We start from the raw sequence: 144,179 nt of genomic DNA on the forward strand, positions 1-144,179 counted from the left end.
AGACACTCCCACTCGCACAAAAATCGTAAATGTCAAGCAAGAAAGCTTGAACACTACATCAATGTATACATCCAAGACATAGCCCAAATCCAATAGGCATATCCAAACATAAGCAAATGAGCTTCAGCCTTGAATATTCTAGTAGCAAGTAACCTCTATAAACTAAGAAAATCAGTGCTCAAACCAAGCTCAAATCGATAAGCAAACCATAGGCATATATTCCTTGACATATAGGCATCATATAGGGATAATTAGGCATCAAATAACCATCACATATACATGTAAAGATCAATGACATGGCGAATGAGCTTCAGCCCTAAATATTCCAGCAGCAAATAACCTTTATAAATTGAGCAAATCAGTGCTCAAACCAAGCTCAAATCGATAGCAAACCATAGGCATACATTCCCTGATATATAGGCATCATCCGAGGATAATCAGGCATTAAATGACCATCACATGTACTTGTAAAGATCAATGATAGGGTGCTGCCCTATTTATGACAGTCCTAGGACTGTTCAAACAGTCCATGGCTGAGCTAAATCAGCTCCAAGCTGAATGCCAACCATAAATATCAGTGCCCAAACCCAAAGCCAAGTGTCGGGAGGCTTCAACAAGCCATAACCAAGTGCCATATAAAGTAAATGAGCTGGGGGCTGCTGTAAATGTCTGCGACAAGTTGAAATCAAGCATGCTGCTATTTATACAACTAAGAGGAGCTCAAGATCAAAGCCCCAAGTCATGTGGAAGTGCCCAAGCTCAATACCAACTACCGAGGGGTTTCAATAGACCATAAACAAGTGCCAAGTGGGTGAGGAGCTGCTATAGATCTGTGTCATGCTGGAAAAAACGTATGTCAACATGGCATGATTGCGCCAATTGTAGATATGGTGCTGGGGGGACTTCTATGAAGGTTGCAAGTGGTGGGGGGGTCCGCAAGGGGCCAAGGAAGGCCACAAATCAAGCTAAGTAAGCAACCAAGCTCTCCAATGGCTACCACAAGCTCAAACAATGTTGTGAATTTGTGAGCTGAAAACTGAGTGAGAGAAGAACTTCCATACCTCGTGTCAATGCCAGGAAGTGCTCACGAAGGACCAGCTTTGATACCAATTGAAAGGTGAGAAGGATCGAAGCTTGCTTGGAAGAGCTATGGCGAGAGAGCAAGAGCAAGAAAGAGAGAGAGACCAAATGGGAACTCCAACAGTCACAATGTGTGACCGGACCTTCCTTTATTCAAATTGTCACTAAAAGAATAAAGAATAAAGTGATGGTGATGGGCATTTGCCACTTGCAGTGTGTAGTGCCAGGTACTATCAGTGTAGTAATACATAGGCGGCTACACGAAGGCGCCTTTACCCCCAGCATGTAATGTTGTAAAATGGCAAAAAGATGGTAGGCTAGTTACAATTTAGTCTTTTATACTTAACCCTAGTAGGCCAAATATTGGCTAAGGCATTTAAGCACTTTTACTCTATTACATACTCAAGCTTTACTCTCACACTTTTTACCTTGAGCTACCCTTCACCTTCTCTACACCCCATTGGTATTTTTCCAACATGAACACAATGAACATCAAATTGAATATTAGATCAAAAGAGAAACATAATGAGCACAATGATTCCCTAAGCTAGGAACCTCAATGGCCAAGAAAGGTAGAATGCTAATGCTAAGTGCAATGCTCTAGTTGCATCTATGCTTGATGTGAGGTGTAGTAGTTCTACCAAAATAGTAGGGTCTCTCTATGCTAGTGCCATTTGTTGATGGTTCCCTTAGGTACTTGGCTATGATCTCCATTCTTGGCAATAGTACCCTGTCATGATACTTTCTTTTCCTTCCCTTTTGCTTCCTAGTCAGTTCATCTTCTTGTTGGTGACTTTCCACCACTTGGTTCTAGGTTGCACATTCTTTGGTCCCCCAACATTGCTTCCACCGTTTCTTGAATCTTACTATAATGGCTCAAAACTTCTAAAATCTAGATAAAAAAGACTATTGAAATTTTAGAGCATAGGTAAAACTTGACCGCCCTATCCTATTTGATAAAGTGTCTGTGTTTGAGGATCTAGTGTATTTGGTCTCAGCTGCCTTGTCTCTATGCTCTTATCATCAATACTCTTGTTCATGGATACATAGTAAGGGTGCCCTTTAGCCACATAATTACTAAGAAAATAGCATGTCACACTCTAATTCTATCAAAATAATTTTCCTTTCCCACCTTATTTCCAACACCTGACCTTGTTACTCCAACAATTTTTCCATCCTCAATTCTTATTCTATCAAATCTAGTCCTTCATTGCCAACTTTTAGCTCTCATGCACTATTTTGAGTGCACAAATTCCTCAAAATTAGTCATTGTAGAGTTCTCATTGCCATTACCTACCACCCCTTGCATGTTGCATGGCATCCCTTTTGTCCTACTCCTCTCTCTCTCAAATGGCTTTCTATTTCCTCTGACCCCACTTAGCTCTTGCTAGCTCTCACCTTCATCATTGGCACTTCCCTAATGTCAAAAAATTTGGCATCCATCTTTATCTGTTTTAAGTTAAGGTCAGTCATGATCCTTTGTACCTCCTTGTGGAACTTCTCCATACCCTAATATTGTGTCAATGTCCTAACATCAATTGGATTGAGCTAGCAATGCTCTCTTTGGTGTATGTTTCTAGCCTATGTAGGATTCTATGTAGCCATGCTAATAAGAATTTTTCTAACCCTCTACATGCTCCTTTATTTATTCAACTCTTATCTCAACCCATCTTTTGATCTTATTTTTTACCCTCTACATGATCACCTCCTTTCTTTATTCAATTCCTATCTCAACCATCTACTGAGCATTTTTTCTTTGATGCTACAAGTTTTCCCCTTAGGACACTAGCTCTTATAGCTTCATTGCCCCTTGAGTTATGGCTACTCTTTCTTGAAGTTAAAGTATTGTTGTATCAAAAGTACTTCACGGTTGGCTACTTCCATCTAGGAACTTCACTGTTAGGATTAATTGTCATGTCAATATCAACTATGAAAGGTGCATCTTAGTATTCTAATCTATTACTTAAGGGAACTTTTTCTCATTGAACTTTGTTTTTTCCCCTCGTTTGCTTGTTTCATTTGATTTCTTTTTGCTTTTCTTATATCGGACCCCTCTTTATTGGTAGCTCTTATCTGACTTACTCTACAAAATTCACCTATGGTCTCTCTATGTTGGTGGTTAAAGGCCCCCCCTATGCCTAGATGCCTATATTTATCTTGTACTTATTGCATGTACACCTATACATTGTAGGTGGTAGTTATGTGCATCACTACTGTCATTTTTTTCTTTATTCTTTACTATGACAATAAAATAAGGGAAGTCATGTCACACATTGTGACTATTGCAATTATCACATATAGTCTTTCTCTCTCTTCTTACTCCAACCTCCATAGCTCTTGCTTTCTTCCTCCACTTATTCTCTCGTTCTTGCTCAATCTTTCCACCTTTTAAGTAGTATTGAAGTAGGCATTCATGCAACTTCATTCATTCTTCTTCAACTAGAGAAAAAGAGCTTCAATCGAGCTTCCATGGCAACCATCTTTGCATTTGATTGAGGAATGTAGCAACTTTCCTTTCTTTCCAACTTGTTTCACAGCATCCAGAGCACCTTCTCTTAGTGTCAAGTGACCTCAAATTCCTAAGAGCTATAGGAGAATACTCTAGGCAACAACATGCATTTTTAAGCACAAATTTATGGGTTATTTCTTGCATCCACAGCCTCAACCCATTGGCTCCTACTCCTCCTAGTAATCATTTTCCAACACTAGGGGGTTCTTCCTAGCACTTTGCACTCCATCTTGGGCATTATTTTAGGCAAAGGTGATTGGCCATTAGCTTACTATTGTGGACAGACATGTATTCATAGTTTGGGGCAACAAACTCTTGAAGATAAATGCTTCTCTACTATCTTTGCACTAAATATCCAATGCTAGGATGATGTATTAATGCTTGGGAAGGCTTTATGGATTAGCTAAAGTTTTCTTTGCTTAGCCCTTGGAAGTTTTATGGTTGTAATACCCTATGGACAGCAAGCATACAACTTGAATGCTAGGATGATGTATTAATGCTTATGAAGGCTTTATGGATTAGTTAAAGTTTTCTTTGCTTAGCCCTTGGAAGTTTTATGGTTGTAATATTCTATGGACAGCAAGCATACAACTTGAATGCTTATGTATTTGATATATTTTATCCTTACATCCTACCTGAGGATGCTACATGGATATACAAATGCTTGCTAATGATGTACACATATGGTTATGGTCTTATTGAGATTTGAGCCTTGGTTTTTGAGCTTAGTTACATCCCTACTTGCAGTTGCTACATGGTTCATTGGTCTCTCAATTACAAGCCCGAATACCTATTATATGTATATGATCTCTTATGTATACTTGATGTATTTCAGCTTTTTGAATCATATGAGATTTATGTAGACTAATTAAGGTAAAAACTAACTAACGTTAATAGCCAATAATTTTTATTTAATTAAAAATATATCTTACTTTGGCATTTAGGATTTGCTTCAATGGGAGTAGCTTGGTATTTTTTTGTGGAGCTTCATTTATTAGAGACAATGGGAGTCTCTTGTTTATGTACATGCTCAATCGATTTATGCATATACTATCTTTGCAAACATTGCCTATTGTGGGCTAATCTACTTTTTCTTTGCATACCTGATACTTATTCCTATCAATAAGTTGTCAATGGTGAGTACAAGTACTTTAGTATGCATCTATATATCTGACATCTTTGAATGTTTGACAATACCTAGCACTTGGTGGTTTATGCTCTTTCTTGAATTAGTAGTTGCATTCCACATCCTGTTTGATGAAGACTAAAGGGATAAATCTTGAAGAGTATGATGTAGCGGCTTGGGTTGATCTTAATGAGTTATGCAAGTCCACTATCATTTTGTCTTTGTCAAAGTAGGTTTACTTAACATCATTGAGATTAAGGGTGGTGCTTGGGAGTTATAAGAGAGAATATATAATCTTTGTGATAAGCAAAGCCTTTCTTCATAATTTTATTAGCTTAAGAAACTCATGGATCTTTGTATGAAGGAAGTCACTGCTATGTCTTCTCATTTGAATGAGTTTCATTTCATTTCCAACTAGGTTACTTCGCAAGGATTACATTTGAGGAGAATGTCATGATTGTATTTTTGCTTGACTCTCCCTAAGTCTTGGGATACTTTTCACACTACATAAGTACTAATGCTCCTATAGATAGTTTTAAGCTCAAAGATATAGAGGGTGCCTTGCTTACTACAGAAGTAAATAAAAAGAATATTGGTCCAGTCCACATCTCTCATGCACTCATTGTTAAAGGCCATGATGATAGTAGCCATGATAATGGTCACTGTGGTAGAGATGCATAGTAGTGGACATCAAAGTCTAGATCTTGTGCATAGGGTTGCAGAAATCCCATGGCCCCAAGTTATCTCTTGCATATAATTATTGTAGGCATCAGGGTCATATTCAACCACAATGCCATAAAATGCACCAAGATAGGTAATAAATGCAAGGAAAAAATGCAAGGTATTTCTAATATTTTGGATGATCGTAGCATCACAATGTCTATTGTCAAGATTAAGAAGATAAATGTATTTGCATATAGTTTTGATGAGTACATTCTAGTTGCTTCTTCAACTAATGTCTAATTGATTGATACTCAATCATCTTTCTCTCAATGTTGATTACTTGATTTGGAGGTTTCCTTTCATGCAATTCAATATCGTGCTTGGTTCTATACCTATTGTCCTATGATGAGCTCTATGAGATTGGGAAACAATCATGTTTGTGATATTGTTAGCATAGGATGTTTGTTTGCAATTTCCTATTTGTACTTCATTTGTTTTATATCATGTGTCACCTTTGACTAAAAGCCTTATCTCTACAAGACAATTAGATTATGCTAGATATCATTTTCTTTTGGTGATAATCATCCTTTGAAAATCACTTGCGGCAACCTCATTTTGAGGTGCTAAGACTAGCAATCTTTATCTCTTACTTAAATTTGGTACTAGTGATCATGTTTTGCCTATGAGTGACCTTCCACATGTATCTCTTTGGGATCGCCATCTTGGATGTATATCCTTCAAAGGAAGCAAAGTCTTGACTTGTTTGCAATATCTTCCACTCCTCAAATTTTCATGTTTTGATTCATGTGATCATTGTTTATAAGGCAATAAACTTGTAACATGCATAAAAAGTTTGGCACTTTGCACATGGGTGAGTTGTTGGCTCTTATTCATTCGGATGTTTATGGTCACATGCCCTATTAGTCCTTGGGTGGTATTAAGTGTTTCATTACATTTACTGATGATTATTCAGATAATGTTCGGGCCTATCCTATAAAGTAGAAGTCAAAAATTTTACCTACTTTTTAGTTGTTTCTTGCTATAGTTAATCATCAATTTGGGCACATGCTAAAATAGTTAAGATTTGACAACAAGGGTGAATATGTCTCATGTGCTTTTGAGCAATTCTGTGATCAAAGGGGTATTAAGCATAAGGTAACTATGCCTTACACCCCACCCCAAAATGGTGTTCCTGCAAAGCACATGAATAGGACTATTCAAGAAGGAGTCCACAGTAGTATGCTTAGTTAGGCAAGCTTACCACATGCATTGTGGGCTGACACAATTATTACTACCATTCACTTGATTAATAGATCCATGTGCATTACTCTTGGTGGTAGAGTTACAAAGAATGTATAGTTTAGAAAACCTTCCTCATATGATAATTTGAGAGTCTTTGAATGTGAGCCATTCTACCATATTCCCAAGGAGAAACACAAAAAGTTGAATCCAAAGTCTATCAATGCATCTTTCTTGGATATGGTAATGCAGTGAGATGGGCTATCACCTTTGGCATGTGCATGCTCAAAAGGTTATCCACTTCCATGATGTTGTCTTTTATGAGGGCAAGATGTATAAGCAACCAAAGCCAGTGATTGGAATACATTTGGTAATTTTTCAAGAGGAGCCTTTTGTTATCATATAGTCCACCTCAGTTAGATAACCTACAATTGCTAATGATCTAGTGGCCAAGGATCTGCCTCGTATGCAAGACCATGATATTGGATAAAGAGGACATAATGTACAGTCCCCCAACTAGTCTTGATATGCTTTACTAGAGCCTCATGTCCTCTTGATTATTATAAGCCCTCTAAGAATTATGTCATAGTAATATATTCTAGTGAGCCCCTTACTTATGAGGAGGCTATGCACAGAGATAATAATCACTTTTAGGAGCGGGCCATGCATGCAAGTGGATGTACAAGTTGAAGAGCGCCCTTGGTCGCCCTAAGCCAACATAAAAGGCTGGTTTGGTTACTAAGGTCTTAAACAAGAAAAGGGAGTTGATTTTAATATGATATTTTTCCCTACGGTCAAGATGACTACCCTTTGCTTGGTCTCAGCCTTGCTTGCATAGGTGGATCTAGACTTGTACTAGATGGGTGTGAAAATAGCTTTTTTTACATGGGGGGCTGCATGAGGACATTTATCTGCAAGAGTCCAAGGGCTTGCTTTGTGGAAAAGGGTAGGAACACCTACTGTGCAAGCTGAGGAAGAGTCTTTATGAACGTAAGCAGGCATCTAGGAAATGGTATCACAAGTTTGATGCTTTTATGCATCATTGGCATTTATGTCTTTACAAAGAAGACTTATCATTTCGGTACTATATGTTGATTACATGTTGATAGATAGGAGCTCTCATAATGAGTTGGATGTGTTGAAGACTTGGCTCAAAAAGAGCTTTGAGATGAAGGACATGGGGCATGCTTCTCACATACTTGGTATATGCATTATGTGTAATCACTCCAAGGGGCTCCTCTACCTATCTCACAAAAGGAGTACATTCACGAAATACTTGAGCAATTTCATATGTAAGGTGGCAAGCCAATTGGTACCCTTGTACCTTCTCATGTAAAGATGAGTTAGATAGATTGTCCCTAGTTAGATGGCCAAGATCCCATAAGCATTTGCAATGGGCACCTTGATGTATGCAATGATAGCCGCTAGAGCTAACATAGCTTGATGTATGCAATGATAGCCATTAGACCTAACATAGCATTTGCAATTGGAGTTGTGGCTCATTATATGGTGACATCTAGCATAGGACATCGGGACATTATGAAGGTATCATAGAATATCTTAAAGGCACTATAGACTTGTGCCTTTGCTATGGTATCCAGGACACTAGAGTCATGGGCTACACAGACTCAAATTATGCATGACATGAAAATAGTAAGAAGTTCATTTCTGGCTATGTCCACCTTTATTGGAGGTGTTGTTTCTTGGATATCTAGGGTGTGGAAATGCACTATATTGTCTACTATTGAGGCCAAGTACATGTAGCTACTAAGGTTTGTAAGGAGGGCTTCTAGTTAGGCCACTTGGTTTGCAAACCTTGGTCTCAAAAATATGACTCCTACACTACATTTAAACTCTATGAATGCCATCTAGTTGGCACATAATCGGGTATTTCATGAAAAGATAAAGCATATTAAGGTTCATTACCAATTTATTAGAGAGGTGGTTGAGGATAAGCAAATAGAGCTTATCAAGATCTCTATAGATGAGAATCCTATTGATCTTCTCAATAAAAGTCTCCTAGTGGAACATTATTCCTTCCTTAGGAAGATGAACTCTAGCTTCAAGCCATCTAGCTCCCCTCTCACACTTCTTATGTAAGTAAGAAAACCAAACAACTCAAGAGGTGTAATAATTCACCTGCTCACCTTCACTATATTGCAATTCAAATGCCTTCAAAGGTTTGATGGTGGCCGCATGATGAGCTCACGATCCATATGATGTACTTTAATCCACTTTCTTTACTCTTCTGAATTTGATCCAATTAGTATACCTCAAATTAGAGAACAAAAGATAGAGAATAAGAAATAGAAGATAAGAATGGAGAAGAGCTTCCCCAAATGGTCATTTACTCTCACTCTCACACTTTCCTTCGCTCTCACTCTCTTACACTCTCCCTTGCTCTCAATTGCTTTCTATGCTTCTCCCTTTAAGCTATGGAAGCAAGAGGGGAGGATTATGAGGAAAGTAGATGATTTTTGCTCTCCCAAATCCCTCGCTCAAGCTCTCACTCTCATTTGTCACTCTTGCTCTTAAGCACTGGTGCACAAGAAGATAGGCAAGAAGGATGAAGAGTGGAAATTCCAAAATTGCACACACAAGAATGAGCTCTCTCTTCAAATTTTCACATTTATACATTAGGGATGTATTTATGGTTTCCCACTTAAGTTGGCACCCTCACCCCCTTTTCCACTAAGCTTGTGATTGGTCCTTTTCCCTTATATGCACTTTGGCTTTTGTGAACATGGTTTAGGTAAAAATAAAAAGAGATTGTTTGTAATCATCTCATCCATTTGCAGGTCTTCTAAATGTAACTCTAAGTGATATTGCAATTTGCATAGGAGTAAGTGTGGCTCTTCTTAAATGTTTAAACAAATTATAATGTTTTTCGATGGGATTAAATTACAATTGCACATTATACATAAGTGGTGCCTAAATCAAAGCCATGAATTTTGAAAAAAATAATCTATTTCCAATTATAACTTTTGGCACTTTGATTGATCTTTGAGATTTGCCTTTGTATTCTTCATTATCATCATTATCTCTTAAGGTTAACACTGACCATTATCCCTATCACCAATTTTTCTCTAACTATAAGCTAGAAATAGTGGAAGTGATAAGGGAAGCAACGAGACTAATGCAAACCTCAATAAGTGGCTACCATGAAAGTTGTGAATGAAGCTCTCTTCCTCGGCTTAAGTGAATGTTGATGAAACTCCTTAAATGCCCACTCTGATACCAAGTGAAAGGTGGAGCCAAAGTGAGAGCACAAGTGGAAGCAAGAGGATGCAAGGGCTATGGAGGTTCAAGTCATATAGAGAGAGAGAGAGAGAGAGAGAGAGAGAGAGAGAGAGAGAGAGAGAGAGAGAGAGAGAGAGAGAGAGAGAGAGAGAGAGAGTCATAATGTGTGACTTGAGTCAATTAGGTGTTGTAACCTTCAAGTTCTACTTTGAGCACTTACTATTATACTTGTGCATTGACCCTAGCTTTGTGTCGATTATTTTGCTTCCCTAGCTAAAATTTAGTGTTTCCTATTTGTCTTTGAGCCTCACACTAGTCTTAGCCATAGTTTCTCATCGTTCGAGTAAGTTTTCTTCTATAAGCTTTAAGTTATAAACGATCACATCCTAGGTAGCATTACCCTTCTTTCATGTTTACAAGATATCAACAAAGTGCATTATGTGTGAAGCATACTCTCTCAACATATATAGTGATGATTACACTTGTTTTGGCTTAAGAGTCTCACAAGGCCACATATAGGAGTATAAAAGTCTATCTCACTCAATGTATAAAATCCTAGTCTAGCACTTTTCATTCATTCAAAACAAAAGAGTGTGAGAGAGAATCACACTTTGGGAGCAAGTTTTCAAGTGAGCTTTTTTTTTTCAAAACCCCAATTTTGGTTCCACGTAGTTCACTTGATCTATTGTTTGTTGCAACCACCACCTTTAAAACAATCTTCACGTGCACCACTACGAGCACCACCATCTCCTCCTCTAGCACCAATATCTCCTCCTCCCTCCTCAAGACCACCACCACCACCACAATCCATTTGTGTCTTTGTGCAGCCCTAACTCTCATTCACCAATTCTCCTTCCTCTCTCTCTCTCAAAAGCTACCAACAATGAGGTCCATATATATGTAGCAGTATACGAATAGACAATTATTGATGTGAGGGAGGAGGAGGTTTGCATCAGTATAAGGGTAGAAATTTTATTGTTATCGCTAGATAGAAACTACCCCAATCCATTGCAAAGATGACTAGGAGGTTGACCAAGTTTATGCTCTAGATACTTTAGTTTCATGAGACTATTTTGTTGAGCAAGGAAATGGGACCGCATCACAGCCATCACCCACATTAGATCTCAACAAAAGCCTCAGAAATGTGGGATCAACAATGACCAATGTGGAAGGCCACTCACTAGACCATTGAATGCCAATAAACAAGACCAATGTAATAGAACTTGGTGTGGAAAGGAAGCCATGAATGGGGACAAAGGCAAGCACTCAAATCACGAGTGTGGTTGATTAGAAAAACTATTTTGGGGGGTGTCATCAATCCTTGTATCATTTGATTTAGACTACGAACGTTCTACAAAAGGTGGAGGAAATACAAGCTTTATACAATAGCAACATGGCATACGAGATTCCATGAGTGGAAAAAGCACATGTCCTATGGAGGGTATGGAGTAGAAGTATAATGGCCATTGTTGGAAAAACCCAATGTCAAATTTGATCATATTTCCTTATACAGTTGGTCAAAGAAAGTGTGTTGGTGGAGAATCATTGGAGTTCCCAAATAGATATTGCTCTCACCACTCAATCATTGGTTACCAAATTGTGTGGCTTGCACAAGTGATACACTTCATTTTCAAAGTTAAAGAAAAGATTGTGGGATGGCCTCATGCAACCTACCCCTACCATGGTTAATGAATTAACACTAACTTTTTGTCATACAAGGAAACTTAATATCAACATACTAGCTATAGGAATGTCATTCGATGGTGTAGGAAGACTTGGATATTTCTATTGCAAACAACCCCTTGTTTTGCTCTTTAAATATGAGTGTGTATTGTCTTATGTCATGTTAGGGAGCACAATGACAAGATTGTTCATCTACCATCAAGGAACATATAGCCATGAGGTGCAAAGAGGCACCCATAAAACCAATGTAAACAACTTCGAAGACTTATAGAGGAAATGATGAGAGACTATAGTGTAGCTAGCCCCCCTCGACATTTACAAATGACAGTGGCCAAAAGGCTTGTGACAAATGCCCTAGTTTGTAAGCAAGATATTCCCAATAGCTAACACCAAACTCTCAATAATGCTCGAGGAACTTCAACAACTTAATTAAAAGAATAGTTAATGAACTCGAATGTTTCAAGCATGTATATTCAAACATATGGTTCATGCAGCATGCACAAAGAGTGGCAAGGGATGGAATCCCATAATTTGAAGATGAAACAACCTAGTGCATATAGATTTTTTCATGGTAGTCTCTTACCAAGTCAAGTTGTTGATGATGATATTAGGTGCTTCACTTCAAAATGTTAGCAATAGAGCTATCATCAAGGATAAATCCCATGCGAAAGAATGGCATTAGAGACATGCAAAATAGTTGTATATGCTTTGATCGTGCATGTTGTATTAATGATTGGACCGGCGTGGCAAGACGTGTATTACCTAAGATAATTACTCCTCTTTTGTTTTGATCATTGCATGAACACAAAGATTATATTGTTATTTAGAGTTCAATTTGTAGTTATATTTTGCAATGGACAAGAGTTAATAGTCATGGCCATATGTGAAATGATGGAAGAAGATACAAACGCACGAGCCTTATTTTGGGCAAAGCTAATGAGGTGATGGACAACTATGGCCACTTTAAAAGTGATTTTTTAGGGTTCATGATAAACAAGGCAAGTACCAATTGGAGGGCAATCCACACAATGTTCAATGATGGACTAGAGAATGTCATGCAAGGAAGGGAGAAATCTTGATTATTTCATTGGGAACAAAGTATTCAAATACACACCTCCTAGTATGTGCATAGGAATTTCTAAGATTAACACAAGCACTTGTGCCACGTGTGGAGATGCACATCAATAAAAGATAATGCAACTATACAATATTGGTTTATGTTTTAGATTGCAATATTCATGAAATGGATTGTTGTCTTAGTTGGTAGCACCTCCAATATCCACACTCAAGAATACCTTTTGCTAGGGCACATGTTATCCTTAAGACCAAGTAGTAGTTCATGCTATTACACTCTTCTCACACTATGAGGCATTTGTGTTCACTATGAGGCATTTGTGTTATTTTTGTATCGAGGTGATAGGAGACATTTCTAATATGCCCAACCACAAACTTCGTAGTGATAGTGCATCCAAGTTGGCTAGCAAGTGAGGGCTTCAAAGGGACTGTCAGCTTGTATGATGCATGTGTTAATGACCTAGCAAATGCTTTGCTCCAAAGCATTAAAAAGCATTCATTCATTGGCAGAAAAATTGTGTAGGGCCAAGTGCAAAGAATCTTATAAGGAGATTGCCATAAGTGGGAGGTAATAACTAGAATTGAAATGCATCTACACCTAATTATAGAGATGAACAACATAATTGTGACAAGGAAATGAAAGAGTGATGGGCAATCGAGATCTGAGGAAGTGAATGCCACTCGTAGGCAAGAGTATGTAACTCAAATTCAACCTTGAGAAAGAGCATAAGAAAATTAAACTATTTTGAGGGCCCACCATTATCTTGTTGTAGAGCTCCTAGATAGACATTACAGCCAACTATAGAACAAGCCACCTTGCTCGAATGTTTTTACCAACTCTTCTTTTTCTATTCCCAATCGGAGAGGATGAGAATTGGAGAATTTGAAAGTTGAGGGAAGAGAAGGAGGGGGGAAGGGGGGGGGAAGGGGGGTAGGGTAGTGGAGGAGAAGGAAGAAAAGGAGATGATGCTAGAGGAGGATGTGGTGGTGATGGTGGTGAAGCAAGTGGTGGTGATGCAAGTGGATGTGGATGTGGATGTGGAGGCAAGAAATAAGGGTGGAAGTATGTTGAAAAAAAATAGAGGGTTTCCAAAAAGAACTTGCTCCTTACCCTTCCCCAAAACAAAAGAGAATATTTTCTCTTTCTCTTCTCCTTACAACTTAGTGTTTATTCTAGTAGCTTCCCTTTTTTATTTACACATAATGGAAAATAAAGAATAATGTAAACTTTCTAATTATATAGGTAGACACCCTTCCCTCTTAGTTGTATTCAATCTTCCCATGTTTTTGTAATAATGAACTATCGTGATGTAGGGGCCACATGGCTATTTACTCAATATTTTTACAATGTGGGTCCATTGTCTTTCTAGAGCTTAGGAGAGTGGAGGCACGTCATGCAACAAACTTTCAACAACGTATATTGTCCCAACCATGCTATGAATTTGTCATCATCACCTAGATGTGATTCCTATTTTCTTAGGGTGTATGCTACCTTTTAGTACACTTGAGCATTTGCATCCATTTCTTGGCTTTAAACCATGCTATGAATTTATAATTATCACCTCATGTGATCCCTATCTTCTTCAAGGGTATGTTGCCTTTTACTACACTTGAGCATTTATAGCCATTTTCCAAGTTTGAGTCCTATAAAATTGACTACTCCAATTCTTTGTGCATTATCAGTGTTTGATGGCAATGACAAACTCTAATGCCATGGTTCATTGATGGGCAAGAGGTTACCATAATTCAATGAATGAATTAGCCATGTGAATTATGTGCATGGTTCTATGCTTCAATAAGTAAAAAAATGTTTTTTCCTTATATGAATGAAACATTCTAATTATTACAAGCCTTGGATATATTTATCTTTATCTGTAAGTGCATGTTTGCTTATAATTGATGGAAAATAGTTTTTCGTTTTCTCTATGCATACATGATTTCCCCATGGGTTCCCTACCACAAAAAAAAAATCAATGTAGCACGTGCGTATATCAAGAGATATATATATTTCCTCCAAGGCTACACAATCATACCAAGCATGTTACCATTTTCAATTGTAAAAGAGTTTGTTTATTTTAGATCAATAAGAGGTCATTTTAATCAGAAATTTATGTGTAGCAATTTTTGAATTACATTCGCACATATGATACAAAATCTTCTTTAATTAACCCTTGAGCACATGTGGTTCTAAAGGTTTTTCATTAGTGGACCATTTTGGCATGCTTATTAGTTTTTAACAACCATAGGCCATGCTAGAATAGTAGTACATATGGTTCATTAGTGGACTCTTTCAACATGCTTATTAATTTCTAACAACCCTATGCCATGCTAGAATAGTAGTACATATTGATCCCACATTTTCAAAAATGATATTTAGACCGAAACTAATAGCTTTGCATCAATTACTTATCCATGAGTCATTGGAATAGTACTAACAATATTAAACTCAATCATGGTATTTTGAAATTTAGAAGCTTTTGAGATATGTTGTTGTGGACTTGTTTTAGATATGAAACTATTTAGCTTGCGCATACACGCATATGTGTGTTTATGTGCACATATGTACAAATACGTAGGTACGTACGTACGTACGTACGTACGTACGTACGTATGTATGTATGTATGTATGTATGTATGTATGTATGTATGTATGTATGTGCATTTAATCATATACACGTATAGATTATGCATGTGTGTGTGTGTGTGTGTGTGTGTGTGTGCGTGTGTGTGTGTGTGTGTAACCTTAGGTGCATATAGTCAAAAGGTATGTATGTATGTAAATATGTGTATGTGTATGTATATCAAGGAATAGAAGGTGGCCAAACAATCATTTTTAATAAAAATGCAAATGGGCTTTATTGATGAAGTGAATATATGAGCCAGTGTACTAAGTAAAATAAAGGGGGAGGGGGAGAGAGAGACAGAGAGAGAGAGAGAGAGAGAGAGGGGGGGGGAGAGATCATATAGGCAAATATGAACTTTAGAAAACATAGATTTAAAAAATAAATAGAAAAAATTAAAAGTGACGTGCCAAAATCGTCATCAATATGCATGAGATATGAGATACTTTATATGTTCAAATATTAAGATTTGAACATGCTCATGATAATGTCAAGAAATGACATTTTACTCGAACAAATTTTAACAAACCACAATTTCACATGCAATCACCCAACATTGGTGGGGCAATCAATCTTCCTTTATGTTTTTGGGATTATTGTGTGATTGTCAATGGGAACGTTTCTAGAGCTTGTAAAGTATCAGCTTCATGAATCTCAATTATTTTCTTAGTCCCTTTCAATGTGTGGATATCTTTCTTTGTTCTAAGCCTAAATATACTTTCTCCCTCTCTACATGTATACACATATATGCACGCTTACATAGATCATGTATGTGTGTATATACATAAGTATGTACATATGTATTGAACATGCATGTACATATTTCTTCATGCATGCATGCATTTTGTCCACATGCATATGCAAGCACATGTGCACGCACGCACACACACACACACAAACACACATATTTGCCTACCTAGCCCCCAAGTATCTCAAGCACCAAGTTGCTACTTTAGGATTTGCATACAAGGTAACACGGATCCTACTATTGCTACACAAATGTGCCATAAAATAGCTATCGTTGATTCCCATCAAGATAAATTAGTATGGAGAACAAGGTACCTTAAATGCCTTGTTAATATATGTGGAAGTTAGCCTCTTCTAGTACCATGACATGAACATCTCATGGCTTTGTGAATTAGGATTGCATTTGAGCCATGTGAATGGTGAAGACTACTCCAAGACTATAGATACCCTCGGTACACTACAAAGTAGACATAGTTTTCATAGTTTACCAAATAGATAAAATGAATCATGGAAGCATGTGCTACCATCTCATCATATATACTCCACTATACTTTTAGGTACTTAGTGCATTACGACGTCAAGGAAGTTCCACCACCTTTTGAACTTGGATATAAGCCTTTCAACCAAACCCTCTTTTTCTAGATTAATGTCACCTTGTACTCATTCTTCTTTAGTTTCTCGTGCATAGGGAGTCAATACTCAAAAAGCCCAAACTAAAGGCCCCGTTTAAATGCACCCTAGTCAATACCTATAGGAGATTATTCAAACAATAAAGCCCCATGACAAGGATGCGGCATCATGATGAAGTGACTCTCTTAGAAGCTAGTTTCTTTGAAAAGACATCAATACCCAATCAAAAGGGCCCAATCCCACTTTCTCAAAGAAACACTAGAACCATTTCACATGCATGATTCTCTAAGTCTAGTATGTACTTTTGTCTATTGTGTTTACTATTCTACATCCCTAATACACTGCCACAACAAGTTCACACTTTTAGAAAAGATAGTTATTTTGATCATTAATAGTACAATTATGAAGTTGATGGGGTCGTTATGACATCAAAGGTGTTTGGGGCCATATTTTGTTGTTTTATTCCTCTATCTTGTGAAGCTAAAAAGTTTAACAAACCAAATTTCATTTTTCTACCTTTGATATATCACCTTGAATTATAAAACTTTCCCCTCTATCATCAAATGCTTTTGCTATGCCTACAAAATTTATAACATAATTACTATGTGCTAAATGATTGCCCTAAATTATTAAATTTTCCTCCTTATCATATCAAAATTTATTACAAGTTGACAAATCTTGTGAAGCATAATGTCGCTTTTAGACTACCAACATATACCAAACTATCCACATGTTGATGACACTCTATAATAAGTCTTGAGATGATGTAAGGTATCCTTCCTACTAATGCATCTTCATTTGGCACTCAAATAAGGCTAAAAAGTGGAAAAATAACACTTGAACTAGATTTGATCATACACTTTAGTTAGTATTCCATGTTTTCTTGTCCTTGACTATATGATGTGCATTAGTAACTTGTTGGTATCGTTAATTCTTTTTTAAATTAAAAGTTATAGAAAAAAACAAGGATATTGAAGCTATTTGCATGTAATTGTCATTGTTAATTTTCTAATGTGAGATTTTTTCTAGAAATTACAAGATCTTTACTCTACTCACCTCTATTCTATACTCAATGAACTTAGAAGGATTGAGTTAATGTCGGCTGAAGAGAATGTAGGTATAATGAAGATTAGTATCAAGAACTTGAGGAGACAACAGTGCAAGTATTGAGGCCCCTTACCATGATAAAGACATCATACAAGATATTAGCTAATGAATTTTACTTGTTAATGTCTTGCATGGCAAGCGTATGAGTTTCATTCAAAGGAGGAGGATTCATGAAGTTGTATTGAATTTAATATTGTCTATCAACCTTGCTTTGTAGTGGAATAATAGATTTATTGTGGTTCACCTTGATTTGGATAAAGCCCATTAGATGGGATTTGATGCTCATGGTGTTGAATAAGATGGGATTAGTAAATGCATTTTGTCATTTGGTTAGTGCTCTTTTCATCAATGCTTATACTTTAGTATGTATCAATGGCTACTTAAGAGGATCTTTTGTTCTAAGCTAGATCTATGAGGTGAGGTCTCCACTTTCCCCCACTTTTATTTGCTAGATACCAAAATTCTAGAAATAATGGTGAATGTTCATACATTACAGGGCTTAACCCTTCTAGATGGGTCAAAGTTTAGCTCCCAGATATTTGCCAATAACAATGCAAATATTCTAGAGAAAGAAGAATAGAAGTTGAAAATTTTATTTAAGATGTACAAGTGTTATTATCAATCACGTGTGCCAATTTTCAATGACTTATAATCTCTCGTTTTTTCATTCTCAAGGAATGCACCTGATATATTTAAGATTTTCAAGCCCTCTTATGGTCTTATGCTTGCTATAACTCTTGGCATGTAGTGAGCTAGCAAGTCACCACTACTAAAGCTATTGGTGGTTTAGGAGTTGCTGATTTATACTCTAAAGATCTATAGTTTAGCTAGAAGTGGTTTAAAACATTGGAATGTAGTAGCTAGCCTTTGGGTATTTTATAATGTGAAATGGATTTCAACTTCACTTATTTTTGGGAGAAGGTGGGTGTTACAAACTACTTGCAATGACATGGAAATTGAGACTTAAGAATTCCAATGTGGGTGAGGCCATTGCTAAATGGATGGGCAATGCTCTTTGAGAGTGCAAATTGGATAGGGGCTCCTACCAACTGGAACACTTCTCTACAAACTTTTGGTGGTAGAATACTATTGCTTTTTAGGTTTTAACTTATCTTATTGCATGATGCCATGATTTTAAGATGTTGAGTACACTACCAAGGAAAGGGATCAAATCATGACAAGATATATGGGATGCCAAAAGCTATTTAGTGTTTCTTATCTAAAATCTAGAGCTCTATAGTTTAGCTAGAGTTGGCATAAAGCTTTGGAATACAGTAGTCAACTTGGGCTATATTGCAAAATGAATGGATTTTAGCTTCACTTGTGTTTGAAAGAAGGTGGAATGGTTTCAAATGATGTGACAAACTACTTGCAATGAGATGGAAATTGAGAATTAAGGATTGTGAAGTGGTTGAGACCATTGCTAATGGATGTGCGATGCTCTTTGAAAGTGCAAAATGGATAGAATATCCTAGTAAGAGGGATACCTCTCTCCACAATTTTCTATGCTGGAATGCTATTGCTTTTGAGGATTTGACTTATCCTATGCATGATCTTAAGATGGTAAGTAGAGTAGCGAGGAAAGTAATTGGTGTGGCAAGATGTATGGGATGACAAAAGATATTCAATTGTGGGACAAGGATCTTGACTAGACACATTGCACAGGATAGCTTGACCATAATGTTGATAGTGGGCAACAAGCTAGTATGCTAAGGTGTTGACAAGGTTAAGAGGTCAAGGGATAGTCCACATTAGGATATAGGATGCCAATGGATGAGCGAAATGATATATGGACCAAAGAGTCAAAGGATTACTGATTCAATGTGAATAGACTCACCAAAGTTAGTCTAAACATAGAGTCCATAGGCCTATCTAAATATATTAGCACGGTGCTACAATGGGATATCTCTTCCAAAATTAGCTTTTGAAAACTTTCTTTGGGGTATGGAGAAATTACAAGGGTTAGCTTGGTGGTTAGATGCCTTGTAATTAAGCATGCTTCTACAAATTGTTAATATCTTTACAGTGTTTTACTACATTGCCTCTACAGTTTTATGAATTGTTTCAATATGAAGACATTGAGGGTAAGCAACATCTCTCTCTCTCTCTCTCTCTCTCTCTCTCTCTCTCTCTCTCTCTCTCTCTCTCTCTCTCTCTCTCTCTCTCTCTCTCTCTCTCTCTCTCTCTCTCTCTCTCTCTCTCTCTCTCTCTCTCTCTCTCTCTCTCTCTCTCTCTCTCTCTCTCTCTCTCTCTCTCTCTCTCTCTCATCAAATTATGTCCTCGCCATCACATGCATAGTACGATGAGCATGCACTGATGCATAAGGATGCAGCCATGAATGGTGTCAAATATGCAAATCTAGAGCATGGCTATGGCAGCTTGTAGGCATAGAGACTGAACCCATGATGACATTGACCAAGGATTGAAGACCAACTTTTACACAAGTGAATTAGGTTCCAAGATAGAAGCTTGGACTCATAAAGACATTCTTGTGTAAAGAGACAATGACATAGATACCTGACAAAAAGAGACAAGTACTATTGCATGGTCATATATTGTGTATAAGTGATAGACAAGTACATCATTTTATAGAGTAGCTTGGTAGCACTTTACATCCACTGTGCATATGGGATTCTATCTGTCTTCCTAGAATAAATTGCATCTTCCTAGCCTAGTTGTTCCATACAAAGGGGCATACATAGGGTGTGATTGACAAGTTCTCAACACCCCTCCTCAATCACAACTGTGAAAAGCACTAAGTGAATATAGGCTATCATGAGTAGAATCTTGCTAAGTGTGGGCATGCCACAAACAGGTGAAGCATCTAGAGGCTGTTGTAGAAAAGGCTAAGTGTGGGTAGCACCCAAAACATGGTAGACATCTAGGGGCTATTACAAGGGCTCATTAAGTGTGGAGAGGCTATTATGCAAAGGCTACATGAGGAGTTTATAATGCTTATGAAAGGAACATTAAGGCAATTACAATGCTTTTTTTTTACGAAAATGAGAGACAAGGACCAATAGGCCCTTGTGGTCTTTTTCAGCATAAACATTCACTTTGTCAGCATGGAAAATCTTCTTGCCTTTCATCTTTGGTTATTCTTGTTCAGCTTTGAATGATGTGGTCTTTTGGTCTTCATGTTTATGGTGAACTTTGCTTGTACTGATCATCATGTTCATGTCTATGTCCCCCTCAAGCAAAGGCATCATCATCTTTGAGTTTTTCACTATGACCAAAGCAACTGGAGTGTCTTCAAAATCTTAAAACGGAAACATGGATGGGACTTGAATGCTCACAACTCCATTTTTCCCTACATCAATGGAGTTGCGAAGATGATATAAACATGCATAGCAACCCTTTGTTTGAGGTAAAAGAACATGATTTAACTTGGGCAAGTCATTCTCCTCTGAAAATTCCTAACTTGATAAGCATTTCTCCTCTGTGTAATCTATGCCTTCTGAGAATATGACCGAGAAGATGACCAGCCACAAAGGATCCTCGAGACCCTTAAACATCTGAAGGGAATTTTGAAATACCACTTCGTCCATCTGCCATTTCCTGTCAATGAGCAGAAACTCAAGCACATAGAATGCCCATCCAAAGATAGGAGCATTGCACACGCTATTCTTAACCACAACTTGAGGGAATCTACCAAAACCTAACTGAATGCCATCAACTACACTAGCGTGAGGGTTTCCATGATCTAATCCTCTGGTAGTATTGCTAGCATAGCTAGGAGGGACCATCACATCTGTTGTGCCAAGGTATGACTCTGAGGACATGGCACGCACATTGCCAGGCTGACCACCAACATAACCAGAACCATCCATTAAACTGCTCAATGTAGATCTCTTTGTCAGATTAAATATTATCAAGATAGCCACAACATCTCGACATACCATTGGCAGCATGCTTTCACATTCCCAGTGACCTCCCATATCCCAAATGCTAAAGGCAATGTTTGTATTGTGAACACGGAAGACCTTCTCCACAGCTTCCACACCCATGGTCTCTATATACTCCTCCTTTGTTGTGCAGACATGTACTTGGCCATGAAGCTGGTTTTGCCGGTCTCTGGGTCACCCAAAATGCTCACCTTTAGCACCACAGTCTCTTTTGGCTGAACCCTAACAGAGGGCGAAGTACACTGAAAATCCCTCGCTAATTCATGATGGAATGCACCCACTATAGAAGGTGGTGTTGTAAGCATAGTACTGAAATTGTGAAGAAGATCAGTGTATTCAACTGAAGTATTGTCTGTGTTAAGGATGTGATCACCATTTGATCTTGTATTGTTTGTGCAATCAAATTGAAAGTTTCCAAATGCTAAGAGTGGTTGTTAATCGATCCCCGGCCCTTGCGTAGCACGAGGCTCCAAATGTACATCCAATCGACCTCGATGCAGTGATTGCAGAGTACAATGATGCATTCACCAGGGGCACACGTTGGCCACAGATGATGACCTTGGTGTTGTTAACCTTCTCGAAGAAGAAGGACCAGATGGCAAGCCAAGATCGAAGAAGAACAAGGCAGCGCGGTGACTGTGGTGGATGCTGTAAAGGCGGAGGAGGAAGAGGTGAGGGGGGGCCAGAAACAAGAGCATGGAGAAGGCCGAGGAGACGAGGATGAAGAGGATGCAAGTGGCCTTAAGGAGTCAAAATATGGATAGGGGGCAGGTTTTCATGTGCCGTCCTCCATGGGAAGAGCTTGCAGAAGGGAGTAGCAGAGGTCTTTCTCAGTGGCTCCCAAGTCCTTATTGAGTAAGGAATGCTTAGATTATGATCATGATAATGATGAGAAATTGGGCAAAGATTGAGAGGAACGAAGAGAGGCTGGAGAGGCAGGGCCATGCTCAACTGGGCTCTAATACCATGTCAAAGATGCGGATCTAGAGCATGGCTATGGCGGCTTGTAGGCATAGACTGAACTCATGATGACATTGACCAAGGATTGAAGACCAACTTTTACACAAGTGAATTAGGTTTCAAGATAGAAGCTTGGACTCATAAAAACATTCTTGTGTAAGGAGACAATGACATACATACTTGATAGAAAGAGACAAGTACTATTGCATGGTCATATATTGTGTATAAGTGATAGACAAGTACATCATTTTATAGAGTAGCTTGGTAGCACTTTACATCCATTGTGCATATGGGATTCTATCTCTCTTCCTAGAATAAACTGCATCTTCCTAGCCTAGTTGTTCCATACAAAGGGGCATACACAGGGTGTGATTGACAGATTCTCAACAAATGGTACAAATGACTTAGGCGCACATGGACTAGTTGTTGACACGAGGGAATTCAATATCCTAGTGACTTGCACAATGACATTAGATAAATATCGTGTTGCTCTAAATGAAAATGTCACAGAAATCTCAAATCCTTTAAAGCAAATTTATATGACAACAAGCCTTTAGCATCTCAAGTATACCTCTTACTTATGAGGTTGCTCCTAAAACTACTCCATCAATAGGACTACCTCAAGGTATTGAGGTCTTTGGCTCTCTAGATAGATAGGAGGCTAACAATTAAAGAATGTAAACCCACCTATGTTTTCAAGCGAGGAACAATATTGTACAAGGAAGTGGTCAATTCTTTTTTACAAAAGTGGAGTGAGTTGCATCAATTATATCATATACTAGATTCCATCATAGCCCTTGAGGCAAGTCTCACACTTGAGGGCAAGGCTTGCAAATGTTGGATGAGTCTTGATGCCACAACTCATTGTATGACTTAGTTGAAGTTTGAGGAGACATTATAAAATGAATTTCTCATTGAGCATAAAAACCATGAATTGCATGGAGTAACTGTTGGATGGAGGGCTTGGTATTAACCTAATTGTTAACCTCAGCATAAGAAGAAAGTGAAAAAGTGGAAAAGCACAAGCCGGGACCTAAAAGAGGTGGCCCAGGAGGAAATCGGACACAACAAAAGAAGCAAGAAGGGAAAAGGTCAACAATGCAGGGGCGGCCTCAAAAGCTAAGCCAAAGGCAAAAGCACATTCTTAAATGCAAGGCACCCTAAAATTTTTTATAAAAGAGAGCCAAGCTCCCTCTTATGCAAATTGTAAAGGTAGATGGGTGGTAGAGAGGAAGCTAAGAAGATAGGAGGACAATGGGAAAGAGGACCTAGGGCCATGACTGGCCATGTAAAAAAGGGGGTAAGGGGATGACCACCCAAAAGGGATTTAAGGGTTTTGTATATAAAATTGAAAAGTGAGTGAAGAGCTCATTCTTTGGTGTGTGGCAAAAGTGGACTCATCTTCTTCTCTCCTTCTCTTCTCTTTGCTTGTTTATGAGTGCTTAAGGGAGTGAGTGTGTGAGGGTGAGGGATCTTGGAGGTAAAGCTCTCCATCATCTCCTCTCTTCATCTTCTCTTCTCTCATCTCGCGCATGGCTATGGAGGAGGAGGCTTGAGGATGCTTGAGCTTGCATCACGAATTGTGGAGCTACCAGAGTGCTTGAGGGAGAAGGCAACTCATTTGGGCATCAAGGTAAACTCACTACACCCCGGAAGGATCGAAGGCACGTCAACTAGGTGAGAGATAGCCATAGGTGCTTGCTTGAATCACTTGAATGATTTGGTCCATGGGTCTTCGCGAGTGAGCTTGAGCTAGTCTCTATGCTTTGGTTCCATTGCTAGGACCAACGAATTCAAGCTTGAGCACTTGTGCGCCTCAAATCGAGAATCGAAATAAGGTTTTCATCCCCGAATTGGAGCTTGAGTTAGATAGGAAATTTTGGGTTTTTAATATGTGCTACAAGTACTTTTGGTTTTTGATGATTGGTTGAGTGGGAAAAATCATTTTAGTACTTTGCTTTTGATTTTTGTTGCATTTAGAGTAGGTTAGGATCGAGAAATCGAAGTGGAAAGCTTAAGGTTTACTACTGTAAAACAGGCCCAAACAGGGCATAAATAGGGAAAACATGGGAAAAATGAGTGCTTAGATGTGTTGGAATTGCAAGGGGAGTGATTGGGAAGATTAAGTTGTGCTATCCAGCAAGGGTTTAAGATGCCAGGAGGCAAGAAAAAGCCTCACTTGCATTCTTAGCCTTGTGAGAGAAAGATAGGGAGAGAGAAAGCTTGCAAGCCATGAGCTTACAGTGGATCGATTGGAGCATGCCAGAGTTTCTTGTGAGATTCAGGTATATAAGGCCCTTGCCCTACACCCATATTATAATTATGGAAGGTCTTGCAAGTGATCGTAGCTCGAGCTAGGAGATTCTTATCAAATTGTAGTCGAATGTGTGTTTCTATCCGACAGAATTGGACATGTTTACCAGTGTCTGATTCCCAAAATTGAACGCTCGAATCAAAGACCTTGTCCGATTTGAAAATCAAGCCTTGCCACATTATCAATCAAACCACCCTATCTTGTCCGATTCTGAGAATCGAACAGGTGAGAATCGGACTCACTGCCCGACCAACAACCCATCTGATCCTCGAAATCGAACACATCCAAATTGAACCAGCCACCCCGACCGATCAAACATGCCCTGTCTGATTTTAACAATCAAACATACCCCATTTGATTTTGACAATTAGACATAGCTAAATGAAATCAGACAAAATCAAACCATTGGTAAATCAGACATCAGATTTACCAGAATCGAACCCTGCACAATTGGACGTATATGGATAACAAATTTGGGGAATCTAATACATCCTAGATGACGTAGAGTGCGACCCACACTAGGAGAATTCATCGAATGCCTTACAGGCAGTTCCAGACTTAGAAATTATAGTCGAATGGTCGAGAACAATGCTGATGCACTGAGCAGCAATTCGACACGCTTAGAACTATAGGCTGACTAGTGGACCCTAAATTGACCCTGAACTGAATTGAATGACGCACCAGAAACCCTAGCAAGGAGCAAGAAAGGCCAAGAACCAAGCTTAGAGCCCCATCAGTCCACGAACACAAGCGAGAGTGCGAAAGCTGAATGGCCATCTTGTCTTCATACTCATACTATTTTCCAGAACTTGAAGTACACTTAAGAAAAGTTGAAAGCCTGATTGCACATAATGCATGGAAAAGAGTACACACACACACACACAATGACTATTGACAATTGCTTGTAATTAACAAGGAATTCACTCAGACGTAATAACCTGAAGGAGCCGACCAATAGGAGAAGACCTGAAGACATAGTTGGGTGATTGAAACCCCAAGCATAGGACCCAGCTGAAAACGCAATAGAGAAGCCAGGCGCATCGAGGATAGACTCCATCAAAGAAGTGGATCTACCCGACCTAATCAATCTCATGGACAACTTGGTGGAGGATGGGACCATAGATATGGTAGAGACTAGTTTAGATGGCATACACAACAAGGAGCTTGATCTAGGAGGTTTTCCAGATAAGATCCAGCAAATGGTGAACGAATATGATGCTCAAACTTGGCTAGACCACAATGGTAGACCCGTGGAGGCTATCATAGTAGATCCCAAAGAGAAAAGAAAGCTAGCACGCAAGGCTTTGCAGGGCATAGTGGCATATAACTAGGATCAGCAGACTAGAAGCTTGCCCCTGAACATGGAAATGCAAGAAATCCAGTGAGTGCTAGCCCTAGAAAGCAGAAACCAAATAGGACCAAACACAAAGAGAGAGAGAAAGCGCTAGAAGGAAACCTCATGGTAAGCGAGCTTTCTCATGAAGCGATTACTAGATAACACAATAGTAGAGCAGAGTGCCACAGCACTAGCAACATTGCGACTGACAAGACTAGGTGTTAACCGGGGCTCCAAAAGCCAATGAAAAATCCCCGTTGTTGTGAAACATTTGGATAAATACCAGTCGAATAATGACCCATACAACTTTATGGAGTAGTTCAAGTAGGCTTGCGAGGCCAACAGTCTCACTAACCCCACTCAACGCTCGCAAGCATTCAGTCTATGCTTAGATGATAACGGAAGGACTTGGTATACAAGTCTAGATGCTCTTGAGCAAGCCAACTTCAACAGCTTTAAAAATCTCTTCATTAAGAGATTCTCCAAGCCAAGCTACTCCGATAACCTTTTAGTGTAGCTAATGAATGTCAAGCATAGGGATAAGGAAGATACATGGGATTACATGACCCACGTGAGGAGTCTCTTCAAGAGAATCCCAATGGGTGAGTGACCAACCGCGAGAGCAATGTCCACAGTATTCATTAATGAAATACAAAGTGAAGAGCTCTACAAGGCCTTAGCAAGCAACTCAAGCTCACAAGCAAGAAGCACTGGCTAGGGTCTTTGAAGAGGCCATTAAAGTGGACGACTAGCTTAAGGAGAGAAACTCCAAGAGCTTGAATTGAGAGGAGACTACCTCTACAAATTTTGAGAGAGCTTCGACGACAAGTGAAAGATTAGGCCCAAGTATTCGGGAAGGCACTGACTCAAGCTAGGAGCTAGCAGCAGAGGTGAAGATGGAGCTAGCTAGATTACAAGAGATGATGAGATGACCAACATGCCCTCACATCCATAATGTGTGTATTGTGGTGGAAACCACCTGCCAACTGAGTGTCAGGACTCTTGGTCCCGATTGTATACCAATTGTGGTAGGTCATGATGCCATGCATTACAAACTACCGAGGAGACTCCCGTACCGCAACCATACAATCAATCTTACCTAGAAAATAGGCCACCAAACTTCTTTGGAAGGGGAGCCCCATTGGCTCTCTCGGCACCCAATGAAACCAAGCTAGCCACTCCTAGGATGGAGATAAACCCTATGGGCATACTTACACCACCTGGACCCTACATGACCCATCCATCGAGTGACACTCTAATCCACTATGTGGAGGATCCGAACGACGAAGAGCTTTATGTGCACCCTTGCATCTCGTATGATGAAGAGGGCAATGCAATCCTTATGGACTACCGACCAATACCTGTGATGGCATTAGGTAGAGAAAGAGGTAGAGGCTTAGGAGGGTAGACCCAAGAACCAATCACGTGTTGGACTTGCGGTCACCTGGGACATATCTCTTTGCACTACCCTGAAAGGGAGCAAGCAAATCGAGACAAGGTTGATCAGAGATGCGCTGAATGTGGAATCACATATCTCTTTGTTGATTGCCTTAGACAGAAGCCATCCTTTAACTCGGCAAATGAGCCATCTGTCCCATGGGTTGTTCAATGTCGAGATGCTCGACAGGGAGGCCACGCCTATCCCATTGCATATCATGACCCACGCATAGGCAAAGTAGGCTGGGATATCATTGCTAGGATCCAACAACTTTGATGCAACCTCAATCGGAAAGAAGAGCCACAAGAGAAGAAAGAACAAACCAGGCGCAAAGGTCACGCTAAAAATAGAGAGTGCTACAATGATGCCTGTTGGAAAGGAAGTGACAAACTGCAGAAGCAAAAATGTAAGCTCCAAGGACAGCTAAGAAGGGAATTGCAAAGGTCGAGGAGCACCCCAACCCAAACCATCAACTCGAAGCCATTGAAAAGATGAAGGAGTGGGTGAAGGAAGCCTAGGAACACCTAAAAGACGTTGATCCCATATTGGAGAACGAGATTGATGATCTCTCAAGCATGAGTACACCACTGTCACCTCCATGACCAAAACCAAGAGATGCGACTATATCACAACAAGTGCCACATAGACAAAGCTGAATGCTACAAGCCAACAAATCGATCAAGGCCATTGGCCATGAAACGCAGGGATAAGAGAGTGGTAAGCAGCTAGCAATCTCCTCACCACACTTATAACCACCCCCATGACACTTAGCCCAGGAGATGTGCTTAGGCAGCATATGTCGTTGTGGCAAGAGCTGAAACAGTGAGTTGATCAATGGAGCAAGCTACCATGCTGACTCACACCACATGATGCAGAGACACAAATACCGAGTCTAATGCTGAACTTAATGCCTAAATTCTTACACATCAATGCTTTTTGTGAGAGCACTAAAAGGCACACTATATTTCCAATCTTAGCCCTAGGCAATACCAGAAGGAAAGGGATTGTAAACACGGGAGTGAGAGTCAATGTGCTAAGCCATGCAGTGCCTCAAACCTGGGGTAACCCACTAGTCAAGACGGCTAGGTTTAACGTCACACTAGCTAACGGGATGAAAGTAAAGCCATTTGGCATATTAAATAATTGGATAGTAAAGATCGCAAGAGTCCAATTCTCAATTGACTTTATAGTCATGAAGGGAGTGGACTATGATATCCTACTAGGCCGACCCTGGATGCGCAATGCGAGAGTCATAGAAGACTCCGCAATAGTCTGATCTTCTTAGCAATCAAACAAAAGCCATAAGAGTAGAGATGGACACCTAAAAGACTACACTAGTCGACCTAGATGCCATCTCCACTATGCTAAAGGGTGACGACCAAAATAGGAAATCTTATGGGCCACTGACTAAGTATATCCCTTGCCCTGAGGACGAGTGAGACTGGATGCATGTCCTGGCTACAATCGACCTACCCTTCTCGAACAATGAGGAATATAAGCAAGCTGCTAAGGTGATTGGCAAGACACGAGAAGAGCCTTCAGTGCCAATCTGCATGATGGCTAGGAGCACGCAGCAGAGAAGACCCAATCTGAGCATATTTCAAGTATCAAACAACAAGTAAGAGCTCCATGGGATCTTGGAGCACCTGACCGACAAGTTAGTTTGTAACCCATCAACAAACCTTAAACCACTCGAAGATCTATTGAACGAACCTAAGCGGCAATGGACCAAAGTGCACAACTTAAACTTGATGTACAATTAGGCCTTAGTCACCAACGAGAAGGATGAGACAAAGATGACTCTAACGAGTAGGTAGGGATAAAGATGACTCTAACGACAAATATGAGCACTGTTGTTCCTTCAGTGATGAGAGTGAAGGGAAATTCGACACGATAGAATACGACACTGAGGGACGGGTAATAGAGCAAATATGAGCAGACTCCAAACCATACAAGGGAAATGCCTTTAGAATCAAAAGAGGAGTCATGCACCTAGATTGCAATCACACCTGGTTGGAGCACATAGGTGCAATAGACTTTGAGCGAGCGGCTTAGCCCAACCAAGTGCCACGCCATTGCTTAGGATGGATTTGCAATCGGAGCTACGACCACTGGGAGAGACTCCCTCTTCTAGCAAAGTTGGAGAGTTCAATTCCGAATCATAAGTAAACTCAAATAGTGATCCCAAATTACCTCGACCTCTAAGACTAGATGCACCAAAGGGAACTTACCCATCCACCTTAGTTGCCGAAGGTTAAAGAAGGAGAGAAGGAAACAACCTAAGGATGTGTAAGCAAAGGAGCAAAGAACACCGCAAGACCTACCAAGGAGATTCACTAAGTTCAAGAAAGGCGATAGGATAGTGATCTTGCTAGGAACCAAATGCCAGGGGCAAGTAAGCGAGCCAATAGAAGGACCCGCCAAGGTCAAGGAGGTCAATTTAGCCAAGGAGGGGGAGACACCCCGACCTATCTTTATAGGCGATGACCTAACCGAGAAAGAGGAAGCATCAGTGCTCTCTTGTGAGAGTATATAGATGTCTTTGCTTGGTCCCTGGAGGAACTCAAAGGGGTAGATCCGAGTGTAGTAACTCACAATATACCCATGACACCCGACGCAATCCGGTCAAGCAGCAACCATATCCCATGAATCCAAAGCATGTTGATGCTATTAAGGAGGAAATTGATAAGCTAATGAGAGCAAGATTTATCTATGAGATTGAGCACACGGACTGGGTTTCACCCATAGTCATCGTACTAAAAGAGAAATGGGAAGATCAGAGTGTGCGTCAACTACAAAAAGGTAAACGCTACTACGAAGAGGGATAATTACCCATTGTCGTACACCGAGCACATGCTTGAGAGAGTGGCTTGTAAAGAGGCCTACAATTTCTTGGACGGCTGGGGTACAATCAGGTGCAAGTGTACCCTGACGATAGGCACAAGACCACCTTTACTACCACTGAGTGAGGAGTCTTTGCCTACATAGTCATGCCCTTTGGGTTAACTAACATGCTAGCTACCTTCCAGAGGCTCATGTGTGCTATATTTGAGTATATGCTTAGGAAGGAGTTAGAGGTTTTCATTGACGATCTATGTGTTCACTCTACTTGGAAGGAACACTTAGATAAGCTTTGAGATATCTTTGAACGATGTTGATTATATCATCTCTCATTGAACCCCTTAAAGTGCCAGTTCTAGGTGAAGCATGAATGCATCCTTGGGCACGTGGTGCCAAAAAACAGCATTGCCACACCAACTAAGGTCATTGTCGATCTTCCACCACCAACAATTGATTACAAGGGATTTTAGTGCTTCCTAGGCCATACAAGGTATTATCTGCAGTTTGTGTTGAACTATGCATTGATTGCTAGACCTCTATACAAGCTGTTGATTTATATTCAAGTGAACCGAGGAATGCCAATGTGCATATGAGGAGTTGAAAGAGGCTATAACCACTACATTGATTCTACGAGCCCTAGACTAGACAATCACTTTCCATGTTCACATTGACGCTTCTAAATTCACAGTAGGAGCGGTGTTGTGCCAGCTTGGTGGACAACTCACAAATACGAAAATGAATTATTCGATAATGGAGAGAGAGGGTTTAGCCATGGTGTTTGTTGTAAAGAAGTTTTGGCATTATCTTTTGGCTACGCCCTTTACCTTCTTTGTTGACCATCAAGCCTTGCTTTACCTTGTTAATAAACCATGCACTAAAGGATGCATAGCTCAATGGTTACTTTTCCTTTTAGAATTCGACTTCTCCGTGGTTGTATGTAAGGAAAAGTAGCATTATATGACTAATCATATGTCCTGCATCCCCACGGGAGAAGCTGCTAGACAAGGCATTGCAGACGAACTACCTGATGTCCATCTATTTAGCCTATCTAGTGAAAGAGATTTGTTTAGTCTTGATCTGACGCTATTAGGCAAATGACATAGTCCAAGTGCTTGAGCACAGACTCCTTGAACGACTAATAGAAAAAGCCTCGACTTAGGTGTTGGGGGTAAAGGCGCCTCCGCCGTGCCACCCCGTATATTACTACACTGACAGTACCCGCCACTGCACACTGCAGGTGGCGGGCGCCCGTCACATCACTTTATTCTTTATTCTTTTAGTGACAGTTTGAATAAAGGAAGGCCCGGTCACACATTGTGACTGTTGGAGTTCCCATTTCTTGTCTCTCTCTTTCTTGCTCTTGCTCTCCCGCCATAGCTCGCGTGCAAGCTTCGATCCTTCTCACCTTTCAACTGGTATCAGAGCTTGGCATTCTCTTGCTCGAGCTCGACTCGGTGCTTCCCGACCTTCGCATCGACTCGCTTCACGCATTGGGTCTCCATCCCGGCAGCCATAGCCGACCTCTTGAGCTCCCGACTCTCCCCGGCTTCCCGAGCTCCATCCTGGCCTTCTTGAGCTTCATCAGGGCCTTGCCCTTGAGGTATTGCTTCAGCATTTGCAGGCATTTGAGTGTATTCTCAGATTGAAACAGGGCAGGAACAAAGGGCAGCCACTCTTCTTGAGCTCCATAGCTCATATCTTCCCTCCCCTTTGCATTGGGCCTTCATGGCTTGGTATGTGCCTACCTTGGGCCATCATTGAGCCCCCCATTACCCCCTTTTCAGCCCATGTGGAGCAACAGCAAGTTCAGCACCAACAGGGCAGATTGCATCATTTTTTCCAGGCTGTGAGCACTCATCTACTTCAGCTCCACACTTGGCCATTGCTTCTTGCTCTCTACCTTGATCAAGAGGGCTATAGACTTCATGTTTGATGTCATTAAAGCTTTGGGCATTGGTCTTGATCTTTCGGGGCTGATTTCTTCAGATTTGGGACTGTCATAAACTGTCATAACAGGCTGAAAACAGGGCAGCACCATTGGCATTAGCATTTGTTGCTTATACTCCATTCCGGTTGTGCTATTTGATGCCCGTATGCGGTCTACATGATGCCTAGTGCCTTGGGAATGTATGCACATGATTATGCCATGATTTTGGCTTGAAATATTGGCTGATTTGGGACTGTTATTTACTGTTATACAGTGCTGGAAACAGGGCAGCCACACTTGGCATTGGCATTTGATGCTTATACCCTACTCCAGTTACCTTGTTTGATGCCCATATGCGGTCTATTTCCTACCCGGATGTATTGGGGATGTATGCATTTGGTTTGACCATGATTTTGGCTTGAATTCGGGGCTGAAATCTACTGTTTAGAACAGTAAATACATGCTGGAATAACAGTGGGCTGAAGGTACTTTACATGCTTTGGCACTTACCTACCGATACCGGATGTATGCTTTGAGCTTTGGCATGATGTCTCTAACATTTGGGGACGACTTGGAGCATATGTATGAGATTATGGGATGCTTTTGAGCTTCGCATTAGCTCCGTCTTCACTGGCATTTGGACCGACTCGGCATGCTCGTGGACCGCCTATGCCTCATGTCTCTGCTTGACAGTTAGGCTTTTGCATTACATGCTTTGGTTCGTGACATATGCTATTTGGTTCGTGTATGCCATACCGACATTTGGAGCTTAGATTTGGATGTATTTGAGCATTCCCGGCTTACTTGATCACTGATCTTGGTTGCTATTTGGATGTCATTGAGTTGACCGAGAGCTTATTTGGGCTTATGTATTGCTTCATGGTTAATACGACCGGTGCTTCATGTATGTCATGCTCTCTCGGATGCGCTTGATGCATTGACAGGGTCACTTATCACTGGTGCTTTCTCTTGGGTTGTTTGAGCTTCTGAGCTCGCTTTGTACGCCTTTTGTGCCAGTGGGAGCATTTTACATGCTTTCTTGACCTTTGACAGTTGCATGCTATTGGAGCACTTACATGTATTTGAAGCAGTTTATGTCTTGAGCAGCTACATACACATTGAGACTTTGGGATCATACTCCGATCTTTATGGATATGCATTGATGTACTCTTGGTTCACAGGATGCTTATGAGCTGAGTCTCATATTTGGATCTTTCTCTTTGAGCAGATACCTATTTGTGTCAGGTTTTGGCAGTTACAGGAACACTTTGCCTAGAGTGTCTGGGGGTGTGCCTTTCACTGGCAGATGTTATTTTGACATGCTTGGTGTTGAGCTCATGTTCTTTTCACTGTCATTGGCCTTGCTTATGTCCGTTTCATGCCGGCTTTGGACCTAGCATTGTTTGCTTGACATTGGATCCTATTTTGGGACAGTTTGCTCTCTAGACTGCATACCTGCAATTTATTACAGCAAGCAGTTATTGGTGGACTGAGGTGTACTTTTCATGCTGAAATATCCTGATTTGGTGTACCGCACCTAGTACTAAGTGGGCAGCAACTTTTGGCACACTTTGCTCACCCTTTGGACCCCGTTTTGGTCATTTTTGGGCAGTTTCTGCAGTAAAACAGCAAGCAGTTTTGGACTGTTTGGGCATTTCCAGCTTGCATAATGGCGTCATCTTCGCATGATAGTGCCATCTTTAACATTACAAAGTTGGATGGTACCAACTACTCTTACTGGAAGAGTCAAATATGGCAGGTTTTGGTGCAGAAATCTCAGATTAAGCCACTTCGGTTGAGTGGGGAGCAGCCTGAAACTATGGACATTGACGACTGGCTTGAACTTGATGAGCTATGCAAGTCCACGATTGTATTGTCTCTCACTGAACAGGTACATTATAATGTATTTGAGGAAGCACAGAGTGCATGGGATCTATGGAATAAGATCAAGAATCTTTATGATAAGAAAAGTCCGGCGAGTCAGATGTACTGGTTGAAGCAGCTTATGGATCTGCGCATGAAGGATAATGCGACTATGTCTGCTCACTTGAGCCAGTTCCATGCTATACTGAAGAACCTGACTTCGCAGGATATCACCTTTGGAGAGGAAGTAACTCCTCTTTTCTTGCTTGGAACTCTGAATGAGTCATGGGATGTATTCCGCACTGCTCTTTGTGCCTCTAGTGCTACTCTAAAATTGGCAGATGTTGAGAGTGCTCTTCTTCAGGAAGAGGTGAATCGCAAAACCTTGGATGCCTCTCGTGGTAGTCATGCTTTGACAGTTAGAGGCAGGAATGACAGGTATGACCGTGGTAATGGCCGAGGCCGTGACTCGCAGAAGGGTCGGTCTAAATCTCGTGGTGGCAAGTCGCGTAGTAAGTCGCGTGGACGCAATGCAAATGTCACTTGTCATCATTGTGGGAAAAAGGGCCATATTAGACCACAGTGTCATGAGTTGCGCAATGAGAAGCGCAAGGATAAGGGGAAAGATAAAGTGCAGGAGAAGTCCTCTGATCGCAGCATAGTACCTGCGAAGTCCAACGTCAAGATTGAGGAAATTAATGTCACGCAGACTGAAGAGTCCGATGGTGGCGATGAGTTTATACTTGCAGCTAGTTCTTCTGATGCTTCACACTTGACTGAGACACCTAGTATGTATGCACAATGCTGGTTATTGGATTCAGGTGCGTCCTTCCATGTGACGCCTTACCGTGAGTGGTTTCACTCTTACCGTACTGTATCTGGATCAGTCAAACTTGGAGATGACAGGTCTCTTGATATTGTGGGCTGTGGAGATATTCAGTTGCAGTTTTCCACTGGCAGTTCCTTTTTGCTCAGGGATGTACGTCATGTACCTGCGCTTACGCGTAGTCTTATGTCTGCAGGACAGTTGGATGATGCAGGATTTCATGTCTGTTTTGGGGATTCTACCTGGAAGATTACCAAAGGCAGACTTGTGCTTGCTAGAGGCGCCAAGGCTGGCAGCCTCTATCCTCTTGTTGTATCTGGGTCTTCTGTAGACCATGTTTTGGCAGTGGGCTCTATCCCACATGTATCACTTTGGCATGCCCGTTTGGGGCATATGTCTTTGAAAGGAATGAAAATGTTATCTGGTTTGCAGTATCTTCCGCCTTTGGATTATGCATGTTTTGACTCGTGTGATCATTGTCTTTATGGTAAGCAGAATAGGTCTACGCATAAGAAATCGGGTAGGCCACGCATGAGTGAGCCCTTGGCATTGGTGCATTCCGATGTTTGTGGGCCTATGCCTTGCATGTCTATGGGTGGCGCAAAGTACTTCGTTACCTTCATTGATGATTTTTCTAGGAAAGTGTGGGCTTATCCCATAAAGCAGAAGTCCGATGTCTTGGCAGTTTTTCAGAGATGGCTTGCTCTTGTTGAGAACCAGACTGGGTATAGGCTGAAATGCCTTAGGACAGATAATGGGGGAGAATATGTCTCGCATGCTTTTGAGCAGTTTTGTGATGACAGGGGTATTAAGCGTCAGTTGATCGCCCCTTACACCCCACCCCAGAATGGTTTGGCTGAGCGCATGAACAGGACTATTCAGGAGCGTGTGCGCTCTATGCTTAGCCATGCAGGCCTACCCCCGAGTTTTTGGGCTGAGGCAGTTAGTACGTCAGTGCATGTCATAAACCGATCGCCTTCCAGTGGATTGGATTTCCAGGTTGCAGAGGAAGTTTGGGCTAGTAAGCCACCCTCTTATGCGCATCTCCGTGTCTTTGGATGTGAGGCATTCTGCCATGTGCCCAAGGACAAGAGGAGTAAATTGGATCCAAAGAGCATTAAATGCATATTCCTTGGCTATGGTGAGTCAGGAGAGATGGGCTATCGCCTATGGGATCCGCAGGCGCGGAAAATAGTACGCAGCCATGATGTCGTCTTCCATGAAGACAAGATGCACAGGCAGCCTGAGAAGGTGGTTGAGATCCGCAGAGTGATCTTTCAGGAGGAGCCTAAAGCTCCAGCACAGCCAGTAGTACAGCCTGCAGCAGTTCCTCCACAGGGCCAGGATGTTGGACAGGTAGTTAGACAGGCAGCAGAGCCTGCGGTGAGACGGTCTGCTAGAGATAGACGCCCACCTGACAGATTTCAGCCCTCTATGCATTATATTTTGGTTACAGATGCAGGAGAGCCTTTCACTTATGATGAGGCTATGCGTAGGGGTGACAGTCACTCCTGGGAGAGGGCTATGCAGTCTGAGATAGACTCCCTGCATAAGAATGAGACTTGGGATTTGGTTGCCTTGCCTAAGGGCAAGAAGGCTTTGCCATGCAAGTGGGTGTACAAGCTGAAAAGTACCCCTGGACACCCCAAGCCGGCATACAAGGCTAGATTGGTAGCAAAGGGTTTTAAGCAGGAACATGGTGTGGACTTTGATGAGGTCTTCTCTCCTGTGGTTAAGATGCCCACCCTGTGCTTAGTCTTGGCTTTGGTTGCACAGCTTGACTTAGATCTATATCAGATGGATGTCAAGACGGCTTTTCTACATGGGGACTTGCATGATGAGATCTATATGGATCAGCCTAAGGGCTTTGCAGAACCTGGCAGGGAGCACCTAGTGTGCAAGTTGAAGAAGAGCTTGTATGGCTTGAAGCAGGCACCTAGGGAATGGTATCATAAGTTTGATGCCTTTATGCAGTCACAGGGCTACAGCAGGAGTGCTATGGATCCGTGTCTTTACACGAAGAAAGCCTGTGATGGCAGTTTGCTTATCTTGGTACTCTATGTTGATGATATGCTGATAGTAGGGAAAGCTCATGATGAGCTAGATGCTCTTAAATCTCAGCTAAAGAAGAGCTTTGAGATGAAGGATTTGGGACAGGCCTCACATATACTTGGGATGCGCATTAAGCGCGATAGGCATCAGGGACTTTTGTATCTCTCACAGCGGGAGTACATTCATAAAGTCCTTGAGCGCTTCCGCATGCAGGACGTAAAGCCTATTGGCTGTCCATTACCTTCTTATGTGAAGGTATCACAGGCCGATTGTCCGCAGACAGATGAGCAGAGGGCCGAGATGGCCAAGATCCCTTATGCATCAGCCGTGGGCAGTTTGATGTATGCCATGATAGCCACTCGTCCAGATATTGCACATGCAGTTGGTGTTGTGGCACGCTATATGGCTACACCTGGCAGCAGACATTGGGATGCCGTGAAGGGTATCATGAGGTACCTGAAGGGCACAGCAGATATGTGTATTTGCTATGGCAGCCAGGATACAGGGGTCGTGGGGTACACTGACTCCAATTATGCAGGACATGCAGATAGTAGGAAGTCCACTTCTGGCTATGTATTCACCTATGCTGGAGGGGCTATCTCTTGGATGTCCAGGGTTCAGAAGTGTACGGCTTTGTCTACCACTGAGGCCGAGTATGTTGCAGCCACTGAGGCTTGCAAGGAGGCCATATGGTTAGGCCGTCTAGTTGCTGACCTTGGGATTGATGCTACACCTACACTGCATTCGGATTCTATGAGTGCCATTCAGTTGGCTAAGAATCAGGTCTTCCATGCGAAGACGAAACACATTGAGGTGAGGTATCACTTCATACGTGGTGTCATGGAGGACAGGTCTGTTGACCTTGTCAAGATCTCCACTGACGAGAATCCTGCAGATTTTCTCATGAAGAGCCTCACTACTGAGCGCTTTGCCTTCCTCAGGAGGTTGATGGGCGTTGGATGAGATGTCACCTTTCCTCACCTATGTACATTTGTACTGTCTTTTCTTTTTCTTTTCTCTCTCACTAGGGCAGATTCGCCTTTAAGTGGGAGGTTGTTGGGGGTAAAGGCGCCTCCGCCGTGCCACCCCGTGTATTACTACACTGACAGTACCCGCCACTGCACACTGCAGGTAGCGGGCGCCCGTCACGTCACTTTATTCTTTATTCTTTTAGTGACAGTTTGAATAAAGGAAGGCCCGGTCACACATTGTGACTGTTGGAGTTCCCATTTCTTGTCTCTCTCTTTCTTGCTCTTGCTCTCCCGCCATAGCTCGCGTGCAAGCTTCGATCCTTCTCACCTTTCATTAGGCAACTCATTCTCAAAGTCCAACCATATCAGTTGATAGTACGCCAACTCTATCGGCTAGGGCAAGATGGATTGCTCTGCAGATGTGTGTGTGAGCACAAAATGCATGACATGGTTGTAGAGGCACACGACAGAGTAACAAGAGGGTATTTTACTAGAGACACAACAGCCCGCAAGGTAATGCAGTCTCAGCTATGGTGGCCTACTCTTTTCCAAAATGCAGTACACTTCGTAAAGCACTATGATGAGTGCCAAAGGACCAAGGTGCCAGTTTGGAAGGACAAAATGGAGTTGAGCCCAATCATTGCAAGGCAACCATTCAAGAAATGGGAAATTGACTTCATTGGGCCAATTAGTCCCGTAGCAGAAATGCACGCGCTACGAGAAAGAATGACGCTAGGACCACTTCCACGTTCCTTTGGAAATAGGTAATCTCAAGATTTGGTTGCCCTATCGAACTCGTTAGCAACAAAGGCATGAACTTCATCTATGAAGTGATTTCTCATCTCCTATCAACCTTTCTAATCATCCATCGAAAATCCTCAACATACTATCCTCAAGCTAATGGCTAGGTTGAGTCTACGAATAAAATTCTAGTAAACGTCCTGACCAAGGTAGTCTCTACTTTGTGCAACGAGGGATAACAAACTCATGATAGCCTTATGGGCCTACCGCACACCTTATAAAACGGTTGTGGGATAGACTCCCTTCAGGTTAACCTACAAAACTAAAGCAATTCTACCTATAGAGTTCTTTGTTCCTTGCGTGAGAATTGCTCATCAAGAGAGATGGGATGGAAAAGAGGCATGAACAGAGCACCTAGTTGCGCTAGAACACCTATCAGAAAATCGGCTTCTAGCCACCCACGCACTAATATGCGAAAAGGCAAGACGCAAAAGCTGGTTGACAAGCACGTCAAGTAGTGCAATTTTGAGCAGGGAGACTTGGTATTGGTGTACTCAGTTAAGGGACATAAGGAGAAAATGAAGTTTAGAGAGCTAGGGCCTTTCCGAGTCCGCACCATCAGTCAAACTGGCAATGTGGAACTCGAAGTCCTAGAGGGTGAGGGCATAGGCTTTTTCAATGGCAGCCGCCTAAAGAAGTGTTACCCTCCTGTGCACCCCCTACACGAGCCACCACTGTGGGAATCCCTTGTCAATGTGCAAGTGACCACTATCACAGAGATTGACGATGAGGATAAGAAAGCAATAGAACCAACCTACCTAAGCATAATGGTCACTGCCAAGCAAACACACACCTTCAATGCATTGATCGATAAGGGAGATGACTTTAATGTCTTAACCCACGATCATTGGACTCACATTGGCAGACCATAGTTACAACCCATCAACGCCAAACTCAACCCATATGGGGGCCAATCATATGCACTCTTGGGAAAGTGCAAGGTTATAGTCTCTATCAAGTCGTCTGAAAGCATACCAATGATCTTCTCTGTGTTGCCAAACACCAAGGATACAAGTATGGAATCACTGTTAGGATGCACATTTAAAAAGCAAGCTCATTGCAATGTCGACACGAGTCCCAGGGTATTCACCTCGCCATAGGCAACATATGTATAGTTACCGCTTTCAGCAAGGGCTGCACAAGTCCAGTGAAATCCACAAAGCCACCGATAGGAAAACCCATCGCCAAGTCTAAGGAGGGGGGTTGTGACTCGCCACAATCCGCCAAACCTAAAGACCTGCAAACTACTGAAGCCAAAACTATGACCCTTGAACTAAGGCTTCAATGGATACCTAAACATTCAAACCCGCCACCTAGGAGCACACATCCCAGGTGCCCCGCAAGGCTAAAGACCCCAACTCGAAACCTAGGAGGCCAAAACGCAACCATAAACATCGACGTACAATCGCGATGGATCCCGAAGACCTTATTGCAAGCGTAAGGCTATTATGTGAGTAACACTTGGATCTAGTTACCTAAAGCCAAAATGGCCAAAGGCCCTACTCAAACATTTCCCTCAAGCCTAACCACACAAACCATCAAAACAGACCAAGTACTCAGGCCACAAGAGACTTAAGCTGCTAAATCCGGAGATCCTTCGAAGCCTAGCCCCACAGAATCCAAAACAGTCTATAGGCCAAAACCGCAGCCCACTACGAACAAAATGTCTCAACCTTGGCCTACTAGTGCCCCTCAAACCTCACAAGCACCATTAGCAGCCGTAGCCCAGCCTATTGAGAACAAGAGGCCAAGTCACAACTGCAGAAGCAACTAGAGCTGCAATAATCAGCTACTACTATTGAACTCTCTAGTTTAGGCCCCAACCACCTGCAGGCCTTAGACCCTCTTATGAGCGGAGATCAATTCGAACATTGGCTGTGGACTTCGCTAAGAACATGGGGGCCTTAGGCGCTTAGATGCCACCTTCTGGTCGCTTACTAAAAGCTATGACTGCTTGGACTTAGACCTATTGGAAGAGCCTTTAGCAACAAAGGTGCATCCACTACCTTGCTCATGGGAAGAATCCCAATTTGTATTCGTTAAGGCTATCAAAGCTATTGAGGAGTTAATCGCCACCGAAATTTCCCGTGAGCAAGCATAGAAACGATGCCTCATTACATCATATGGCCAACGCACTGCTACATACGCCACCAATCAGGAAATCAAAGAATTGAAGCAACTTACTAACAATAACTCTTCCTTCTTGAGGAAATGGTATGCTCTCCGACTTCAATGGGAATTCGAGGGCTGTCAAATCATGACTAATACTGAATAAAGACGTGCTATCAAAACCTCGGAGTATGACCCTACTTATGTAGCTCCAACCTCCTATAGAGTTTTGACAACAATTTGTAATAGACCCTTAAAAGCGCACCTCTTGACCCATCCGTCTTTAGATCGTATTCTAACTGAGAAGGAGTTACACATCACTAGCCCAATCAATTCTGGTGACTTCCTATAACAAATGTCCTTACTTACATCACTCACGTAGGCATTCGACCTATCGACATGGACCACTACGCTAAAATGGAATATAATCCAAACTTCTATGCTCGGCTCATGCGAACATGAAGCACCATGCACACAGGCGTGTTGAATGCCCTTAACCCTTTAACCTTTAATCCTAGGAAGGATCCCTCTCATTCTCAAGGGGGGAGGGATAAGGTGAAATCAAAAGGTAAAATCAATTAGGTAATGTGAATAAAACACACAAGGAAAACTAAAAAGCCTCAGTCAATGTCCAAAATAGATGAAAAATTAATTTGTGAATTGAGGAAAAATGGCATAAAATCTTGGAATGAAGGGATTGCTTTTGAAAGAAAAGTCTACTAATGTGCTTAAGCATCTCAAGTCAACAAGCATGAAGTCTTTTCTTCTGCGAGTAATTCTTTTGAAAAGCACTAATGGTGAATATGGCTTCATGATAGGCAACCACCATGGTAGGCCAAGAAAAGACTGGCATATTGCCTTTCTTAGGAGAGAAACATGCAAAATACTGCCTCTCGGTGGAGACGAGGGCTTTCAACTAGTTTAAGTTTCGGCATATCTTCAACCTACAGTAGCCATTGAAGAACGGGCCATGAGGCAGATCATTGAGTAGTGCAACCTGTAAAAATACATGGAAGCAATGGGCCAAGGGGTAGACTACATCCATTGCATGAAGTTCTTGCAAACTTTTCACAAGAATCGCGGCACCATGACCATGCACGAGGGAGAAGAGACTCATCAAGTGCAGATTGAATTGACCCCAAAGTTGATAGAAAGAGCATTGGGCCTGGTAAAAAAAGTGGAGAGAAAGTCAAAGAGATGTGTATACGCCATGTTGGGGATGGACAACGTGAAGGTCCACACCAAATGATGGCATCAACTTGGCGGACATTCCGGATCCCAAAATCCAATGCCAGGCCAAGATGGTGTATGCATTGTTATCTAGTCAGAGGTATAACACAATCATGAGTCGAATTAATGTTCCCCTACTAGAGAGCATCGCAACACGATCACTAGAGGAGGTGAACCTCAATGACTTTGCGAGGAAGACCATCAAGTCCTCGGCAAAGGCTTTGGCAACAAGAGGACAGCTTGCCCGAGGAGAGTCCCCGACCACCAAGGCTAAAGATTCATCTTCAAATGCCTCAACCATTGGATTCCATGGGGTCTTTACTGCCATCATCAGAGAAGCCTTGGGGCAAGGGTAGGGAGAAGGAGAAGGAATTGATGAAACACCGAGTAGGTCACCACCTCACTAGGAATAAGTGGCACAATCCAGTGAAAGGACGATGATTGAGGATGAAGAGGACAGGGAACAAGAAGAGTAGTCTAGTCGTGGAGAGGCTAAGAAGATAAAGAAGAAATTTACACAAGAAAAGCAAGAAAAGGAAAGGAGGAAAAAAGAAAAAGCAGACTTACAAAAGACTCCCAAGGATTCCACGAAGGCCGAGGAGGAAAGAAAGAGAAAGGCAGAAGAAGAGGAGGAGGAGTTGAAAAGAAAGGAGGAGGAAGATATAGCCCTTGCAATGCGTAGATCCATTGAGCAACAGGTAGGATGAGTTGGAGCCCACGAGCCCGCTTAGAGATGAAGGGTTGAGCTCAAGTGCCCATGTGCCGAAACTCATACCACCCATAATGCAAGAAGGCAAGGACAAGGTCCCAATCACCCCCATTCCTACTCTCATGGCGCCTGCCACTACCACCACCATATCCACAACTCGCTCTATGACCCAGGTGGATGCCAGCAACCATCCAATACTTTGTGAACAAGGAAATGAGTCAAGGAGCAAGAGAAGGGACCCCTCTAGCAGGAACCAAAAGATCGGTGCAACAGCCAGCAGATGCCGAGTCCAGATAGGACCCAAAGAAGCAATAGGTGGCAACCTCTACAACTTCCATCCCGGCAACAGAGATGCCACCTGCGGAGTACAATGAATATGTCAAGGAGCTTCTTGCTCAACTAGAGAAAGCAAAGGGAGAGTAAAAGGTGGCAGTGGCAGAGCTAAAAGCAGAAAAAGAGGCCATGGCTGCATTCAGTTTGTTGGAGAAAACCCACCAAATAGCCATGGCCCACCAACGGGAGATTGATGAGCTCAAAGAACGGCTACAAGCTAAAGAAGAAGCAGAAGCCAAATAGCAAGCGAGATTGGACGAAGAAACTGAAGCCATAGTGCGCCTGCGAAGACACAATGAAGACATCATGGGGCTTTATGAATGAGGACTTGCAAGCAAAGATGGAGAAGATCACTAAAGCCATTGAGGAACTAGAGGCGCTAAGGGAGGAAAGAGCATGCAGATATGAAAAAGAAGTGGAGAAAGTGACATAAGAGGCAATCTCAACACAAGAAGAGTAGCAAAGATTGAAAAGAGAAATGGAAGATCAAGAATAGAGGCTAATAGTGCTAGCTCAGAGGCAAGGGGAAAGCCTTGAGGAGATGATGAAGAGGGAAGACGAATGGGCAGCGCATAATGAAAGACGAATCAAAGCCTTGGTGCGCCATCTGGCTCAAGCTAAAAAAGATAAAGTACTAGCTGAAAGTAGAGCAGAGGCCGCCCAAGTGGGCTTTGAAACCCAGCAACGTGCCTTCCTTAATACATTGCTTGATCTCACCCAGACTGAGGAAAGGGAGGCCATTGAAACCCTCAAGAAGAAGCTGCAGATTGTCTGTAGGGCCTTGAGAGTAGGCCTGCAAATGCCACCGCAACCTGTGGGAGTCAGCTTGAAGAGCAACGGAGATATCTACTGTTGGCAGGCCTGACCCCATAAGAAATAGATACAATAGGGTTCGTGGAAGGGGTCCAACAGGAAACCCAGTAAGGAGACAAGCTTTAAGATGGGGCCCCATGAAGAAGAGGTAGCCCCACAGCCTCCTTCCCCACCAGGTCGGAAGACCAACAACAAGAGGACACATCCGAAGAAAGAAGGGCCGCACTTAAGGAAAAAAGAAAACAAATGGTGGAGGAAGCAAGGAGAAGATCGAATGCTCAACTAGTACAAGTGCCACCCGTGTCTATTCCACATCGAGCCAGGATAGTTTCCCAGTGAGCTTCCATCCTGATTCGGTAATCTGGGAACAACTGGAAACTTCCAAAAACCCCTTCGATCTGAGCCTCCAATTCCTCGCCAATTTGCACAGGGTTCTACTAACCAAGATAGTGGAAAAAGTGATCAACATTAGAAGCAGGCTCAGGGAAAAATGGCTGGCAAAGAGAGAGCAGAACCCCACCCTCTAGGGCATAGAGGATGCAGAATTTTGGCAAGACAAGGTTTTTGAGGTCCCGAGATCAGTGCCGGGCTATGAGTGCTAGCCTACATGGAGAAGGCGCCTCTTGACATAAATATGGACACTTGGATGGCTTTCTCCAACACCCTCTCATTCGAATGCAACAACCCAACATTCATGCCCTACCCTCAAAGAATGCGAGTGGATTTTGACCCCAATGTCCACGGCCGGTACGACTTCCCCGTAATCTACAATGCGAATTATACCAAGCCTGAAGAGGCCCTTATCTTCACCCTAAAAAATTTGTATGACTCTATAGTCCACTGTTTTGTAGATGAATTCTCCTCGTGCCTCAATCTTGCATTCATTACTACGTGTAATTACCTTAGGCTACTTAGAATACTACTCAAGCAAAATCCCACTCTACTAGAATGCAACCTTCCACCCCTCTACTTTGATCCCAACACCATAGACAGTTGCGCCATGGCTTGATTAAGAATGTGTGTTGTTCTACTCCCTTTGTTTTGTCTATCCCTTCTAGAATATATGAATGGTAGCCACTTTACGCATTGCAATCATCCATTTCTCTCTAATCGCCACTCTGCAAGTCCGCTTGAACCTCAAAGGGTACTTACAGAGTTGGCAATTCCTGAATAAGTCTCTTAGGCCCCCTTCTCCACCCCACTCGAATGACAAAGATTAGCTTTCGTCCTACCTATGTAATCAAGAAGAAGAAGGGGGAGAGAGAGAGAGAGAGAGAGAGAGAGAGAGAGAAGAAGAAGAAGAAGAAGAAGAAGAAAAGGAAAGAAAATAAAAGAAAAGAAAATGAACGAGAATGAGAAAGAAAGAAAGAAGAAAGAAGAAAGCAAAGATGAAAAGATAAGAAATCAAAATGAACAGCAGTTTACACCACATAGGCCACAGTCACCACACCTCTAGGGGTTCTCAAGTTAGGTGCGTCCGGCGGCTTTGGTCGGCTAGCTTCGTTCCCTAACCCCCTAGCCTCATTTTTCCCCACTTCACGCTTAGGGCACATCAAGGGCAGGACATACCTAGGTAACACTCATCTATGGTTAGACCTATCACCCTAAGCTACACGCACCACACCCCCCTTATGCACAAGTTGGGTCCTCAAGTATTTGACAACACCCAGGCTTGATCCAACTCCTAGCTCCACTAGCACAAGCATAATGCACCACATGGCAACATAGACACACCCCCAAGTAGTGCACCTTCTTTTCTTTTCAAGTACAAACAAAGGCTCCAACCCCCCAACTTTGAAGGCCCCATCATCCATGCAATGCGCTCGTAGCCTCCACCACCTTAACCAGTTGATTAGTTTCTCCCCAAGACCAATTCCCCCGAGACCCCATCATCATCGACTCACATACCCACCCTTTTAAATCATCGAACCTTCATCAACTCGAAATCTCAAGTGTCCTGGAACTAGCACCCATCTAGGAGGGAGATCATCTTATAAGACATGTCAGCATGCACACGAAACAAACTAGAGGCAGCGAACCAAGGCAGCCCCAGTCAAAAAGTGAATGAAGAAGCTCATTTGGAACAGTGCAGGAGAAGGCAAACTCAAAAAAAGAGGGAGCTCCAACTACTTTGGCGAGGTCCTCTCAAGGATGAGGGAGACCCTATCAAGGATGAAGGATGCTCTCTCAAGGATGACGGAAAGCACCAAAGTTTCTAGTAATGTGCTTAGAAAGGATGGAGATAAGCACCGAATACTCTAGCAAGACTCTCTCGAGGATGAGGGAGAACCTCCGAACGCTCTCACAAGGAAAGCACGAGGTGCAATGTAATTCATTTTATAAGGCACGCATGTTTCCTCTAGTGCAAGTGGTGAACTCTACACGGATAGAGGTAAAGGGATAAGGCAACTTGAAGGGAATATGAAAACGTCATGTTAAGATTGCATCATCGCAACCTCGGAGGATAAGAGGGGGATCCATCCAACACCATCTTAAATTTCAATGACCAATCTGCCCACTGTCAATTTCCCAGGGGGATCTGTCCAACACCATCTTAAATTTCAAGGGATAGATCCACCCAAGGTCAGTGTCGGGGAGGGACCCACCCCAACTATATCTTCAATTTTAAGGGCCCATCCATCCAACACCATCCCTCTCAAGGGCTTGTATACAAACTCAAAAAAGCCATTTGGCTCCACTTATCCCACCTTCCAACTACTACCCCATGAGTGCCATGGGACTAGCACTAGGGTAGGAGGGGGTAATGTTAACCTTAGTAAAAGAAGAAAGTGAAAAAAGTGAAAAAGCGTAAGTTGGGACCTAAAAGAGGTGGTCCAAGAGGAAATCGGACACAAAGGAAGAAGCAAGAAGGGAAACGGTCGATAGTGCAAGGGTAGTCTCAAAAGCTAAGCCAAAGGCAGAAGCGCATTCTTAAATGTAATGAGCCCCTAAAACTTTTTGTAAAAGAGCGCTAGGCTCTCTCCTATGCAAATTGTAAAGGTGGGCGGTAGAGAGGAAGCTAGGAAGATAGAAGGACAATGGAAAAGAGGACCTAGGCCACGATCGACCATGTAAAAAAGGGGATAAGGGGATGACCGCCCAAAAGGGATTTAGGATTTTGTATATAAAGTTGAAAAGTGAGTGAAGAGCTTATTCTTTGGTGTGTGGCAAAAGTGGACTCATCTTCTTCTCTCCTTCTATTCTCTTTGCTTGTTTGTGAGTACTTGAGGAAGTGAGTGTGTGAGGGTGAGGGATCTTGGAGGTGAAGCTCTCCATCATCTCCTCTCTTCATCTTCTCTTCTCTCGTCTCGCGCATGGCTATGGAGGATGGAGCTTGGAGGAGGAGGCTTGAGGATGCTTGAGCTTGCATCATGAATCGTGGAGCTCGGAGTGCTTGAGGGAGGAGGCAACTCGTTTGGGCATCAAGGTAAGCTCACTACACCCCGACAAGATTGAAGGCATGTCGGCTAGTCATAGGTGCTCACTTGAAATGCTTGAAAGAATAAGCGATCTATGGGTCTTGGCAGTGAAGCCTCTACACTAATATATCACCAAATATACAGACATTTTGTTCAAACTTGGGGGGCTAGATGGCTTTTAGAAGGTTTAAGGTCTCATTCAAGGCTAAAACAACAAGTACAAGGATAATGTAAAGACTTAATATCCTAAAACCCTAGAAGAGTCTATATAGAGTGCATAGTAATTTAATGATATATTAAATAAGGAAACTTTTGCATACGCATCTACAAATTTTAAGTCTGCATCTGCATTAGCATTTAATAAGAATGGGAAGAGAAAGTTGAGTGTTGCATTTAAGGATGCTAAGAAGCCTAAGGAGACTGGAGGTCCACTCTCGAGCAAAGATCTTGCAATAACACATACAAAAAAGTTATGTTTCAATTGCTTGGACCTTCAGGATTGCAAGGATTGTCTATGAATCAAGGGCAATGAGCGTAATGAGAACAAGGAAAAAGAAAAAATAATTCCATAGTGCAAATGTTTACTTTGTATTCAACGTTACAATATATCTATCAAGCCAATGAGCACGAGTGTTGTTTGACTGCTTCTCTATGGTAATCCATGTTTGCCCCCATGAGTTGTTTCTTATACATGGCATGTTCAAGGGATTATGAGTTTGTATTCTTGTGAATGACAAAATCACAACTTTGTTAATCATATGTCGATTACAAAAGTATTCCCTAGGTGCCCAATGCTCATACCTATGTCACCTCTCTTATGAATGGGTGTGACAAGGATGTATGGGATATGGAAGTACATGACATTTCATTAGAGATGCAGGGGCATATTATAAAACTAAATTTCCAAGGTATAAATATGACTAGGTCACATTTGGTCTTAAGCCAAGAGTGGTTGCATAGCTTTGGTTAAGAGTGGAGCAATGGTGGGATGTGAGGTAGAAGCTATGGAGTTCAAGAGGGCTAAGAGAGAGAAGAACACAAGAGAGTTACGTAGGTGCAAAAATGAATGATCCACTTTTACTTTGTTATCTTCATTTACATATGATTGTTCAATGTGTACATATATAAAGGGTGCCCACTTGGCTATTGTCCATTGGTCTTTACTCTAGCAACCTCCCAATTAAAGGCCAATGTGCCTTTATGGGAGTATAAAAAGAAAGTGAAGATAATATCCAATGCCCATTAGCACTCTATAGTGTGCAATGCGATTCAAAGGTAAAATCCTTGTGAGAAGAACTATAGGATTATCATTTATATGGATCTTGACAAGCTCAATACACTTGTCCTCAAGAACCTAACTGATGAAGTGATACTTCACCTCGATGTGCTTTATCTTTTCATAAAAGACACGATTCCATGCCAACAGAATGGCACTTTCCAAGATTATCACACTGCCATCCCTACTCTTCCTCATGTAAAGAAATTTATCGATCCTACTTCTAGTGTATCCTTAAGACAGCATAAAGGTGTCAAACTTATGATACCATTCCATGGGAGCCTCCTTCAAATAATATAAGCTCTTATGTAGCTTACACGCCAAAAACTACTCTGTGCCTTCCACTATAAACCCCTTAGGCTATTGCTTCGTGCAAGTCCCCATGCAAGAAAGTAGCCTTTACATCCATTTGAACCTACTCCATATCCTCTCTAGTGATGACCAAAGCAAGAACTATACAAAGGGTGGTCATCTTGACTGGTAGTGAGAAGATCACATCAAAGTCAGTCCCCTCCTCTTGCTTAAATCCTTTGGCCAGCAATCTTGCCGTATATTTAGGATGCATCAAATGGACTCTTGTAGATCACTTACATGGCAATACATGTTTGCCCTTAGGCAAAGAGATTAACTCCCATGTAGCATTTATTCCAAAGAATCCATATCCAACTATACATAACAAGAAGACTCACCACAATCCATGACCATGACATAGTTTAGAGATGGATATATATATCTAGTGATCTAAAAGCCCTCGTAGTTCTATGTAAAATTAGCTCAATAGGAGCCTCTAGTTGTCCCATTTGTCTATCTCATAAAACATGAGGCTATCCACCATCCTGTGGCACTCCCATCTCAGTATTACTAGGCTATCCAAGTCTTGTATCATGTGAAATAAGTCATACAATCTGCTCATGTATTGACTACCCATCCTCTCGAAACACTACTCTATGGTTCTCAACCATTTTAATAGGCTGCTTATGCATTTTTCCTGTGGCACTCCCATCTCAGTATTACTAGGCTATCCAAGTCTTGTTTCATGTGAAATAAGTCATACAATCTGCTCATGTATTGACTACCCATCCTCTTGAAACACTACTCTATGGTTCTCAACCATTTTAATAGGTTGCTTATGCATTTTATCGTCATTAAAAATGGCATCATGGCTAGTAATATCCTTCTAGATTCAAGATCCCACAAGTCACAATCCATTTCACTGGACTCTCCGCCATAGCCAAGAAAAATTAATTCCTTAGACTTAGAATCAGTCTTACTCTAGTTGTCCCTAGGTATATGCATAAATGCCTCACAACCAAAAATATGCAAGTGACCATAACTAGGTCTCTTGGTAAACCATAACTCTTCTAGTATATTGCTATAGAATGGCTTGCTAGGAGACCTAATGATCAAATGCATTGTTGTTTTTATGATTTCAATCCATAATCTAGTAGTGAGACCATCATTAGAGTGCATACTATAGACCCTTTCCAAAATGGTCTTATTCATCTTCTTAGCTACACCATTTTGAGTAGGATTCTCTAGTTATCAACTCTCTCTTGATACCATGGCTTGCACAAAAGTTCGGGCATGTGACGTGTACTCTCCACCATTATCTACCCTCAAACACTTAAGTTTATTGCCTGATTGACTCTCTACAAATGCTAAGAACTTTTGAAATGCATCCAATACATCACTATTCTTACAAGAGGATAAGCCCAAACCTTCCTTGTGGCACCTTCTATAAAAGTAACAAAGTACAATGCTCCATCCAATGAAACCATGGGCATTGGCCCACAAAAATAGCTATGATCCAAATCAAGACATTCTATTCTTTTACTCCCACGACCTCTCTTATGCAATATTTTTATTTGCTTTCTAAAGAGACAATGCTCATAAAAACCAAGATAAAAAAATTTTAGACAATGAAATGGTTCAAATGGCACAAAGCTTTCATTCCAATGACAAACATATATCCAAATGAGGATGCCATAAAGAAACATATGGTTGTTTTTTGAGACATGCAACTATCCATGGCAACCAAGAATGCATTGCCAAATGAGTATAAAAACATATTATTGTCCTTAATATTTGCATTTCTTTCTCTTTGCCATCATCCTCATTTTACTTCTTGTCTTTTTGCTTGTTCTTCCACTTTTAGCAATCATTTTTTATGTGTCCCTTCCTATTACAAAGGTAGCATTCTACATCATTTTTTCTACGTGACTTGCTTCTTGATTTACCTCTCACATAAGAGTTTCCTTTGGCATTTGACCTTCCTCTCACCATAAGTACATTGGAGCTCTTTGATCTTTTATTGTTCTTTCTATTCACCTCCTCAATGTACAAGCTACTCTCAAGATTGCAAACAAAGAGGCCCACAAAGTTAAGCAACATCTATCCAAATATCAAACCAATATGAACTTGATGTAAAAATGATACTTAGGACTACCAAAGGCATATGAATTTTTTTGCAAGATACATGCAGACTACCTTAACAAATCAAATTTAACCTTCAGAATCTCTACAAAACAAGCATAACTCAATATAGGAAATCACAAATCAAATTTAGCCTTCAGAATCTCTACAAAACAAGCATAACTCAATATAGGAAATCTTCAAGACAACAAATTCATCAAAATTTATGTGCAATTCAAAGTTGAGAGTAATCCAAGAGCCTCCCTAAGCAAACTATAATTGCTGAAACCTTATTGAAAGATTTCTATGATAAAATGGATGCCATGTAGCTTCTAGATAATGAAAAATGTGGGAAATTTCAATGAGTAATTAGAATGACCAAAAATCATGAACAAATGTCCTTCTTACCATAAACAATCTCATGGAGTATCTAGATTAGCCTACAGACCCCATAGACATCACTATCTCGTCAAATCATCAAATCTCTCTCTCTCTCTCTCTCTCTCTCTCTCTCTCTCTCTCTCTCTCTCTCTCTCTCTCTCTCTCTCTCTCTCTCTCTCTCTCTCTCTCTCTCTCTCTCTCTCTCTCTCTCTCTCTCGTGCTAACATAAGTAGACTCCCTACTTCAAAACAAGCAAAGCCTGAGCTTCACAAATCCCCCTACTAGATGCAAGTAGACCCCTTACTTCCAAACAACAAGTTGCCCATATGCTCAAATAGTTTCTGTGTTTGCATACATCAAATACCATGTATCTTGATCTCTTCCCAACCATCCAAAACCGAGCTATTTTTCTTCAAAGCCAGCCATAAATGACTGCCAAATCATTGCCAAAGTGGCCTATTATAGCCCCAAATTAACCCTCAATGGCTCAAAGAACACAAGAGAATTATGTAGATACAAAAATGAATGTTCCACTTATTCTTTGTCATCTTCACTTATATATGATTGTATAATCTGCACATATACAAGGGGTGCATGTTCAACTATTGGCCATTGGCCTTTAACCCCAACATGGATAGCACGCTAAATGTAGTCATAAGCATAATACTCTTGCAATTGTATGTGTATTTTGTTACCGATTGAGAAAAATGCTCCTCTATGCCCTCTCATATATACAACTTGATTGTTTAGCAAAGCAAAGAATATGTCAATTTTTGTTATTTATTGTATCCCTTTTTCTCTTCACATGAATATGCATGTCATGTTGATGATGCTATGGATATTTCTTTAGTGAAATCTAGTGATAAATTAAACACATGCTCCCTAGCGTGCACACGTGTGTGTGTGTGTGTGTGCGCACGCGCGCGCATGCGTGCGTGTGTGTGTGTGTGTGTGTGTGTGTGTGTGAGAGAGAGAGAGAGAGAGAGAGAGAGAGAGAGAGAGAGAGAGAGAGAGAGAGAGAGAGAGAGAGAGAGAGAGAGAGAGAGAGTTCCTGACTACATCATTGTAAGATGTGATAGTCACTTTAAAAATATGATGATATAATTCCTCTTGATTTTCCATCGTGTCTACTTTCCAAACATAACATGACCACAATATTGACGTTCTACTAGGGAGAAACTCATTACTTCACCACCTTGTCAACTTAGTGCTTGTGAAGCTAGCAAGGATCACCTCCAATGAGAAATTATTCAACTAGTTCTTCTTGGTAGGCTTCACTAATATTGTTGGTGAAGAAATAGGACGTGTCCATGCATATGTACGTACACTATTATGGTCTACAATAAAGAATAATTGTCTACTTCCTTTTGTTAATGAGCTATTTGATCAACTTAAAGGAGCATGATACTTCACCATTATTGACTTTAAGGCCAAGGTATCATTAAATTTGAATATGCACAAAGGATGTGCTCAAAACCCAAAATGGCCTTTCGTATGCACTTTCACCATTATGAGTATTTTGTTATGTTGTTTGTCCCATCTAATGCTCTTGCAACATTCGTGACATTTATGAATCGTGTCTACCATCCATATCTAGGAATATTTATTGTCATTTTTCTTGATGGAATCCTTGTTTACAATTGTCCTAAAGAACAACATTGGGAACATCTTTTCTTAATCTTTGAGTTGCTCGGGAAACATTAACTATATACCAAGGAAAGTAAATGTGAAATTTTCAAGATGAATGTTCACTATCTTGACCACATGATATCTCAAGAAGGTATTAGAATGGATCTACAACAAGGTCCAAACTATCTTACAATGGCCCCATCCCACAAGCCTTGAGAAGTAAGAAATAGAAAAAAAATTCATTAAAGACAAGCTAATTGACATCTCACTAAACAATTGCTAGCTATAGTGGATCCACACAAATCATTTGTGGTGGAAATTGATCCTAGTGTCATAGCCATTTGTGGTGGAAACTGACAAACTAATTAACGTCCCACTATACCATTGCTAGCTATAGTGGATCCACACAAATCATTTGAGGTAGAAACTAATGCTAGTAGCATAACCATTGGAGCCATGATATTCCAAGAGGGTAGACTAGCAAGTTTTGAAGGCAAAAGGCTAGATAGGGCTCAACAGAATTGTTTTGCTTAATGAACATGAACTTAGGCAATTGCTTATGCTCTGAAGAAGTGACATCATTACTTTTACAGTGCTACATTTAAGATAGTATTTGATGAAGAGAGTATCAAGTGATTTACTACCCAAAAGGATTTGAAGGGTAGAAAGACTAGATGGACTAAATTTATTAAAGATTTTTATTGCATGCTATGTTATTGAAAGGAAAACCTCATGGAAAGGTGTGGAATGTGGTTAAAAGAAGGGATTGCTCGCCAATCCATGCACATGATGTAAATTCCACATTGAGATCCTTAAGAGAAGAAAAACCTGAGGACTTTTGGTCTAAATTTGTTAGCCATTTCAGTTCATACAAATGCAAAATCGGGTTGCAAGATGTTGGAAAGACAGTCCCTTTGGTTGAATTAAATTTCAAAATTGGACAGTCCTAATGCTTAAGCTACCCACTTGAGACCATTTGTCAAATTGAAAGAAGGTGCCATGTCATTGTCCTTATGATAAGTAGGACTTGGACGATGTTGAGGGAAATTTTTTGGCGAGATTGCTTAGGCGAGCTTCTTTCACATATCTTTATACTAGGCAAGCTTTTGTCACATTGTCTACATCAACAATATCATGTTTTATTGGACATCATCATATCATTACAATGAGTGGCTATTTTGAAAAAATGTCACATACAAAAATATTAACATGAACATAATCATGGCTTATCTAATAGTAGCTACTTGAAAGAACCTAAACATTTAGTTCCATTGTAGAATTCAAATGCAAGCATACAAATTTGCCATGGGTGATAATAGAATTCCAACATGGGAACTAGGTAAGTGCCAAAATAATTATAGGTCAAAGAAGAAGGGTTCTACAATGTATGCCTAGGATGGATGCAATTTAGATCAATGAAGAATCATTGATACGTCTCCAATAGAAAGCCTTGGCTGATGTATGAACATGTCTTCTTTTTCACGAAGGCCCAAAACCCTCATGAATAAAAAGTGCATATGTTTATATGCTAGCCAAGGCTTTCGAACATTCTTGCTTCTTTTAGAAATAAGGCATGTACAAGAAGGCTCTACTCTAATATGTACTTCATACAATCAAACACTATCCATGGCTAGTCAATACGATATGTTTTTCAAGTTTTTAGTGGTAACTTCATGCACAAGGGTTGAAAACTTCCTTTGTACACTTGTAACTTCATGCATAAGGGGTTGCAATCTTTCTTTGTACACTTGTAACCCTTTTGGCTACCTCTCTTAAAACCCCATGCTGTCACTTTCCAGAGGTTGATGATGTTGGGATTGGAGGAATTGATGGACCACCCATTACACATGTAAACATGGTGGTGCTAATAGTGGTGGCATCATGGATCACTAAGAGTGTGTCTACTTTCAATCATGCTTTCATCGAGTTGCATATCTTCTGTGGGTGATCCTTGTGGCTACTTCTACCTATAGTATAGAGGGGTCTTTAGAGTATGCACTATATTTTTTTCAATGTGCAATTGTGTGTAACAACATTTGGACAAAACCACATCATCTATGACCTCTATTTGTAATGTCCCATTACTTAGTTTATTTTAATAAACAATGTGCATACACATTCCAAAATTGATTTATGTTGAAAATAAAATGGTAAAGATTGCACATTTTTAAAACTAGCTCTAACTATGAAGATAATTGATGAGGTATTATATGCCAGTTCATGGAAGGAATGCTTGGGAAACCCTTCCAAGTCAAGCTTATTAAAACTATGTTTGTAGTATAGAAAGAACTAGCCTAGTGGATAGTCACTTGGCAGTTAAGTGCACTTGGGCGACAACACTACCGGGATGGGTGACCTCCTGGGAAACTTTTCCTACAAGCTAGTGGGAGCTTCTCACATGCAGCCAATGGTGCCAACAAAGCCTTCATAGCCCATTGCCAAGTATGCCAAGGTCTTTGCTTTGGTCGCACCCTTGATCGTGAGCCTTGGAGTGACGCCTGCCCAACAACGTGATGCGTGGTCCTCACCATATCTATATCTCCATGCTACGTTAAAAAAATGGAGCCCCTCTCTTAGTCGTGAGCCTGAGAGTGACGCTCACTCGACGACGCGATGCACAGTGCTCGCTGCATCTTTATCTCCACACTACGTTCCAAAAATGAAGCCCCTCTCTAACATCATTGATGATGTCATAGAAAATGCTAAAAGCAAGCGTTCTATCTTTACTTCCCTCCCCCCTGATTACTATATAAATAGGGATAGAGCGTTACGTCAGAACAACAGCCCATGCAGAAGTCTCTCTGCTATTGATGCAGCAAAGCTTTGCTGCAATCAGCCGAGCCTCTCTCTCTCCACACCTATGTGGAAGTGCTGCTCAAATCCATTAAGCTTCTTCCATGGCTCCCAAGAGACATCAAGATGCTGAGGGAGGTCATGCTCGGAGAGCTTCCTAATGAGAGGAAGTAGTCACTACTAAGGGAACTCAACACGAAGCTGAAACGCAAGTGGAAGTTACCCCCGAATCCATTCAACTCGAAGGACTGGTTATTCCGCAACAAACCGAGGTTGTGGTCATAACCCGTAATCACGATGGATAGCCAAATAGAGATAATCAGGTTTAGTACATAAGAAAATGATTACTTTTAAGCTATTAACTCTACAACTTCCTAATTTTTCTATTTTATATTTTTGCTTTTTTGCATCTTACGATAAAATGAGGGATAAGTTAGTAATGTTAGAAAAGCCCATAGGATAAGTCTGTTACATAAATTACAATTAGTTAGAATATACTTAAACTTTAAAAAACATGTTAGTATTGTCAAAAATGTTTTTTAGAAAAGAACATAGAAATTGATGAGGGGAATAGATTCTATGCATCGCATATATTGGCAAGTGTGTTAAAAATATTTTATGGTTATGACTGCTTTTGGATTTGTGAATGATGAATTATGTCTCTTATGATTCCATGCTTATAATAGTCGATGGATTATAGTGGTTTGGAAAGTTGGGGTCCCCAACCCGATGCTCCCTAACACTCTGTGGAGTGTGGAAAAACTCACATGTGGGTGGGGGTCCTATGCTTTCGAGGGAGGTAGGTGTTTTTGGTTTTTGATCACTCAAACACCTGAGAGGACAAAGGGCCGAGTGATAAGTGCCTCTACTATGTAGGACGGCTCCTGAGGCTCAGGGAAGCTCAGAGGGGCTCTGAGCCAGTAAATTCCCTGTTGATCGTGGACGTAGTAAGATCACATACAACCCAATCCTATGAGATTGGAAGGTCCTATCGTAGGTTGGACAATGTCTTTTTGCGGAAAGACGGTTTTGTACCACTCTACGGAGTGATAGTTCTGCTTGTTATTATGAAATAAAGTATTTGATTTTTGAATTGTTTGTTATGTGTTAAAAATTGAGTTTAATGAACTCAGTTTAACTAAGTAATAAAAGGAAGTTGTTTTTTATATGTCCAAACAACATGGTAGTATGCTTTGCTAATTAGAAAACTAAAGCAAACCCAATCGAGGAAAGTAGGAGACTTCAATCTTGACAATCGAACGCCTATGTCTAGGTGGACCAACACTAGATAGAGCTAATTAAATCGTGACCCTCCCAATATTGGTAGGATTAGTTACCAGGTTTAAGACTGTTTTAGGGGGTCGGAGCTGAGATTTTACCTTATGGTGGGTAGGGGAATCGAGTTACACTCTCCCCCGCCTCTCACTCTCTTTGAACCAAGTGCGGTGTTGATTGATTACAGAGTGGTCTTTCTTAGGTGGCCATTAGATTGCTATCAGGGGTGACTTGTCCACGCTTCCCTTGTGAAGTAGAACCAAGATTCCCATGTTCAACTAAGTCCTAGGTTTCCCATGGGGAGGCTGGATGGTGATGTGCATGGATATGAATTTCGATCAACTACTAAGAGGAAATATTGTTTCATTCTCTCGTCATCTTTGTCTCCCCTTCCAAGTTTGGTGACAATGGCACCGAGGACATTCTCCTCAAGAAGACAACTCGGACAACACTAGCATGGTAGCCAAGTGCACTAACATTCAAGAAGCCATATTTTAGGGTGCTAACCCCTTTCTTTGCACCAAGTACAAGTAACTTGGAACATTTTTAGGGATATTTTTCATCATTATATTTATGTTTCTTTATTCTCTTGAGAACTTTAGCCTCTCAACATAGCCGCGTGTTTACAAAACTAATTGAGAATGCAGTCTCATGCTTATCATTGCTACCTTCCTATCCAAATTACAATCCTATGCTACCTTTTCCTTTTGGGATCTCTTTTGGGCTTTATAGACTATTTGGAAACTTGTCCACAACTTGGTGGCATTTAACCAACCGATTGTGGATGGTTGTTTTTAGCATTTTTGATTGTTGTCATGGATGCACTATTTCACGATGTTGTAGATTGAACATTGAGACATAGATTTTTGTTTTGATAAAGAAAAAGGTGAAGTGTTTTAAGGGATGTGTGTTGTAGGGGTGTATTTGTGTGTATGTGCACATGAGCACGTGTGCATGCTAGTGTCCACGTGGGTGTGTTCTTGACCCTTGGTCAATGTTTATTGCCTCCTTTGCTTGTATCCAATTTGGGAGATACTCATTGAGTGTGAAGTAGAATGAAGATGAGAGAAGAAGAAAATGGATTGAGCCTCCATATCTTGTGCCATCTCCATTCCATTGCGCATCTAAATCAAATCCTTTCAAGGCATAAAGCTCCTAATAGATCTTTGTGATATTATTGTAATGAAGCTAAGGAATTACCCACATGATGATGATGATAATTGGAGGAGACAATGAAATAGGAATCAAAACAATCAATGCTGTGAGATGTAAGCACGGTGGTACAAGTTGTATTTTTTGATTCATAACAATAGGCACAATGTGAAATGTCCAATGTGAAGACGATCCATGATCAATAGTGCAAGGTGCCTTCAGTACATGTGTAAACTATGAGGGCAACAAAGTTCTACAGTAGTGTAGAGTAAGAGGAGCTATTAGGATACAAATCATGTAGTGCTTATCAATTTGGACATTAATGCAAACACCTTTCTTTGCTATCAAGACCCTCTCGTCTTAGCATTCCTCATTCCTTTCTTGCTTCTGTTTTAGTTGAAGATTATCCTTGACTAGGCACATGTAGTGCAAGCCTCTTTTAGCTTGTGTGCAGCTAGGTTGAGGCTCCTTAATCTCCACTTCTTTGTGTGTATGTAGCAACAATCTTCTTGCCTTTTACTCTCTATCATGGACCCTGTGTGGTGATTTTCACCAATGTGCAACAATCTTCTAATTTTGAAGCCTATATCTTGACATGAGCATTGCCACACATGCAAATGCATGCACAACCCTCCACGGCAAGAAGGGTGTTGGCAAGGCTCTTCATTGTTGCATTTTGGTTTGGATCAGTCATGGGCTTTTCTCTCTAGAAGTGGGCTCCTAGAGATTTGTGTAGAGGTTGCTTAACCAAGCTAGGGGCTTACTACTATTGTGCTAACCACATACTACCATTGTTCAGAATCTAGTACTGGTAATTGTGAAGATAGTGCAACTTGGTTTAAATGCATCTATTGAGAGTTTAGTAACATGAGAATGATAGGTGGTAGTACGAGACTCCAGCTTCGTATGTGACCTCTACACCGTGAAGCTCATTAGTTCACATCTACCATCCGCCATTGTCACAATCAAGCTACCACTCAACACAACGAAGCTCAAGCCACCTAAGCCACCACTTGCCATTGTTAAGTTTTAGCTATCAATGGTCATCTAGTTCGAGCCACCTAGCATCACACTACACATGCTTACTATGGTCGTAGTTTCCACTAGTTGGTAGAGGTGCTACCAGAGTTGATGGACCTCATAGTTTTTTTTGGTCGACACAGGTAAACTCAGCACCGGTAGACTTGCCATTGGCTAGGCACCTTTGCAAGCTATGTTATGGATGAAAGTATTATTGAAGTGCTACTTCGATATGCACTACCATTATGATATGTGCTAGTACATCTTTGTTATACTCATCCTCGAGGAGATCGTCCAAAATATAGCCCTCCTAGCATGAAACGCTCATGATGGCCCCACCTCTACGAGCATCAAAATGGTCTACCCTAGCATAGAGCATTTAGAGGCTTGCAACATCTTATGCCAAAAGAGTGTGATACATGTTGTCTATGGTGTTATTAGGGATCCCATTAATTATGTAGATGGGATCAATGTACTTTAGGTTGATGATTGATTGATCATGCTTATATGCAATGTGAGTTTTGAAGTCAAAGCGATCTTTGAGTTTGCATGAGAGCTAGGGGCTAACATATTTCTATCTCTTATATTATTTTATGGGTTTTGGGTAGGCCTAAAATGTGTCGTGGGTGAGACAAGCCTTGGATGGCTAACAAGGGTTTAGTGTACCAATATGAATGCCCTTGCATTAGTGTTTCCTTAGATTCATTTGACCTAAAAGCCTATCTACCTACTTCCATGGCTAAAAAGCTTGACTACGCAAGCTCACAAAACAAAACACACTTGAGGATGTCTATCATTTGTTTTAGCATAGCAAATTGGCTAGGGAAGTTTGGACCAAGATGAAGAAGTTCATTTGTAAAGTTAGCTTCCATGATAAGGTTGGATGGAGAAATGTAATATTGGCAAGTTGTTAGGGGTGTTGTGTTACAAGGCCTTTGGGAAGCTAGAAATTTAATAGATTTTTGCTTTAAGCTAGTAGGACAATGTAATTAATCTGACAATTTTGAGAGACTAGTTGGTTGGGTCTTTGAGCCTTTAGGTGATATGGATGGAAAAATCATAGCTAATATAGTCATTGCATGAATGGGAATTGTTTTAAGGGCTATACACCTACCAAAAATAAAGAGGGCAAAGAGAACCAATATAAGGGATAACATTGCAATCCCTCCTAGTGAGTAGAGTCATGCAACTTTTAAACCAAGACATTGGAAAAATTCTACATTTTCCTAGTTTTTATCATATCAAATAATAATAAGTCCAATGCTTATTTTAATATAAATAAATTCGAACATTTTGGCTACCTTTGTGTGTGACATGTATTGATATCGCTATAGAATTATGACTTGAAACATGATTCATTCACTTTTTGCAAAATAAAACAAAAGGTAATCCCGTTAATAAAGGTACAGCCCCACAATCTCATCCTTGCAATAATTCTTAGTTTTCTAAGGGTTTTTTATTGAACCGACTTACAGATCAACCATTTTTTGAGTCCCATGCATATTTTCAGGAATGTGGGTAGCTTGTTACAAGATCATATCACAAGAAAGAAATAAATTGTAGGGAGATAGGCAAGATGGAGGTGCTCACCCTAAAAGGCTTTATAACCTACATATTAAAGCCAAAAAGCCAACACAAAGAATGCTTGGTCAAGGGAGGTTTGTTATTAGACTCTCTATTTACATAACTTACCCACTTGGATTACTTATCCTATAAAGTGTGATTTTTAATGGCCCATCCCCAATTTATACTAGATGTTTCACACAATAGCCTTTAAAAGATGGCAACTAACTCATGGAAAGGTGTTAATGTCACCAACAATGCAATACTAATTTGGCATTCAAAATTTGAAGCGGACATTCATGTACACAACATCATGACGAGCAAGCTAGAAACAACATTTTGGCCTCCATTGTTGTTTATTAAAGGGATGCTTTGGTCACCACTTTAGATTTCCCTCTCAATGAGGAAATTTTATTTGCACCTCTTGCAAAATATCATAGGATTTTAAGAAAAGTGTGAAGAGTCCTAAGTAATGAATCTAGAATTCATATATAATTTGTGCCAAGGATGATGGCTTACAAGCAAGTTGCTAGATGCATGAATTGGTTGAACACATGTTCCCATGGTGCATTTGGGAGAGTCCAAGATCTTGCCTAGTCAAACATCCTTGATAGGGCCACTATGCACGAAGCTTTCCATTTCATTCGGTCTGTGAGCTATTTAATCTATGCATGTGGGAAAAGTGCCATGTGATTCTTGCCCACTCTTTTGGTTGTATTAGGAGAAGAGCCACCCCCCTTTTGGGCATTTGAGTGTCTCTAATCTAGGGAAAATCAATCTAGAATACAATGGTCAATGGTTGCCAATTTTTTCTCTTGTTGTGTCTCTTTGAGAAATGATAAAACGTAGGATTTGAGGTTACATATGACAAAAGAGTTGTGTATGAATAAGTAGAAATCAATTAGTTGTTTTGTAAGTTTCACTCTAGCATTATTAATCAAATCCTCCTATCATTGTTGGATTGAATCCTTTTGTTTTGAATTAATAGGATAACAATTACTAAGACGGTGGGATCAAAACTTTTAAGCCAACTAAGGTTGTTACACATTGGACAAAAAGCCCTACTCGCTCTCAAAAGAGTCCATCGTTTTGTTTATACATTGCATGCGGCAAAAAAAACAACCAAATGTGGTTGACCCACTAGTTAGGGCCCCAAGCTTGGTAGCTCTTGGTTGAAGGTTCAAATATGTCAACCCCTATGCATCTTTTTCAATAAAGGTGATTGCCTCTTTCTTCCTTGGGGGCATGCTTCACCCGTGGGCAGAGGATATCCTTATCCAAAACTATACATCATGCAAATAATATGGGCCCAATCCATAATGGACACATCAATTGAATGCCCCTTCTTTTCGCATGTTGAATTGCCCAAGTGAGCTTGTGTGTAACCAGCCTAAGACAAGGTTTTTACCTTTTTGCACGCATGCCTTGGGTAGGGAAAAGTTGCTTTAAGCGACCCTTCTAATGGTGTTTATGCATTTGTAAGACCTAGGATAATTGGCTAGTTTCTTGAGAGAGAAATGTCTTTTCTAAGCTAGGGCCAGCATTAGGAGGAGAATTCATTGTATTTTGATTTGGTACTGGCAATTCATATAAATATATTTTTGTCAAGGTTGTTTAATGTTCCCCTGTTTACTCTAGATATATGTATATTCCTTGAAATTTCAATCCGAATATAGTCTTTTGCTTGTACCTCCTCTTTGTTTTCTTTAGGCATCCACATGCAAAATGGCAAGTTTCTCTAAATGCATAACATGCATCATGGAAGGAGAGCAATTGACTTCCAAAAAAAAAAAAACTTCTCAAAGCTCAAACACTATGGTTTAACTATTTGGTTCCACTACTATACAAGTCCTTTTTCACCCTTTGGTTGGCAAAGAGAGGGGAAACATAAAAAAGAAACTCAAATAGGACATTTAAAAGCAACACCTCATTTGTTGAGATGCCTATAAGCCAAGGAAAAATATGTGCCAAGTTGAGAAAATATCCAATTGATTAGCAAAGAATCCATAAACTCTTAGCTTGGAATGCGCCTGGAATGCGCCCAAATTCTAATTAAAAATCATCACTAATGAGCTTGTAACAATCCAAACAAACCATTAATAGATCACTTGAAAGCATGTGCGACAATTATCCACTCCATATCAAATATGTGGGATTCAGATGAAGGCTAATAGATGCTTTGCACTCCCCTTGAGAAGGAAAGTAACGCATTCTTATGGATGCTTTGATCTTATGCATGCCAATTTCTATAAACTTCAAGATGACATGAAAATTAATGCTTTGACCTTTAACATGAGCCAACTTTGAGTTTGACTACATATAGGCATTTTTAAATTAGGTTTTTGATCATTTGGTGTACTTACAATCCTCAATCACCTACAACTTGAAATAACCTAAGACTCCATGAAATTTCCATATTAAGAATACATAATGGCTTGGGTTTTGTAGGCTAGAGATAATGTTCCTTTAATCTTTGTGATTATCATGCATCGCAATCGATTGCCATTGATATCGTTGAACAATATGTAAACATGTTGTTCAAACTCTATGCATCAATTAGTATGATGCTATGGATGTCCATTTCAATTGTCGTAGTTAGACTATTGAAGACTTGAAGAGCTTGACAAATAATAAGTGAATAAATTTCTAACTCTTTCTCAATGTACGATAAATGAACATTCTTAATGCCGCCAATAAGGCAAATTCTATAGAGACCAAAATACTAATAAATTATTTGTTGAACTGCATTGATGATGGCATTTGCTAGTGGAAGAGAGAGCTACAAGACTACAAAGTAGACATGATCTCCATAGTCATTTGGAGAGGGAATGAATCATAGGGGCCTATCCTACAATCTCATTGTTTGTGATCCACTTGATGTGTAGATGCTCAACCCAACAAGATTTCATACACATATATATGCCTGGACACATAAGTGGCACATAGCTTGAAGAAGGCGCCATCGTTACTTGGTTAAGCACATATAGGAGACACACATGACCTATAGGAGCAATTCTTCATTGGTCGTTGCCTTACAAATATGTGAATGGCCACAATCACAAGGGTCCAAATTCATGCTATGGATGGATGTAAGTTAGACAAACTCCACATTCATGATTGCTAAGTTGGTCCATCAACCAAATTAAACTTGCATTGGCTACTTGATTGATGGACTCATTCCAAGGGAATCGTAATTTAAGCTTCTCGAAGGATTTGGACACATGTTGCATTACCCAATTACTTAAAGAAAAAAATCTCATAGTCCCTCTTAATGTGAAGAGAGGCTATATATATCTTGGGAGTAGAGACTTTGAACATTTCCATATAAGCCTAGTTCTTATTGGAACAAATAATAAGAATAACAACAATCACTTCAAATTTTTGTTACTTTTCAAGGTATGCTATGAATTAGTGTACTTTACTAAAGGAGCAAATCTATTGTTCACATTTATACAAAAATTGGAATTTTTATTTCAAGTATTACACTTTTGAGCTCTTCATTTTTACATAAGAGATGTCTAGATTTGGGTATGAATATGATTTGCCACAGACAAGGAATTCTAGAGAAAGTTATTCTTATAGTGTTGTGCCTTCAAATACAAATCTTGCAATAAAGGTATGACAACCTTGTCCACATATATGTTTGTTTGGTTGGAAAACTAAGAAACATTTAGATCTTGTTGTGACAAATCATGATAATCTATTGAAGCTAATAAAAGGGCACTTTTACAACCTAAATACAATTTGTCGTTATTATGAACTAGTGTGGACACTAAAGTAGCTTTCGAAAGAAAATTTTTGAAGAGCTTGCATAGTAATGGGTTTGGGCGACTTTGATGTGACATGTGTTTTGAATTCTCACTCAATTGGGAATTGTGATTGATTAATTGCATGGATCTAAACTTCTAAACAATAGTGCGAGAAGGAATAGGAGTTGAATTCATACACATGCGAGGGGATGTCCATGGAGTTTGCTTCCTTTTTTTTGGTGGGGGTGGTGATATGGTACAAGTCTTGTTTGAGGTTCGAACACCTTGTAGATTTTCATATAGTTGCTAGTATTAGCGATGAATGATGCCATTGTATGTGTCATAAATAAGAAGCATGGAGTTGAGGAAAAAAGGTTAATGGGTTAGTCGGCAATGCATTTCATGCATGGAAACATGAACTCTCTTATTAGGCCTACTAACCAATGCATTAGTGACTAGAGAAAATCCAAGAGGTATGCTTATAGCTCATGATCACACTCTATCTTTGAAGGTATCAATATCCCATCACGATATTCAAAAAGGAAAGGAAAGCATAGACGTACAAGTGTCCTTTGGAAAGGAATGAGGATGCAAGGAGAAATCATCAAAGTTCTTAAATGAGTGACACATGGGCACCTAGTTAAGGCAACCTTGTCCCATAGCATCATACATAAACCATTGGTAGCTTGAACCACATCCTTTGAAATCATAGTGGGAAAAAGGTTTTTTAGAACCATCACAAAAACCTTCACTTCAAAAAGTTCCAATGCTCCAAATGGCATTTTACAAATATATGACTAAAATAAAGTCATGATGATTCAAGTTTAAAACCTCGTTCCCAAAAGGTTAGATGTTCTTTTCGAAATTTTATGATGTTATTGACACCGAGCCTCATTTTTTCATGAGCATCATTCGTTTAGCTATCATGCACTACATCTCATATATGAAGCACACATTAGCCAATCAATTGCCTTGTCGATTTTGAAAAAATGCATCCCATTCAATGGGTTAATTCATTTTAGAAGGCCCACATTGACCATTACTTTGGCTTACAAGATCATACAAAACTTGAATTACGGAGGTCCACACACATGCACACGCACATGCACACACACACGCACACGCAGAGAGGATTTGAGGGTCCTTTACATACATAAGGTACTTATCTTTTTACTACCATCTTCCAATGTAATGCTTGGAGGTACTTATTTTTTACTTGCCATATGCCATTGCAATTCTCAGAGATGAACCAAGTAAAGAAGTGAACTATAGCAAATACATAATGCGTAGCACGATTTATCACTTTAAGATGTCCTTTGCAATAGGTAGAGATCATATGTGTAGGCATATCTCATCTTTGTACATTGGACTATCTTTTACATGCATGCACAATGTCCATATTTGTATTGTACCAAGAGAGTGATATAAAGCATACATTGATGCTACGTACTGGGTATACACACATGTGCACGAACATGCTGTACACTCAAGAAATTTCCATATACATACACATACCTACATACATATGTATGCACATACGTATGCATATATACAAAATAAATAAATACATGTATATTACATGCACAACACGCATACATAAATTGAGATTTAGTGGAATGGAACAATGACATCCCGATTTACCCATGTTTAGAGCGAAGTGATGATTATATCCTACACATATTGTTCAAACACAAGTGCAATAATACACAATATATGAACACAGACATAAATGTATACATAGGCTACATGAATTGAAATTGAATCAAATGGAATGGTCCACATATATATAGGCTCTTATGTGATTTCTTTCTTATTTAATTTAATTTCTTTTGAAATATGACAATTTGATTCAAATTATTATTTGATTTAAGTTAATGTAATGTATTTATCATTATATGTCAAAAGTTGTGTTGTGCAAAGGCATAGGTGTGTGTTCTCTTCGTCTTCTTCTATGTAACCTACGTTTGGAGAGAGAGAATTATTGCCGTTTTGCAGAAACAGGAATCATCGCCCTTCCATCACAAAATTTGTGCATCATTTTTGTTGTGCGATTAATCGAGAGAGCTGTTCCCTGTTTGGCTTTTTCCCATTTGATTTTTACGCGTGGGCCGCAGCCTCCTGTGATCTGCTCACACAGGCGCGCGCACAGAGAGAGAGAGAGAGAGAGAGAGAGCGCCCTGCCGCCCACAAGTGCCAACGCATGTCTCACCCGAATCGGAGACCCGGGTTTTGAGCCCTGGAGAAAACTACTAGGTGGGGCGATTGTACTCTCTTCACTGGCTTTTGTCTTTTCCTCACGTCGGACGCCTCTGTTAGCCCATTAGGTCCTCTGTTTCCAGATAGATTCGTTTTAGAAGTTGGAATATCTTAAGGCTTCCCTTTTTTCTGTTCCCATCGCATGCATGGGATGTTAGGGTTATCTGCTAAGGAAGAGATCTTTCAGTTTTGGTGCAGAACAGAGGAAGTCTCGGTATATGGAAGACATCCAAGTAGTTGGGTCTTCTGATGAATGTAACAGCAGCACATGCACGCTTCATTTGCTACCTTGGAGGCCTTTTAGGTCAGAATAGGAGGATTTTCACCCCCTCTCACTACAAATGGTACCCGGTTCGACGTGCGAGCACCAGGGGCCACGATCTGCTCAAGCAGACCGTGATAGTAAGTCACTTTTTTGCCTGTTGTGTTGGCCCTCTTACCATCTTTGCCGCTACTGTGAGCTAGTTGTAAGGTTCCCACCACAGGTGGATTATGGCTGTTGAAGCTGCCAAAGCATGCTTATAATTATGATTTTCGAGGGAGCGACATGGTGAGCAAGTGTTTGCGTGTCTTTGTGTGAATGCTGAAAATGGTTATTTTCATTTGGGATTAAATGGAAATGATTGCTTCCCACTAATGCAAATGATTGCTCCCTGCATAGTAATCTGACACGCCTGACCTGATGTTTGCATTTCTATTGGAGTATGCACAGCTTAAATCAAGTAGGAAGTGTACATCTTTTCAAAGCCAAAAAATATGGCAACTACTTCACGTTGATTTGATTCAATGAACAAATTTTAATCATGATTTTCTTTCAGGACTGGTGTGTTTGTAGGAATCTCAAGAACCCGTTGTTTTGGTGGTGTAGGTTCTCTCAAGGTGATCTTGGCTGGACAGCAACTTAATTCTCAGTGAAGGTGAACAGCAAGCTGCTAAAGATGGGCAATTGTAGACTAGAAAGTGACTTACAAGTAGAGAGCTTTTGAAGTGCACATAGACAAAACTACTGAGGAGCCTGCAAGTCTCACGGAATAGGAAGGATGTGTGTTTAAAGTGACAAAGATATTTTCAACTGCATGTAACCAGGGGAAGTGGATGAGCATGCGAGTCTCATGGAATCTTAAATATCTGAGGATTGTATGACAGCATTGAGTAGGATGTCAGGTTTTGAAAATAAAAAGGAAAATAGATCCTTAACGACAGACAATGCACCGAGCACTTCTACTTCTTCTCGATATCATCCTTATGGTGGCAAAAAGCAAAGGTCAGCTTGTTCATCCTTTCATGAACTATGCGAAGCTGACTGTTCTTATTTTCTTTTGTATCATTTTTGTTCCACAATATTGCGTTTGACTTGTATGTTTAGTTAGTGCCTGCTTTGTGGTTTGCAATTTGTCAGAAGGTTCAAGTCGTTTGTGGCTCAATCCTAGCTTACTCCAGCTGGTTTGTGTTCACAATCATATTATGAAGGTGCTTGTTTGTTATTGTGCTATTCTATGGAAGGGTGAAGAAAAACAATGTGAACATTGTGATAAATGAAAACAAAGAAACACAAGTAAAACAATGAGCAATGTTTGGAATCCACTAGTGATGATCAATGAGTACATGTGATGCATCGCAAGATGCCACTCAAAATGTGCTCAAGTTGCTCTCTCCCCCACATGCGTAGAGTAGCTATGCAATGACGTGACCGAGCTGTACCCTTCTACATATAGGTACACCTTGTTATGAGCATGCATAACAACCATAGAGTGATGTATAGTGGAATGTAAGTGCTCATCCCCCTTGAAATTGAAGGTTATTGGAAGAGTAGTGTATCAACCAAGGTGCAACATGGACGCTCCAACAAAATGCACTTTGTTAAATATGCCTCACAAATAGAGCAATGACGTAGTACTTCTAAGATGTCTCCCATGTAGAGTGGATGCTGAAACATTGTGTGATAGGAATTTGAAATTAGGGTTTGCGGAAGACAACATAGGAGAGAGAGAACCCGTTGTGTAAAGAAATAGTTTGTGGAATGAAAGAACCTAGGGATTGAGCGTTGATTCACCTCCTAGCCTTGGCACAACATATAAATTGATTAAATTGATAATCCTTAGTAAGTTTAATATATGCCTACCACATTATGAACATCCTCATCCTTGCTCACATGTTAGATAGTTTGCTAGTTGATCAAACTCCTCGAGCAACAATGAATGCTCAGATGAATGAAGTGCAAATGAAATAATATCTTCACAAACCTCTTTCTTTCTTTTCCAAATAGAAGATTCTATTAGAATAATTTCTTAGGAAAAGTTATTAGCAAGGTAAGTTGCAAGGTTTGAGATTGCTTAATGTGCCTTACAATAAAAGCATGGAATCAAGGGAAGAAGGTAATATTAAAGTTACTTATCATGCTAATAGTTTCAGCCTACTCTTGTTCAAGGTGGCTTGATTTGGAGTTGGGGATTGTAGTATGTACGTGTTTCTTGCTTTGCTTTACATTAGTTGGCTGTGTGGGTTGTTCTCTCCTTGTTGTATGTATTCTTAGGGTGCGATTTTCTCTAGTATAGCCACTTACATTTTCTCTTTTCTCATAGTTCCACACGTGCTTTTGCCCTTCAAAGATAGTTATTTTGTGTTACTTTTGTGTTTTGACACTAAAACCTATTCATTGTTACACCCGTTCTTAGAAATACATGTGGGTAGTGATGATTCTCAGCATATCAGTGATTTGTTAACTATGAATTGTTAATTGTTGAACTTTGTGTCGTTGCTTGGGCTCTTGATTGCTTAGTAGATTGAGGTATTCCTCTATTCTCTCATTTCTATCTTGATTGTTCTCCTTATGGCACCTCGTATACTAGTAACAAAAGTAAGCTCCAATGTCTTGATTATCATGCTCGGAGTGTTGTGATGGAAGTTTGGTTTGTGTAGAAGAGAGTATGTATAGCTTCTTTGGTTTGGCTCTCCAACCTTGGTGATTGTTTGCCTTTTCTTGATGATTTTGATGAAGATAACTTTCTAGATAATGTCTTGTTTGGGACCATGAGGATGCTCTTGCATATGCCATGCAATAACGTTGCTTTGCTCAATAGCTTTCAGTTGCACATGGGAGCCTTTGGTCATGTGCCCATTGCCCTTGAGCCATGCTAGCTTTTGATTAGCCGTTGAGCCATGTATACACACCTTTGAACCATCTTCTACTTTAGATCTTTGAGCTTGATGGTGGAGCATGTCATGATCATATTCATGCTACATCTCTCATTTCTCTCCCTTTTTAGAATTTGTTATAGGGGGTTGGACATTGCCGCTTTTTGAGGTAATACCTTGCCATTAGCATTTTTCGTTTTATGTTTCATGTCACGGGTTCAATCACCCATGATCCGAAGGGAGATTTGGTAGTTATATCTCAACCTTTGTGTTTGTGAACACACCTCAAAGTGTGTGATAGCCTAGGGCTAAGGTTTTAGGAAATCCCAAGACTATAAAATAAAACTTGTGGCATTGTCCTTTCAATAATCAAACTGTTACATTAATCTATCTATATTGATGTACTTGCAAGCTCTCTCTCTCTCTCTCTCTCTCTCTCTCTCTCTCGCGTCTCCACCATGGAACTTAACCTACCTTAGCTTCTTCTCACAAATCATTCTTCAGGTTGATCATCCACTACTTGGGTGATATGACCCATGGTTTGAGTGCATTTCATTTCCAAGTCAGGCCCATTTTGGTTGGCTAACTCACATTTTGATGGTTCTTATTAATTGCTATTGCTCTATGTACTATGATGAGTTGTTTGTCATTGTATATTATGTTGTACTGATTACTTGTGATTTGAGAGGGGGTTTTTGAGAATGTACTTATTGTGGGTGATAGGATCCATGGTTTGAGTGCATTTCATTTCCAAGTTAGTCCCATTTTGGTTGGCCAACTCGCATTTTTGGTGTCTCTTGATGGTAGCTGATTAGTTATTTGTTGATGTTTACTATTGCCTATTTATGGTTAATCTCTCTTCTATGGGTGAAGATACATACGTGCACTCCATCCATTCAGCGTGCCTACTTGGTAAAGAGAGAGAGATTGCTGAAACCAACATTCCTTTCAACCAAAGGGTTGTAATGGCATGATTAAGCACTAATTACAGCAAGCATAAGATTCATAGAAACTGAAATATTAATGTTACCACTTAATCTTAGACATTGGATACTTGATTGGCCCAAAAAATTGATGCTCTTTGTGGTATTTCTTCAACTTGTATTGCAATGAAATGATGTACATTGAGATTGCTTCAATCTTCCTTTGCTTTCCAATCATATTATGGGGGAGTTTTGGAAATGGGGGAAACTGAAATGGAAAACACCAAAGTTTCGAAGTTTTGGCCAAATTTTGAAAATGGGAAAACAACATTTAGAATTGTACACTAAAATAAAATGTTATTATGTAGGTATGTAATTATATTAGTGCCTGCAATAACATGTATCTAAATTTCATATGAAACTTTGAGTCTTCATGTCATATGATCGAAATCATGACTCATTTCTTGTGTCATGAGTAAAAACTCAATGGCTAAGACAATTAAGACTTTGTTTTGAAAACTTTAAACAATAAAATGAATAAGGATTTATGACTCATGAATCATGTGAAGATTGACATTAAAAAAAATGGAACCAAGATTTAATAGGTAAAATCAAGTTATGTGTAACTGTGTCATGTGAATAATATATCTAAAGTCCAGTGAGTATTAGTAACTATTGAGTATCAACGTGAATGAATGGTCATGATATCATCACATGTACATGTAATGCCATTGGTGATTGATAACTGCAATGCTAAATTAATTCTTGAGAGGTGTCATGACTCCAGTCTCCATAGTCTACGAGTCATGACTCATTCGGATTCGGAGGATCTGTGCATTATCTTCTCACTTGACTTCGAGGCCCTTGATTGAGAAGACAATGAAGCAACCTTAGCCTTAGTCTTTGACTTTGGCTTTGACTGTGATTGTGCTATGCAATCTCGTATGGCCTCCACTCTAGTTACTCTAGTCTTGCTTTGTGCACGAGTCTTATGGATTGGTGTCAATAGCTCCTCATAGAGTATAGAGTATCTTGTTCCTCTTGTGGTATCTCTACGATATCACACATCTCTATATCAATTTTGTGAACGTTGACCTATAAAAGTGAATGAGACAATTGATATGGGAGAAGTTTCAACATGTTCAATGTTCATGCATATTATAATTTACAATTTGACTTTCAAGTTGTGATAAGGTTAAAAAGTTACATTACACATAATACAATTCATTACGTGTAAAGGCTCAAGGGATAGAGTGGTCCTCTCAAGAAATTGAGGATTGCAATGACAAAATACTAAACACTCCAATTAGGTTATTGTGAGTTTGTTAAAAAAAAAAAAAAGGAATGAAAGAAGATTCATGCGCTCCAATTTCTTTTGGCAGGCTTTGAACTATAATCTAGCGAGAGGACACGAATAGTAATGCGTTTCTATTGAAATTTAAGAGATTGAGGTTAGGTCACATGCAAGCTGCAAAATCAATATTTAAGTAGGTAATAGATTATAGAACCCAGGTTACATAATACATTAGATAATCAAAACATAAAAGTCAGGATTCACATGTGATATCTTGAAGTAGGAGCACAATCGCTATATTTCTCCCATCAAGAGAACTTCAGGAGCACAATTGCTATATTTCTCCCATCAAGAGATGGATTGAAGCTACATCTCTCGAAGTATAGCTATGGGTTAGCCAAAATCATAGTTGCTTGGAGTTGTGGAAACGGTGATATAGAAAGAAATGACATAATAGAGAAATGGATTTTATGTCTATTTTCATGAATATTTTAACATTATACATATATAAATGGGTAATACCATTTATATGTTGAATATCTCTACCAAAGATTTAAGAGAGTAAGACTGTAAAATCATAATCTATGAGCTAAAAACCTTTTAACATCAAGATTTAGAAGCTAGAACTTAGAACTAATATAAAAGACTTGAGTACGCTATGGCCCCTGAATGCGGACGACATATGTTAAGATTGTAGACTCAATAGTGAATAGCCGTAGACTCATATTTGTCATATAGACTCAAAAAAGAGAGTATTAGGTAAATAGACTACAGTGTATGGAAAATAATACAACTATGATGTATCATGTATCAGTCACCAGTGACAATTGTTAAGGTTCAAGTAATCACAATATCTCATCAAAATGTCAACGAACCATAAACATGATCAACTAAAAACAAGTCTATAAAGTACGAGCCTATAAATCATAATCCATCATCTAATAAGAGTCACTGAGCATCATTCAAAGGCAATCCATCATCTAATAAGAGTCATTGAGCATCATATCGAAGGCATGTCCTTTGCCTCATCCTCCCTTAGGGCTAATAGTAGGAGCACTAGTGTTAGTGCTATAGAAAAGAGGAGATATCATCATTATTATCATCCGCCATTGGAGCCGTGCATATAGAAGCAGTTGCACGTCTACGTTGAGCTTCTCTCATTCTAGATGATGCACAACTAGACTGTAGCTAACTCGAGGTGCATACATTTTCTCATAAAGCATGTTGTAGATGTCTATCTCCTCCTTTGGAATGGTGGGAATATCCTTCATCTTTTCAATATTAAATTGATCTACATTTACTTGCTTTGTCTCAAGTGTATAACTTGAATTTTCAATCAAGTACAAGTTACAATAGTAAAAAAAATCAATCTCTCAAGCTCGGTAGTCTTTAACTTGTTTCTCTTTTTTGTGTGAAACAAAGTCCTTGTGCTCTAATTTCTTTGAGCTGGACCACTATCACAGCCAATAAAGTTAGAAATTAGAATTGAAATTAGGATTCAAGAAGTATTAACTAAATTCAAGCCCTAAAACAAAGAGCGAAAAGAAATTCAATATGCTTATTTGTGCTCGTTGAATTTGTTTGCATAGCAAAGTTGGAGTATAATTTTTACACTTTTTCTATCAAGACACATGCTAGAGCTATCTCTCACATAACTTTGCCTTGAGGTGTAAAATGAAAGAGTATGATTATGAAACTTGAGAAGATAATTCTCAACTTGCACAATGATGGAAACATCTCCATCAACCCACTTATTAAAGTAATCTTGTAGCTACTCACTTGCATACCGATCTGCTACGCCAAAGGAGACGCAAGCAATTTGCAACAACATGGATTGATCATTGGTTTGTGAATCCAATTCTAGCTCCTGTTCCACAACACAAATATCTTGCACCCTATGGCATTTATGAAGGTTAACCCACATATCGATATAAATTATGAATCATGATAGATTCTAGATATGATTACAAAAGAGAAATTAGAATGAATGGTCATTGATATATTTATGTATCTTGAGAGAAAAAGATGTTTTTATCCAATGTCTCTCCAATCTTATCCATATACTTGTGCAAGAGGCTTGGAGTGTTGGTCTCCATGTTAGTGATTCTCAACACTGAATGGGAGTCAGAGATATTACCAAAGCAGTTGGATCTTGCCAATAAGCCTTATCCATGATATTTTTGATAAATGTCAAAGCTTTTGGTTGATGCCTCTTATGCCATGCAACCCACTCTCTAGGGACAACCATCCTCATGAGGCCCCGAGGGACTCTAACAAGCCTCTCGGAAACAACAAACATATAAGCAAAATGAGTGGTTGATGGCTTTAAAATATCCTAATCTTTGTTTTCCCTAAATATAGCATGCACTCTAGGCCTTTTTGTGATAAATTTTACAATGCTTCTGGCTCTCTTGAAAAGGTCATCTATCCATCCAATCTTTTTCAAATTCTCCATGAGTAGATCCAAACAGTGTGATGGACATGGTGTCCACACGATCTTAGAGAACTCTCTCCCTAACAAAGTATCTACAACCACACAATTATTGCCATTGTTAGTGGTAACATGCACTGCATTTTTTACACCTATCTCCAAAATGGCAGCCCTGATGTGTCTATAGATGTAATCACTTGTAACCAGTGTCCTTGCTGCTGATGCATTTGTGGCACGGAAAAACATGGTCCCTTTGCAAGAGGATACCAAGATGTTATACATATTCCATCTCATATTTGACCATCCATTGCATAACATAGTGCAGTCATATTTTTGCCAAGTAGTCTTTAAATGTTGCATCTCTAGCTCTACAATTTGTTTCTCTCTAATAAGCTCATGTGTGCACAAAGCCTCATAGATGGAGCTCTCCCCACTCACATTCAATTCGATTGATAGTCGTGATGGTTCTTTTCCACCTCTGTGTGTGCAACATGGAAAGGGATGGCGTATTGTATAAATAATCTTGTGATCTCACAAGTAGCCTTTGCCTTTGTTGCTTTTGAAGGGCTGTTGTAATATTCATCCTTTCCAATAATTCCCTTGTTGCCCAATTGGTACGTGCACGTGTTGATGAGCTACTACCACCTTGTGCACCCTTAGGATGTGGCAAAGAGGTCCGTGAAGCAACTGGGCCCTCAATAAATGCACTTGTGCTTGCCTAAGTTGCCGTTGTATTTGCATTCATAGAGATGGTGCTACTAAGAGAAGCACCAATATGTATGCACTCTACTTCTCTTTGGGGCACTGGTACCTACGATAGGAGGTGGAACTATAGGATGTGCACTTTGTTGTGGAGCATCATTCTTATTTGCTACATCGTGTTGGGAATAAAGGCCCTTGCGCCTTTTAAATGTGCTCGGGTGTGAACACACCCTTAGCACTTGTATTTGCATATATATATATATATGTGTGTGTATGTATGTATGTATGTATGTAAAAACCTAAATAGGTACACTCATCATTGTACCCACAAATCGTGTGTCTATCTGTTGCTGTGTGTAAGCAGTGCGTGTCTCGATCCCTGCGCCTCAGAGCTCAACTAGTATTAGAGTGGCAAGGAGTGCATGCTTCTCGAGACGAAGCAAACTGCAGGTGTTGTATGTGTCTCAGGTGGACTCGATGAGCAACAGTCAACAGTCGACATGTGCAAAGAGCAGTTGAGTGAAAGACCAGCGGGCGCTTGCTAGCGTGCGACCAAAATTGATGGGTCAACGTCAGTTAGATGGAACCAACGGGGCGGTTAGGTAGCTATCGACAGATTGCAGCCCAAGCGGGATGTTCGACAGACAGTTTGGTTCGCAAGCTTGACGGGCTGCAGATGACCAGTTGTTGCAGGCGACCAAGCGACGACCACGTGATTGCACGGTGACTCCAGTGCGACAGCTGATAGGACCCTCGTGGCGTGAACGGGGGGTGTCAGCCCTGATGGCTCAACGGACCCGTCATCCGACCTTTTTTTTTTCTCTTCAAATTTTTTGAAATTCCTCTTTTACTATCGGGGTTCGCGTGCGCAAGCACAAAAGGTCAGATTTGTGTAATCTTGGCCTAGAAATTTGGGGCTTCTCCAGATTGAGTACTGTTTATGCAAAAGTGAGGCATCTGCGTCAAAAATTGCAGACATTGTGTGCATTTCAATTGGGGATTTCACCAAAATTATTGAAATTTTGCTCATCTGAGTGAAATTTCTTTACATTGGACCCATAAAATTTGGGGCTTTTACTGTATTGGTGAAATTCTGTTCAGCCGAGTCAGATTGGTTGACATTGGTGCACATTTGGACCTGAGAAATTTTGGGCTTTTGCAAAATGTTGTGAAATTTTATTGATTTTGCTTGTTTTATGCTTTTGGAAACATGTATTGATGCAATTAGGACAGATCGGTTAGTGAAATTTGGGGGTTTTGCTGAAATTGCTCTATTTTGGCAAAATTGGCCTGTTCTATGCATGTCAGAGACAGTGTAGATGGATGGTTGATGCTTTGAGCACAAAAATTTTGGGCCTTTTGATAGTGCGTGTCAAATTTTATGCCCGTGGGTACATGTACAACAGAAATTGCAGCTAAAATTTGGGACTTGTCATGTAATATGATGTATTTGCCGTTGGAACAGTTGTAATCAGTTCTGGAATGCTGTAGCACACGGTTTGGTGCTTCGGAAAATTTACTTATAGATCTGAAATTTCTGCTTCTACATGGTCATTTATTGCTGGTTGATACTTGTTTGTATCTTGGTCATTTGTGTGACAGTTTGGTCTGCCTTTGCTGAATTTTTTGGTCACATTTGGGATGAAAATCATGGCTGGCAGCAATGACAGCAGTAATCTCATGCACGTTAAGAAGCTTGAAGGAGCACATAACTTTACAGACTGGCAAAAACAATGCTACAATATCTTGTTGTAGAAGAAGTAGACAAAGCCAATTAAGACCAAAGGGGCAAAGTCTGCAGACATGGAATAGGAAGATTGGGATGAGTTAAATGAGCTTGCATGCTCAACCATCGAGCTATCGATTTCTGATGCCTTGCTGTTTAACATTGAAGGTTTGGATTCTGCATATGCTATTTGGACTCGACTGAAAGAATTGTATACACAGAAGAGTGCTACAAGCAAAGTGTATTGGTTGAAAAAGCTTATGGATTTGCCTATAAAAGAGGGTATAGCAATGCCTGCTCACTTGAGTGAGTTTAACTCCATTTTCAGCCAGTTGGTTGCCTTGAAGTTCTTGATTGATGAAGAATTCAAGGCTACGTTCTTGCTTTGCACTCTTCCAAAGAGTTGGGATACATTCAGGACTGCTATGAGCAATTCTAATGCGATTCTTTTGTATGCTGATGTAGAGAGTACTCTACTCATGGAAGAAATGAATTGGCATAACAATGCATTCAGTAAGTCTTCCAGTGCCTTGCATACTAGGGGAAGATCACAGTAGAAAGGCAAATTTGATAGCAAGGGACGCAGTAAATCATGTGACAAAGATATTGAATGCCATCATTGTGGCAAGAAGGGTCACTTTAAACGTGACTGCTACAAATGGAATAAAGAGAAAGGAAAGGGCAAGAAGACAGATGACAGGAAGGAAGAGAAAAAAGAGAGTCATCCTAAGAAGAGCAGTGTCAAAATTGAAGAGGTGAATGAAGTCACTCATGACAGTGACAGTGGGAATGACGTACTCTTGGTCTCTTCACACTTTGATGCACATGCTTTACTTACAGATACAGATGATGACATGCATGCTTGGATTCTTGATTTAAGTGCTTCCTTTCATGTCATCCTTCATCATGAGTGGTTCTCTGCCTATACAGGGGGTTGACATGATGTTGTCCATCTTGGAGACAACTTAGTATGTGACATTGCAGGTATTGGCAGTGTGAAGTTGCAGTTTCAACAGGGTTCTGTCTTCACACTTTAACATGTACGACATGTACCTCAGCTAAAAAAAGCTTGATTAGCACAGGGCAGCTAGATGACGATGGATTTCATACCACCTTTGGTGATGGGAAGTGGAAGATTTGTAAGGGATCTAGAGTGATTGCCAGAGGTTGTAAGAGTGATACCTTGTCTCCTCTCCATGTATCTAGTGTGAGTGATCATGTTGTTGCTGTGATCGAGCAACCAAGTGTTTCTTTGTGGCATGGCCGGTTGGGACACACGAGTCAAACTGGAATGAAAGTGCTTTCTCGTTTGGGTTATGTGCCTTGTCTTGGTTATGCTGATTTTGAGCATTGTGATCATTGTGTTTATGGTAAACATGCACAGACGTCTCATAAAAAGTCTCTTTCGCTGAAATCTTCTCCTCTAGAGTTAGTACATTCCAATGTATGTCAAATGCTAGGATTATCTTTAGGGGGAAATAAATATTTTGTTACCTTTGTCAATGATTCTACACGAAAGGTATGGGTTTATCTTACCTTATACGGCTCACTGCCTTGATGGTTTTCTTCCATTGATGTGTAGTGGCCACATTGAAAGGGATGGCACATCGAATAAGTAGGTGTATGAGCTTTCTAGCCTCTGCAATAGCGTGCCTTTAAAGTCGTATATGGACAATTTCACCATGCAATGAGCCCCTTTACTCGCCACCACTATAAGATGATAATCAAGGCCTTCTTGCACTAGGACTTGATACGAATATATTTGATGGGTGAGTGGCACCTCCAATTTGGCTAGCGCCACTAGGCCTACTAGCCTCTCCTTGCTTCCCTTGTGCTTCATTATCTCTATGTTGTGTTGGATGTGAGCATTCATCCTCTCGTAGCTTAATTTCCATACGTTTTTAGCGCCAAAGATGGAGACTTATTGTTACTTAGTTGGCATGTTTGTGCAAGGCCGGATATGCTTGTTGGAGACATATGTCAAGTGGTCTTTCATATGGGTTACGCTCCTTGATTTCTCCAATCCACAGTAGTTGCATGTTCACTTTTTCGATCCGTTGGAGCTCTCGTATTCCTTGATTGAAGTGATGTGCTTCTAAAATGGATTCGATGCCATGATTGGAACTAAGGAACTCCTGGCCTCGAACTGTCAACTTGGAAGAGATTTAAGGTTTAAGCCTTAAGGTTAAGGACTTAGGTAATGCAAAATAAGTTAAGAACTTAGAAAAAGATTTTAGAAGAAGAAAGAGGAGGAGGATGGTATAAAAATCAAGAAGAAGAAGGATGGAAGAAAAAGAAGAACTTGGAAGGAAAGAAGGAAGGAAAAGAACATAGGAGGAGGAGGGAAGAAGAAGAAGGAGGAGGAAGAAAAAGGAAGGAGAAGAGAGGAGGAGGATGTTGAGTCTAGAGGAGTTGTAGGAGGTAGTGAGGCTTGAACAAGAGGAGGAGACAATTGCAAAGATAAGTGTGAAAGTAGAGAAGGTACTTGGTGGTATCTAGTGCCAGTTTTTTGCCCAGATCATTCATATGGTATGATTGTTTTTGCAACACATCTGTAAGTATCATGGCTTGCCAGAGTCGATCATTAGTGATTGAGACTCTCGGATGACCAATTTATTTTGGAAGGGGTTGTTTGAGAATATGGTACCATGTTGGAATTCTCATCATCCTTCCATTCGTAAACATATATTTAGTTTGAGGAAGCAAATTTCATAGTGTTAGATCTTTTGAGGTGCTATGTTTCAAACCACAAGTCACAATGAGAGCAGTATTTGTCCTTGGTTGAGTTTGCTTACAACAAAACAATACATAGTTCTATGGGCAAAGTTCCATTTGAGGCGGTTGAGGGTGGCAAGAAGGTATCGCCTATTCTACAAACTAAGGATAAGATCTTTGAGACTGAACGTTATGTGGAAAACTTGGATGCAGTCTATGCGAAGATAAAATATGCACTTCAGAGATCGCAAGAAAGGCAAAAGAGGGCAGTTGATCGCCACAGATGTGCTTTGTAGTTTGCAGAGGGTGATTATGTATTGCTGCGTTTTGAAAAGGGAAGGCTGAAAAAGATAAAAGGAAAAAAAAGGTTGTATCCGAAGTTGAGTATGAGATACTATGGGCCCTTCCAAGCATTGGAGAAGATCAACGATGTGGCATATTGGCTCAAATTACCTCCATATTGGTGGATATACAATGCCTTTCATGTTAGTTTGTTGAGGTCTTTTCATGGTGATGTGCTAGAGGATATGTTTGTTGAAATTTAGCTTGAGGCTAAGGAGTTGGATGAGATTTTGATACCCAAGCAGATTTTAACACATAAGAAAAGAAAGGTCAAAGGTAAAGTTTCGAGGAGATACTTGGTGAAATTTTAGAATTACTCACCAATGGATGCCAAACGGATGGAAGAGGATGACTTGGCAGACCATCCTAAGTTATTGCAACTTTACCTAGATGGCTTTCAGTTAGAGCCGACTTTAGTTTGGGCTTCGTCAGGTTCAGTAGAGCAAGGGTTTAGAGTATTGCGTGAAGCTCAAGGGGGAGGCAGTACTTCCACTCCTCCAGTTATGGGCAACTCTCGTATGTTGTGGATCTCAGATGTATTCAGTATGCACCCAAGGTACTGTACTGACAGTTAGTTTGCCATGAGGTCACTACTTAGTGTACTAGTCATTGTGAGATGTATGCAGATGAGTATGAGTTTCACCTGGGCACTTGTGAACTATACTTCTGTATCAGCTTATGATCAATTTAATATGAATTTTGCCTCAATTTTGAGATAAAAATTCTGATTAGTGTCAGCTCAGTTTTTGATAAGCTTGAGAACCGTTTATGGTCACTTTTGGGATTAGTTTTGTATCAGTTTTTGCATTGATCGTTGGTTAGTTTTTGCAATGAGTTTGTGATCAGTTTGGGGTCACATTTGCATCAGTTTGTGATTAGTTCTTAGATCAACAAGTGATTAGTTTATGATTAGATTATGCTTTGTTTTCAATGGTTTACATTTGGTTCCATGGACAACAACATATGTTATGCTGCCATTGATGTTTTAGCCATGGTTTATGCTTGGCTATGCTATGCTATGCTTTGGTTTGCTAGATAAGTTGAGCTCTTGAGAAATAGACATGTCACATGATAATTTGGCAATGTTTTTAAGATTCTTTGTGAGTCTTAGGTTATGTTATGATTTTTGGTAATTTTCAGCATGTGTTGGACATATGAAATGGTTGAGCAATAAGCCTTGTGGAAATTCTAATCCACTATTTTGCTTTTGATGCATTTGGTTAATGATAACTTCTTAGAGTTATATATATCTCTTTTTAAAGTGCAATTGAGGACAATTGCAAGGATTTTAAGGGGAAGGGCTCTCAAGAGGACATTGATTTTTGAAACCTCACTTAATATGTGGATTAATTTTTAATCACATGGTTAAGGAAATGTTGCACATGTGAGGTGTAACTAGGATTAGAGTAAATTTACGAGCCCAGGACCCAAGGAAATCATAAGATGTCAAAGGCAAAAGTTGCTATAAGTTATGACGCACAGGTACTTGGTGGTATCTGGTGCTAGTTGTTGGCCTAGATCATTCATTTGGCCATAAGTGTCAATTGGTGACACTAGAGAAGTGGCGTTTAATGATATCTAACTCCAATATGATGGTCAAAGATGACGCAGTGACACTCGGGAATGGAAGTTGTCTCGCCAATTCAATTATTGTTCAGTTAAATTATTTTTCATGGCATTGAAATAATTACTAGATTAATTTTTAATATTTAAAGATTAAAAATTAATATTTAATTATGGATAATGTTGGAAAAACCATTTGGGAAGGTTGCCACTCGTAAAAAATGCTCATGCAAGATTGAAAAACGTCTTTAGAGGCTGGACAGAGGCATTTTAGTATAATCATCTTGCAAGAGAGAGAGAGAGAGAGAGAGAGAGAGAGAGAGAGAGAGAGAGAGAGGAGATGGTGCTGGTCTGATTTGCAGCCATTGGGGGATGTTTTGAGGCAGCCAGGGGCAAGAGAAGACCAATCAACAGCAGGTGACAGCATCTATAGGCTGTTGAGACAGGGCAGCAGTAGTAAATGATTGATTTTCTTCAGTTCTTTTCATCTACAAGCTGTTGAGATAGGGCAGTAGCGGTAAATGACAGATTTTCTTTAGTTCTTTGGGAATAATGTCTGGATTTTCTCTCTCCTCAGCATTCTCTTTTATCTCCTAGTCTTTCTACAGTCTTGCTTCGAAGATTACGGCATGAGATTACCAGAGGCTGAGAAATTTCAGTTTCTCTAGTGTAAACCCTAATCTGCAGCAGAAATTAGGGTTCAGCAACATCCTCAGAAGCATCCAAAAATTGAAAGCTCAAAGACTTGGCTTCAACATGGCTGAAGCTATTTTTAGTCAAATTCAAGTGGAGGAACTAGTGAATCAATGAATTTGGGACATTTTCCATGTCCATCAAAGCGGCAATTGATTGCTCGAATCAAGGGGCAAATCAAATTGAAGACTTATTGGTCATTTTGGATAGCAAAGAAAGTTGGAATACCGAAAGGGATTGGGAGAATCCTATTGTACATCAACTTCTTCTTTAGTTAAGTTAAATAAATACCAAAAGGGGCGCCGATTTTGGGGCCAGCAGGGTGACCATTGTCCAAGATTGTAAGTTAATTTACATTTTTTAGTTTTGTAATAAATGTTGCTACTGTAACTAAGTTTTAATTAGGAAATTACTACCCATCCACGGAAGGAAGGTTGGTTTGAACTTATAGGGGCTGTCACCTGCCTTTAATAGTCTCCTAATCAGTTGGAAGCAGCTCTTTGACAGTCTCCAATGGTTGGGTTGATTGCCAAATTCCATGTAGTAGTATCTCTCTCTCCTATTCTTCCCACCTCCACAATCTTGGAATGAGGCTCCACCAACCTCTAATAGCCCTTTTTCCACTTCCATGGGCAAGTTTTGCTAATTGATAGCCTTTTAAATGCATTTATCAACAGTTCTCAGCCAATTAAATTAGTTTTTAGAATACTAATTTTAAATATTAATTTCAATGTTTTTTGCAGAGAAATAATTTTATGAGCCAACAATTAAATTGGCTAGGCTAATTTGTCATCCAATTATTCTTGAGCATTTATTAGTCCTTAAGTTGGCATTAATTAATTAATTAATGCTTAGTACTTGATGTCTATTGAAATTAATGGCTAATAAAATCTGGGCCATCATGTGACACTAGATACTACCTAGTACTTGTGAAGGATAACTTGTTACAACTCTGGTGGTTGGTACTCATTGACTTCATAGGGTCCTTCGTCTCACTGTGAAATAACTAACTTACACATCACATGTGTACCTCACGTTTGCACATTTGATTAACACTAATCAAATGCTAAGCAAAGCATTAAAATTTCACGTCCTCGTGACAGTTGTTGCACTTTTCTGGTTGACCTAGCCAGTGACATTGTACTATTCTTGAGGCTTGGTATATGGATTCCATTTTTGGGTCTATTCTTTTTGAGCTTAGTGTGTTCTTGTTGTTCTTTCGTCTTCTTTGTGCTCACAACAATTTCTATCAACAATGTCTCTTTGCTTTCGTTGCTCCACACTTAGTTGATAGAGACTTCGAAACCAAGCTTCCTGCTTGGAGAGGGTGGTAATATCTTGATTTAACAATAATTACATTAAGTAAATAAATCATATGAATTGAAGCACACACTTACCGATTTAATCTTGGACAATGGACAGCTTGTTGGCCCTAGAACCAGCCGCTTGAGACATTTCTTTATCTTTAATTGCAAATGGATGGAGTACAATTGAGAATTTCCTTTGCTAATTCAATTACCTCTTGTTGTCATAAATGACCAGCCAGCCTTCAAACAAATTTGTTCTTTGGTTTGGTCGGGGATTGGCTTTCACCTTGTTCCTTGCGAGAAAAATTGAGCCCTAAATTTGATATTGGCTCATTGGCTTCTTGAATCTCTCTAAAATGTTTGAATTTTAGTTGTTGGAATTTAAGTTCTTGGCCCTTATTTTGAGCATGCATCCTGAGGCAATTGTCAAACCCTAATTTTTGCTGTAATTTAGAGTTTATAGCAGAGATTAACCAAAATCTTTACCTTTGATGACTCAAATGGATGGATTTTATTGAGATAACTTGAGAGATGGTTGGAGGATGAGAGAGGATGTTGAAAAGAGAGAAAATTCAGACTTCCATCATGAGAAAATGGAAGAAACTCCTTGTCAAGACAGCCATGAAAGCTATCTCCATTGATAAAACACTATGAATATGACATTGTTTGGCTGAGAAGGAGTCGAGCAGCCACTGTCTCTCGAAGGAGTAGACTGACGAGGAGATGGTATCAAACAATCACTGTCTCTCGATGGAGCGGATTGTAGATCCGTAGGTCGTGGAAGCCACTGTACTTGAAAATAAGTGGGAGAAGACTGCCATTGACATTCCGACGATCTCCAGGAGGTCTAGCACCAATCGATCCTCCATATGCTTGAAAGGACTTAGTGCACATCGGATGCGTCTTATTGCCTTGAGCATAGTACTCTGATAGCCAATGTAGAATGATCTCTGTGGCCCAGAAAGGAGAGGTGGCACAAGGAGTGTCTGGTGGAAGATACATATACTCCGGGGGGTGGGGAGCAAAGGTCAAAGTCGACAAGCATTGGTGGTGTGTCTGGTGATGCCATAGTAGAAGCACCTAGTAGTCTGGTCATCTATTGGTAAAGAAGCCATGGATACCAGTGTGCCTTGTTGAAGAAGGAAGAGGTCAGCCACCGTGAACCACGAACCGCAATGTCCGCCTCAAGGGGTGTGAGGGCAGTGTGAAGCACGAACCGCAATGTCTGCCTCAAGGGGTAGGAGGGCAGTGGAAGGGCTGGAAGGGAGCTGCCATTGGGAGGAGGATGCGACCAGCAATAAGAGGTTGCAACTAGTAGAAAAACGCAGGTGAGGAGAGAGAAAGACTAAAGACGCAGGTAGGACAGCTTGCAGAGGAGAGAAAAACTAAAAACACAGATAGCCAGGCTGCAGGAGAGATTAAGACTAAAAACGTAGGTAGGACAGCTCGTAGGAGAGAGAAAAACTAAAAACACAGATAGCCAGGCTGTAGGAGAGATTAAGACTAAAAACGTAGGTAGGACAGCTTGCAGGAGAGAGAGAAAAACTAAAAACGCAGGAAAAAATAGCAGCAGCAATCAATATGCTGAAATCAACTCCGAACAGTGTGTGATAGGCTGGAAACTGGTGCTAGACTGTTGTAGACAGCAATGGCCAGCTTGGACCACGATGTCCTCCGCGAAAGGGGTGCGGGCATCAAACTGAAAACACCTAAAATCTGCAAAAACGAGATTTTGATGCAACGGAAGAAGAAGAGAAGTGGATGCCGAACCTGCCACTGGTCTTTGCCTTCGTTGGAGCGGAGGATCTTTGCCGCTGTTTGAGCATATCCAGCTCTGATACCATGTTAAAGGATGACGTACCAGCGAGATAGTAGGGTTTGTGGGAAGGAACACGGAGTGAACTCGGCAAACATGGAGAAGAGAAGAGAAGAGAGAAGAAACTCTGATGAATGGAATAATGAATTTTTGAATCATGGAGTGAATGTGACACAAGGGACCAAGGGTGCCGTAGCACAAGGAAGATGATGAAGACAACCATGAACCACGAACCGCAATGTTCTCCTGAAGGGGTGTGAGAGTAGTGGAGAGGTTGGAGAGAAGAGGTGCGGATTGAATGAATCAGCCGTGAGGAATGAATGAGAGAGTGGCCTATAAATAGGCACAGACAGTCTAGGATGGCGTCTCTTTTTAGGGCTGCAAACCTTAAACGGAAAACGTAGAAATGCAAAAACGCAAACTGTGGGTGAAGGGTTTCTCAACCTAGGCTATATTTGCTAGAATAGAAAGTTCAATCACAATAGTTTTTGCAATGTACTTTGAAAGAGCTTTCATACGATCATAATTGGGATTACCTAAATTTTAGCAGCTTCCTAAATTCTAGGATCGTTGGATTAGCCTAAAGGATAACAACTTTCACATTATCATTTAAAAAAAAACATCCTTTCAATTAAAATTGCATATTTAATTAGGTGTTGAAAGCTTCTTCGGTGTTGAGATCCATCCATGCCAAGGATAACAACTTTCACATTATCATTTAAAAAAAAGCATCCTTTTAATTAAAAATTGCATATGTAATTAGGTGTTGAAAGCTTCTTGTGTGTAATTAAAAGATATCTAGAAGAATGTAGTAGATTTGGCCACTTATGAGTAGTTACGATTATAGTGGACCATGAAGTGGGTTAGAACAAAAGTAATGCATACTTCTATCTATAATCAAGTTGCTTGTGATCGAAATTTAAGGATATTAGGGTCGGACTCACACACAAAAAGGATTATGCCTTGTAGTGTAGGCTATATCTGCTAGAATAGAAAGTTACAATCACAATAGTTTTTGCAATGTACTTTGAAAGAGCTTTCGTATGATCATAATTGGGATTACCTAAATTTTAGAAGGTCCCCAAATTCTAGGATTGTTGGATTAGCCTAAAGGGCTAATCTTAAAAAGTAGGGATGATAACATAAAAGTTCCCTTGTCTCACTACTGTTTTTCATGATAGTGAACTTGTAAATTTATTACAATGTCTCTTTTTGAAGTTGTTTCACTTTGGGATCATGAAGGAAGCCATGTCAATGTACTATCAGATAACCATTAAGAAAAGCTGATTTTTCCTCTATGCCTACTCTCAATTGTAAGAAAGTCAGTGATTGTGTTGCATAATGAATGTATGCATGTGGTGCATGTGTATGTGGGTATATCTTTTCACCTAACCTTGTGAGAAACTTAGGTTGATTTCAAGTGAGCTTAGTCTTAAGGGACTCGGATTGAATAGAAATGCATTCTTTCATTGGAACCCTAGGGGGGAGTGTTTGGCTTGTCATCAACCTTAACTTGTGTCAACCTCTTTTGTGTGTCTATCTTTATAATTGATTTTTAATAATTTTCATATTCAGCCTCAAGTGTTGTCTTTTCCATTTTCTTGAAATGTTTAGCTACAAAATAAACGAATGTTGTAATTGTGAAGCATTATAGGCATCCTAAGTCTCTACTATGAGAAGTTGAAGTGCAAGGATTTATATTTTTAGACAAAACTCAATTGAGTGCCTAATGATGAGGACCAAAAGTGGTTGAACTAGTGTAAACATATATAGGGTGCCAAAACAACCTATAACAAGTATTTCATGCTTGTGAAACTTTAGTATCTTTGGAACAAGGATCTTTATGGCCATTTAGTATTAATTCATAATCACACAAGTGACGCGTGTAGCTCCTCCAACAAATTGCTTTTAGGCAAGTAAGTTGTCGCGACTGTTAGGCATAATCACAAGTGATGGGGGATGGGAACAATTGAAATTAGGGGATGGGGTGTCAAGAAAATGACAAAGAGACCAAAGAGATAGTAGGGTTTGTGGGGAGAAACACACAGTGTGTGCAACAAACACTAGGAGAGAAGAAAAACTTAGAAACACAAGAAGAGCACAACGATGATACACTGACTCTTGCTATGAGGAGAAAAGATGGTATAGCAGAGTTGAAGTTCAAAAGATAATTGCAGTGTCCTGTCTGAATCAGGCGGAAACACTTATGGGAATTTGCATAGGGAAGGGAGTGAAACGCAATCCTCTGGGTAGTGGGCTAACAATTGATGTGGAGGAAGCAAATCGCGATCCTTCGATGCCGTCAGAGATGTGAAAGATGATCATGAGCTGTCGAGGGAGTGAACTGCAGTCCTTAGATGTGGGGGGATGAGCCAAGGCAGCAAAATGGAGATGATTAATGAAGCCTGAGATCTGGGAGTCACAACTAGAGATGCTTGGAGTGATGGGCTACAAGACACAAATCAAGAACATCCTTGGTGTTGGGCAACCATTGATTTGTGTGAAGGATGTCGGGTGTAAGGATGTTGTCTCCAGGTGCTAGGGATTGATGCTAGGCAATGGGAAGGCCACGAGATGCCAAAACGCAGATTTGAGCGAGTAGCTAGGTATAAGGAGTTGACGCAAGCTGATGGAGAGCCTCTGGATGTAGCAAATACACGGAAAAGGATGATGCTAGTTGTTAGAGACGAATGCCAAGATGTGGGGAATCCTCCCAGCAGCCAAATGTAGATGGTAGGTTGGCCTAAGATGATGCTAGGATGAGAGAGGAGGTCGCTATGCTGGAGGAGAGAGATAGATGTCCACCACGAACCACAATATCCGCTGGAAGGGGTGTGAGGGCAATGGAGAGGCAGAGGGAGAAAAAGAAGAGTGTTGGAATGACGAAGGAAGAATGACTAAAGTGTAGAATGAATGGAGTGATTGCCTATTTATAGGCATAAGTTGTCTAGGGTAGTGCACCTGTGTGTCAGTGCATGTAAACGCCCCGAACAACGTAGTATGCTTAACAATTATGATATTCACTTGTTTTCGAGATTTAATATAAAAGAGAATGAACACTTAAAGCTGAAAATGAAAATTACTCACAAAATTACAGCCCTGAAAATGTAGAAGTAATGGAGACAAGATTGAGGGTTGAAGATGGGCAACAACCCCTCCCTCGGAAGGAATGTATTTCTGCTCAACCCAAGTCCCTTAGGGAAGAGCTCAGTTACAATCAACCTGAGAGTGAGGAGAAGTAATTCTCACTCTCACAAGATCATGCAAAGATGTACAAACACACATGCATTATCTATTATGCAATCATAAGAACTGATTTCTTTACAGTATGAGAGAAGAAAGAGGGGAAATCAGCCTTTCTCCATCATTGATCAGCAGTACATGGATAGGGCTCGCTTCTTGTTGCTAAAATGGAAGAAAGAGCTCGAGAAGGAAGTGCTGTAATGAATTTACAGGCTTGCTGTCCTGTAAAACAGCAGTGATAGAAAAGGGAATATGGAGGAATGTGATAATGGAGAAGTGGGGGATGATGATGGGGATGGATGGGGCCAGTTTCTGGCTATCTGTGGGTGCTGTACATGAGTTTACAGCAAAGAAAAATGATGCTGAATGAAGAAAAACGAGCTCTTATTTATAGGAGAGGGAAGAGCTAGTACAAAAGGGGAAAGTGGAGTAGCACAAGACAAGTGTCCAGCCACATGTCATGAGATGTGACAAGTGGTGGGACTCTTGGAAACTTGTGTGACAAGTGTCTTGACACTTGTCTCTTCTCTATGGCCTTCCTTTTTGGGCTGAATACTGTCAAGAATAGAAACAACCAAATTTAGTAAGCATAGTCAGAGTACAGAATTTACTATTTTTAGAATGACACCCCTATTTTTTAGGACTAGCATTTTTAGGCTAATTCGAGGCTCCTAAAATTTAGGGACCTCCTAAAATTTAGGGACCCCCAAATATGGGTGTCATATGAAAGCTTTTTCCGTGTACATCACAAAAACGGTATCAGAATCTTCATGTGACTTTCCTATGCAAAGAAATGTGCATTTCAAGCTTTCAGCCCACACATGCACATTGTACAAGCATTTCATGATCATGCCATCTTGTTGATTGTAACTGTCTGTTTTGGCGGATCTAGCCCACACTTCAAGGCATCAATCCTTTCTGTGTGCGAGTCTAACCCTGATATGCGTGAGTTCTGGTCATAGGCGCCCAATCGGGCCATATAGGTGGAAGTGTGAACTATCTTTTCTCTAACCCACCGCGTGGGTTTCACCATAACCTGTGACCACTCATCAGTGGCCAGCTCCAATGCACTTTTCTTTATATCTAATTAGTGCAAAGGAAACAAATTTAATAAATCATTATATAGACAAATTAATGAAAAAGGATACAAATTCTGTTTCTATAGAGTTGTGACAATGCAAAACCCTAAATGAAGTGTGTTTTTACCTTAACTTTGAAATTCTAAATCCTACATGATGAAGATGGGGTTGGCAATATGAGAGCGCGTGGCATTGGCTGCAAATATTGGATAGATGTTTGGCTATAGACAATTGTGGGGTTGGCTTTGGACAAGCATTTGCATTGTCAATCAATAGGATACCTTTTCCACACAGCATTTTAATAGTTGCATTTGTAGTTGGTCAAGCTGCAGGTCAAACATGTTTGGTAGGTCTTATTAGTCAGCCATGCAACGGGTCATAGACATTGGACAGCCCTGTCACAAACTGCTGTCACATTCCCATGACAAATTGCCCGAGCCATCACTTGATGCGTAACAGCCTTGTCACCTTGTGACACATGCAAAAGTGATGTTGAAAATGCCATCACAAAGAGCTTCAGCTGTCACGTTATGCGTTCCGTCCTTGTCACCTTGGGACACTTGCAAAAGTGACACGTTATGGTACGAAGTCATCATACGGATGGTATCCCTGTGTCCCAAGGGTCCGTCCCTTGCGTTACTTGTGACTATGTACGGTTTGCCTACCCAATATCTATCCATAACTCCATTGTTGATTTGTGAATCATTGCTGATGAGTTTCCAAGAAATCCATTGATAGTTCTTACAAAAGAACTAGTTGGTTTCTTTCTCAATAACTAGTCCAACACTTGAGAATCAAAACATGGATTAATGTGTTAATATCTTGTATATGGATGCCATATTTCAGCCAGCTGAGTCAAAAGCAATACAATGCTACATGGAAAAACTACAGACTCGTGTTTTAAGGTGATAGCTTTGCGAACATCAAGGAAAACCTGGCCTTGGAAACAAAAAAAGAGTAATATAAGCTACTGAGAAAAGTGAAAGCACTAAAACTATGAATTTGCCTAACCGCCTCATCCTTGGTGTTTCCATTGTTGGCTATGATCAATAGCCACCCAACAAGAATATCACAAATCTTTGAGGTTGCTTGGAAGGCATACTTCAGAAGCCATGCTTATGCACCCCTATTTACACAATGATACAACATTTGCAAACACTTTGTGAAATAAGGTAACAAAGTCTAGGAAGAGGTTAGGTTGATAATCACTCTCACTAGTTGGTTGTTGTCCTAAAGCATGTATGTCAATATTCCAAACAATGTTATATAATCAATCTTGACTTGACATGGATGCATTCTTTACCTATCAATTGTTATGATCTCTTTATTAGGATCATGCATCATATACATTCAACCATAATACAAGGGAAGGGAATAAGAAGCATATGAAAAAAGGATAAGAATAAATGAAGATCACCTGTTCATTTACTCCTTTGGGGGGGCTTCAATGACATCGTTTTTTTCTTTCATGCAATGAAAAAAGTATTAAGACATGAACATTTAAGGAAATAGACTTGAGCTTTCTAGTATTTACATATCTAATCATTATAGAATACAAATTGACAAAACAAGATAAAGTGAAGTCCTTTGTGAAAAAAATAAAGAAGACACAGCCTGATTCAACTTTAAGAAGGGTTTAGAAGACCTTTCATTGTTAATAATGCATGTAGCTGTGTTGATTTATCTGTAGTGTCTGCACAAGGTTTGCTTGGTTTTCATTGTGCCTTTTGGTTATACTGGTTGTCGCTTTTTGTTAATCTTTAGTATATGCATTTCTGCACGGTTCTCAAAGTGATTTTTTCTTGTACAGTTGGGAAAATGTGACAAGGCTCTTATCATGGAGGGAAGTGTGTCCTACTGTGAAACGACCTGTTAGAAGGCTGTGGGCAGAATCAGCAAGGTGTATAAAACGCTCCTCAGGAATAAGGTTGGAGGCAACAAGTGCTAAGCATGCACTCATTACATGGTAAACACATCATGCATAGCTTTATATTGTTTGCCAAGTAGCTGTTAACCAGCCACTTCCTTTTGAGAATGCCTTTCCTTGTGTTTTCCTTTTGTTCATCTTCTTAATTATAATTCAATATTGGGCCTTTGTATGCATTCTGCTGACTGTTCAATATTATCTATAAATGACCTTAATTAAAGCTTTTGTATAACTTCTTTGATATCACATGCACGTGTGCATGCACACACACAAACACAAAGCTAGGGGGAAGGAAAAAGGTGGGGGGGGAGGTTTTTTTGGGGTGGTAGGGAAGGGGAGTGTTTTTTGGGGTTGGGGGAGTGGGTGGGTGGAGGGTGCAGGGAAGGGGGGGGGGGGGGGGGGCAGGGAAAGAGGGAGGGAGTGAAGGGGAGGTTGGGGGTGTTTGGGAGGGGAGGGGAAGAGTGCATGTGTGTGTGTGGGAGGGTACATACATATAATGTACCATTATCTTATGAGCCGCTGTGATAGTAATCTGCCTTCTACGACTTTTTTAGCACTCTGACTACTTTCGTTGGGATTGGGGAGTAAACGAATAGATATATGGTTTTGAATCATGCACTGCATTTGAGCAAGTAGAATACATGTATCACTTTTTGGAAAGTGATGGAGTCTGTTTGACACAGGTTAGAAGCAGATTCTTTGAAACATTGTGCTGCTAAGTATTGTCCTCTTCAACCGGCTCCCCGTTCTACAATAGCAGCTGCATTTAGTCCAGATGGTAGCATACTTGCATCTACTCAGTAAGTATATCAACCGTCCTTTTGTTGGTTACCTCAACTGATAATGTCTCTTAGCTGTTCTGAGATTATATTGTACAACATGGTGGAACTTTTGCAGCGGCGATCACACTGTGAAAATTATATGTTGCAAAACAGGATTGTGCTTAAAAACCTTGTGTGGTCATCGGCGGACTCCTTGGGTGGTGAGCACCAGCTTCATAGCATTGCAGTTAGAGTTGTTAAGCTAGGATCTCACTTGAATTTATGCCTGTATTTTCTTGGCAATTGCTATTCAAATTGATATCTGTAAATTGATGGGGCTGTTGTCTTTGGTTTCTCCTAACTATCTTCGGAGTCTTGTAAGGAGAATGCAAGTGGTTGTTCCTTTTGGGCTGACAAACTTATTCTACAGGATTGTCTTCTGGCCTTATTCATGCTACTTTCTTGATGAGTGGCCAGTTTTGATGAAACATCCATGCAAAATTGACCAAGCTTTGTGACCAGTAGGAAGAAATTAGAGTTTTGTAGAAGTGTTATACTACGGTGCAAAGGCTAGGCATCCCAGGATTACAATAGGAATAATTGGGGCTGTTGTCTTTGGTTTCTCCTAACTAGCTTCGGAGTCTTGTAAGGAGAATGCAAGTGGTTGTTCCTTTTGGGCTGACAAACTTATTCTACAGGATTGTCTTCTGGCCTTATTCATGCTACTTTCTTGATGAGTGGTCAGTTTTGATGAAACATCCATGCAAAATTGACCAAGCTTCGTGACCAGTAGGAAGAAATTAGAGTTTTGTAGAAGTGTTATACTACCGTGCAAAGGCTAGGCATTCCAGGATTACTATAGGAATCACAATTATTACCAGGCTGATGACAGAGCCACAAGGGGAGACTCTTTTACCAGAAATATACAGTATTGAGAGAGGTAGAAACAACCATTGCCCAAGGCAACCAGTAGTCTAAGGATTATACCATGAATAGGGGAGATTTTGGTGTATTGAGTCATGTTCTGTCTTCGTGAGCTTGCAAGTATCCATTGCCAACAGGCCTGCCCAAATGAATTTACTCAGCCAGCTCCATAGCATGTCACACCAAACAAAGATGCAGGTGGGTGAACAATGAAAGGAGAATGAACATAAGAGAATTGCAGAGTTAAACAAGGCTGCAAGGGTTTGAACCCTAGGTGCAAAATACTGAAAAGGGAACTGAAGTATGTACAAGTGTGGTTGCCTGACCGCCTGCATATGAGAGAAAGGATGCATGAACTGTGAGAGGATGCACAATAAGTCTGGCCTGAACAGAATGAGCCATGGCAAAATTTGGGCACCCAATTTTAGTGCATGCATATAGTGGTGCCTACAATGAGGAGTCGGATGTCAACTCTCCACAATTCCACTCAATGACATATTGGGATTAAGAACCCAAGGAGCTGAGGGAATAGAAAAATGATATATGTAGAATGAAAAGAGGGGTAAAAGACATGGCTCCCCTCTCAACTAGTTACTAATCAGAACTACAATCATCATTGTCCAATATCCACACAGAACAAAAAAACTCCAAGGATGCTAAGGGTATTGCCTTGGGTGCAAAGTTTGTTTAGAGCGCCAAGGGATGAGCTAAAGGCAATGGCACCCGAGATGGAGTATATGTCACTAAGTAGGTCATGAGAGGACCCATATGCATTAACAAGCTCCATGCTGAGCTTGGGTCCTTGATCTTGAGCTTGAGAGTTGACAAAGAAAGACTTGAATTGGAACATAGGAATATCCTTGGACACATGGGTGACTCAGAGTATATGAGGTGGGGAGATGCTTTTCTACAGACTTTGAAACCAGCCTTCCTTCTTGGAATGGGTGGTGATAACCTGATTTAAGAGTTAATTACAGTAATAAATAAATGCACATAAAATGAAATACACACTTTACCATAACATTCTTGGATAGTAGACACCTTGTTGGCCCCAAAATTGGCGCCCCTTGCGGTATTTCCCTAGCTTTCATTCAATTGGAAGGAGTACAACTCGAGATTCTTCAATCTCCTCCTGTTAACCAATTGCTCTTGCTGTCATAAATGACCAGCAAGCCTTTTGGGTCATTTGCCCCTTGATTCACCCAGGACTTCTTCTCCAATTTGACCCTTGGTTGGCTAAACGCTGCCCCAAATCAATTCAGGATGGGCTGGCTCTTGAAATCCCTTGATAATCTTCAATTATCAGCTGCTGATTTCAGTCCCTTGAGCTTTCAATCTCTGGCACGGATCCCAAGGTGGCTGCTAAACCCTAATTTTTGCTGTAAATTAGGGTTTACTGCAGAAATTACAGATCAACCTACCAAAAATGGCTGAGATCTCCTCCGAATGGCTAAGAATTGCTGAGAATGGCTGAGTATAGGCTGAAGGAGATGAGAGAATGCTGTAAAGAGAGAAAATTCTGAGATTTGTCGCGAAGAACTGATCAAAATCAGTTGTTGCCTTGCTGTACCAGCCCCAAACAGATGCACCAACAACAATAGGAGCATCAGAGATTGTGATCTTCAGGAGAAAGTGCATCAGCAGCAATTGCCAGCTTCCCAAGGTCAAGAATATGCAATCTCCATCACCAAAATGGTCTCCAATGGCTGGGAAACGGCCCCAAAAGCTGGCAAAAATAGTCCAACACCTCTTCCCAACAGCTCCAAAAATGAAAAAAAATGAGATTTCCCTCTCCCTTCAGCCCTTTTTAGCCTTTCCCCCACTTGCATGGGAAAGTTTTGCCAAGTGGCAGCTTTCTTAATCAATTTTCAGCAATTTTTAGCCATTTGATTAATTTTTAGAATTAATTAATTTTGAAAATTAATTCAGCCCTTAATCCATGCCCAAAAAATTGACCTTGTTCATCCAAAAATTAATTGGCTAGGCCATTTGCAACCCAAAGTGGTCCCATGCATTAATTGATCCTTGGACAAGCATTAATCCATTAATTAATGCCTAGTCCCTAGTGTCACCACTGACACTTAATGACCAATTAATGGTTCTAGGGGCAAACTAACACCAAAATTCACCTAGAATCTAACAAGTGTAACTTGTTACAACTTTTGCCTTTGACACCCATCTTTTTTCAGAGGGTCCTTCGGCCTTCAATTGTGAAAAAGTAGCTTGCACCTCACATGTGCATCTTTTAATTGCACAATTGATTAATCCTTTAATCAAATGCCAATTAAACATAAGCAAAGCATCAAATTTTCACGTCCTCGTGACAGACTTGGAATAGGCACCTTCTTCCACCTTGAGTCACACATGGTCTAGCATTCTAGACTGCTAGATTGGTTTTTTATTGAGCCCTTGTCTTAGACTTCCTTCAGTGTTTGGATGTTATTTTGAAGTCCTATGTAGGCCTCTTACTGTATTATTTTTACGTTGGGTTCATTTTGGAAGGTTTTTATTAGTATGGAATTTACTCTTACTAGGGATTTTTAAAGATCGTCAAATACCAAGTAAAGCTGTAGGCACGATGAATAGGTGGAATCCTCCAAGATGATTGGAAAGTCTACTGCAAAACATGGAACCTGTATATCTGGACATGGGACACAAGGATCCCCTCTAGAGTTTGAATGTCCTCTCCGTGAGACAGAGAAAGTTCTTCGATGTCATGTCCTCCATAAAGGGAGGTAAATCTGTGATGTCCTGAAAAAATCCTGTAAGCATTTCATTGCCCCCTTTGAAAGCAAAAGGCCTGTTATTGCCAGACCCTCCAAACAATCATCTAATATTGGATAACGATTCTCGTGAACGTGGCTAAGCAACTCCCAATAACAGGATCAAACAGAAATTTATCATGGATGACTAAAGCCAATGAGGTGTCACAAAGAGGAGTAGGAGGACCAGGTATAGGCATAGAAAGAGCAAGGAAAAGCTGGACTCTCAAGAATCGGCTTATACAATGAGAGGATGTAGGGATAGCCATGCACAATCAGGGAGGGTAGCTTGACTCTTGTTAAGAAGAGGGTAGAGTTATTGGCATTTCCTCTTCTTTTCACAGCTTCTCTTCTCTTCTTAAAAGCTTCAGTGCTAGAATCCTGAACCTTGGCTTGTTATGCTGCAACATTGGGCCTATGTCCTGGACGATTTCAGAATCAAAAAGTGAGCATGTATCTGTGAACTTGGAGTTGACTCTGGTGGCGGAAACCTTTGCTCATTTAGAATACCTTCAGATTTTCAAGAAATAAGTAGGTTCAAAAGTTTGGCAGTTTCCCATCTACAAGTTGCATGCCAGTTGCATGAAGTGTATGGAGTATACTTAATTAAGGATTTTGCTTGAGCATCCCCAGTTTCAGGCAGTGTCTATGTCTTAGAAACAGCAAATAAAAAGTAGTCAGACAAACAACTAATGGATGCATGCACTTAATTTCCCAGTCATATGAGTTGGATCAGGTTCAATTAAACCTGAGCCTGGTTTCCACCACACTGAGTGTAGCTCTGTTAGGAAAGCACATATCTTGGGTGACACGACCTACAGTCTGAGTGTATTTCACGTTGATGACATGCCCATTAAATGCTGGCCAACTGGTATATTGGGCCACATTCAGTGCTTGTTGACTGGTCATTATTGTTATATTTATTTTTGCCTGTCCATAGGCAGCCTCTTCCCACTGTTTCACGCAGAGATACGAGTTCGGTGCACTCTGATGCAGGGAGACTGCTTAACTCTGCTGGTTGCCCATAGCCTGTGCCATTGTACACATTCTTGAGCCTTGTATATGGATTCCATTTCCCAAGTCTATCCTCTCCCAGTTCATTGTGTTCTTGCTGTTCTTTGTGCCTTGAGCCTTGTAAACGGATCCCATTTCCCAATTCTATTCTCTCTGAGTTCATTGTGTTCTTGGTGTTCTCGTGTTCTTTGTGTTTACAGCAGATTTATCAGCACCGTCTCTTTGCTTCCTTTTGCTCCACACTTTTCTGACAAGCTCAATAACAAGTTCATATTTAATTTGGTCATGTTTTTGAGCCTAGCTTAAGCGCAATGTACCTGAGCCTAAGCACTCTTTACACATGGACTTTTGGTCATTGTTCTACCTCAATTATGCTTGACCTGGCTCTTCTGTGAGATCAGGCATTGATTTGGTTTCATCAAAGTTTCGTATTGATCCAATAACTATTCAAACAGTTCGAGGCTAAACTTTCTAAAGAATGCTGGGCTTATTACAAATTTAACAATGTGGCTCTATCTAGATAGGCATCTACACAGATATGTTTATAGACTTGTAGGGTCCACTATGTGATTAAGTCACCTTGCTTAAGCGGGTCAGCCAGAGTTTGCATTCCTTTGTGCTAGGGAGTAACTTGTCTTACAGGCAGAACCCTGCAGTTTCTGTGAATAAAATCGTTGAAAGCATCATTATCTTGCAACTGTGAGATTTACCTTCTAGATTCACAACATGTATTATTCCAGGTACGCTTTCATCCAAGACGGTCAGATATATTGGCTAGTGGGAGTCTTGACAATGAAGTGAAGATTTGGGATGCAAGCACTGCAGAATGCATTGCATCACATGACTTCAGTAAATGCTTGACTCTACTAGTTCTCATTTGGTAATGTAGGCTAGGTGTGTGTCAGTTTTTGGAAAATGAAGAATAGAGGTTAAGATAATATTTGATTGATTCTAAGCATTGTGTGTTCTTTTCTTTACAAACATCCTACTTTGGCAGATCGGCCCATTGCTTCTATTGCATTTCATGCCCAAGGTGATCTACTTGCTGTTGCTTCAGGTCACAAGGTAATGGCTGTAGCCTGTTTTTAGTGTAATAATTGAAGTTTTGTCGGATGCATGCTAAACGATTATTATTACTACTGTGCATATGCTTCTGCAGTTATACATATGGCAATACAATAGGCAAGAAGAAGAATCAGCCTCACCTGCAATTGTTTTAAGAACACGGCGTTCACTTCGTGCTGTACATTTTCATCCACATGGGGCTCCCTTATTACTGACTGCAGAGGTCCAATCTTTTGTCTTCCTTCGTGTTCTTTAAATTACGAGCTGCAATTTAGAACCAAGAAACTAATTTATCATGTTCAATGCAGGTGAATGGTTTGGATGCACCTGACTGTCCAATGACTTTGGCTACTTCAGCTGGATATCCGCTGTACCCTGGTCCAGCCATATTGTTTGCTCCAGTGCAGCAAACGCCTTCCAATTCTGGACAATTGGATAGTGCTTTTGTTCCTGAACCTCAATCTTATGAGCCGGCCACGACATGGTTCTGGCCAGCTACATGGATTTCTGATGGTGATATGGAAGCTATGCAACCTGAAAATATGCTGGTGGATCATACCAGTGGGTTTGTTGGTCCTTTATCTGAGGTCACTGGAGCTGCAATGGACTCTGATTCTTTGGAGGGTGGTGGAGCGACTTCTGAAGTTGTTCCAATGGATCTCTCCCCAAGGCCAGTTCGAAGTGGTTCATCACCTGCCAATGGAGCTGAAATGAGTATTCCTTGCATGGTAGAGACTGAAAACAATTTTGAGTCTGGTGTAGATATGCTGCTTAGAGCTGCAGAGGGCCAGGCATTGTCTGAGGCACCTGCTAATGGTAGTTCTCTGCCTATAGGTGTTGATAACAGTTTGCCGCGGGTTTTGCCAAGAACTGAAACTAGAGACTCGTTATCCAGAGTGACATTGCTATCAGAAGGCTTACTAGATTCAACAAGGCCCTGGACTGATTCAGGGGTTATAAATAACCTAAATGCTCAGGTCTTTGTTGCTGATAGAGTGCCACCTGTTACACAGCAACCCTCGGAGGTTATGGAGCAGCCAGGTTGGGAGCTTCCATTTTTACAAGGCTGGGTGATGGGTCAATCGCAATCTGGACTTCAAGCAAATCTACATGCAAGTGGAGGTGCACAACATGGTATTCTTGTGGTTCCTAGCATGCCTTTTGAAGCTAGTGGTTTTCAAGCCTCCCATCATCAACAGCAGCAGCTTTGGAACAGTGATGCTTCATCAGCCTCGACTGCACTGGCTGCAGGGCTTGCTGCCTCAAGAACAAATGGCAGGTCAGGAAGCCTCAGAGGAAGTCGTGCTCGAGGTATGCTTCAGAGAACAACCACAGCATCGATAGCAGGTGGAGCTAATCGCGTCCATGTAGGACTATTGCATGGTTTTGCAAGCAGAGACCCAAATCCAGGCATTATGGCTGCTGAAACATCATCGTCACAAGTTGCTATGGCAGCAGCAGCAGCTGCTGCAGAGTTGCCTTGTACAGTGAAGCTGAGAATCTGGCCACATGACATGAAACATCCAACTGCAGTGCTTGATCCAGAGACATGTCGGTTGATCATCCCACATGCTGTGCTGTGCAGGTAATGCCTCTTCATCTAAATGTGTGACGCTAAAACCTGTCATAAGTCAAAGTGGAGTCTTAACAGTTTTGATGATTTGCAGTGAAATGGGAGCACATTTTTCACCATGTGGTCGTTTTCTAGCTGCTTGTGTGGCATGTGTATTAGCTCCACTAGATACAGATGTGTCAGCACATTTGAGAGCTCCTCAGACTGAAAACTCTGCTACATCTCCAACAAGGCATTCTATTGCTGCCCAGCAGGTTATTTATGAGCTTCGGATCTATTCACTTGAAGAGGCAACGTAAGTATTTTCTTCTAATCCTTGATTGCAGCAGGTGTGTTTTTCGTTAATGTGACTTTTACAGACTCTATTGTTGCATTCATATTCACAGTTTTCCTGTTTTGCAGTTTTGGATCAGTGCTTGCGTCAAGGGCAATCAGAGCTGCCCATTGCCTTACTTCTATCCAGGTTTGCATGTTTGGAAGAGTGGAAAAGTGACCTGATTGTGGATTGTGACCTTGTGTACCATTTTACTGTTTACACTTGGGTACCATTTTGCAGTTTTCACCTACCTCTGGTCATATTCTTCTGGCATATGGTCGTCGACATAGTTCTCTCTTGCGGAGCATTGTGGTGAATGGAACTGCTACTATCCCCATTTTCACAATTTTGGAGGTGACAATCTTTAGATTTGCACCACTGATGTTTGCATTTTCTTACTAGAACTGCTGCTTATGCTTGGGAATGTTTTGAGCCTGCAAGTTTTTTATTTCAAATGCTCTCTCTTTCCTAAGACCTTACATTAATAAGACCTTTTGCAGAACACTCAGTGTAGTTGCTGCATCATTTTAAGTCGAATGCTTATGGCTAATAAAAGTTTGTAGGTGTGCTGTGCTATCACCGATGAAACTGATGGGGCGCCTTGTTTGACTTTTTACATATCTACACAGGTCTACAGAGTTTCAGATATGGAATTGGTGAAAGTGCTGCCAAGTGCAGAAGATGAAGTGAATGTTGCCTGTTTTCATCCGATAGTTGGAGGTGGGCTCGCATATGGCACAAAGGTCTGTCACAGTTTCTTTGGCATCCTTTTTTGTAAGTCTAGTTTTGAAGAATGTCCAATGCTGGATAATATTGTGTAGTACATTATTACTAAGAGCAGGACTCTATTTTCTGGATAATGTGCCTTCATACTCAGCAATTCAACATTTTAGTTATGCGCCAAAACTGTTGCATAGGAGCCCATTTCATAAAAAATTGCACGAAATGTTATATGTGAAAGTTCGATTTGTGTTAGCAGGAAAAGGCACCTTCTAAATGTAAAAGGGCCTTTTGAAAAATGTCAGAGAGGCTTAGTTTTCCTATTATGGCAGAAATTGGCTAGTATGGAATATAACTTATACTTACTGATATGAAACTTGTTTCGTGTTGGTTCCTAATTTATATGAAACCTTTATATATCTGCATATGTTTGGGGTTTTCATAAAAAGGTGTGCCTGAGGATAGTGTTGAAAGTCAAGTAACTAAAAGGATTCAACAATGTGTTTGGAGTTAAATGAGTCATCAGCCTTCAGGGCATTTTGGAAGGGGTGGGGAAAGAAGACATAGAGAGGGGTGTAGCACCATTGGAGGGGCCATATTGTCTCGGGAGGAATCAGCCAGGGTGTCCCTAGGGATTTAAAAACTATTGGGTGAAGCTCTTGTTTGTGGCAGGTCTTTGATTAGAGTTACTCCCATTGTTGTGCAAGAAGTGGGTGAGGGAGGACTAGAGATTAGCTTGGGTAGCATGGACTATACAGCTCAGTCTACTTAAGACTAGCTCATAATATACCAGATATGGCATCCTACCTTTGGATGTTGTAGAACCTTGTAGGCCACCCCTACAAACAAATTGGAGCTTTGTAGAAGATTAGAGGGAGTGCTTTGGGGTATCCAAGCACTATTGTAGGCAATAGTGATATGTCCCTACTTGTTGCATTTGTGATAACTAGTTGCCCTCTACTAGTTTTTTGTAAACAACCAAGCAAAATAACAAATGAGACCCTCCTCGTCTGTCAACCATGGGCACCTTGAGAACATCTAGTTGAAAGGAATTTGTGATGCTTTGCTTAGCCTAGTGCTTATTGTGAGTAGGGGCCTAGTCCACCTTTGCCTACATGAAGATGTGTTTGCCACTTGAGCTATATAGGATAAGAAATTGACAGAGGGGGTCAAGAGCACTCCCTAGCGTGCCAATCCAACTCATGCAATGCACACCCAATTGTGGATATTCTACCAAGTAATGTGCGGGTCCTAGGACAAGGCCTTCCATCTTAACCCCACTTCATGGATCCTTCTCCACACAAGATACAAAAGGATAACTCTTCACTTGGGCTTAATGAAAAGGGGATATCCAATGCTTCAAGAGGGATTTTGTCAAAGTTCTAGCGATGGCCATGGAGCTTGGCACTTCTCCTATTGCTTATAACATTGCTTCATTTGTTGTTGGTCTATGGATGTCCCTCCAAATTGTGATGGAATAGACCCTAGTCACTAGAGAGAACCATGTGGTGCTCTAGTAAGTCCATTTTTACGAGTGGAAGCAGATACTATATGAAGTGTCAGTTTTGAGAATGTTGTTGTTGAGCCACATAGATGTCCAACTGCCCTTGAAATCCAAGGTATATCAGGGTTTACCCATGAAAAGCACAAATGCACTCCCTAATTTATGGGGTTAGTAAGAAGGTTGATGCACTTTTACTAGTGTAAAAAAAAAAAACTCGTATTGTCGCACAAAACATCTCAAAGGCTAGTTGTTGTTACATCTATGGACATCCTAGATAGGCGTATGCAACATTTGCCATTGGCCATTGACCATTGACCATTTGGTTGTTAGGTGTGAACATGCTTTAAAAGTTAGAAAGGCTAAGTGGTCTCATAGTATGAACACGTGTTATGGCTAGGGCAATTAAACAGACTTGGGGCTCATTTGTGCTTTACTATCAAGTTCCACGCTTCGACAATACATCCTTAAGGGGTTCCATCCACACACTAGGATGGTTTGGGTTGATGGCTAGCCCTTGTGATGGGAGGTTGACTTGATATAATAATGGTCCTAGGCTTGAGGGCGGGCTTATTTGGCTCTACAATTGGGAGATGAGTACCATGTCCATCTTTTGTGTTACTCTCAATACTTGGATGGCTTTGTGCCATTTCATGTGTGCAGATTAGAGATCTAGTAGGGCATTCCATTTTATGTTATGTCATACATTATGTACATGGCTAGGTGGTACATAGAGATGTAGATGCATGATACATGTGGATTAGGGTGAGAAGACATGTATATTGAGATATGCTACTTTCCACTTGCATGTTTGATATATTTTAGCCAAAGAAAATTGCCATACATACCTTTGTGTGAAGACATTATGAGGTTCGCTACACTAGGATTGTTTTTGCTAGCAAGGGATTTTAAACATATGGATAGTTGAGGAGTTGTTACACCTTGGACATCCAAGATGGTCACCGCAAGGTTGGTCATGTCCTCGGGTCACTACTCGGATACCAACGATACATCATACTAAGTTCAAACATGCACATGAGGCAGACATGAGCCATATCCACGTAAAGATTTAATAAGGAAACGGACTTCAGACTCATGTCCCAGCCATAGAGCTGAACAAGCTCACCCTTGAGCCTTGGATCAATGGCATATTGTGCCACATTCATGCCACAAGAGCTGGTATTCTTTTTCACTAACCTGTTATCCACACCATCCTGTTGTTTGGATTTGAGAGCTAGTGGGCCTAGAGATAGGTGTAGTAAGTCCATCATGATGTGCACAATGGGCCTTCGAGTGATGAGCCACTAAAATTAGGCTTTTATTAAACCCATAATTCGGCCTCTTTGAACCAGCCCCAAAAGCACAAAATGCTGAATTAATTAAGTTAAATGGCTTATTTTTGAGAGTAAGTAAAGTGCACTCCCAATTACAAATTGGAGCCTTGCGAGTTCAGCCTTGGAAAGCTTGATCCTTGATCATTCCTACATCATTCATCTGCTGGAACTCACTTTCCTCTTTCTCCCATTGCTGTCTACACCCCTATTGGTGGACACCTTAGTTTGTGGAGTCATTGAAGTGCTGCCTTTGCTGCTCCCAACCTTCTACTGGCAATGCCCAATGTTTTAGTCTTTAGTTCTTTTTCAGTTCTTAGTGTGAACACAACTAAAGTTATAAGTTGTGTCACCACTCTTAGAGTTAGAGTCAGCTAACTCTAGTTGAGTTAGAGCTAGGTCTATCTTGGACCTATCTTGTACCTTTCATTCTCATTCTTTGAGTTCAGCAAATACACTCTACACTTTTGCTTTAGCACATTCTCATTCTCTCTCTTTTCTCTTCTCCATAGCTGGCTGTCATTTTCCAATATTTGGTATTAGAGCTTAGGTTGCTGAGCTTGGATGGCACTGGGACCTCAACCAAGGTGTGGCTTGAAGGGGGGTGTTGGAAATGCAATCCATACTTGCTAGAGAAAACTAGCTCACTATCGGTGCAACGACGTGGACAATACTAGGATGGGTGACCTCTCGGGAAGGGGAGGTACAAGGGCCCCCACCCAATTTCTAACTTGGTATCAAAGCAAGGTTCTACACATGGATTTAGTTCAGCCTCCATCAGGTGGTGCCACCCCACCTAAGGTCTTGTTGTTGTCAGCTAGCTCTCTGCCCGAGGAAGAGGAGGAGCTGCTGCTGTTTTCAGCCTGCGCACAGCCCTATGTGCAGTCCTATGTGCAGTCTCATATGTAGCCCACACGCAGCCCTCCGTGTAGTCCTATGCGCTGTCCCGTACGTAGTCCACCCGCAGCCCAAGGAGCTATTGTTTTGGAGGAGTTGCTACTGTTTTCAGCTCTATCCCTTATTTTCTCACCTTTGCCCACCATATTCTCAGCCTTGCTTGCAATTTTTTGCAAACCCTAAAAAGTGCAGAAACACTAATTTTCAAATTTGGGATTTTTTCGAAACTTTTACAGTTTCCCATCCATTTTGGCCATCTCTTTCCGAATCTCAGCTCTTGCTACCCAAAATTTGGGGCTTTTGTCAATTTTCATTCCGGGAGTTTACATCCGTAACCAATTTGATGAAATTTCACAATTTCATTGGTATTCTCGTAAAAGTCTTGAGGCTCTTGCTCTATTTGCCCACGTGTGAATGTTCATTGGAAACGCCAACATTGCACAATTTCATCGACATTTGTGCAAGGAATTTGGGGCTTTTTGTTCTAGAGGCTGTGGCATGCATATCGAGGCAAATTCCAGCTGTTGTTTGCTGTTGGTACGCACTCGAGGTGACATTACTGGAGAAATTCAAGCTGTAAGGTACAATTTTTTTTCAATTTCTTTGAAATTTTAGGAAGAAATTTAGGGCGACATTATTGGAGAAATTCAAGCTGTAAGGTACAAATTTTTTCAATTTCTTTGAAATTTTAGGAAGAAATTTGGGGCTTTTGCCCAACATGTGTTCCAAGGCAGCAAACAAGTGGTACAACAACATTTAATTGCTGTTATAATTAGATCGAGCATAAAATTTTGGTGAAATCCAGTAAATTTTGGTAAGAATTGGCATTAAGTTGCTGTAATTTGTACTTTTGACAGCATGCTTTACGAGGTAGGTGTGGTACAATAGTGCATTGTCGTTATTTCTTGACCGAGTGCTGATTTTGATCAAATTGGGCACACTTTGGTATTTCTGTGACAATTTGGTGCTTGTTGCATAAATGTGAGGGGATTTTTTGTACTTTGAGGAGTACAATCTATATTGCAGCAGAGAAGTATTCGGTTGCGGATTTTTGTCCATTACTGACAGCATGGCACATCAGGGGACTAATGATCAGAGTAACATTCTTAGTGTCCTCACTCAAGAGGAGAAACTTGATGGATCAAACTATCCATTGTGGAGTTTTATGGTTTGCAACCTTCTTGTAGCGAAGGACTTGTGGAAATATGCTACAAGTGATTTGCAGTGACCAAGAGGTCTTGCACCTCTAACACCTTAGCATAACGTTATAGGATAGGCTGTTGGTATTACTGCCCCTCCTCCCCCACCTACCGAGGATCAGAGCAGATGGGACTTAAAAGATGCACAGTCACTTTTTTTGATTGCCTTGTCTGTGAAAAGATCGATCATTCCAGACATCCAGTTTTGTAAGACCATGAAAATCAACATGGGATATACTTGAGCATATGTTTGTAGCACGCAATGAGGCCAGAATATCTTATCTTGTAGAGAGTTGGCCAATGTGAACATGGATGAGGGTGATAGCATGATAGATCACCTTACTCACATACATGATTTACATGAGTAGTTGCTCAACGTGGATGAAATCATTTAGGATGTTGAATTGATAAACATCACATTGAACTCTCTTCCAGAGTTTTATCTTGGTTTTCACATCTCTTTGATGTTGTGTTTTTGGGGGGGGGGGGAAGCAAGGAGTTGAAAGGCCTCTTGGAGCAAGAGGAATAGACTCGAAAGAATGTTACATTGCGTTTAGGAGATGTGACTTCCAAGTTAAAAGGCATAGGAAAAATAAAAAATGCAACAAATCAACAAAAGGGTAATGCTAGACAGCCATCAAATAAGGCTGGTCAAGACATAGAAAAGTCTAAACAGAAGGGAAAATGTCATTATTGCAAGAAGGCATGTCACCATATTGATGAATGCTGTAAGAGATTAGCCAAAGAGAAGAAAGGACTTTGATTTGGTTGTCCAAGAGACATCAGTTAGCAAATCTATCGATGGTGATGTCTCAACCAACTTTGTGGAGGAGGACTATGCATTTCGGACTTGTAGTTATGATTCTTCAATTGCTAATTCAACATTTAATGTTACTGAAATGTAGAAAACATGTTATTTTGACAATGGAGTTTCAAAGCACATCACTCTAGGAAGTGTTTGTTTTTCTCTTTGCATTCAGTCCTTATTGGGAAGTGTGTTATATGTGGGAACAACAGTTATGATGTTTATGGCATTGGAAGAGTCACTATTACTGTTGTAGATGGTTTTGGTTTCGTGTTTCTAGATGTCTTGTTTGTGCCTGGTATTACAAAGAACTTGTTGTCTATCTTTGCTTTTAACAAGCATGGCTTTCAGGTCATCTCTGAAGATGACAAATGCATTCTTAGAGACATGGAGATGGATTATGTACTTAGGTTGTCTGGGACCTTGTATACCTATGATATATAGTCGTATGATGCTTTGGTAGTTACTACTTCCGCTATGCAAAATGTGGAGCTATGGCATGCCGGCTTTGCACGTATGAGTTTTGGGAGTTTGATGAATGACCCTTTAGAGCTGTCATGTGGTAGATGCATTGCCTTGAGTGGAGACTCCACCTCCTCATGCATGCAAGGATGTATTTTGGGCAAGATGCACAGATTTGCCGTAAAAAACGGATGGTGCGGTGTGTGCTGTCCGGATATTGCAGCTTATTCACTGTGATGTCTGTGGTCTCATGAGGACACGTGCACTTGGAGGTCATCTTTTCTTTGTTACGTTTATTGATGACTACTCTCGGTATATATGGTTGTATGGGTTGAAAGCAAAAATATGATGTGTTTATGCATTTTAAACAACTTGTTGCAAAGCTTGAGGCTGAAATTGGCTTGAAAGTGTAGACACTTTGAAGAGATAGAGGGGAGGGAGTATGTCTCGTGCTATTGAGACATTTGCTTGATCATGGCATTATACATCAAGCCACTGTTAGAATGACTCCTCAACAGAATGGTGGTGTTGAAAGGAAGAATTGCACTCTTATGGAGATGACTCGTTGTATGCTCAAAAGCAAGGGGTTGCCTTATAAATTTTGGTTAGAAGGCCTTCAATGTGCAAATCTTTTGTTGAATTGTGCACCCAGTAAGGCACTAAAGACCATCATCTCGTTTGAAGCTTGATATTGCAAGAAACCCAAAGTTGACTACTTTCGGGTGTTTGGTTGCATAGCCTATGCACATGTTTTGAAAGAGCTTCATGGGAAGCTTGATGACAAGGTTATATGCTCAAAAGCAAGGGGCTGCCTCATAAATTTTGGTTAGAAAGGCCTTCAATGTGCAAATCTTGTGTTGAATTGTGCACCCAGTAAGGCACTAAAGACGAGCATCTCGTTTGAAGCTTGGCATGGCAAGAAACCCAAGGTTGACTATTTTTGGGTATTTGGTTGCATAGCCTATGCACATGTTTCGAAAGAGCTTCATGGGAAGCTTGATGACAAGGTTGTAAAATGTATATTTACTAGCTACAGTTTGGAAAGCAAGTGCTATCGCTTGTATGACTCGCGCACAAAGAAAGGTTTTGTCAGTAGGGATGTCATTTTTGCTGAAAGTGCTGCATTTTCACACGATCAGTTTCAAATGCTAGCCACCCATGACATTGGTGATGTCTTTGAGGGTCTCTTGCCACTTTCTTTGGAGTCCGTGCTTATTGGGAAACTGCTTTTGATTCAGCTTCTGCCTCAACTTGAACAGAATTAAGTGATCAAGAAGGCTCTTCCTCTACTGTTAAGGTGGATGCTACCCATTCCACCCGTGAATTGGTATTTTTCAAATGTCTTTCATACTAAGATTTGGCGGGATTGGGTGTAAATGGCTAAACAGGCATAATAATACAAGTTGTTGCTGCACCATATGTGCTTGAACAACAAGGTATTGATGATGGTTTGCCACATTCAGTGAAAGATGCAATAGAACATGAAAGAGTTGCTATAATTGCAGCAAAAACAATCCCAAGATGGTTGTTACAAACTCTTTAGGAGAGTAAAATGGATGCTCCTTTAGCTCAATGCATTAGAAGGATTGCTAGACATGCTGCACATGATGTAGAGGGACCCCATTTGGCTGATTTTACGGAAGTTTATGATTGTGATAAGCATGCATTTATGAGCTCATTGTTGTATGATGATGAGCCTAGTTCCTTGGACTAAGCTCAATAAGATGTACATTGGGTGTAGGCCATGCAGGATGAGTTAGACTGTATTGCCACTAACTCTACATGGGATCTTGTGGATTTACCACTTGGCAAGAAGGCCATTAGCACAAAATGGGTTTTTAAAACTCAAACTTAATGTTGATGGTACCATTGATATGTACAAAGCACAGTTGGTAGCAAAAGGCTATGCACAGAAGAAGGGCAAAGATTACGAAGAGATGATGGCTGATTTTACGGAAGTTTATGATTGTGATAAGCATGCATTTATGAGCTCATTGTTGTATGATGATGAGCCTAGTTCCTTGGACTAAGCTCAATAAGATGTACATTGGGTGTAGGCCATGCAGGATGAGTTAGACTGTATTGCCACTAACTCTACATGGGATCTTGTGGATTTACCACTTGGCAAGAAGGCCATTAGCACAAAATGGGTTTTTAAAACTCAAACTTAATGTTGATGGTACCATTGATATGTACAAAGCACAGTTGGTAGCAAAAGGCTATGCACAGAAGAAGGGCAAAGATTACGAAGAGATGAGTACGGTGAGATGTGTAATTGGTGTGGCTGCAAATTATGGTCGGAAGGTACATCAGTTGGACATTAAGACAACATTCTTGAATGGGGATTTTCATGAGGATGTTTGTGTGTCACAACCTCCAGGGTTTGTGGTTAATGGGAAAGAGCACATGGTATGCAAGCTAAGTAAGGCTCTTTATGGTCTCAAATAGGCTCCTCATGCATGTTACTCTAGAGTTGATGCATATTTGGCCAGCAAAGGGTTCAAAAACAGTTCGATTTCTCCCACTCTATACATTAAGAATGAAGGGGGGACTTGCCGATTATCATTCTTAATGTAGATGACATGTTGCTCATTGGACCTTTAGAAGCAAAATTTGTAGATTTCCAGGCTGAATTAAAATAGGCATTTGGTATGTCAGATATGAGCTATCTACACTATTACTTGGGGATTTAGTTCACCCAAAATCAGCATGGTATCATCATGTCACAGTTATAGTATGTGGATAAGCTTTTACATAGGCTTAATATGCAAGATTGCAAACCTATGTGCACTCTTGTGGAGCCAAGCTTAAAGCTGTCTATGCATGATGATGAAGGGATGTTTGATATTGTAATTTATAGCCAAGTTGCTGGTTGTCTTATTTATCTTTTTAACACGTGTTGACATTCAATATGTAGTATCTTAGGTGAGCAGGTGTATGCATAACCCATGGACTATGCATTGGCAAGTTGTTAAGTGGATCTTCAGATACATTCAAGGTACTCAACATGCATTATTATTTTCCAAGGGGAGAGGCTTGCAATTACAGGCTTATTGTGATTCAGATTGGGTTGGTGATGTAGACACTAGATAGTCTACTAGTGGACACTATTTCTTTTTGGGCCGTTCATGTATTTCATGGCTAAGCAAGATACAATCTACAATGGCTACCTCGTCCTGTGAGGCTGAGTACATAGCAACCTTCACGGCAACAGTGGAATGTGTATGGTTGCGTAGATTGTTTGGCTGATCTACATTTACCATTGGAGGGTCCTATACCCTTTCTTTGTGATAGTCAGAATGCTATTGTAGTGTCATGACATCATGTGTTTCGTGCTTGCATGAAACATATTGAGGTGCATTACCATTATGTTAGAGAGATGCTATACAGGAGAGATTAGCTTGATGTATGTTACTACCAGGAAATGTTGCAGACAGTTTCACCAAGGAACCTCGTGAGAAGTTTAAGGCTTTTCGTAGGTTCTTAAACTTACCATCCTTTGGTGATTGATTATTCTTATACTTTACTACATTTGCTTTGTGGGAGGTGTTAGAATTTGCCAAATCTATGGGCAGTACTATTGTTTTAGTCTTTAGTTTTTTTTTGGTTCTCAATGAACACAACTGAAGTTATAAGTTGTATCACCACTCTTAGAGTTAGAGTTAAGAGTCAATTAACTCTAGTTGAGTTAGAGCTAGGTCTATCTTAGGCCTATATTGTACCTTTCATTCCCATTTTTTAAGTTCAACAAGTACACTCTACTCTTTGCTTCAGTACACTCTCATTGTCTCTCTTTTCTCTCCTCCATAGCTGGCTGCCATTTTCCAATACTAGCAGTTGTCGCCTTTCCTAGAGCTGTATCTTGATGTTGAGAAGTCTGTACTAGTGGTTAGCAGATACATGGCATATCTTGACAAAAAGCATTGGGAAGCAGTGAAGGTTATCATGAGATACCTTAAGGGTACAAAGGATTTGTGTATTTGCTTTGGCAAGCAGAAGTTTTCTGTTGTCGGTTTTACGGATGTAGATTATGCTGGCCATCTTGACTGCATGAAGTCTACTTCAGGATATGTGTTTATGTTCACAAGAGGAGGAGTCTCTTGGATATCTAGGTTGCAAAAGTGTGTTGCACTGTCTACTACAGAGGCAGAATATGTGGCCTACCACAAAGGCATGCAAAGAAGCTTAATGACTTTCACGTTTGGTGGCAAAGCTTGGGATTACAGGTGAAGTGTCACTTTATCAGGGGTGCATTTGATGGCAAAGGCATTTAACTTGTCAAGATACATACAAATGATAATCCTGTAGACCTTCTTGCAAAGGGTCTTCCAGCGGAGCTATTTGCTCATTGTCGCCAGATGATAGGGGTTGGATAGTATGTGTGTCTTTTAGCTTTGTACATACATAGACTTAGGTGATTTTTTCCTCTACCTTCAGGCACGTTACCTTTAAGTTGGAGGTTGTTGGGAATAAAGGCTCACCGTGCTGCTTGCTTGGTTGCGTCGACTTGACTGCTGAGTCGACTACTCGCTCAGCTTGCAACTGTACAACTCAATACCTATTCAATGCACCTTGAGAAGCGTGTACTCTTGAGTTGCCTTTTGTTGGCTCTAATACTAGTTTGTTGAGAAGGTTGTACGTGAGCTGAGCGCAAAAGTGCAGAGAGTTGAGAGTAGTAGAGTGAGAGTGAGTACTGGTGTTTGGTACAAAGACTTTTGTACCACATTTTAGGTTTTGAATATATATAAAGTATAAAAGTGAAAGGGTGCGTTCGCACTCGAACACGGTAAAAGGCATGATGAGTCTTTATTCCCAACACTTGAGTTGGTTCTAGCCACCCAATAGTCTGCATTTCTACTCCAACCGTTGTCCACTTGTGAGCAGTTATGTTTTGCACTTGGAGGTTACTTTGGGACTGTCGTGCACTGTATTTTGTTGCCAAGGAGACCACCCTGCTATCATTTACTGACATCAATCTGATTTGGATATGTTTCACACATTGTTTTGCGTTTTGAGTTGCTGATCTACCTATTGTGTTTTAGGATTTGTTTGAGGTAGGACACACTCTTGGGGTTGTCATCGGTGTCTTTGACTCCTCTTTCAACTGACCTCATCCATGGTCCACCCAAGACACGAAGGTTTGAGGTCCACCGTATCATACCAACATAGTTTGATTCTTTCGTTTACTCTTAATCTTGAGTTTCTTGTTCTAGCATATTCACAATGTTCTTGTCATACACATTGAGTTTCTTGTTCTAGCATTTCTTTACACATTGAGTTTCTTGTTCTAGCATATTCACAATGTTCTTGTCATACACATTGAGTTTCTTGTTCTAGCATTTCTTTACATATTATCAAAGCTAGGTACACTTAGTGATAGCTAAGGCTTGATTTGAAAGCTTGACATTGAAGACGAGTAATAATGCAAATAGGGAAGGTGGGTTATCCACTGTCACCAAAGTAGTCTTGTAATGAGGATGGGAAATTTTATTGCTTTGCTTAGCATTTGATTAAAAGTTAATCAAATGTGCTAATGTAACTTGCACATGTGAGATATAAGTCAAAGTGTGGGACCTAGGACCTCGAGATATTAGTTGTTGCCAAAGGCAAAAGCTGTAATAAGTTATGCTTGACAAGTACTAGGTGGTATCCATTGTTAGATTTTGGCATATACCAATTTATTGGCCACTAATGTCCATTAGGGACTAGGCATTAATTAATTAATTAATGCTGGTCTAAGAGTCAATAACTGCTCAAGGATACTTGGAAGACAAATTGGTCTAGCCAATTTAATCATTGGCTAGTGAAACTAATGTTTTGAGCATTAGAATAATTATTAGATTAGTTTTTAGAATTAATATTAAAAAATTAATTTAATAATCTAGATAATGCTGAAAAATGATATTAGAAGGCTATCACTTGGCAAAACTTGCCCATGCAAGTGGAAAAAACGATTTTAAGGGCTAATGGACTTTATTCTAGCCATTGTGAGAAAGGAGGAGGCTATTAGAGAGCAAGGAGAGATTGCTGATGTGATTTGTAGCTATTAGGGATCAGTTTTGCAACAAGTGATAACAATTTGGAGCCCTTGAGGAGAAGATGACAACAACCCAAGGTCCTTTTGGTGCAGGTGACAGCATGTTGGAGGGGGCAACAATCTTTTTGGCGGTCCCAAGTTGTAGGTGATAGGTTTTATGGCTGTTGAGCAGGGCAGCAACAATTTTTCAGTGTTTCTCACAATTAAACTTTGAAATTTCTCTCTCTACAGCATTCTCTCTCATTCACTAGCCATTTCTTAAGTTATCTTAGCATTTTTTGGCAGTTTGAGCCATTAGAGGAAGAGATTTCAGTCAGTGTCTACAATAGATACTCATTTACAGCAGAAATTAGTGTTTGACAGCCACCTTGGGATGCGTCCTTAGAATTGAGGGCCTTGGATTTGAATTCCAGCTATTGAGATTGAGGAATTTCAGGGAGATTCAAGAGGCCACTAGCTAGCCAATATCAGATTTGGGGCTGAATTGCTCTTTCAAGGAGCAAGGTGAAGGCTAACCCTTGAGCAAAACAAGGGGCAAATTGGTTTGGAGGGTTTCTGATTAGTTTTGATGACAGTAAGAGACGCTTGGATTACTGGAGGAGATTAGAGGATCTCAGTTTTACTCTCTCCATTTGCAATATAAGATAAAGAAATACTGTAAGGGGCGCCAATTTTGGGGCCAACAAGGTGTTCAATGTCGAAGGTCAAAGGGGAAAAGTGTGCATTTTCAGTTTATGTGAAATTTATGCGCACTGCAATTAGTGCTAAATCGGATTATTTACCACCCTATCCTAGGAGGAAGGCTTGTTAAAATGGTTAAAAGAGATTCTCTTCAAGGTCATGGGTGGTGTACAAGGTGACTTTAAAATTACCCAACTACAAAAAGCAATGATGTTGACACTCATGTTTTAAGTTGGGGGCTTGGGGTGTGCTAACTTCTTGGAAATCCTTTAGGCATTGGCCTCACAATGAGGTGCTTCCTTCCTCTTACTTTGCTCAAAGTGACGATTTGCTTTAAATGGTTGAAGCCCCACTAAGTACTAATCAAGAAAGTATTTCTTATGGTCAAAGTTTCTCTTGCAATCAACATTTTATTTCTCCTTTTGGGGCACATAATGGCCTTTCCAATGAGAACTCAAGAGCTAACTCCTTTGGTGCTATGCCTATTTCCATGGAGGCTTAGAGAAATGGACAATCATCCATTGAAACACGAAATTATCTCAACCTTCCAAGTCATCCTACCAAGAATTTGTGTGCTATGACTATTAAAAAACATGTTGAAATTATCAGGTGGAGAGTAGAGAGATGCCGTCAAGGTGGGCTCATCTCCGGTTACACTATACATTGATCCTTTCTCTTTGGTACAACATCCAAATGATCATATCTTTACCTTGGATATATATTGTGCTACAATTCGAACCAATTAAAGTCAGTCAAAGGTAAATAAGTTACATTTTTTATCTTGTCTACTTTGAATGAGGTTCAAGCTATGGGCAACAAGTATTCATGATAACCTTGACTGGTGTTAGTATGTGAACATCAATAGAGGCGAGCTAAAAGAAAAAGGTAGGTAATACCTCTTGTTCAGTTCCAAATTTTGGAGATGTTTCTTTCGGTAGATGCTGAAATCATTAGGTGAAGAGTACAAACATATTGTCACGAGTTGGGCTCATCTCCACTTATACTATACATTGATCCTTTCTCTTTGGTATAACATCGAAATGATTGCATCTTTACCTTGGATATGTATTGTAGTACAATTTCAAACCAATCAAAATCGGTCAAAGGTAAAGAAGTTACATTTTTTAGTTCATCTTTGTCTACTTTGAATAAGGTTCAAGCTAGGGGCAACAAGTATTCATGATATTCTTGACCGATATTAGTATGTGAACATCAATAGAGGCGACTTAAGGAGAAAAAGGTTAGGTAATGCCTCTTGTTTAGTTGCAAATTTTGGAGATGTTTCTTTCGGTACATCACTGTAAGCTCACATTTTCTCCATTGCAATTGCATCTTACACTTAAATTCCAGACACCTCGCATTGAAATCCCACCCATTCCACCATGTCAGTCGTTGCACATATGTCCGTGCATCAGCCGTTAGCCACTATTCATCACATTAGGGGGACCATAATCCTTAGATACCCATTTGTTAGAACCCTATGTCTTTGTGCAAATTCACCCCTTGTAAACCAAGGAGTGTCAAGGTCTTCCTTCTTCATCCACAAGGTCCCTTTGCATGGTGGATTGTTGTCTTGGCGATTCTTGCCTAGCATTGGAGTCATCTCTTGAGGTATATCACTTGTTCAATATTGGAGCCCTCTCCCAAGATCGAGTATGGACATGTTTCAAGTGTCCTAATGGGTGATTATCATTTAGCTCTTTAGGTTCTATGTCTAATTTCATCATTAAACTATATCACTTCATCTTGAGTTCTTGGCACCACTCAAAGAATGACATGAGACTCCTTCAACATTGATACCCATGGTTGAGAGGGGGTTTTCCCCTTTGTTTGGTATCTTCAGGTTTTGTTGATGTTCTCTCAACTGCAACATTGGCATCCCTTTCTTGTTGTACCTACCCTCCTTTGCATTGCATGATCATCATAAACTTTGTAAAAATACGTTTGGGCGAGCGATCAATTTCCTCGTGAAGGATGCTGTCCAAGTAGCTCCTTGCTAGTTGAGCATTCCCAAGTGCATTGTGTAGCATCCCTCCTCTCATTGAGTAGAGCACCCTCTCATTGTGTAGCATCTTCTCCACTATTCTTCATTGACACCATCGCAGATGACGCTGTACATGCTCTTTGTTTTGTGATTGGGAGCCATCCATGTCTTTCCCCCAATTGGCATTGTTTCACTGAAACAAGAAAAAAAAGGTTTCACGTGGATTGCCTTTGTAGGTCTTGGTAGACCATTGGGCAGTGGACGGAGCACCCTTTTTTTGATGCCTTCACCTCTTGGGGTGGGAAGATAACCATCACCTTTGTGGCAGATTCTTGCACAATTGATGTGCACCCATTTACTGATGCCTTGGATATTTAGGGGTGGGACGTCTTGGGTTAAAATGGGGTGAGTTAGTTGGCAATTCCTCTTTATCTGTGGCTCCTACAACCCCTTTGCTCTAGCTGCTGAAATCATCATCTCCAATCATTGCCATTGACATCCTTAAGCTGCGCTTCCATCAGGAGGGACCGTGTAGGTGTTTATTGGCTGCGTTTTGCCCCAAATGCTATTGTCATTAGTTTTAACATCATCATGACCTCTTTTTTAATGTATTTTTGATGTTCCAACTGGCGCTTGATTGCTCGTCACTTAGCTTGCTCCCATGAGAGTCATCGGCTGCTAGATAGCTCTGCCTTGCCCTTGAGCATTATTTACACATTCATTCATTATTGAACACTTCATTCATCCGATTAACTATTTTTGAGTTTTGCATTTTTGCATTAGTGTTTGAGTTCATGTTCTAATACTACATTTTACTAGAGTGAACTAGATAGTGATCTTTTAGGGCTTCTGTAAATCCTTGACACTCAGTTCTTCATTGTGCGCATTTGATTTGTCATAGTTGTTTAACAAACAGTTGAAAAATGTTTTTCCTTGGTGCAATTGAAAACCCCACTAGTAACTACCTTTCATATAGTAACTACCTTTCATATATGCTGTTGTAAGTGACGACACTCCTTTATAGCAATAATGTTGAATGGTCTTATTGACTGCAGGAAGGGAGACTGCGGATTTTCAAACATGATCGATCGAATAAGGCTTTTGGGTTGACTAAAACCTTTGAGGATCATGTTTTTGATGCTGGCTAAACTTTTGTCAATTGTTTGAGCTCAGTTTATGATTTGTTGCCTCTCTGTGCTGAAAGCTGCCATGTAAGAGGAGGCAAACCAATGTCTCTTGCAAAGAGTGTTGAGTATGGAGGCAGTTCCATACATGTGTTTTGAGAGGAAACACACAAAATGTGACTGGGAAGGTGCATCTGACTTCTCTCCAAGTGATCTTGCTTATGAGTCTCTCTCATATGCTGTACATGGCTGCACTGTGTTGATGTTCCATAGTCCTTCATGCTTGATGTTAGCAAGTTCTATACCTCGAGGTTCTAGTGATTGTGCTCTTCGAAGCCGACTGTTTTCCTTGAAGGAGGAACTTTGCTCAAATGTAAATATTGTTGGATTGTCCAGATACCAAGTTTTATATTCGTTGTTATCTTTGTAAGACATCAAAAGTGAATCTTTGAAATAATTCAAGGAGCAGTGGTTTTCGTTGATTTTTTTCATTAGTGTGAATATTTCTTAGGGCCCCTAAACAATGAAAGTAACTTTGTGATGGATGGCTTGGATTTAGCCATTTCCTCATTGTTGAGCTCCATAAAGAAGAATCTCTTGAGTAAAGTCGAAGCAGATGGCTGCTTAGTGTTTAAAATTTGAAACACTATCAAACCCTTTTTTTTTTTGTGGGGGGAGGGTAGCTGCATGGATATTGATCGTGTTGCAAAGGATTTCGAAGATGAATTTAGTGATCCTTATTCTAGGTTTGCTGAACTCAAATAGTAATGGGTAGTCTTACATTGCGCAGGGATAATTTACATGTCATGTCGGCTTCTACCTAGAGATTTCGATGAACCCAGAGTCCGAAGTTCTTTATTAGTAAGTAGAAAATGCTTAGACCACATACGATTGAGCAACCTCCCTTGCTATGATCCTTGGTAGTCATGTCATGGAATCCATGTAAGGTTGTGGCTGTGGTCCCTGAAAGTGAAACGAAATTGGCTATCCCAACTCACTTGAGTCGAGGAATTGAACGCTTTTTGATCCCAACCATATAATAGGAAAATATTGGTGAGAGGACATACATCTAGGAGTTAAGATTTTCCATCAAACTTGAAATTTTATTTGTACCATAAGTTAATTGGGTTCTCTGTTTGCTTGTGGATAAAGCTCTGGACTTTATGCTTTGCAACCTTTATTGCATGATCTACAAATCAATCTTTTAGTTGTCATTGTCATCTTCCCCATGATTGCTCAACACAAGGATTACTACAGGCATTGCAAAAAAAGGGGGGGCGGGGTGGGGGGGCGGGTTTGCTTTAGAAACAAAATGCAAGGTTCATATTGCTCAGGTGTGTTGTGTTGTGTTGTGTTGCTGGAACAGCCACACTAGATCTGTAATTTTCTTTTTGGTGTTTTGAGCACTACAACTAATGGCAATGCAGATTGAATGCAGTCAATTTCATAAACTAAAATATTTTGGTTCATTTTTGTTAAATATAGATGATGTGGGCATTTTAGAGTAAATGCATAGTTGCATTATTGCCAACAAATATTTGGATTTGCAGACTTCCAAGTTTCCCTCTTCTTTTGTTTCTTTAAAGTGATCAGGGGAACAACAATATTTGCTTCGCAAGGTTCTCACTCATGGAGTGTTGCAACTGTGAAGGGTGAAAGCATAGGAAAGTGTTTTGATTATAGACTTACAAGTATGAAGTACAATATTTGTGTGTGGAGTTATTGACGATGCTGTAACGCTCATTCAAAATGGTATCGATGTGCAATTTCCTTACAATCTATCTTTAGTTTGGAAGATGAACGTCACTGTAAGATATCTGGACTCCTCCATTTTTAGGTTTGGAACGACATTAGGCCCAAGTCTAAGGCCTAAAGGGGACAACTTTCAGAAAAAGCTGACTTGAGATGCAATGATTCAGATGTCTCGAAGCTTTTGTCTGCTGTTATGTGTGACATAAACGAAGCTGTTAGCTGTTATCCATTGCCTCCCCCAGACCCACCAACGGCGCTGATCAACCTGGCTGGGCGTCAAACAGACGGCGGCGATCAACCTGGCCTCACGTCACAAAACAGTCGCTGGCCTGTTTTGTCGCATGGCTGTTTATTGTTTTTTTGTAAAATCAAACAATGCATTTTTAATTATGTAGCTAGTGTTTGCAAGGTTTAGTCTTTATGTATTCTTTGTAAGATTGACGTTTGGGCATTTCCTATTATTCAATTAAAAAAAAAAGTTCTTAGAATACAATAACAATCAAAGTGGCTCAGTTGAGTATGTTGATGGTGTAATTCAGAAGTACCCTTCATCTCAATTCATAGAAAATATGTACTTTTGAGCTTTATAGCCATCTCGTGACTTGCCCTCACCATCGCCCCGATCAAAGCTCAAGATGAGGATATTCAATCACTTGGATAGCAAGTGATTGAACTTTAACTCGGTCAGCCCCGGGCTAAAATGTGTTTTGAGAGAGAGAGAGAGAGAGAGAGAGAGAGAGAGAGAGAGAGAGAGAGAATTACGTTTTACGAAAAAAAAAATTAAGTTTGAGTGGATCTTCAATATTGACAAACGTAGACCTATATGATTGTGTTACATTGTAGATCCAAGTGCTTGGATAAACTTATCCTTCAAGCCACAATGTCATGCCTTATGGTTTAATATGATTTTATATTCTTTCACACTTGAGATAAAAAACAATAAACATTTCTACAAAACACTTCTAAATTGTAATGCCTCGTTAATCCTTGAATCTGCTAAATTTGGAAAAAGTATGTACATTTCTGATGTTAATCTCACACAACCATTATCAATGCCACATTCTCCTTAAGTTTTTAAACTACTTTTCTCTTTGTCATCATCCACATTTTCCTTCGTCTTTATACTTGTTTTTCCACTTGTAGCAATCTTTTTTATGTGTCCCTTGTTACGAGAGTAACATTTTACATCCTTTTTGCTACGTGACTTGCTTCTTGATTTACCTCTCATGAGATTTCCCATTGGCATTTGATCTTCCTCTCACCATAAGTACATTGGACCTCTTTGACCTTTCATTGTTGTTTCTATTCACCTCCTCAACGAGCAAGTTGCTCTTAACCCTTTTCCAACAATAAGATCAACACAATAATCAAGAGGGTGGTGATGACATTTTGAGGCATGTTCAACCATAACTTAGATAAAGAGACACATGAAACTTGAAGACAAGGGGATACATGTAAATATTCTCAAGATAGGGTTGCTTAAACATGACACTTATGTCAACGCTAGCCTGCTCCATAAAAATGATTGGACGAAGTATATTACCCTCATAAAAGCACATGAAGGGTTTGAGGAGCTTCTTGATGATGAAGCTTTGAACTACTTTTGGTGCATGGGAGATGAGGTATACATTGATATTGTCAAAGAGGAGTTGTTAGGAAAGGATATATTTGTTGATAATGCATTAGTCAATATGTATGCTTAGTGCAATACATCTAGGAAGAATATATTTTGGATGTAGCTTCACAGATTACATTAATCAAAAGATATACCCTACTTAGAAACATGAAATTGTTCAGACTCATTTGATAGACAGGGATTAGTTACATCTAGTCATAAGCACCATTGTAGTTCATGCATAAAATACTTTACAAAGAGTTACAACCATCAACTAGGCAAACCTATATTATATGTGTTTTGAAAAGGATGTGCTTTAGCTATGAAAAATATACCATGTGAGCATGAATGAGAACTTTTCCCAATTGAGTACCCAATGCAATCACTCTTTCTCAAGAAATGGAAACATATATACATATGTACATATGCATTGACTGAGGGTTGAACAAGCTCATAGTGCAGAAGGAGATTTGACAATTGATCTAGTAACATTATAGGACACCATTAAGGAGATCCTGGTGAAGTGATTCATGTTCATGTGCGTTCCATGCATACTCTCAAACAATTTTTATTGAAGATGCAACAACAAGTTTACCTTTATGTTTCATGGAATTTTAGTGCTTGTAACTCCAATTGCTTCTCAATTATTAATATGTCCAAAGGAGTTTGTTTCCCAAATAAGAGAGAATTTGTGTTAATGAAAACCTCATAGAATAAATACAATGAAAAAATGATGCAATAAGATCCTATATAGGAATTCAAAAAAGTTCTATATGTAGAAGGAAATTCAATACAAGGTTTGAGTAGGAATTGAGTTTGTGATCTAAAATGCTAAAATATCCCAAGTATTTGGAAAAGCATATTTCCTTCTCCTCATAAGCTCTTAGTCACCCTATACTCTCTCCTCCTTGGAGGAGTGTGAACTATCTTGGTCGAGATTTATGAAAGAGTTTCTTCGATGGAAACATTCAAAAAGTCTATAACATAGTTGCATCTCACTTTTTAGATGAACCAATAAATAATATTGTAGATTGCATGAGGTGTCCTTGTTGTAACCCACCACTTGCATGTGCATACACACACTTAAGGAAGTTGGCATATCTATTACAATTGAACCTTTACATTTCAAATTGGAAAGTCTGTCTTTAATTCATTTTACAAATATATTCCAAACCTTGAGATGGTTATTTGTAGCTTAACATGTATATATTATCCTTAAAATGGCCTACAAATTTCAAGTTTGAACTTCATTCCATTGTTTTTTTGTTTATTAAATATTCATAATATAGCTACTTCTTTTTTATAACATTTTGTGTAAGCATGCCCGTGTGATTTACATCACCTTGTTCTTAAATGTTCTAGGTGGTAGGTGGGACCAAATGTAGTGCCACTACATGTTCTCCAGTGTTTTTCTTGAGCATTTCACAAGTATTGTGCTGTACCCAAACCAATTTCTTGTAGTGAGACTCCTACATTACATGTGTGAAAGCAAGCATGGTGTATTGCTATACTAAAGCTCTCCTCTAGTCTCTTCTAGTAGGTTGATTGAAAAGGTTAAATAATGTCGTCTACCAGTTATGTGGTCCCTTGATAGCTAATATCCTATTTGTAGCAATGTTATGGTTATCTTTTAATATCAATCTCATTCTTTGTCCATGCGAAATATTTCTCTCATGAATCTCACACATTTGAGAGTCCCTTTTCCATCCCATGGTTCCTTTTGTAATAGGATTGATTTATTAAGTTGCCAAGTCCTCTTGTATAGGTGAGGCAAGGAATATCAAGTGTCTTACAATCTGTCTTCAGTTTGGAATATGAAAAATCATTGCAAGATACAACTTAGGGTCCATTGTGAATCTCTTCAACATACAAAACGTCTTTATTTTTGCTTGGTGTTTGTAACAATCGAACTCACACAAGGTCCTCAAAAACTTTATAATCTTCCACATCATGTGTGAAGTAAAGCATCCTTCATGATCATTCCGCGAGGACTCATGATGCACAAATAATACACACATATACATAGAAGAGATTGTAGAGATAACCTTTTGTCCAACCTCGTTGAAAAGACTCATGATGTTATACAACTCCTCATTACTTCAAGTTCCTTGAACCTCCCTCACATGCCATCTTCAATTCTTCAAATTCACAATGCTTGAAAGGATTAGTCCACGGACAAAACTAGTTTAACTGCTAAATCCCAATGCATTCTATAACATGACTCCCCATTTAATTCTTCATCATCTTAAAAGTAATGATTATTACAATAATGTTTAGCATAGTAATTTTCTACCAAGGTAAGTCATCTCAAAATTTAGGAAACCACATTGTACATGTAGTGCTAAGACAAATTATTAAAATATGGTACCTTGATACAAACAATTGCCACACCATATGTAATGAAGTAATTGCTTGGTGTTTTAAAGTAGGAACTAACAATTTGGTCGAACATGAGGACTCACACGCATCACATAAGGGGTTGTCTCACAACAAAATGGAAGGCTCATGTTGCCGAAGTGCTTCATACTACTTAAGCAACTACATTAGACCTATGTTTATCTTTTTGGAGGTTAATAGATATGCACCACACAAGAGAAGTGGAACCTAGTGTTTGAACTCATGCAATCAAAATACTTAGCCAACACTCAAACCACTAGGCTATGACCCCATTGACTATATTTATCTTTTTAGTGTTTAAGCACTATGACTAATGCCCATATACACTTAATATCCTCAATGCCATAAATAAACCCGTTTAGCTTATTTTTGTCAAATATACATGACGTGGCCATTTTGAGTAGTTGCACAATTATTTGGAAATTTTAAGATCTCAAAAATCAGTTTCACTTTTTTTTTCTTAAGTGATGGGAGAAATTCAAAATTAGCTTCATGAGATTTTCATTTGAGGTCTAGCATCTTCAAGGTGAAAACATAGGGAAGTGTATTGATTCTACATTTTTATGATTATGACCTACAATATTTCTATATGGAGTTGTGAAGGGTGCCATTCCCTATATGAGACTTTTGCTACTTTGTAACATTCTACTTGACACTGTAGAATTATTAGTGATGTCATTCCCTTATGAGATTTTGGTTACTTTGTAACATTTTGGACTACACTTTTCTTGGTTGATGGTGCTATGGTGTGGCAATTGTTTGTATCAAGGTACCATATTTTAATAATTTGTCTTAGCACTACATGTACAATGCGGTTTCCTAAATTTTGAGATGACTTACCTTGGTAGAAAATTAGTATGCTAAACATTATTGTAATAATCATTACTTTTAAGATGATGAAGAATTAAATGGGGAGTCATGTTATAGAATGCATTGGGATTTAGCAGATTAACTAGTTTTGTCCGTGGACTAATCCTTTCAAGCATTGTGAATTTGAAGAATTGAAGATGGCATGTGAGGGAGGTTCAAGAAACTTGAAGTAATGAGGAGCTGTATAACATCATGAGTCTTTTCAACGAGGTTGGACAAAAGGTTACCTCTACAATCTCTTCTATGTATATGTGTGTATTATTTGTGCATTATGAGTCCTCGCGGAATGATCATGAAGGATACTTTATTTCACACATGATGTGGAAGATTATAAAGTTTTTGAGGACCTTGTGTGAGTTTGATTGTTACAAACTATTTAAAATGATGCTTTGGATTTGCTAGGAAATTATATTAGTATTATTTTGATCCATTGTATATATATGCATTAAGGCCATCGTTGTCCTCTTCCTCCAAGCTCCATTCTCCTTGGCCACGTGTGAGACGAGAGAAGAGAAGAGAAGAGAAGAAGAGGAGAGGAGATGGTGGAGAGCTTCACCTCCAAGGTCCCTCACCCTCACACACTCACACTCTCTCTCACTCATACTCCCTCCCTCAAGCTCTCACAAAGAAGCAAAGAGAAGAGAAGGAGAGAAGAAGAAGAGTCCACTTTGCCACACACCAAAGAATCAGCTCTTCATTCACTTTTCAATTTTATATACAAAACCCTCAATCCCTTTTGGGCGATCATCCCCTTTTTTACATGGTCGGCCATAGCCTATGCCTTCTTTCCCATTGTTCTTCTATCTTCTTCCTAGCTTCTTTTCTACTGTCCATATACCTTTACAATTTGCAGAGGAGGGAGCCTGTCGCTCTTTTACAAAAAGTTTTAGGGGCACCTTGCGTTTAAGAATGCGCTTCTGCCTTTGACTTAGCTTGTGGTTTTTTACTTTTTTCACTTTCTTTTTGTGCTGAGGTTAACATTACCCCCCTTCTAGTTTAGTGTTAGTCCCATGGCACTGATGGGTAGTAGTTGGAATGTGGGATGGATGTGGCTAGATGGCTTTTTTGAGTTTGTATATGAGCCCTTGCAAGGGATGGTGTTGGGTGGACCGACCTTGAAATTGAAGATATTATTGGTGCGGGTCCTTCCCTAACGCTAACCTGGGGTGGATTTGTCCCTTGAATATGGTGTTGGATGGATCTCCTTATCGTTGCAGTGGGGCCGGAGTTGCAAGGACACGAGCAAAACTTAGCTTTTCCCCACCATCCCCTTCAAGTTGCCTTATCTCTTCATCTATGTCTATTCATAGTTCACCATTCGCACGTGAGGAAACCTGTATTCCTCATAAAATGAATTACATTGCACCTTGTGCTTTCCTTTGTGAGGGCCTTCAAAGGTTCTTCTTCATTCTTGAGAGAACCTTGCTAGAATATTCAATGCTTACCGTCATTCTAGAGAGAGCATCCTTCATCCTTGACAGGGCCTCCCTCATCCTTGAGAAGACCTCGTCATAGTAGGTGGAGCTCCCTCTTTTTCTGAGCTTGTTTATCCTTTGCGTTATTCCAAATGAGCTTCTTCATGCACGTTTTGACTAGGGCTGCCTTGATCTACATGTGCTGTGTTTCGTCTACATGATGACATGTCGTATAAGATGATCCCGTCTTAGACGGATTCTAGTTTCAAAGCACTTGTGGTTTGGAGTTGATGAAGGTTTGTTGATTTAAAAGGGTGGTCGTGTGAGTTGATGATGATGGGGTCCCGAGGCTATTAGTCTTGGGAAGAAGCTAATCAACCAGTTAAGGTGGTGGAGGTCGAGAGCGCATTGCATGGATGATGGGGCCTTTGACGTTGGGGGTTGGAGTCTTGTTTGTACATGAAAAGAAAAGAAGGTGCACTACTTGGGGGTGCGTCTGCTTTGCCATGTGGTGCATTGTACTTGTGCTAATGGAACTAGGAGTTGGGTCGAAAGCTTGGGTGTTGTCCCCCACTTGAGGACCTAGTTTGTGCATAAGGGAGGTGCGGTGCATGTAACTTAGGGTGACAGGTCTAACCATAGGCGAGTGTTACCTCCCTAGGTATGTCGTGCCCTTGATGTGCTCTAAGCATAGAGTGGGGAATCAAAGTGAGGCTAGGGGGTTAGGGATGGAGCCGGCCAACCGAAGCCACTGGACACACCTAACTTGAGAACTTGTAGGTGCAGTGACCATGGCCTATGTGGTGCAAACCTCTGCTTGTTGTGATTTCTTCACTTTTCATCTTTGCTTTCTTTCCCTTTTTTTTTTTTTGATAGATACGGTAGCATCCCCAGGCTGTATCCCGGTCCTTATATGATGATGCATCATGGGGTGGCCTAAGGGATTTTCTCAAAAAGGCATGGATTTACATGTAGCTCTTCAGATTAGCCTTGATGTTTAGAGGTGTGGTTGACAAGAAGGGGTGTCCACACTTGGTAAACTAGCTATCGTTCATGTCTTCAAGCACTTTCATGCAAAACGAGGGTAACAACATAGCCCTCATGATTAGTTGTGGGCCGTAGCACAACTATCTATTCCTAGATTGAGATAAAAAAAGAGTGAAGGTAGGTGGGCATCCTTGGTACTGGCAGTTGCTTTAGTAGAAACCTAGTGGTCCTAAGATAATTACAAGTTGTGATAAAAGCGGGGTCTGGACAAGATGAGAAATCCTCAAGGAAGCACGTGATTGAAGGATGGAGGTCTCCTGCCTTGAAGGTTAGGCACACTCCTCAGGATTCTCTACATTCGCATTCTTGATTTTGGGGAAGTCATACCTACCATGCTCCTCCCTACTATAGTCTACTCCGTGCCTGCGAGGGTAGGGCATGTAGATATGATCGTTCCTTTCTTCAGGGAGTGTGTTGCAGAATGCCATCCATGCATCAAGGTTCGTGTCCCAGATCCTCCTTCGCCACTTGGGTTGTGCTTCAAAGCCTTGGACCATCTTGGGGATCAGGTACACCTTGCAAGTAGTTTGGAGCTTCCCGCCTTCGTCGAGTGATCACTATGCTCCGCTCTGGGACCCATTGATTTGCCAAGTTGTTGGCCATTTGAATTATTTTGTCCAGTACTTTCACTGGTAGGACTTGGTCCATGGCCCATGGGTAGAGGAATGATAGTTCGAAGGGCTGGGTTTGGAGTTCTCCTTGCTCCCAAATGCTCACCTCTCATGGGGCCAATTGATAGGATAACAATTCTCGCATTGTGGCATGGGCTCTCTAGGAAGCTGTTGGGACTGTGGTCTAGTTCTGTGCTGCGCTTGCTCCATCAATTCCCATCTTCTTCTCCTAGTGACAATGACGCGCTCTGGTTGCCTTTTGGATCTTCTTGGGGTTCATCTTTGGTAGTGGTGGGCTAAGCTCCCAGGCTTGTTGCTCTTGTCCTAGCTCCTGATCAAAATCCGGCCCTTCCTCTAGAGGTTGCTTATGTGGGGTTTGAGCTGGGGGTGGATGCAACGGCTCGTGCTCTTCAAAGCCTAGCTCCTTCTTTAGCTCATCCATGGAGAGGCCATACTGGCGTTGTTGTTTTCTTGTTAGGTCAGTGCTGGTTGGGAGAGATTGCTCGTGCAGGCCGTACTACTTTAAGGCTCTGGTGGTCAATTCTAGCTTTCTTTTCATCCCTCTGCTTGGGTTACATGGAGGAGTGTACCCAAGAAGGCTTGTTGTTGGGGTTTTGAACTTATTTCTGTGGCTTTGGCTCTCTGGCCTCTGCTAACACCCACTCGCATTCTGCTATGGCCAAGCGCTCAGCAAGTTCTCACACTCGTTCAAAATTGTGCTCTTCCCACTTTTTGGCCCTCTCTTCCAACTCCTCCTTGCTCTTCTCCATGCTTTGAGACAGCATCATTACCACTTGTTGTTGCTCATTCCACACATCTAGCATGTGTATTTTTTCCTTGTTCCAGTGGTTCAACTGTGGCTATCCTCTAGGCTTGTTGCGCCACGGAGAGCTGCATGGAAGTTTTCGACAGCCTCCTGGATAGATCTTCATTCCTTCATGCGTGGGTATCTTGATTTCCTTCCAACCGTTGTCTTTTAGATTTCGCCCCATGACTTTTATCTCCTCTACCTCATGTTATAGTGTTTGATCTCCCTTTCCAGTCTGCCTTGCTCCTCCAACTCTAGGGCAGTCTTCTATTTCCTTTTAGTATCTTCGTTCCCTCTCCTCTGTTGCGGTCTCTAGCTCTTCTGTAGCCTCCAGGATGTTGTTCATATTCTGTTGCAGCTCTTCACCCAACTTTGCTAGTTCCTTGTTGAGCTGTTGTAGGCTTATGCAGCTCTATTTCTCCTCGGCCCACTTTGTTTCCCACTCTCCTTCTTCTCCTTTCTTGGCTTCGAGCTATTCTTTCAACTCTTGGATTTCTCGTTGATGCTTTGCTCCTTAGCGGGTTGGTTCCAACCTGAGTGCAGTTGAGGCTTCTCTTTCGATCTCCAGCTCTCGCAACTCGACTGCATCTATCACTCTCTCCTCCTCCTTGGCCTTCTCTAGCCATGGTAGGAGCTCTTTGATATAATCATCGTATGTTGTGGCAGTAAGCATTGTAGGGGATGCTATATTGTGGAGGCCTCTAGATTTTGCCTTTTGGGATCTTGCCTTGATTCATCATCGACTAGGGCTAGTCTTTTGGCTCTTGCAAAGGGGGGCCCTTGCTTCCAAATCTAGAGATATAATCATCGTACGTTGTGGCAGTAAGCATTGTAGGGGATGCTATAGTTGTGGAGGCCTCTAGATTTTGCCTCTTGGGATATTGCCCTGATTTAGCATCAACCAGGGCTAGTCTTTTGGCTCTTGCAAAGGGGGGCCCCTGCTTCCAAATCTGGAGCTATCTCCTGCATATTTGTGACCAAAAACTGCATCATGGACATTAACTTTCTTGTGTCCATGACGGCTGTAGTTTCTTGGGCGGTTGAGGTGGTCAGAGCATGGGACGTGAAGATTGGAGGGGGAGGGGGTTCATTGGGGCCTTACCCTTGCCCGTTACTATTGGGATTGCTTCAATTTTTGAGGCCTTGGCACTGTTGCTCGACTCTCCTTCCCCTCGAGGGACTCATGGTGGTTGGTCCTTCCATACCCAAGGTCTCCTCCACTGACTTGTGTATGGCCCTCGGCCATGTCCTCATCTTCCTTTCTTCTCAACTCTTTTGCCTCTTGCTTTGCTTTTCTCTTTCTCTCATCTTTAGCCCTTTTGGACTCTTTTTGGGCCCTCCTTAGCTCGGCCCATTCCTCCCTTGTCATTGTTTCATTTGTCTCCATCTATAGCTTTGATGGGGTTCCCTTCTTTGGTGCCTTCGGCTGGACTACATCTCCTGCTATTCTCTATTACTTATAGTCCTTTCACTAGACTACGCATGTTTGTGGTTAGGCAATTGGTCAAGGGGTTTTCCCTACTCCCTCTTCACCTCCTTCTGTGTCCTTCAAGGCCTCTTGAATGATGGCCGTCACGATTCCACCGAACTTGATGGTAGATGCTACTACTATGTTAGTGGTCAAAGATTTCATTGAGCTTTCAGTAGTTTTTCACACGAAGGCGTTCCATTCTACCTCATCTGGGGATCCAGTTGTGATGCCTTCCAATAATGGTACCCTGATTCTGTTCATAAGGGCATTGCACCTTTGATTGGAAAAGAGAGCATGGACCATCTTTGCGTGTAGCTTTGATCTCGAGATTTGGGATGTTCGCTAGGCTTATCCCATCCACTGTGTGTACGGCAGACTTGTTCATCCCCAACATGCTATACACGTCCCTCTTTGGGTGTCTCTCTGTCATGTTGGTCAACCCTAGGGCCTTCTCCACCACTGCAGGGCTCAATTCCACATCCACTTGGTGGGCTTCTTCCCCTTTACGGATTGTCACCATGCCACAGCTCCTTTCGGCATTGAAGCTCCTCAGAAATTCTATGCACTTGCTGAAGTAGACCGACCTTCTCTATGTACTTCTATGGGTGGCACTGGTCCATGAGTTGTTTTATGGGTGGCTCTTCCATGATGGCATCTTCTAGGATCATGGCATGTTTGAATGTGAACTGGTTGTAGCCCCTTGTTTCCACCGTCAAGCCATACCTTGCTTGCTCTTCCTCCGTGAACAGAAGCTTTCTACCTTTATCTTGCCTTGCCATTTTAGGTTCCTGTCATATATCATGGCTCACCATTAGCATTTTTAAGACACTTTCTTGCTGGAAGATTTGATCAAGATTTTATGGAAAGAAGACATGCTTAAGCATAAAAAGAAAATTTTCCTTCGAGCAGTTCTATTCATTTCCCAAAAATTTACAACACTCTTCCTTAATCACAAGTTGATTTTCATCTATTTCGGCATTGATTGAGGCTTTAATTTCTCCTTACATGTTTCATTTACCCTTAAATGTTGAAGTTCACCTCTCCGCTTGCTTCACCTTACTTCTACTTCACCTTTCCCCCTCCCCCCTTGGGAATGAGAAGAATCCTTCATAGGATTTAGAGTTTGAGAGGTCAAGGGCCTTCAATACTTATGTTTGGGGCTTTTACTTTCGCATGAGCTAAGTATAGAAATTTTGATTGCATTGTAATTGACCATAGTGGTCCATGTCGAATGGACGGATATTGATTTGAGTGATGTAGGTAAGAACATTTGTCAGGGAGTCATTGGAGTTTACTCGACTGGCGTTGTGTAACTCTTTCTCATTTAGAATTTGATTTAGATATGGATGGGTCATGAGGTGCTCTTCTAGAGGTCGGTTATGGATGGTGGTCAACACCCTATAGGAGGTTGGAGCTACATAAGTGGGGTCATACTTTGAGGTTTTAATGGCATGTTGTTGCTAAGTGTTAGTCATGATTTGGTAGCCCTCTAGCTCCCATTGAAGTCAGAGAGCATACCATTTTCTCAAGAAAGAGGAGTCTGTGCTAGCTAGATGTTTTAACTCTATTTCTCTATTTATGGCAAGGGCAGTGCTCTTGTGATAGGACATGATGAGGAATTGTTTTCATGCATGTTATCTAGATATCTCAGTGGCAATTAGCTCCTTCACTGTTTCAGAAGCCTTAATGAATACAAATTCCGATTCTTCCCAAGAACAGGGGAGTGCGCACACTTTTGTCGCTATAGGCTCATCCAAAAGACCTAAATCTAGCATGTTATAGCTTTTAGCGAGTGTCATAAAGGTAGCATCCAGGCATCTAAGGCAAAAAACCAGTCTCCCCTTCATTTCCCAAATTGACCTCCTTGACCTTGGTGGGTCCTTCTGGCATTTGGCTCCCAACAAGATCACTACCCTGTTGCCTTTCTTGAACTTAGTGAATCTCCTTGGTAGGTCTTGTAGTGTTCTTTGCTCCTCTACCTACACATCCTTAGGCTGTTTCCTTCTTTCCTCCTTTAGCCTTTGGTGTCTGAGGTGGATGGGTAAGTCCCCTTTGGTATGACTAGTCTTAGGAGGTCAAGGCAATTCAGGATCACTATTTGATCTTATTTTTTATTCAGAATCAAACTCTCCATCTTCGCTAGAAGTGGCTAGGTGGTCATAGCTCCGATGGTGAATTCGTCCTAAGCAATGGCGTGGCACTTGGTTGGGCTAGGTCTGCTTGCTCAAAGTTTATTGCATCTATGTGCTCCAACCAGGTGTAATCGCAATCCATGCACATGATTCCTCTTTTGATTCTGAAGGCATTTTCCTTGCATGGTTTGGAGTCTGCTCATATTTTCTCTATCACCTATCCTTCAATGTCGTATTCTATCATGTCAATTTCCACTTCACTCTCGTCACTGAAGGGACAATAGTCCTCATATTCATCGTTAGAGCTATGTTCTCATCTGACTGCTCATTATCTCCTAGGTCTTGACCTATCTTGTCCTTCCGTCAATGCCTAAGGCCCAATTGTACATCAAGTTTAAGCCATGCAATTTGGTCCATTGCCACTTAGGTTCGTTCAAAAGATCTTCGAGTGCTTTAAGGTTTACTGATGGTTTACCAGCTAACTCGTCGATCAGGTGCTAAGATCTCATGGAGCTGTCACTTGTTGTTCGATACTTAGAATAAGACCACATTGGGTCCTGTGTTTTATCTCTTGCAACAAGGAAGATGTTGCCTAAGTAGATTCTCCTAGGCTTAGTGTCATGGGGGTGGTCACTAGTGAGGTGAGGAGATTGCTAGGTGCTTGCCACTCTTCTGTCCCTGCTTTTCTTGGCCAATGGCCTTGGCTGATTTGCTGGCCCGTAGCATTTAGGCTTTGTTTATATGGAATTGCTTGTGGTGTAGTCGCATCTCTCGATTTTGGTTGTGGGGTCGACACTGGCATGCTTATGGTTGAAAGATCATCAATCTCATCCTCCAATATGGGTTTGGCATTTTTAAGGTATTCTTGGGCTTCTTTCACCCACTCCTTCACCTTTTTGATGGCTTTGAGTTGGCGCTTTGGGTTGGGATACTCCTTGATATTTGCACTTCCCTTCTTAGCCATCCTTGGGGCTGATGTTTCTACTTCTGCGTCTGTCACTTTCTTTCCCACAGGTAGGATTGTGGCACTCTCTATTTTCAACGTGACCCTTGTGTCTAGTTTCATCTTTCTTCTCCTATGACTCCTCTTCCTCCCGATTGAGGCTTCATCTAAGTTGCTAGGCCATGGTAATGATATGCCTGCTTCCTTTGTCTGTGCATGGGTCATGACATGCAACATGATAGGTATGGCCTCCCCATCGAGTGTCTCGACCCTGAACAACCACAATGGGGCTGATGGCTCGTTTGGCAGGTTAGAGGATGGATTTTCTCTAGGGCAATAAACAAAGAGGTGTGTGATTCCGCATTCGGCACATCTTTGATAAGCCTTATCTCGATTTTTTTGCTCCCTTTTAGGGCAGCACAAAGAGATATGTCCTGGGTGACCGCAAGTGTGATTGGATCTTGGGTTTGCCCTCCTAAGCCTCTACATCTTCCTCTACCTAATGTCATCATTAGTACTGGTTGGTAGTCCATAAGGATTGCATGACCCTTGTCAACGCATCTCGCTGTAAGCTTGAGTTGTTGGCCAAGGCCTTGTAGAGCTCTTCGCTTCGTATTCCATTAATGAATATTGTGGACACCACTCTCTCGGTTGGTCGCTCACCAGTTGGGATTCTCTTTAAGAGACTCCTCACATGGGTCACGTAATCCTGGATATCTTCCTTATCCCTCTCCTCGAGGTTCATCAGCTGTACCAATAGATTGTCTGAGTACGTAGCCTCTGAGAATTCTTAATGAAGAGACTCTTGAGGTCATTGAAGTCATTGCGCTTTACAACATCTAGACTAGTGTACCAAGTTCTCTTCTTGTGTCACCTAAGTATAAGCCGAAAGCTTGCGATCGTTGAGCGAGATTAGTGAGGCTATTGGCTTCACAGACCTGCTCGAACTGCTCCACAAAGCTGTAAGGGTCATTATTTGGCTGTTATTTGTCGAACTACTTTGTGACTATAGGGATTTTAGATTGGCTCATAGAGCCCTGAGTAACCCCTAATCCTGCAAGCAATGCGGTTGCCATTGCATTGGCACTTCGCTCGATAGAAGCATTGTCTAACAGTTGCTTAATGAGGAGCTTACTCAGCGTAGGATCTCCTTCTAGTGCTCTTTCCCTCTTAACATTAGGGTCTGTCCTATTTCTATTTGCTAGTGCTAGCACCCACTGAATTTCATGCACCTCCATGTTCTACTACAAGCCCCTGGCTTGCTGCTCCTGATTGTAGATCACCAGGCTTCACAAATCTTCGTGCACTAGTCTCCTCTCCTCTCGTAGGTCTCTCATGACATCCTCGAACGTCCTACTGTGGTGGTCTATCAAGGCTTGTAGATCGTAATTGGCCACTAGCCGCCGCTAGATTTTTTTCGGAAGACCACCTAGGTCGAGCTCGTCCCGCCCGTGGTTAGTGCTTGTCTCTCCCATGTCCGTGGTCTCTCTCTCCATCAAGTTGTCGATGAGATTGATAAGATCAGGTAGATCCACTCCTTCAATGGTGCCTATTCCTCCTGGCTTCCCTTCTGTGTCTTCCACTTTGTCCTATGCTTGGGGTTTCGTTCACCCGACTATGTCTCTAGGTCTTCTTCTAGTGGTGGGTGCCTTCGAGTTATTATGTCTGAGTGAGTTCCTTGTTATTTACAGACACTCCTCAACTTATCTCACTCGATGGATGTGTGCTCATGCCCTCTTCCATGCACTTTGCGAAATCGGACTCTCAGCTTTTCAGTGCATATTAAGTGATAAAATTGATATGGGGCGCAAATGCAAAATGAAGAATGCATTTTGCGCTATTCCCCCTTCTCATTCGCAAACTTATATGGCTCTAGATGTGTTCCTTGGCTGCCCCTAGTAATTGTCTAGGGTCTCTACTTCTCCCCTCTACTTGATCAGGGTAATTTTATGGTCTATGGGTTGGTTTCCGGTCCAAGTGGGGTTGGGCCCTCGATTAGGGAACTGGGCATGCCCCTAGACTATGGGTCACTTCCATATTCTTGGCTTCTGTAAGGGCTGAGTTATTTGCCTCGGGGATTCTAGCGTTGGTTCTGGTCGGTTCTAATCTTAGAGGTTGGTAAATTTGCCCTATTTATGTTCTGTCGCCCTATTGGTCCAATTCCCAGAGTCGGATGGTCGAACTATGATGGTTTGACTGCAATTGCGATTGTAGTTGGTGGTCCGACCGATCGGTCTGACTTTGTGAGTCGAACGGTCTAAGTTTGATTGGGTGTGTTCGATTGGTCACCATAAGTGATTCTAATGGTGGGTCCACGTTGGGTTGTCCAAATGGCACCGATCCGACAATCTTGGTCCAATTGGTTTGACTTTGGGAGTCGGATGCCGTGACAGTTGGTCGACTATGGCGGGTGCAACCCCGAATGTTGGCACAATTGATGCTAGAGATCCCCAGGGTTCGTCGCCTGAACTGTAACTCTCCAAAACTACTTATTAGAATACGAGGAAGGCCTAGAGCTACATGGACTGCAAGATCGGGCTCGAAATTAGCGTGCTCGATTCTCTTGTACCTGCAACTCTCTCTCTCTCTCTCTCTCTCTCTCTCTCTCACACACACACACACACACACTAGAGTGCAAAAATGAAACCTTCCTTGGCCTCTTGGGTTATAAACCCTTCCCCAGCTAAGGCTCGTGGTCGACCTTTCCAATCATTCTCTTAGTGACATAAATCCTTCAAGCACTCTTTTTCCTTGAACGGTGCCCTTTTTGGGTATGTTTCACAGCAACAAAACCCTATTGTTTCCCTACAAGTTATTGGTCCTAATCTACTCTAAATGCAATAGAAATTCAAAACAAAAAACTGAAATGCTCCCTCCTACTTGCCTAATCATCAGCAACACAAAATACTTATTTTGAATATTAAACTCCCAAATCTCCTACCTAAAAAGAGCACCGTGAACCCTACTTCGACATTCAATTTGAAGCGTGCAAGCGCTCAAGCTTGAATTTATTGGTCATGGAAATGGAACTAAAATATAATGGGAGCTCTTGCTCAACCCCCAAGACCCACAGACTGCTTAATGTTCAAGTGTTTCAATTGAGCACTAATGGCTACCTCTCACATAGCCGACATGCTATCCCTCTCTATGAGTGTACTGAGCTTACCTTGATGCTTGAGTGTGTTGCTTCCTCTCTCAAGCACTTCGATAGCTCCACGATTTGTGATGCAAGCTCAAGCATCCTCAAGCCTCTTCCTCCAAGCTCCATCCTCCATAGCCACGTGTGAGGTGAGAGAAGAAGAAGAAGAAGAAGAAGTAGAAGAAGAAGAAGAAGAAGAAGAAGAAGAAGAAGAAGAAGAAGAGAGGAGATGGTGGAGAGCTTCACCTCCAAGGTCCCTCACCCTCACACACTCACTCCCTCTCTCACTCACACTCCCTCCCTCAAGCTCTCATAAACAAACAAAGAGAAGATAAGGAGAGAAGAAGAAGAGTCCACTTTGCCACACACCAAAGAATCATCTCTTCAATCGATTTTCAACTTTATATACAAATCCTGAATCCCTTTTGGGCAGTCATCCCCTTTTTCACATGCTCGACCGTAGCCTAGGCCTTCTTTCCCATTGTCTTGCTATCTTCTTCCTAGCTTCCTTTCTACCACTTATCTACCTTTACAATTTGCAGAAAAGGGAGCCTGAGGCTCTTTTATGAAAAGTTTTAGTGGCACCTTGCGTTTAAGAATGCGCTTCTGCCTTTGACTTAGCTTGGGCTTTTCCACTTTTTTTGCTTTCTTTTTGTGCTGAGGTTAACAAGATGCATCATTTAAGTTTGTCCTTTTGAGGTATTGACATCTTTAATACTATATGTAGGGAGGGCATGCTCATGGTTGAGTGGATTAATCCAATCCACTAATTGAAGAGGAGAAGCTCATGAGGTCGACCATTAGTGGTTGTCCTAATGTGACCAAGGTTTAAATATTTTGAAGAAGTTAGTTTGACTAAATTCGGAATTAATTGGTGGTGAATGGCACATTATGAACCAAAATAAGGAATTTAGGTTCATAAAGGAGGTTGGATTGCATTGTGAAAACATCAAAACCCTTAATAATGGTAACATGTGCACTTTGATCACATTGACTTGCTTCATCTAATTGATGATTTACTCCTAGGACAATCAACTGGTCACCTAAGCCTTTTGTTAAACAACAAATATGGCAAAAGAAATGCTCAAGTTGAAGAAATAATAGTCTCTATAAGGCATTTTCATATATTCATTATAAAGTGTCATATGTGTAGAAGAGATGCAAGCCTTACCTGATATTGTGAACATATCAATTAAAGGGCATTGAGAAACATATTGGATATGACAAGTCAAGATGAAAAAATCAAGCAATAAACCCTCCATTTTTCCAAATCCAATGGTAGATATAATAAGGAGCAAGACAAGTGAACAATGAGGGAATTTGGACTATGGGAACACCACTCCATTTTGAGTATGCACCTAGAAATGATAAAATGTACATTAAATATGATCCCATTTTCTATAGTCTTAAGGCCCTTAGCTTACATTGTTCATCTATTTGAAGTGATCCATCAAGAATGTAGTGTGTTCTTGAGTTTTTCATCAAGCTTAATGAGTGTCAACAGGTGAAGCTCCAAAGAGTCATGATCACACTAAAGAAGAGCACTCAATCGAGAACTTCAAATAGATAATTGAAGGCCGACATCATCAGAGAACATTGATTAGAATTGCCACGTGTTTGGTTGATTGCGAGAATATCAATGTTCTGCATGAAAGATGGTTATTGCAAACTTAGCTTGTGACTCGCTTGTGAGGTACAAAAGGTTTAAGAAATGTATCCCTTTGAAGTTTTGTGATGCAAATGATGTTGCATGATAGTGTCAACATGGTTCGATGGTGTCTTCATTGGAATATTTCAAGGTACTTAGATAGTAACATTAACAAAAACTCACATTCTATATATAGAATTTGCAATCCTAATTTATTGATTTTCATTTCATTACATTATTTACAAAAAATGTAAAATGTACATGCATGTCAATTTAGAAGACCACATTAGGTGTTCCATTACATCCATAAAAACTGATACACATGGAGGGGTGGAAGAACATAAGGAAAAGTGGAACATGCCAAATGATTTGAAAGAATTTAGGTGTATATACAATGTCTCAAAATGAGCCAACTTAGAAGCCCCATATTTTTTTCAATCAAGCGTACCAACACAAGAAGTGTCTAAGACAATTTGAGAAGGATAAAATATTACACAACTGGGAAAGTTGCCTAAATCAGTTGTACTACCAAAAACAAATATCATCAATCAACATATGGACACATGTTTTAATTTTCAATGATTTAATTCATAGGGATGCACACACCGTGGATGCATCTCGGCAATTTTTATTTACTATAAATTGCAACCATATTATTCCTTAACTCATTAAGTATTTTCCAGAAGACCCCACCATTTAGGTGTAACCATTTTTTGTTGTTATAGATGTTAAAATATTAAATGCAAGGACATCCATATTTAGTCTTTCTTGTTCTTTCCTCCTTGTTCCTTACATGGTGAACGATTGCACAATGAACACATTGACGCTCCTTTGTTGCATCCTTACCTACACCATGAACTACTATATTCTGAACATATTGGCACTCCCATTGTATTTTTATTTGATGACTATTATCAATAAGTGGCACACAAATAAATCTTCATGATCTCTCCAAACAAAAGATCTTAAGCACTTCCTCATCATTTTTGCATTTGTTCCCATCTTATAAGATGGTGACAATGTGCCTACTATGCAATCCTTCTCTAACAATGCCTTCTCCATATTCTAGTACACAAAATTGCATCATTATTGTAACAAGAGACCCTAGAAGATTGAAGACATGTTAAACATATGATTATGTAAGAGAAGTATGATGGAAGTCTTGTATTAAACTCTAGGCAAATAAAACATATCATTCAAGATGAGCATGCCCTTTTGCATTGTATTCTTGACATCACATGAAACCAAAGATTATAATACCAAATTGCATCCAAGTTGTATTGTGACTGTTCGAACAAGGGTCTTGAGTGGACATGGTCTATACGATATCTCAACCATACCACTAATAGTAGGTAATGGACCACTATACTAAGGGGTTGATGGGGCTAAGGGGTCAAGAGATAGCCTACATTAGGGCACAAGGGTATATGGACCAAAGGGTGAAAAGATAGGTAGTTAGTGTGAATAGATCCACTAAAAGTTCGGGTCTAAAATTATTCCATGGATCTATCTAAAGATACCAATGTGGTGCTAAAAAAGGCTACTGTCTTGAGTGGTTGGCCTTTTACTAACTTCAGTGCTCTCGTTGAAGGCAAGGCACCCACGAATGCTTTATAGTTGTATTAAAATGAGCTATAGTAAAAGATTAGGGAGTTCATGACACCCTTGTAAGGGACTTTCCCTAGAGAGTAATGTTAGGACAAGGGTCCTAAGTGGATACCATCCGTATAGGACCATTGCGCTACTAGTAGGTAATGGACTACTATGCTAAGGTGTTGATAGGGTTAAGGGGCAAGAGATAGCCTACACTAGGGCACAAGGGCATATGGACCAAAGGCTCAAAGGATAGGTAGTCCATGTGAATAGAATCACTAAAAGTCAGGGTCTAAAAATAGTCCATCGATCTGCCTAAATATACCAATTCGTCTTGAGTGGCTGGGAGGTTAATTGAGCTTTTCCTAGCTTTTGTGCTTGCTGAAGGAAAGGCATCCACAAGTTCTTTACAATAAGAATGCAAATGGTTGTAAATAATTCATGTGCATGATTGTAAAACCAATATCTTATTTAGAAATTCAAACTCAACTAGAGATGTACCCTTCAAACAAACCCTATCACCATGTATTGACTCTATATTAAAATTAAATATTATGATGCAAACATACATGCACATGGTGCAACATAGATAGACATGGCAAAAATACTTGACTAGGACACTTGTGAGATTTAAATACTAGGGAAATTTGGATGATTAAGAGTACTCACCTAGACAAATAAACCCTACAACATTCAATCAACCTTACACAAAAATAAGAGATTATGATTTATATATACATAAAATGTACTATGCGATCATGAATGAATGAAAATGATTATTTAGGATGATTCCAAAGTACCAATGGACACCACCACAAAGTGAGTAAGAATTGCATCTCTCTAGTGTGGATGTCTCTTGGTCGTCTTTTTCTTAGCCTTTATATAAAACAAGGTGATGTGACATGCACATATGGGAAATTTGGTGATGCCTTACCATGCCATGTATTATTTGTTATGACACCCTAGTTGTACATTTCAAAACATTGCATAGTGATCATAAGCATTGCTTACACAACTAGCCATATCGCACATGTCATTGTCCTCCTTTTAGACCCAAAATCAACATCTATTCTAACCTATTCAAAGTTAAGTAATTTTATTTCAAGAAAACATGATTTGACCAATATTAATGATTTTTTCAAAACAAATATCAAAATTTTTGTGTAGATGTCCTCCCTTTGTGTTACTAGGTTATGCTCAATATAATGTGAGGGAGCTTTCCATCCAACCAATAGATCTCCTTGTCATGTTATACTAACCTAGGACATGCATATTGCTTGTGCTCCATCAGAGGGCATCAAATCTTATATCTCTACTATGCAAATGTTTCTCATCAAGGAAACAACAAAAGTAAGTAGGAGTTAGTGATCCTCATAGTTAAAAGAAGGTGGTTAAATTGAGGAATGCCCAAAAATGTACACCTACTAATGTCCCCAATGCTAAATCTACATATCTTGATTTCATATTGGAGCTTGATGCTAATACATATTTGTTTGAAGCAATCCTATATTTCCAACTCCATCAATAGTTTTCATGGGACTATTGAAGATTAAGCTCTTCTAAATTACATATAACAAAAATGTCATATGTAGCTTTTAATAATACATATTTAATGTGTTTTTGTGGCTCATTGTGGGAGTGTTATTTTTCATCAATAAGTGTTTCAACATAGCACCAATGTTCTACAATGCAAAATTCCTAGGTAGAATAATGGCCATAACTGTTAGATTTAGGGTTTTAGGATTGTACACACAAAGCTTAAAGAAGAAGAAGGTTGATAGAGCACAATTGAAAGTGTATTTAGAGATATCAATAGAGAAGATTTAATTAGGTTCAAGTAAGAGAGAGAGAAATATTGTATAACTCTAATAGTCACAATGTGTGACTTGCATTCCCTTATTGTATTGTCATAGAAAGAACAAAGAATAAAGTGATAGTGATGATAGATGGCTACCACCTATAATGTATAGATGTGCGGGCAATAAGTATAAGTAAATGTAGGTGGCTAGGTATATGCAACCTTTAACACAAAAAAATCTTCCACTTCAAGGAGAATGTGCCTAAGTGCGGAGAAAACAAGAGAGAAAAGTGACAAACTACAAAGTGTACATATAAGTATAATAGGATGAGAAATAGACATCATCTCATCCTACATCCACCATCTGTTATATAGACCAATATTTTATGGAGCTTCAAGGGTGTGTCAATGGAGATGCAGATTAAGAGAGAGAGGCACATACATAGTTATCTTCTTGAGTACTTTCATGTGTACCACTTATTCATTGTGATATGTATATAGTACAATGTCTCATAAAGGGACATTCACACCGAGTGTGGGTGCAGGCACAATGGCCCTTTGTTCCCAACAGCCTCCCACATAAAAGCAATGTGCCTAAAGGTAGTGAAAGAATTAGCTAAGTGTAAGCATGAACAAAGCTGAAAACCTATACCTATGCAACTTCCATCATCTAGTAGCAATGAACAAACCGCTTTGCTAGAAGACCCTTTGTGAGAAGGTCTGTAGGGTTATCATTTGTATGTACCTTGACAAGATCAATGCTTTTGCTGTCAAGTATCTCTCTGATGAAATGATACTTTGCTTGTATGTGTTTTATCTTTGCATGAAAGATAGGATTCCATGCTAACATGATAGCACTCTTGCTATCATGATGGAGGACAAGAACCTTTGTAATGCCAAGCTCTCCCACCATATGTGAGAGCCATAAAGCCTCCTTGCATGCCTCAATGGTGGAAACCACATACTCTACCTCTATAGTAGACAACGCAACATACTTTTGTAACCTGGATATCCACGAGACTGCTCCTCTTGTGAAGCTGAATACATACCTTGAACTAGATAGATGCCTTCTACTTCCCAAAGTAGATGCACAAATCCCTTGTGCCCTCAAGGTATCTCATGATACCCTTCAATGCTTCCTAATGCTTTTTTCCAGGGTGTGCCATGTACCTACTAACCACTCCCACCACAAATGCAATGTCGGGATGTGTAGCAACCATATCATACATCAAGTTTCCAACTGAAGAATACAAAATCTTGGCCATTTTAGCCTTTTCATCATCAGATGTAGGGTTGTCCTCTGCACTAAGTTTCACGTATGAAGGCAATGGAACACCAATCACTTTCCCTCCTCCATATTGAAATGCTGCAAAATCTTGGATACATACTCCTGCTATGACAAATAGAGAAGATCCTTTTACCTGTCCCCCCTAAGTATCTACATCCCAAGAATATGATTTGCCTCACCAAGACTCTTCATGTCAAAAAAATTGCTATGTAGGCTTTGCTTTAGGGTGTCCAAGGCATGAACATCCCTCCCTACAATCAACATGTCATCCACATAATACAAAACCAAGAGTATTAGGTTGCCATCTACTGCCTTCTTCGTGTACAAGTAGTGATCCACTTGACTCTTGTTGTAGCCTTGAGACTACATGAATGTATCAAACTTATGATACCACCCTCCAAGTGCTTGTTGTAGCCCATACAAACTCCTTTTGAGTTTACATACCATTTTCTCTTTTCCTTTTGCCACCACAAAACCTTATGGCTCTGTTTCATATAAATATCCTCACATAGATCACTATGTAAGAACACATTCTTTACATCCATTTACATGAGTTCCATATCATCAGATGCAACCAAGCCCAAGATGATCTACAAAGTAGTCATTTTGACTACAAAAGAAAAGATTTCATCAGGATCAACTCCATGTTCCTGCTTGTACCCCTTTGCAACAAGCCATGCTTTGTACTTTGATGAGGAACCAGAAGTGACTTTCATCTTATAAGCCCATTTTCATGGTAGTATATTCTGCCATTTAGGAAAATGCACCAAGTTCCAAGTACTATTCTTTTCAAGAGATTTCGTCTCTGACATCTATCCTTGTCCATTGCTTCCTTGAAGCATGATGCTTCACCATAGTCAATCAACATGACATAATCTACAACACAATGAGCACTAGGAACAAACCTATCACGCGGCCTTGAAGGTCGAGTCAACCTACAAAGCAAAGGTTTCATATTTGCTGGATATTGGGCCTTCAAATCTGCATAATTTGTAGCTTGTTGTCCTCAAATTTCAGCATATTGTCCTGTCAATTCCGATCATCCTAAGTACGTGTTATCCTAGTGAGATTGTGGAACATCATGGGCAACTAGTGTGTGATTATTTTCAAAATTATTTCATGTATTTTCAAGGCCATTGGACATTCTCTATTGTCCAATTGGTACATCTTCCTAGAATACAACCCTTCTGACCTCCTCTAACTTTTCGGGTTGTTTGTGCATGTGAACTTCTTGAAAGATAACATCATAGATGCGTACTACTTTTCTTTTCTTGGGATCCCATAATGGATATCCCATTTCATCCTCGTCACCATATCCTAGGAAAATACATTTACATGACTTTGGCTCAAGTTTGCTACATTTTTCCTTACAGATATGCACAAATGTCTCGCAATCAAACACTCTCAAATGATCATACGAAGGTGGCTTGCCCAACCACACTTTTTGAGGAACTCTCCCCTCCAAAGACTTGTTTAGTGATAACCGATTAATCAAATGAATAACTGTCATAACTGAATCTACCCAAAAACCATAGGGTAATGTAGCATGAGTCAGCATAGTGCAGACCTTTTCTTGAGTGGTCCTATTCATATGCTCTGCGACTCTGTTTGGGGCAGTTTATGAAAGGCAGTGAGCTCCCTCTTTATCCCTTTATTGTCACAAAAGTCCTAAAAGGCCTTAGACACATATTTCCCACCATTGTGAGAGTACACTTGAGTATCTTACCCGTCATATTTTCAACCACCAATGCTAGGAATTTCTTGAATTTATCCAAAGCCTCGTCCTTATGACATATAGGATACACCTAGACTTTGCATGTAGCATCATCAACAAAGGTGATAAAGTGCTTCTTTCCCCCTAATAAAGACAACCTTGGCATTTGGCATAGATTTGAATGTGCTAACTCTAAAGGAGAAGATTTCAATGAAAGAGACTTCTTATGTGATGTTTGAGCATGTTTACCGTAGACATAATGATTACAATGGTCAAAATCAACATACCTTAAACACAACAAATAATCTAAACAAGAAAGCACTTTTGTTCTAGTTTTTTGACTCATGTGTCCCAATCAATTATGCCACAAGGAAACACTTGACTACTCAGTAATGGCAACAACATGGTCAGACACACTAGATACATGCAATGGATAGAGGGCATGAGTCTTAGAACCATGAGTAACTATTTTGGATCCCTTACATATCTTCCATTTGCCATCTCCAAAAGTAGTGTGGTAGCCTTCTTCATCTAACTACCCTCTACTTATCAAGCTCTTCTTGAGCTAGGGTACATGCCTCACGCAATGGAGGGTAAACACTAAACCATGTTGAAATTTCAGTTGCACATTGCCAATGCATGCAATATCACATGCATAATTTTCCCCCATGTGGCCAACTCCATGTCTGTCACCACTGTAGTTAGAGAACCACTCATGATGGGGTGTGACATGAAAAGAAGCACCTAAATCCAAGATCCAAGTATGCATGTCATCATCCAAATCCATGACCAATGAGTGTGCACTAAAGCAAGA

The 144,179-nt window shown here is 40.5% G+C and overlaps 1 protein-coding gene and 1 pseudogene across 4 annotated transcripts; one reads left to right on the forward strand and one right to left on the reverse strand.

The window, feature by feature from the left end:
* Window positions 1-20,979: 20,979 nt before the first annotated feature.
* Window positions 20,980-22,370, reverse strand: LOC148035703 (putative 1-acyl-sn-glycerol-3-phosphate acyltransferase 5 pseudogene; annotated as a pseudogene).
* A 44,394-nt stretch (window positions 22,371-66,764) lies between these two features.
* On the forward strand, window positions 66,765-117,604 carry LOC148035704 (uncharacterized). 4 transcript variants are annotated; one of them, XM_087677712.1, is made up of 15 exons: window positions 66,765-67,069; window positions 67,260-67,474; window positions 67,941-68,336; window positions 91,852-92,007; window positions 92,652-92,768; window positions 92,866-92,950; window positions 98,170-98,278; window positions 98,427-98,494; window positions 98,589-98,717; window positions 98,803-100,079; window positions 100,162-100,362; window positions 100,470-100,530; window positions 100,624-100,737; window positions 101,013-101,157; window positions 117,056-117,604. In XM_087677712.1, coding segments are annotated over exons 3-15 (2,589 nt in total). In that variant the 5' UTR covers window positions 66,765-67,069; window positions 67,260-67,474; window positions 67,941-68,211; the 3' UTR covers window positions 117,058-117,604. The 4 variants fall into 4 exon arrangements, with proteins under 4 accessions (XP_087533838.1, XP_087533835.1, XP_087533836.1 ...); XM_087677709.1 differs by having other exon boundaries at window positions 66,767-67,069; window positions 101,013-101,126; XM_087677710.1 differs by lacking the exon at window positions 67,260-67,474 and having other exon boundaries at window positions 66,767-67,069; window positions 101,013-101,126.
* The last annotated feature ends 26,575 nt before the right edge of the window (window positions 117,605-144,179 follow it).

Source organism: Lygodium microphyllum, chromosome 5 (genome assembly GCF_053477565.2).
Source record: "Lygodium microphyllum isolate KBCC chromosome 5, Lygodium_microphyllum_v1.1.10, whole genome shotgun sequence".
Taxonomy (NCBI): domain Eukaryota; kingdom Viridiplantae; phylum Streptophyta; class Polypodiopsida; order Schizaeales; family Lygodiaceae; genus Lygodium; species Lygodium microphyllum.

Bases quoted from the DNA above. Each gene is read 5' to 3' on its own strand.
- LOC148035704 (XM_087677709.1), top strand. From the start codon at position 68,212: ATGACAGCATTGAGTAGGATGTCAGGTTTTGAAAATAAAAAGGAAAAT. The intron at 68,337-91,851 runs GTCAGCTTGTTC...TTTCTTGTACAG, and splicing joins TATGGTGGCAAAAAGCAAAG to TTGGGAAAATGTGACAAGGC. The intron at 100,363-100,469 runs GTAAGTATTTTC...CCTGTTTTGCAG, and splicing joins TATTCACTTGAAGAGGCAAC to TTTTGGATCAGTGCTTGCGT.